This window comes from Pomacea canaliculata, linkage group LG4 (assembly GCF_003073045.1).
Source record: "Pomacea canaliculata isolate SZHN2017 linkage group LG4, ASM307304v1, whole genome shotgun sequence".
Lineage (NCBI taxonomy): Eukaryota > Metazoa > Mollusca > Gastropoda > Architaenioglossa > Ampullariidae > Pomacea > Pomacea canaliculata.
This window is the reverse complement of record NC_037593.1, coordinates 23,344,614-23,487,194: the sequence shown is the minus strand read 5'-3', so window position 1 is coordinate 23,487,194 and position 142,581 is coordinate 23,344,614. Positions and strand designations below refer to the sequence as shown.

At 43.1% G+C, this 142,581-nt stretch overlaps 9 protein-coding genes and 2 long non-coding RNA genes across 17 annotated transcripts in view; 7 read left to right on the top strand and 4 right to left on the bottom strand.

The window, feature by feature from the left end:
- The first annotated feature begins 39,787 nt into the window (after positions 1-39,787).
- On the top strand, positions 39,788-63,222 carry LOC112562168 (WASH complex subunit 2-like). 4 transcript variants are annotated; one of them, XM_025235235.1, is made up of 17 exons: positions 39,788-39,924; positions 40,197-40,304; positions 40,593-40,720; positions 41,045-41,120; positions 41,434-41,511; positions 41,917-42,117; positions 42,299-42,477; positions 42,717-42,806; positions 43,098-43,267; positions 49,667-49,808; positions 50,290-50,384; positions 51,158-51,248; positions 51,518-51,670; positions 52,005-52,106; positions 52,550-52,942; positions 53,772-53,845; positions 54,090-54,339. In XM_025235235.1, the coding sequence occupies exons 8-17, from the start codon at positions 42,738-42,740 to the stop codon at positions 54,205-54,207; spliced, it is 1,407 nt and encodes a 468-aa protein (XP_025091020.1). In that variant the 5' UTR covers positions 39,788-39,924; positions 40,197-40,304; positions 40,593-40,720; positions 41,045-41,120; positions 41,434-41,511; positions 41,917-42,117; positions 42,299-42,477; positions 42,717-42,737; the 3' UTR covers positions 54,208-54,339. The 4 variants fall into 4 exon arrangements, with proteins under 4 accessions (XP_025091020.1, XP_025091021.1, XP_025091018.1 ...); XM_025235233.1 differs by lacking the exons at positions 39,788-39,924; positions 40,197-40,304; positions 40,593-40,720; ... (10 more) ...; positions 52,005-52,106; positions 52,550-52,942 and adding exons at positions 54,556-54,779; positions 55,153-55,279; positions 56,068-56,123; ... (4 more) ...; positions 59,766-59,961; positions 60,694-63,222 and having other exon boundaries at positions 54,090-54,345; XM_025235234.1 differs by lacking the exons at positions 39,788-39,924; positions 40,197-40,304; positions 40,593-40,720; ... (10 more) ...; positions 52,005-52,106; positions 52,550-52,942 and adding exons at positions 54,556-54,779; positions 55,153-55,279; positions 56,068-56,123; ... (3 more) ...; positions 59,766-59,961; positions 60,694-63,222 and having other exon boundaries at positions 54,090-54,345.
- Positions 63,223-65,582: 2,360 nt separating this feature from the next.
- On the top strand, positions 65,583-71,298 carry LOC112562285 (matrix-remodeling-associated protein 7-like). Its single transcript, XM_025235435.1, has 3 exons — positions 65,583-65,844; positions 70,629-70,755; positions 71,004-71,298. Exons 1-3 carry the CDS (start codon positions 65,842-65,844, stop codon positions 71,198-71,200), a joined length of 327 nt encoding a protein of 108 aa, XP_025091220.1. The 5' UTR covers positions 65,583-65,841; the 3' UTR covers positions 71,201-71,298.
- Positions 71,299-71,300: 2 nt separating this feature from the next.
- LOC112562284 (caltractin-like) lies at positions 71,301-74,371 on the top strand. Its single transcript, XM_025235434.1, has 5 exons — positions 71,301-71,745; positions 71,912-72,050; positions 72,397-72,542; positions 72,796-72,925; positions 73,327-74,371. Exons 1-5 carry the CDS (start codon positions 71,707-71,709, stop codon positions 73,365-73,367), a joined length of 495 nt encoding a protein of 164 aa, XP_025091219.1. The 5' UTR covers positions 71,301-71,706; the 3' UTR covers positions 73,368-74,371.
- A 1,181-nt stretch (positions 74,372-75,552) lies between these two features.
- LOC112562282 (protein usf-like) lies at positions 75,553-79,431 on the bottom strand. 2 transcript variants are annotated; one of them, XM_025235430.1, is made up of 4 exons: positions 79,285-79,430; positions 78,146-78,354; positions 77,570-77,851; positions 75,553-76,590 (listed from the first exon to the last, which is right to left on the bottom strand). In XM_025235430.1, exons 2-4 carry the CDS (start codon positions 78,344-78,346, stop codon positions 76,405-76,407), a joined length of 669 nt encoding a protein of 222 aa, XP_025091215.1. In that variant the 5' UTR covers positions 78,347-78,354; positions 79,285-79,430; the 3' UTR covers positions 75,553-76,404. The 2 variants fall into 2 exon arrangements, with proteins under 2 accessions (XP_025091215.1, XP_025091213.1); XM_025235428.1 differs by having other exon boundaries at positions 76,450-76,878; positions 79,285-79,431.
- A 1,155-nt stretch (positions 79,432-80,586) lies between these two features.
- On the bottom strand, positions 80,587-83,667 carry LOC112562283 (protein usf-like). 3 transcript variants are annotated; one of them, XM_025235432.1, is made up of 4 exons: positions 83,192-83,667; positions 82,741-82,964; positions 82,192-82,473; positions 80,587-81,732 (listed from the first exon to the last, which is right to left on the bottom strand). In XM_025235432.1, the coding sequence occupies exons 2-4, from the start codon at positions 82,939-82,941 to the stop codon at positions 81,547-81,549; spliced, it is 669 nt and encodes a 222-aa protein (XP_025091217.1). In that variant the 5' UTR covers positions 82,942-82,964; positions 83,192-83,667; the 3' UTR covers positions 80,587-81,546. The 3 variants fall into 3 exon arrangements, with proteins under 3 accessions (XP_025091217.1, XP_025091218.1, XP_025091216.1); XM_025235433.1 differs by having other exon boundaries at positions 83,322-83,667; XM_025235431.1 differs by having other exon boundaries at positions 80,590-81,732; positions 83,147-83,665.
- A 7,149-nt stretch (positions 83,668-90,816) lies between these two features.
- On the top strand, positions 90,817-104,510 carry LOC112562461 (adenylate cyclase type 3-like). The gene is given in 21 exon segments (XM_025235742.1): positions 90,817-91,539; positions 93,701-93,850; positions 94,444-94,565; positions 96,177-96,288; positions 96,415-96,463; positions 96,466-96,541; positions 97,022-97,180; positions 97,514-97,557; positions 97,560-97,651; positions 98,709-98,806; positions 99,256-99,432; positions 100,350-100,491; positions 101,068-101,147; positions 101,265-101,324; positions 101,507-101,591; positions 101,755-101,818; positions 101,821-101,912; positions 102,149-102,397; positions 102,741-102,861; positions 103,333-103,457; positions 103,663-104,510. Coding segments are annotated over 21 exon segments (2,973 nt in total). The 5' UTR covers positions 90,817-90,819; the 3' UTR covers positions 103,819-104,510.
- Positions 98,464-99,412, top strand: LOC112563270. The gene is made up of 3 exons (XR_003098999.1): positions 98,464-98,507; positions 98,709-98,810; positions 99,256-99,412. It is a non-coding gene; the product is annotated as an uncharacterized LOC112563270 (long non-coding RNA).
- A 9,643-nt stretch (positions 104,511-114,153) lies between the features above and the next one.
- Positions 114,154-120,340, top strand: LOC112563165 (tetraspanin-18-like). Its single transcript, XM_025236930.1, has 9 exons — positions 114,154-114,316; positions 114,487-114,570; positions 115,682-115,893; positions 116,292-116,366; positions 116,473-116,583; positions 117,131-117,234; positions 117,491-117,578; positions 117,944-118,027; positions 119,632-120,340. The coding sequence occupies exons 3-9, from the start codon at positions 115,783-115,785 to the stop codon at positions 119,722-119,724; spliced, it is 666 nt and encodes a 221-aa protein (XP_025092715.1). The 5' UTR covers positions 114,154-114,316; positions 114,487-114,570; positions 115,682-115,782; the 3' UTR covers positions 119,725-120,340.
- A 7,082-nt stretch (positions 120,341-127,422) lies between these two features.
- LOC112563187 (protein aardvark-like) lies at positions 127,423-138,196 on the top strand. Its single transcript, XM_025236975.1, has 20 exons — positions 127,423-128,260; positions 128,542-128,667; positions 129,251-129,383; positions 129,648-129,776; positions 130,104-130,232; positions 130,390-130,518; positions 130,901-131,029; positions 131,439-131,567; positions 131,880-132,011; positions 132,413-132,538; positions 132,876-133,004; positions 133,389-133,520; positions 134,296-134,427; positions 134,720-134,842; positions 135,452-135,569; positions 136,459-136,603; positions 136,793-136,921; positions 137,258-137,386; positions 137,707-137,817; positions 138,063-138,196. The coding sequence occupies exons 6-17, from the start codon at positions 130,410-130,412 to the stop codon at positions 136,850-136,852; spliced, it is 1,464 nt and encodes a 487-aa protein (XP_025092760.1). The 5' UTR covers positions 127,423-128,260; positions 128,542-128,667; positions 129,251-129,383; positions 129,648-129,776; positions 130,104-130,232; positions 130,390-130,409; the 3' UTR covers positions 136,853-136,921; positions 137,258-137,386; positions 137,707-137,817; positions 138,063-138,196.
- A 605-nt stretch (positions 138,197-138,801) lies between these two features.
- On the bottom strand, positions 138,802-140,088 carry LOC112563188. Its single transcript, XM_025236977.1, has one exon. It carries the CDS (start codon positions 139,973-139,975, stop codon positions 138,830-138,832), a length of 1,146 nt encoding a protein of 381 aa, XP_025092762.1. The 5' UTR covers positions 139,976-140,088; the 3' UTR covers positions 138,802-138,829.
- Positions 140,089-142,029: 1,941 nt separating this feature from the next.
- The window catches only part of LOC112562888, a 1,720-nt gene continuing 1,168 nt past the window's right edge, over positions 142,030-142,581 (bottom strand). The window contains exons 2-3 of the long non-coding RNA XR_003098938.1: positions 142,520-142,581; positions 142,030-142,168 (exon numbers count right to left, since the gene is read on the bottom strand). The exon at positions 142,520-142,581 is cut by the window's right edge and continues 195 nt beyond it. This is a non-coding gene — a long non-coding RNA (uncharacterized LOC112562888). The remainder of the gene's footprint in view (positions 142,169-142,519) is intronic.

Here is a 142,581-nt window from a genome sequence, read left to right as displayed (position 1 = left end):
AGCGAAGCACGAGCGCGTGACCGCAGTTCAACAGACGCTCAGCCGGGTCGCAGCTGCTTCTGTTTGCTGGATGTATTTTATTTCAAATCAGCACGCGATAAAGCAGATTAAACCATGTTTCCCGAAGTGAACAGTAAGCCGATCTACTGCAATACGCAACATCTTCGCATGACTATTGCCAAGATGGAGAAGGTACAGAGAGCGTGCAAAAAGTACAGCAGCTTCTTTTTAACCGAGAAATTTGAAAAGACAGACAAGAACCTTAAAACAAGCAAGCGACTGTGGCAAGGCCACAGAGACAGTATTAACCACAGGCAAGTGGTCGCGATAAGGTCTGCAGAATATGCCTGCCTGCCGACAGAGGTTAGGGGTAATGCAAGGCAGGGTGACAGGGTGAGCAAGGACTAAAGTGCGAGTGTACAACCGCGCGAGGAAGAAAGTCTATATTAATACCGCGTGAAGGTAAAGATGGGCGATGACTATATTATACCGCACAAAGGAAAAAAGATGAGGACTGTCCACATACAATAGGGAGAGATGGAATGATGATCTATATTAATACCTCACAAAAGGCATAGATGGAAGAGCGGGTAAATATATTATCACAGAAAGAGGATGGGAGTGCATCAATAAACACCGCACAAAGGGAAGGGATGGGGGAATGTTTGAACACGTGTCTTTTTCCTTTTTTGCTCACAAGCATTGCGTCCAGTGTAGCGCTAGACCGAAGGTAGTGTTGCTGTTGCATGCCACGACCGCGCCTTAAGGGGTGGGTAGGGTAGGGAGGCGTCTGGGCACGAAAAGAATGGACGACGCGAAGCTAGCGGCGAGGAAGGGCAAGAGCAATGGGCGGGTTATCGACTCATCTCAACGCCGCTGCAGGTTAATGGCCTTGGCCCGCCAGCACCACGTGCACTTGGGAGTTGCCACCCATAACAAAGAAAGCACAAGGAGCCAGGGTGCGAGCAGTGTGCCAGCTATGACTGGCACACGAGAGGGTACCAAGCTAACGACAGAAAGGCTGGGTGGGCCGGGCAACGGCTGCATGCAGCGACAGAGCGGGGAAAGTACCTCCGACAGTTACATTTTTAGCCTCCAGCATTTTCATTCCGATGGCACTTCTCTCTTTTCTACGACGTACTCGCACGAGTAAGATAGTTCTGCTATGCGCGAACGGATGCGAGTGAAAAGGCGTGACAGGTCTCTGACAATGATTACGATGTACCCCACACACTCGAGAAAAAAAATCAATTAACAAATCTCTTCCTATAATCACGATGACAATGCACGCTGCTTACATTTTTTCTCACGAGCATCGAAACTCATAAAAGCGCTGTTGATGAGCCATTGCCACGGTCCATGTCCATAACGTTGTAGAAAGTAAAGAAAAGTGAAAGCCCATGTGAAATGTGAAAACCACTGATGCTGTAACTGGTAAGGAAACACTTACCTGTGTAGAAGAATATTGCTGAGAACTGGCGCCTAACTTTTGGTCGTTCCAAGTCTGCTCAACATTACGTCACGGTGCAAGTCGCCCCAGCCACAAGTGTCATCGCTGTAGTTCATGAGACTAGTCCTGAAAATAAACAAGACACACTTGACAACTCTGAAAATCTGCATTCAAATACGCAGTCTACATAGGCAGAAAAAAAACGAGCCTTAAAGTCGTTGACAATGTCAATTAATTTTTGAAAAATATAAATCCTACCCCAGTTATTTTATTACCGTTGACAGAAAAAATCCCTCTACATTCAGATGATTACAAAAGAAAAGGCACTGCTTTGTGCATGTCGCATTATTGCCGGATCGACCGCATTGTACAGTGGCGTACTGATGTACAGCTGCTGGGTTTTAGGGAAGCAAACTCTATGCTGATGGCGAACGACAAAGCAACATTTAACATTTGTGAGTGGGGGGCGGTGGCCCCTACCCCCGCCTCCTACGCCACCGAGTGTACCAGTAAGCCGATCAGGGAGTCCACACAATCACAGCAAGCTGCGCCAGCCCGATGGTGAAGGACAGATGACTATTGCATTCTATTGGTTCTGCACGGCACCAGTATCGACTTGCAGTGCCCGTCGCTCCACAACACTTGCTTTCTCCACCATTTTCGCATTATAATTTATTCATAAAGTACTAGTGTCGCTTGATTTCAACGAAATCCGTGGACGCAGATGCTCTGCGCCGTTTGTAGCTGGCACTGGGCGCAGCAACCACCTTGCACTCGCCACCTACCAAAAGCACGCGCACGCCTCACCACAAGAATGCACAGGGTCACTGACCAGGCAAGGCGGACGAGAGGGGTGCCTCGTATGATGCAGAGCGCCTGGCAGAGAGCTGAAGCAGGAGGGAGAGGGAGAAGGGTTGAACACCGCTCACGAAGAATCAAGTCTGCAGGGAGAGTAGATGCAGGGTAAGGAGGGAGAGAGGGAGTTGGAGGGGGGGAGCGAAAAGTACTCAGCTAACTAGCAGCCTGCTTACGCGCGTGCATGCCATATGCACGGTGTTGGGCAAAGGTACGAGCTTAACCGGGAAACGCACGAGGCATGGGGAAACCTGCACGCGCAGTAGCTTATATTAAAAAGAAAGAAAAGACAGGGGGAAAGGGTGCAGCACGCGCACGCACACACACGGGAGCTCACCTAGGATGAAGAAGAGGCAGGCCAATAAGCACTGGAAACTAGAGGTAGATATCGTCACAAGGGGTGTACGAAGGTTGGAGCAGGAGCTGGGTAAAGCGGTGTGAAGGGTGGGGAAGACTAACACAGAATGCAGAAACCGGAACACAGCAGACGGGGAGGACGATGACGCCAGCAGAATGGTAGCTCTGATGGACCAAGGTCCAAGGATGACGTAAAGGATGGCGAGGTACTACTATAACAGTCTCGAGGTCCTCCGTATTCGTACTCGACACTTTTTCAAATCTCTTTATTGAATTGGATTTACCACTTCCTCGCTTCCCTACAAACACTAGAAAGAGAGAGTATGGTGTTAACAACAATTTCCACTTTTATGCTATTGGTCTATCTATGGTTTATGGTCTATCTTTTCAAAGTAGAGGGTCAGTAGCTCTCAACGTCAGGAGACGGTTGACAGTGCTGTCAAACCGAAGAAATGAGAAACAAATAGCTCCTGTCCTCATTCATTAGGAAATGAAGTCGCCGGCTGATGGGAACTGTCCAGCGTGCGGCTTTTAGACATGCCACTGGCTTCTACTCGCCAGCCGCTGCTAGTGCCAGCCACCGACAGCTTGAATACTCACCCATCATTTTACATTCGTCATTAGCGAGAGTTTCATGTCATCGCTCGGCCTTTCTTACAGAGAATATTGCACTTCCACCACCACCACCCAGTTTATTTCATGCTTTTTTTGCCAAAAACTGTTTCGTGCCTGAGAAACATTCCAATCGCAAGTCAGCGAGTTCAAAGATTTTAGCAAAAAAACAAAACAAATAAACCCCCCAAAACCAAGGGTTTTTACGTGAAGTGCACCCTAAATACTCTACTCACTATACCTTATTTGTTATTATTATATTACAAACTTTTATTCCCCTGATTCTTACCTTCCACCCAACCTCCACACACCCACCGACACCACCATCACCTCCACACAGGCACACACACACACAAAAGGGTGAGATTAACAAAGTCTCGGTTTTGTTTTTTGAGGGGGTGAAAAGAAATCAGTAGCATGAGGCTGGTAATAAGATGTCGTTGAATGTCTGCGTGCAGCGCTTGCTGGCAGGCATCACAGATCGTTGACTGGACTTTTGAAGTGGCGTTGGGCATCACAGCAATGGCTTGCTGAAGTGGCGGTGGTCCGGGTATGACAGCACTCACTGACAGCACTGCTGAAGTGGTGATGGACGCCACAACAACGACTGGCTAGCTCAAGTGATGGTGCTGCAGGCAACACAGCACACACTGAATAGCTGAAGTGTCGTAGCTGCGAGGTAGCCGGCCTGCAGTCCCAAGATTTTCGGCAATGATAACACAATAAGTGAAGAACGTCACCAGTAACGCGACACGACGAGGCAGCAGTCAGATCCACCCGCACCCCAGACGACAAAGAGCTCCCCCATCCAACCTACAAGCCAACCAGGCGAAACGGATGACCACGTCATGCGCAAGATGCTTCAACATACTGTGTTGTCCCTAATTTTATTCGGAACATGCGTCTTCATCGCCTCTACTCCAATGAGTAAAATATTTGTTTTGAATATATTAAAAAGTTTTATACTATAGTGTTAAAATGCTATATTTGTAGCGCACGGAAAATGTTTTCGGGTACCTACAATGAAAATTTTTATTTTAATTAACATTTTTCTTTACCGCATAGCCATGTTTATTAAAACTTCCACTATGTACCAGATAGTGACCCTACTGTTAAGTTTCCATTTCTAGGTAATCGTGACCAAATGGCCATAGGCAGGAAATGTCCATCGGAAAACTTTTATAGTTCGTTCTGCCACTAAAACAGGTTGGAAAAAAGCTTCACGAAATGTTTATTGTATCGCATAACAAGTGGAATTGGAACTAATCAACAAATGTAAGCCATTTTGGTGTTCACGAAATTGTTCATTGTTAGGGTCAAGAACCAATCGGATCACGTCGTTTAAAATTTTGTACCGGAAACTACAATGTAAGCCAATAGCAGTGAACAATACATACAAGGGTGACCTGAGTTAAAAAATTTTACCTTAGGCCTTTCACTTGTATAGTGAGTTAGGGGAGAGAATGCCGGTTCAAATGTAAACTACATGTCTGATTTAAGCGATCGTCCTATGTATAACCAAGGCAAGAGTCATTTTCGGTTTAGCACGAGGTTTGGAGACAAAATCGGTGAGGGTAGGTGTGAAAAATTGTTTTATTAAGCATCAAAACACATTTTAAAACAAAAACACCTGGGAATCTGTTTTATTGTATGCCAAAGTACGCAAATCTGGTGTTAACTCACAAACGACCACGGCACCAATCAATAGTTTCCCGAGTAGAGTCCCACCTTAAGCCCCAAAGACGTAGCTGCTGCTGGTACGTATAAATAAGTAGATACGACTGTATAACACCTATTCGTATGGGACTTTTCTCTTGGTACTCCGGTTTCTCCACCATCCTCCCTGTCTCATCATAGTGCAAAATCTCTAGGTGGAAGTACTTCCGCGCCAAATCAACCAACCATCCAACTAAAACACAAATAAAGAGGCACAGCACAGAGGTGTATCAAGCACGAAGTACAAGTAATCTTACATGCAAGGTCCATGATGTTGCTTTCAGACGTACCGAAGGTCTTCTGTGAAAAATACCTGCGATTGGACCAAAACCTTTGTGTACAACAATGTCCCGAATATTAGTTGAATCACATCTGCTCGCTATCACATGGCTTTTTCTGGACCTGCAGCTTTGGGTCTTCTTCCCTTCATCCGGTTATGTGGTCACGTGGTACTATCAAATGTCCTCCTCTTGTCATCGAGGACCTCCAATCACAGCTCAAACCTCATCTGTTAGGATTTCCACTGCCTTGCGCACCGAAATATTCCTTTACGACCACTGAACACTAAGGTAACCTTCATACGTTCCACCACCACACCCCGCCCACAATGCCTCTGTAGGTCTGCGTATAGGGCTTGTGGTAGGCAGCGCTGAAACAGCAATCTGGCTCACCTGACTGCAACTAATGCAGGTGTCTCGCGTGCCAACCCTACAAGTATTTCTCGCCGGCAGACCCATTAGCAAGCAGCTTCCATTACGTCCTCGTGCGGCCTTGGGGCTACTCGCCATATTACGCAATGCCCGGGCCTCCATTCCGTCTCCTCACTGCGCAGGCGGACTGGTTGCTCCAGTGCCAGCAGTCAACGTGTCAGGCTCTGCTTTCTGCCTGTCATGCGTTTAAGTGTCGACACGAGGGCCTCCAGAGACAAAACCATGAATTTAATATGTCAATGCCATTTCCCACGAGTACGGAACTTTAGTAATGCACAGAAAAAAAGTTTACCGAAGGGAGATGGCAGGAGAGTGAATCTCCACGACAGACGATGTGTGTGGAAGTGTGTGTGAGTGAGAAAGAGAGAGCCACCAACTGACTGCGATGACGTCATCTCTAGGTTGTAGATAAGAGCACAAGAGAACCATTAGCTGGATCGCACATTCTCTCCGACTATATACATAGATTCTGATTTTAATACTATTCTGATCGCATAATGTTCAACTATGCATTACTGGAGGGTTTGTATATAAAAATGTTAAGTATTTGCTTCAGAACCAGAGTAGCAACTAGAGTGGAGGACCGGAAACACATTATACAACAGATGGTGTATTTATAGCCCTCAAGGTCGTCCAGCTGCTAGCTGCGGACTCGTTGATGACACAACGACTGGACGCACCTGCGCACTTCCAGCAATAGATTTCCCGGGGTGCGTGGAACATGTCACCCGTGATGTAACTACCTCGAGCACGCTAATTCCTCCACAGCCCACTGGCGATGGGCCTTCTCGCCGCCTCCAGGGTTAGTGAAGAGTCTCACCCCTCGACCCCCCGCCACGATGACATCACTGTAGGACGTGGGTGCACAATAACGTCTGACATAAGCAGAAAGTGCGACTCGGTGTCACAGTCATCAGGCCATGGACAACGTCCACGTTACTACCCTTAGGAAATCTTGGTCATTATTTTACAACTACACCCCCCAGCGATAAAGGTCCAGCTGCGGTCGGTTGGTTGGTTTGACGGGAAAGTTCTTCGACCGCGAGGTGACTTGGCACTGTAAGTGGGGAGAGAGGGAGGGAACCGGAGAAAACCCTTCTCGAAGGCCAGCCCTGAGAACAGGTGTCCCGAGACGAGACATGAACCCAGGTCTCCCAAGAAACTTGGTGAACAAGGTGTGATGCAAAAACGCCGAGAGAGTGGCACTGAAAAGTTGCGCTTGCAGGGAGGAAACATCTGATAACAAACGTTTGTCCCAAAGCCGGGCCGTCAAGACTTGTCGTCACAAGCAAGTTAAGCAGCTTCATTGCTAGAATAAAATTTTCTTTTCCAATGCAGCTTGATTTTGTGCTAATACTAGTAAGATGTAGCGCATACAAAACACCACAAAGACAGAGAAAAACAGTTATAATAATAAAGGAAACTGCGAACTATTCAGGACAGTCTTCGCTAAGTTGGAAAGACGATCATCAAAGGATTATCCACTAAGGCTACTAAGCGCAACCCCTGGGGTCTTTCAAAGCACACCAGCCGTCAAATAAGAAAAGGGTGGTTGTTACTTTCTGTAATAAAAGAAGTCTTACTGTTATATTAGTCATTTTACTGAGCATATGTTTTCATGGTCGTGATCGAGACACATCCCTCTGCAGAACAGCTTGTTCTCGACTGTGAATTTATTTGCGACTGATCAGCCAGTAATCCTGAGGAAAAATAGTTCCTGGTGTGTGCACATGCATGAACGCAAACGCTTTTTTATGCAGAAAACTCCAGTTCTCAACTCGACTTTTTATGTGCGTTGACCTTGTCAGGCAATGAACCCAATCGTTCCAAAAAAAAAAAACAAAAAAAAAAAAAAAAAAAATCAGGAGGAAGACCGTACACGTCGCAGAGGCGTGTCAGTAAGGCGGCGTACACACGTGGTCGCTGCAGTCACGCGTGCACGGCAGTCCACGCTCAGACCTGTTTGTGAAGGCACACCACAAAGCCGTACGTGAAAGTTGGATACGGTAGTACACACGGCCGCCGACAGCCAGCACGAGCTCCGGGGTAGACGACCTCTCCTGGCCCCTTGTACTTTGTAATCGTAAATTATTGTCCCAGCATATAATAATAATAATACTATTACAATTCAATTGTCAAAATCTACATTTCATTCAGCAGCGTAATATAGACTGCAAACATTAGGACAGGTGCTCTAGGATCTACATCACTACCTGAACACAGTTATCTACACGTGACTGTTAAGTACACGAGGACAAATGACACTAAAGGATCAAAGTTGTAGTGCCTCGCTCCACAGAAAAACATCTCCAGACTGAGGAATGGTACGTCGATATTTCTTTTAAAATGGGAGGAGGGTAAGAAGAATGAAAAAAAAAAAAAAAATAATCCACTGACCAAGGCAGGGCCCCTTCACCCCCCCAGGCTCGGGTACACTAGGCCGACCTGTCGCCCTCCCCCAACTGTCGTCGGGTAGCACATAACGAGTGGTATAGAGAGGTAGAGCTGTCCTGCGTGTACGCGACTTCATGACAAGTCACGCCTATTCCTCTTCATGGGATTCGTTCTGGCGTGTGTACAAATGCCAACAGCGCGTGCAGCTACTTACACCGATCACTTGTTTTGTGATGTATGTCGTCTAAAGTCCCTGTAACTGTACAAGCACCATCTAAATCAGGGGTCTCAAACTCATATTAGCATGTGGGCCGCAGTGGAAAGTAACAGCCAGTCAGCGGGCCGCACCACGAAAAGAAAATGTTTTTTCATTAAATTTTACGAACACTACTGTAACTGCAGTTACATGCTAAAATAAAGTTTTTATAATTATTAATTACATTTAGTGTAGTTTATTACATGCACAGGCAGTTTAGTTTATTAAAATAAGTTGACGTTGTCTCTGTCACTAATAACGGGGGTAATTTTCACTGCGGGAGTTAATCACCAAGCACAACATACATATACACCGCGGACGTGGCCGAGGGCCGCACAAAAATGTTTCGCGGGCCGCATTCGGCACGCGGGCCGCGTGTTTGAGACCCCTGATCTAAATGTAAAATTTCCTTTTTCTGTATGGATCACGCTTTTATGCTTTTTTAAAATGTGTTAGCGAACCAGAAAAATAAACCTCACACCACTTCTCTCTACAAAACACACAAACACAACAAATGTAACCTATTCAGAAGCCTTCCTCTGCAAGGGTGCCTGCGATTTTATCTTTATCCCTGGCCTGGTACCATGACAAAATTACTTTGATAGTACAATGGGGATAATAAATGTACTATAGTACTTTATTACAATATTTTTCCCACATGATAATATTACAAAATTCAAATAATACTGCACAACGCTGCATGTGTGAGCTTCTGATTATTTCACATCACCGTAGACCGAACATCTACTACTGGCATGGGATGCACAACCATTTGCTATGCGCTTTGCACACAAACTTACTGCACTCGCTATAGATAAATATAGTTTCAATTTAGAAATCAATACGTGAAAGATAAAGATTTTTTTCAAATGAGCCACAGGCTGGGGTCACAGTGACTCCACTGTACCACAGAAAGGTTATGCCAGTAAAGATTAGGAAAGCGTTTGAAAACAGATCGATAATATGAAATTAAAATAAAACTTTAATTAAAACTGTGTTTAAAGCAACACAATAATAAATACTGCTACGCCCGCACTTGTATGAAAACGTGGGTGGTTGTTTTGCGCCGATCAAGTGTATGTGCCATTTAATGTCTCAGTTTCCGAGCTAGCAGTGGAAGTGTGCATGCTCACTTGATGACAAGAGAGTCGTGCCAGGTGATACATGCCAAGCAAGGCTGGATTTACTGTTGACCTTTAAAGGTATTAGTCATCAAGTCGCATTTCACATTCAATACCTACTTTTTTTTTCTTATTTGTCCCTCGCTTCTATATTGAAACATGAGCTTGACGTATAAGCCATCTTTTATTATCGTACATCCGCGACTTCTGCTACTAAAAGATCAATTTTGTCCGTTAACTTTTTACACACCGTTCTGACGCAAGGCAACATCGACGCCGTGATCCTACACCACGACAACCCGGACACCAGTCGCACGGATCTTTCTCACACAGACACATGGACCTTCTGCATGGACATGTTCGATGGGTTCATCGCAATAATCAAAGACCCATTTGCACAGACATTTAATTTCGCTGCCGCACAGGCGTTCGCACATGCATGCATGGACACGCAGGTTCAACACCATGACCGATCCAGACGAGGACAGACTACCACCGCCACAGGCAAACATTCTGGAAACATGGAAACTGAAAGGCCTCAAGTGACACACTTCCCCGCACACAACACACGCGCCCAGCTTCTGTCAACTGTTTGTAAACTAGTGACTCGACCAATTTAAAAAACGCAGGTTTTTGACTGTTACTAGGAACATTAATTACGTGCCAAACAGCTTTCTCCAGTGTGTGTGTGAGAGAGAGAGAGATGCGCTTTCTCCGGTTGTCAAGCTCCGATGGCGATGATTCTTATGACGACAACCACAAACAATTGAGCAAAGCCGCTGGACCAACCCTCCTCCACCCCTTCTCCATCAACAACCTTTCCGCTCGCAGCAGATGCAGCTCTTCACAGGGGCGACAAGATGGCTTACACACTACACCCGAACGAAACTAGAGAAACGTGGACTAGGAACTAATAGTTGCAAACAAACTATCGTCACCTGTAGAGATGCTCGGTGAAAAGGTCGTCAGCGACATGGGGACAATAAGCACAGGAGAAAGGCAGCGAGCGTGACCACGGGGACCACCCAGGCGTGACGGTCGAGCACATTTCCCCGTCAGGAAGGAAGCATGTTAAATAATGTAGTCAGTGAATGTTCAGCGTCTCACCGTGGACAGCGCGGCGGACACATCATCTGAGCCAGGGAGGGTCTGTGTGTGTGGGGGGTAATGTGAAGGGGGTCCAGTTATAAGTCAAGCTAAGCCACAGTATGAAATAATGCATTCCACGCTAGACAGGCGCGTTATAATTAACCGCAAAGTTCTTTCCTGATTATATTTGAGAAAGTATTCATAGAGGTAGACTAGACTAGCTAGCAGACAAGCCGACAGGCCGAACCCTACTGTCAAACACTTTCTAAAAGAAACATGTCATAAGCACAGCACTAATGTCTCAGACTTCTCAGCTGCTCTGTGCATATGTACTGTACTCCACACTGCTTCTAGTCCATGGAGCCAGTTTGAAAAGGTCATACTGAGGTCAGACTAACGACCACTGGCCTTTTCAGAATGTTAGATGCTATAACAATGTCTTTTCATGTTGTTGTTTACAAGCCATTGATCAAAACTTGACAAGACTGCTCACAGCTCGGGCTGGTCGTCGCCGCTTTGTTTAGGACAGCAATGAAATCAACGCGTCATTTCCCGTCTAGGTCCTTTCCTGCTGAGACCATTCATCTGTCACCACAAAGGACACGGCAAGGAGCTTAACACACAGATGTTGGGTACAACCAACACGCGAGCAAGATTCTTTTCCCTTTTACTGGACTGCGGCAATCAGGCGTTATAGAAATTAGGAAGCAGCTACTAGTCACTAGTGCACTGACACCAATTGTATAACATATTATAGCAGCTGAAGAACATGATGCTAAAGTGCTTTACTACAAAAAAATACTCGTTATCTTGTGTTATCTGTGTGAAGTGAGCTCACTGCACATATCCAATGTTTTTAAATAGTAATCCATTAAAAAAAATACAAATTCTACTGAAAATAAAACGCTGCGGTCCATACTGTCGGTACAGTCTATTAATGAAGTTTTGTTACTATGTACTGAATGTTTGAAAATGTATTCCTGGGTCGCACAGCCCTCAGTAAAATTACAAACGTGACAAGCACACACTGTGGGCCTGTAGGAAACTGATTTTTATTGTTTCTATTCTTTGACTACAAGTCTAGTGAGCGTCTCGGCAAGTGATTTTTTTCTCTTCCCTGCACAAGATCCCGCAGTAAATATTATCAGATGGAAAGATATATAAATAAACTACACGGATGCGCAGGCGCAGCACATGATAATATAAAATTCCATAAAGGTAACTGCTTACAAATTTTAACAAACAACGAAGCAAAATGGAGTAAGGTGAAGACGACTCACCAAAAGGCCAGCTGCTATTGTTGCAGGCAGAAGCGCCTGTAAGCAAAATGGCAGGCATGCCACAAACAGCAGCAGTTTACGAGAGAGGATGTCAATAGGATCGGGTGGCGGGGCTACAAAACACAATCGCGGAAGGCTAGCTAGGCGGATGCAGTTTCACCTGGTCATGCCTATGAAGTACACCTGGACAGGTAACTACTGTCAGTGGCTAATCGCTCTTTAGCTACCGTCTGCATGTTCGCCGCCTGCAGAGAAGAGAGCGGCTGGGCGCTGGCCTCACATTTCGGGAAGCTATCCGATCCAGGGAAACGCGCATGTCGCTAAGTAATCCCCCTCCGACCGTCACAATGCCATCCACAACATGCACAACGGCTGCTTAGACTTAATAATCAACCTCGGAACAATTAGTATATGTGTTAAGACGACAGATCACGAATGACATGCAAACCAACACAGCAAGGACACGGCATAGAAAAGCAAATAAATGTAATGTTCAGACAAAATAACAGCTTAAAATAGAAACAGTTTGTAGTTTAAATATAAATCGAGAAAGATGATTTTGTTGTTGATGCTGACAGCAAAGAACTATACGCACTGTGGCAACATGGCCAAATACCTAAAGCTACAGGGCAACAACCCACGGCCTCGCACTGGAAATGATAATTATGAACTCGGTTAATAAACAGAAAAAAGTGAACAGGAACTAATTCCTAGCTGGTATTTTTTTTTATTCCTTTTGTTCCTTTACTTCGTGAAATGAATCTGAAGTATTTGTTAGCTAAATATACTACTGTATATAAATGTGTGTGTCTGAGAAAGAGCGCATGAACACGAACAAGCATACGAATACCCTTTTAGGAAGTTGGTAGCAATGTGCCAGCAAAACATGTAAAATAAGTAGAAAAAAGGCCGGACTAAATAAAATCTGATATAATGTTTCCACTTGCTGCTTAATGAATGAAGAAACCACATATGGTGACTGTCACATCATCATCATTGTAGTGATGATGGTGGCTGCGGAGAACCCATGTAGAGATGGTGTAAGACAGGGTAGGGCATTGGGTATCACTGGTGCCGCAAGGAAGTGGTGCTGGAGGTGAGGTGGCGGAAGGTTGTGGAACTGGAGAGAGAAGACACTTGAGACGAGAAATCTGAAACGTTGTGACAGGACAAGGAAGGAGGGGGCAGTACGTACGTGGGTGGGGTGGGGATAGGGAGGAGGTCAGCACATTTACGACCTTTCAGTCCCCGCAATAACTTCGGTTATAGTATGGACTCACCTTGCCATACACTGGTGCCTTGCACATCACGTGCGCCCACCGAGACATCCGACACTCCACCACAACGCCTAGTGTTTAGGGGTGTTGAAGGAGTGGTGGTGGGGGGGGAAGAGAACGCGTGTACACGAAGATCCTATCCGACCAATGACCTTTTTTAGCCACAGGCAGTGACGCCAAGGGATAATTTACAGGAAAATTTCCATATTCTGCTTGACGATATCAAATAATAACTGCAAAAGTTTCCGCGAAGTAGTATGGATAGACTTACTCCTCCTCAAACAAAGGCTTCTATTTGGGAATGTGTGTGACACTCAGCTTTCTAGTTTTCTTTTCAAAGCGCCTAGCATTGCCAAGGCAACAAGCGACGAAAAAGCTCAAAGACAAGCAATCAATGCCGCCTTCCCTGTTATCTCACTTAAAAAAGCATATACAAAATTCTTTAGCTTTGTCAAACTTCCAAGAAAAGTATGTTTAATAAGCTACTGGATAGGTGAGTTTCGGCTCTACATCTCCACCTTAACAACAGACTATACAGTTTCCTCCTGTCCTCCCAACAATATAGCTTCTTCCGCAAGCTTTCACATCAGCTGACAATTTTCACGTTTATCTTACTATCAAATAACAAAGCAATTTTTCCAAATCGATTTTCAGAACCAAACATGTTGTCTAGACTACAAGAAAAGACAACGGTAATATACCACTGTTCCTACAAAATTATCTTTTGAGACAACTTTCATCAATATTTTATCGTAGACCATGACATGCCTTTGAAAATGTGAGGGTGGTTATATCCACAACAGGCACGGGGACAGCCCAGTGCCACAGAAAGAGTGGGTAGTATGTGAAGGACGATGTCAGCTGTTGTCTCTCGTCACGCTGGACGACTACTACTGTCCGTTGGTGAAGTGCGGACAACAGCGCGCGGTTTGAATTCGAGAAAGAAAAACGCGCTGTTCTTTTTTTAGTATCATATCGTGAGTCGCTCTACAGGGCCTTGAACTCAAGCCTTGATCTGGGCCAGCATGACCTTCTCTTAGCGCACACATAACTACTTTTAGAAGTAAGCCATGTCCACTCTGGCCACAGAGATAAGAGAGGGAAGAACGAGGAGACGAAGGAACAGTGGTGTTTGCCGTAAAAAAAGATGTGTATTTTGTTTTTACAATTCAAGTCCATGCGGTACTACAGTTATTCTGAACACAAATAGTTATTACTCATTTTGAACATTATTAGCTTCCTCCTACCTCTTCCATTTTTTTTTCTCAGCGAAAACTTAAAATTTTAAAAAGTGTCAAAATATCTCACATTCTCACTCTTAGGATCATCAGCCACTCGATTTTCTCTCAGTGGGAATGCATAATGATCAAGCCTTGCGTAGGGTTAAAAGTTAACAAAAAAAAATGTTTTCGGCGAGAGCTTCCACATCGTCATCTAGAGTATCATAAGGCGATTCTAGTTTCTTTGCCATCGCTGTTCTCCGGAATGCTAATGAACAGAAAGTGTATTTCAGATACCAGCAGATTTAATTCTCCAACGTGTCATTCTAAAGCACGAACAAACGCCTAAACTCAATCTCACTAGAGTATACCACTGTAAAGCATTACTCTGTAAATAAATTGAACAAAATCACGTCCCTCCGTGAAAGAAGAGAGACATCTTTAACTACATTTTTTTTTTGGGGGGGGGGGGATTTCAACCGAAATTGAACAGGCATGTGCATAAAAAAAAACATGCAACAACAACGACGACGATGACAACAACAAACCCCCAAATTTAATACTCGGGTGTCCCAGTGCACAGGGATACATATATACAAAATTAAAACACAGAACGAAGGGAAAAAAATTACCATAAACATGTTTATAAGAAAAACAAGAGCTTGGACGACCAGAAGCCTTTAGGTTCGCTAGAGTGTCACGCATGCCTGACGACTCTAAAAATGAAGGCGCTGGCTTGGACACTATTCTCGCCGTGTCCCCTGCGAAACAGTCGTCTCCGCCCCACAGCAACAAGGCGGGTGGTGCATGTCATCTGACGACCATCCATCCATATGCATGGAGGCAGCGAAGTTTTCACTTCAGATACCAATGCCACGTCCCCAATTAATCGCCTTCCTTTCTAGATGGCCCTGACACGACCTCCATCATTGGCTAGTTATTACTCTGCCTGTGATTTGCTGCAGTTCTTCCTTTTTTTCCTCTCTCTCTCCTCCCTGCCACCGCCACCCCTCTCACCCAAGTAAAAGATGAAAAGTGCAAATGCCTGGTGCTTGCAGAGTGCGAATAGAAGCAAGTGTCACATATGAATAACGAAGACACTCTGATGGAATGGTTAGGTATTTGGAGAAGAAAGTGTTGGAAAAGGGAATTTTTCAAAAGCCGTTTATTTTATTACTGCAACCTCTATCATGGCCTTCCTCACCGTGATGACGACGACGACCACTACCACCACCAAACTAAAAATTTTTCCTACTAGAATTTGGGCACAGCATCGTGATATGGACTGTATAACCGGGGGCGCTGATTAGGCAAAGACATCATCAAATGGCACGTAAAACCATTCCTTTTTGTGACGGTGAAGACTGCGGCTAGAGTGCCGGATGCGTGGGTCAGACCGAGGCTAAAGCGGCATGACAGCAAGATGGAGTCTGTCATCTATGTAATTTCCCAAGAGACGCCTTCAGACAAACGCTATCTGGTATCAAGAGACCAGGGGCTACAGCCGCTACATTGACAGTATGCTAGCAACTTTTTTTTTAAAGGCACAGGTGATACATCTGGTTTAACGGTTCTTAAAAATGTTTTATGACGGTTATGGTTTAACTTGATGTTTATTAACTGATTCCCACTGGAAAGTATATTCACACACACACACGCAAGGGTTTGTGACGTCGTCGCAGCCCAGCCATCGCCACGTGATCATCGGCCTGTCGGTCACACGCTTTACTGGTGCGGCTCGAAGTGGCCCACTGTGTCGGTCATACATTTTACTGGCGGGGCCCATCTACTGGTCATACGTATTAAAGAGGAACACCGTGATTTCACAGGCATGGCTCACAGTGGCCCACTTTAGCAATCACATGTGTTACTGGCGTAGCCCCTCCACAGAGCGCACGCAAAGTTGGGAATCGATCCCCCTGAGTTCTAATCTGTTCTGCGCCATGAGATATCCGATTTTTCTCCCGCCAGTAGCTATCATACCGAGGTATTATCCTGAGGATACCAGTACGACGCTTGAGACAGTCCTGTTTAACAGCCGTGTTTTCTTAACATATCTAGTCTAGCTTATAAATCTATCAATTATCGATCCAGAAGAATTAAATTTATAAATAAATAAGTATCGTCATATCCAGTAAGACTCCTGTAAGACTACAGTCGAACTTCTATAAGTCCAAGCTTCAAGGGATCGATGAAAAAAAAAATCGAGTTAAGGAAGGTTCGAAGTGAAGGAAGTTCGCCGAAAAAAGAACATGTTTTCACTGTGGAAGTTTAATTTTAAATCAAGTGTTTATTTCTTGTCATACTTTTAAAGAGTCGCGCTTACCGCACACGTGTTTCCTATAGAAATGAAAATCAGGGTGCGCAGTCGATAGGGGAGGAGTACACGATTTTACACTTTCCGCGTATTTTCAAACGGTTTCAATGCTGACCGGCTTAAAAAGATTCGATTTATAGAAGTTTTTGGCCAGGCCGATTCGCTACGGAAGTGGAATAAGCATTGCTTTAATAGGAAACCAACCAGCCGATGATTAAAATTCGAGTTAGAGAGAATTTCGACTTACGGAGTCGACTGTATAACGACTAAACGTTGAAAAGTGGACTAGGCCGCTTCTTAAAAATGCTTCAATATTATTATTAGTCGCAGCTTTCACTTACAGTGTACTGAGTTTACCGTGGGCGTTACCTGGTGTTACCTTGACACCCATGCATGTGATAGTCTTTCATTATATACACTAAGAATAAAGATTGTAGCATAAGAATAAAGTGTTTCAAAGTCTCCACGCAAAGCGCGCAGCATGGCTGAATAGTGTTGTTTGCTTTCTACAGTCGTTACTCTCTGGAAGACAGAGGGGCACACACACTGTCTTCGTTCCTTGGTCTACTGACCGATCCACCAAACATTCCGACTTGCCCACGACCTTCAATAGACATGACTCAGGATCTCCGCCCAACTGTCGCTGATAACAGCAAAGAGCTACAGGATTGTCCCGTACAAAGATAACGAATAGACTGAGCGACAGAGAGATAAATACAGAGATACAGCGGCCACGCGCACCAACTCAAACATGCACATGCACCGATCAAAGGGATGAAAGTGTATGAATAGTTTAAACTCCACACTTCGCTATTGACTTGACCTTATTCCATATATCATGTTTGCAGATAACCCCAAAGGAAGATCAGTCGATTGTCTTCTTTCGTATGTGCACATGAACTTCATGATCTTCTATTCTTCTGAATCTCTCTCCCTCCAACACAGCCATCAGTCACACAGAGAGAGAGAGAGAGATAAAATCTTTTGAAAGGCAGGCTGAAGGTGAAGAAAAAACTTCCGCTGATAGTTCTGATAACCTACATTTGGGCGCATGTGTGCAGTGCCTTAAGTGGCAGAGGAACAGAGAGATAAACGTGTAGGGTGTAGAGATAGAGCATGAATGACACGAATCAGCCAGTGCACTTGGAGTACGCGGTATCACGCAGTGCTTGTAACACTACAGATAAAGGAGTGCAACAGATCCACCGTTCCCGTGGAAAACCTCTCATTACACAGTAACTCTTAAATCCACTGGTTTTCCATCTATCCGGTTTCGTGATATTGCGCATGGGCCAACGATCCGAATGTATAACAAACTGGTGTTGTTCCTATACGGAAAAATAGAATGAAACTGTAAGTCGTCTCCCAATATAGAATTTGAAGAAAGAAAATGTCAGCTATGTGTACCTTAAGGAGACTAAGTACCAGGGCAGCAGGTGTATAGCAAAGAAAAAATGTACTCATAACTCAAAAGTTTATTGTTTACCCTCAGTTCTCAAACGCAATTCTCTTAGAGGCGATAAAGTGCTGAGCTGTAAAAGATAAGGCGTGCTCAGTGGTCAGTCCTAGTCCTGACATGCTGGCGCATGTTCTGCGAGTGTCGCGACATGCTGCAACCTCGTTTACTGAGCTACCGACATCTGAACTTTATAATGAGAGCAAAGACCTGTAGCAGCGCCTTATATCCTTGTATACTAGTAAGGGGTCGTAAGGTGTCGCGAGACACTATTTATGGAACGTCACAAATACGAAAAAGAAAAAATTCGGAACAAATCTGATTTGGGGTGTAGGGTGTAGTCAACGCTTCACTGGTCCTTGCCAAAACTAGGCGTAGCTTCAAATTTAGTAACGCGTCTTTACAAGGCTTGTGTTAAATTTTAACTGAAGCAAAAGAGACAGAATTCGCTTTTTCCCGGCAATATATGCTACACCAGCTTCGATAAAAGCAGACGGCTTTGTGTTCGCCTTTCCTCACAAAACATTACCGCAGGAATGATAATGTGATGCGCAATACAAACGTCGTCGTGTTTAACTCACACAGTTCCTTCAGCATTACTACCGCGGTGTAGGCCGAATGTGCCTTCCGTTGCTGCCTCCACCCCCCAATGTCAACTCGACCCCCAATTTCTAACACCTCTGAGCTCCTTAAAACTATAGTGCCAATACGTTATCGACTGTGGCTAGTACTGACTGATCAATGATCCGCTAATGTCACGTCAAAGAACGTCAGACACCATGACTGACACATCAGATTGTCATCGGTGCTGACATACTACAGATGGTCACACACCAGTGCTAATAAGTTATGTGCACCGGTCGTGGGACCTCGTCACGGCCCAGTGCTGACAAATTATGAATCGTCAGACACCATCACCGACAGGTCAGAGCCCTCTCCCCACCTTCCCAGACCAGTCCTGGCACGTTCACAGCTGCAACCTTCCTTCCTCACCAGTCGTCGGCGCCACCATGACAGCAGCTGGCCCCACTGCGGAAGAGGGCGCGCGAAGAACGTGCCGTCTAATGTTCGGACGCCGCACAATCAATTTTACAGACTATCGCCAGTGGCCGGCCGCTCGGACAGTCCGGTCTCCCACATCGCCTCTACCGTCCAGCCACGAGAGGAATAGAGGGTGGGGGAGATGGAATCGATGCAACTACCCAAGCACTATCGGACGGAGAATCGATGGCGAAACGCAAACAAGTCAGTCAAAATTTATGACCAGCCACTCAGTTTTCCAATCGCACATGCGCGGGCAAGCCTGCAGAAAGAGGTGTGTGTGAGGATTGGGGGCGACTATTATGAGATCGAAGTAAAGAAAACAGGAATCCAAAAAAAAAGTGTCCTGAGCTGTTGAACATATTGCCCATTTTTGAATACGAAAATATACAACGATAAACTTATTGCTTAATCACACTTCTTTGGGTCCCTATGTGCTTTCTTTTCTATTTTCCAGACTTAAGACATTTACACTCCCTGGCTCACGATGTTCCCGTACAAAAAAATAACTTAAAACCAAATCCTAAGCTTAAGCCCGAAGCACAAACATACTTTTCTGGTTCACAAGTGACTTGCCGTCCAAGTTAAGAGGTTAACACTTGCATAGTTTTAATTAATAATAATAATCACCATCCTCATGCTGGTGAAAAATTAACGCTTGTGAACCATTATTTCCAGAAAACAATCAGTTCAATTTGATTTTTAAAAAGGAAACATTCACTGCTAAGAAAGCATCTCAAACTACAGTAATCCTCGATGCATAGTTATTTTATCCAGATGTTACCGCTACCAATTTTCAGGCTCCTCGCAGTCCAACAACAAGATCTCAAAACGAAAACATATCCAGACCACAAGCACTTAACTACAAAGAGGCGCCATGCAATCCAGCGCACCACTCACCCCACAACTCACACGACAACGAGGCTTGAACGGGTGGGTGCTGGTGTCATCTACTTCACGTAGGAGTGGCATCGACACATCCTTCGATGATGGTGCCAAGTAGTCATCGTACAACAACCACCAGTTCTCACGTCGGTGTACTCGACTGAACCCATCTCATCATCATCATCAAGCGACCAGCACAGAAGGAGAACAGCAGGCGACAGACGGCGGCATCCAGATACACGATACGGCAGGGGCGGAAGTCAGCTGCACACTGCAGCTACGGCCCTACATCAACGCTCGGATAAGGCAGTGTGCACCAACAGCTAAATACACCCGTCGACATGCATGACCCGAGTCACGACTACATTGGCGAACCACTCCCTGTAACGTCTGTTCGATTTATCTTCACCTCTCCTTGATAAACTCGACGGGTCTGGTTTATAATTCTGTCCTTTTCTGTTTCTTCACTAGCTTCAGCTCTGCTTTTTTTAAAAGCCAGTTCTAGAAGGAAGCTGTCACTCAAAACATTCGAACACCTATATTCTTTTGATTTTTTAAATAGATATGGGTTTTCCTTTTTCTGGAAATTTCTGATTACCCAGGTTAAAAGAAAGCTACATATAGAATCAGATACAGCAAACTTCTATTTCTGGCACAAAAGTTTTGTAGGGTTTTTTTTTAAATTTCCTCGAAGACGAACTGTACAGCACGTGCAATGTCTTCAGGCCAATGCAAGCGACAGGAGACGTTGCAATCGTAAGCATGGTGGGTGAATGGAGGAGGGGTGTAAGGGTCATTACCAGACACAGCAGACGGTTGTATAAGGTTCGTAACGACACCCAATCTCTGTAAGTAAAGCGGCGTTAAGTCCTGAGCTGGAGTGCAGTTGCCACGTCCTAGATATGCACCCAGGTTCAGGCAAGCCGAAGCACAGAAGTACAAATAAGAGTGCACGAAACCCACTTCAGACTGCAGTGTCGTCTGTCACGTGACACGAGGCCAGATGCAGGTGTGCTTTCAATGTTTTCGTACAACCAGCATACCCCCCTCAAAAAAAAAAAATAAAGAAGAGCGAATTGGATCTGTGACAGGCAGTGGCAGCCACTGCAAATGGTGTCACCTTGACGATATCGACAGCTGTAGCTGTTGCAGTGATGACTGACGGTTGTATCTGCACATGGAGAAATATTTCAAGCTGCAGTTGTGGGGTGGCGGCTGTCCCACTGTGAAGCGCTGTCTTGTGCTGGTGGTGACGGTGCACGGGCGAGCGGGAACTCGGGCTGTCTGACGCAGGCATGACCCCATTGTAGGAGCTGCACAGCGCAGGACGACAGGAGCGCCTAAGAGACGCAGTAAGACTGCAGCACGGCAGGGAGTGCAACAAGCAGGCAAGAGCAGGCCAGCTCTGGCCCCGCCACTGCGCCTTCCGCCCCGCCCCACGCCCCAGGGGACTGTGTGCTTTGTAGGAGGGGGCGACAGAGGCCACCGCTTTACTGTCGGCACAGGCGCTTCACCTGTCACCCACTTTGATTTCATCGACTCCAACCACTTGCACTTGTGCCTTGGGCTGTCCCCCACCATCACCTCTCTCTGACTGCGTGGGTGTGTGTGTGAGAGAGAGATTTATGATCACACCCCTACTGTTTGTGCGACCCCACTAAATTTAGCAGAAACATTCATTTCGATTAAAGGTCGTGGGCTTTATTTGGTAAGTGGCGGTTACTCGGGGGCATATTTTTTGTGCTTATTATTATGCTAAGATGTTATCTCTAGCTTCTCCGCAGGAAAAACTGCAAAACACTCATGATATGCCGAACAAACACAGACATCGTAATCTGAGACGGCATCCAATCACACACACACAGAACAAAAACCAGAGAGGAGACTTGGAGGGGAAAAAATGAGAGCGAGTCATGTGACAGTTTCATGCAAAATGTACACCCGCTGCTCAATATGAGCTACCGAATTAGAAAAGATACATCAAAAGTACAATGTTTCACTGTTTTGCAACAGTGATGCCACGCATGAATAAGCTTGTTTCAAAATGATCTGACGGATCAAAAGTTGACAATCAAATCACATTTGGAAAAGTTAGCTGTAGAAACGAGAAACGAGGGGGGAGGGAGGGCTGGTATATTTTACGCCAAGCCAGTAACTAAGGCAAAGCAGTCAGCCCTGTTAACAGATACCTCATGCAGAAAACAAACAAAAAACAGCGTGCCCGAGATGAGATCTGAACCCAGACAACCAGTTCTCACGCTAACCGTTGCGCCACCGGACCGGACCAAACAAACTCGGGCGAAGGCGGATACCTGGCTGGTATCATATATGTTCGCGCATAGGTAATTCACGGAAAGTCAAAGGTCGTTTTCTCTCCACACCTCTCTCAACCGACATACGCGCGCCTCACCGGTTTCCACAAATCAAGAAAGCTCGAGTGTGCAAACCATATTCGAAACCACGCGTCGCCTCTCTTACTATTCAACCTCCATCGAAAAAAAGATAAGTTTTGTCTGTAGATACAGGTGACTCTTTCCCAACATTTATCATAGTGAAAACAGTCGCTTCGACAAGCCGTTTATCTTGTAAAGACTGCGATTGGCGAAAAAGTCTTACGGTTATTTCAACCAAGACACAGCGCTGACCAGGACGGAAGGTCAGGACAATCCCAGCAGCTCTGTTTCCCAGTCTCCTTTCATCCGACTGTTTACACCCCACTCCTCTTTTTTTTAAAATCAAATTTGAGGTGCTTTGTGTACACTGAGAGCAAATGTGGGGTTTTAAAGTGTGTCAATCACTACACTTTTCTCATAATAAAAACTTGAAACACACATACAGGCACACGAGCCCAAAAGTACATGGAACCCTCTGAACTTGTTGTAAAGTCGTTGGGCAGCTGGGCCTACTTGCAGCAGATGGGTACACTGTCACACTTAACTAGCACCAACCAAGCGTGCAGAAATTGTGCACGCACTCATACGGCGCATGTGCACAACAGGACGCGACACCACGTTAGCAGGCAGCGTTCACTTCGCGTCACGCTCCAGTACCGCTTGTTCACAGCTGACACCGTCTCGCTCCCGTTTCTCGCTCACCCCGCAAGTGTCTACGTGCCCAGGTGCAGTTGTTTACGGAAGCCGTGTATACAGCAACGGTGGCCAATCAAAGCCCACAGCATGCACAGCACGGCGACAACCACGTGGCTCGTCACTTAAAATGCACCCGTGGGGGCCGCCGCCGCGGATCAATGCAACACGTTACTTGATTGATTAACTGTGTGTGCAGCACCGTGCCTTTCGCTCTACAAAGCTTGCCGCTGTGTCGCTCCAAGTCTCGTGGGAAAACACGTACTGCACGGACCCACGGGGCACGAGGTGGGGGAGGGGGAAACGGGTGCGCACACATCGATTGTGCAGCGCCGTGCGCGCCTCGCCTGCTTTTCCAGAGAAACTGGAGGAAAAATGTCTAGCGTGAGCAACAATCGGCACCACACGGTTTTCTCTCTCTCCCTCCCCGCGAGCTCGTGAGGCAGTGAGGGTGAACTGATGGCGCGGAGACGCCCCATGTTTTTGATGTCGCTCGATGGTCGGTGTCAAGGGCTGAGCGAATCTCCCGTGCACTGACCAGTAAAGGCTAATCAGGGGAGAGGGGAAGAGAGGTCAGGGACCGCGAAGAGGAGGGCGGACTACGGAAATGATGAGACGGCTAAGGTCGTCCACAGAACTCCATCCAACCGCTCTTTCCCCTCCCACCATCACCAACACCATCACCACCACCACCACCACCCAAGCTTCAGGAGCAAAACTAGCAATCGATATCGCAGGCAGCAGAGACACATTCGCAGGCTCTTTCTGCATCAGTCCTCTGCACCTTCTGGTATCCTGCTTCTACTACTGCTGCTGCACGGGCAACTCGTCTGTCCGCCAGTAGTAGCTCAAGTCCGCCACTGCGGCTGCACAATCAATGAGCTCAATCGATACATGTGTCGTGCCACTTTCTGGTGACGTGTGCCGGCACAGGAGGAAAAAGGGTCAAAAAGATCTAGAAAATGACGACGACGACGACGACGACGACGACGACTATCTGTAAGACAGAAATTCTCGAGACTGAAAACTACAGCGCAGCAACATGGGCCAAAGTTGTCTGAATTTCAAATTGCGTCTGGCAGCCGATCTGAGAAAGTAAAGCTAAAACTTGCTGAAACTAAAGCGTGAGTGCTAGACATTCATGTTAGCATTATCGTCAGGAGCACAAAGACCATAAACGGTGGATAAATTAGACAGGAGCCGTGTGGGCAGGCAGCAGCACCACTCCAACTGGTAGGTTTGGAAGTGAAAGGTGGGGGAAGAGGAATGGGACCTACATCGATCTTGATGAGCACCGGTCCATTTGGTGTACTGAGGTGTGTGCGGGGAATGGTAGTGGAGGGAAGGGGAGAGGATCGAATATTGTGCCCGGGTGTGTGGCTCACTACAAACTGAGCGCCAGTGGACAGGTCCGCCATCTCAGTAGAATTCAACAGAACCTGTGGCTGTTACAGAAAATGTTCCCTGCAATTCCAGGAAACTGCTTCAAGCTGTAATCATGTTACTGGATACGTTTCAAATTATAAAACACGTTAAATACATAGTCATACAACTTTAAGCCAATCTGATGGCTCAGAGGTTCACAAACAAGCATGCAGGAGGAATGGCTTAAGTGGGAAGACAGAGGAAAGACTCAAATACTTAAATGTCACATAGCTGCAGGAAGAGTGGAGAAAAAAGCCACCCCCATTATCCACAGTTTACTTACTTAGCCACAAAATATATTTCGCATTACCACCCCCCCCCCTTCATCACCACCACTTTTGTGCAAGGAAAAACTTAACAGTGCATGATCTTTTTACTCAACTGCACTTGAAATAGTAAGGGCACAGTTCACAAAATATGGGTTGCTGATGGGTAGCTGATAATTTAAGAAAGTAACAGCAGAATGACGGGCTGGACTTTGCCTTCCCTAGACACTGTGAACCACACTCTTACATCAATGTTCCCGTGATCACTAGGCTATATCATCTTTACATTCATCTAAAGCCGGGACTAGACCCACAAAAATATACTCTGCATATATGGATGCACACCTCAAATTTCTGGTTCCAGTCGGGTTCGAACTTGACCGACCTGACTGACCTCGGTACTTCATCGTCTCTTCAGTGCTACAGTTCGCGTAGTCATCGCCCAGCACTGACACCAGTGTTCCGCACTTTGCGCCGTCTCCAGGACGTGGACATGTCTATGTTTCGTGATGACTTGGGAGCCGAGTTTATCTTCTGCTCCTCGACCTTCCCGACAGGCTTGCGGCCGTTCTTCGCTGTGCTGAAGGCCCATGCTGCTGCTGTGCGGACCCAACTTGGCCCCAACAAACACGCGTCACGGTACTGCAGCAGTCGCGTTGAGGTGCGTAGAACGAAGGCTGAGCGTCGACAAACTGAGGGGTTGTGGTGTAGGTCTGGGTTGACTGACCATAAATAGATGCTAAACGCTGCCAAGCGTGCAGTCATCCAACTTGTTTATTCTGCCAAGACTGCATTCCTTTGAGCTAACATCAGTACTTGATCGTCGAAGAGCCTATTTAGGATAGCAACCAACAGGTGGGCCGCATTGCATGCAGCCTGCTATACTGCCAGAGGCCTTCAGCGAGTTCTCCATCCACAAGATCGTTGACATCCGGGCTAAACTTAATCAACTGCCTGTGCATCCTTCGGCTCTGCTAACCACGTAGAGGAGCTTGCAAGGTCACATTGTTCCTTTGCTTCCTTTCAACCAATCTTGGAAAGTAAGCTTAGGACCATTATACTCCAGTCTAAACCCACTTGTCCATTGAACCCAGTTCCCACCCCACTACTGTCTGGACGTCCTACTCCCTGCCCTCACAAAGATAGTACATGTATATGAAAGCTTGTCCTCTGGCATTTTCCCATCCACATTCAAAACAGCTTTAGTGAAACCTCTGTTAAAAAAAAGCCTACTAATGACATCAATGTATTAAACAATTATCATCCATTCTCAAACTTGCCTTTTCTGTCCAAAGTCGTTGAGAAAGTAGATCTCAAGCAACTGTTGTCCTAACTTAACTCTGAAATTTTGATTTCTTCATGACAGCCTGCTTTTATCCCTTTTCAGAGCACTGAAACTGTCCTGCTTAAGGTGACAAACGGCATTTTGTCTGCTCTGAATGAGATGACATCTTATTCTTCACCATGGTAGACCTGTCTGCTGGCTTTGATAGCAATCACACTACTCTCATTCATAGACTCATTACTCTCTATGGCATCTCAGGTCCTCCTCCCTTGACTGGTTTCAGTCATATCTCTCAGATAGGATTCAGTTATAGTGGATGGCAGCGTGTTTCCACCAGTCTCTATTCGCTCAGGAGTCTCCCAAGGTTCTGTACTTGTCCCATCTTTTTATCATGTATACCAAGCCACTTGCTACTCTGATTCAAACTCACCCTGTGTCCGATTAATCCTTTGCTGACGACACTCATCTGAATACCAGCTGTTCTACTTCTCAGGCACACGCTGCTATTCAAAGCATCCAAGATTGCATTTCAGATGTTATACTATGGATGAAACTGAATGGAGATAAAACAGAAGCTCTTATTTTTTTAAAGAGGAGAGCCAGAGTTCACCCAGTACTGCATGTCTCTTTTCCTAACTTCAGCATGTAACTTATGCTACATAATGTCTGCTGACATGTCTCTTGATAAACATGTTTTTAATATCTGTCATGCTGCATAGTATGAACTCCGGATGATCACCTCCATTTGCAGTATTCTGTCCATCTCAACCACCAAAGTTTTACTCTGCTCATTTGTTATGCCTAAACTAGACTATTTCAACTCTCTTCTTGCTGGCTGTCCACAGTACCTCATTCATAAGCGCACATCTGAACATGTCACACCATTTCTTCACTTTCTTTATTGGCCACCAATTGAAGATAGAAAAGACTGCAAGCTCTCAACTCTACACTATGGACTCTTTGATGGCTCCTCCCCTGTTTACTGGTCTGTCCACACTTATTCTCAAAACCTGGCTCCTCATCAGACTTCTGCATTCTATCCCTCCCTCCCACATCCCACAGCCATAAACTGACAATGGACATTCTCCTTCTGTGTCTGTAAGCAGTGGAATTCTCTTCCTCATTAGATTCCCCACTCAAATGAATTCAAATGCTCACTGAAAACATATTTGTTCACTAAGTACTATCCCTGAATTCCTATTGCAATAATATTATTGTCTGTTGTGTGCAAAGACAATCATGAGAGAAGAATTCTGAATGGCTACAACATAAATACCCTTTTAAAGAATAAACAGATAAACTGTGGGCATTCATTGTTTAGGAAATGTAATCAAGTGCATAAACCCTTGCACAAATGCATCCTCTCCACACACACGCACGCACACACAATGCGCCGGCACACAAGCATTGCCTTCCAATGGTCTTTATTGCTGTGAGCAGCTCATAGCTCAAGGCACAGGCAAAGAGGTGAGAGAACCCCTTGATCTCTTCTCACCAGCGGCCATGCAAATCAGCATGTAGGTATGTTGCAAAAAGGAAGGGGGTGAAGCATGAAGAGGAATGGCTTGTTCTGACAGTGGTTCACCTGCTGTCGGCCCTACCATTGCACATTCTAGATGCATGACTCATTCCAATCCAAGCACAGCAAGACAGCATCAGCGGTCTATAGAACATCTGGCCTTCTAATGCTGACTTAAAACACATTATTGCCTGAAAATCATGGCACCTCAAAGTTAATGGAACAGAACACCATTTTCGAGAAACTACTGAATCAATGCAGTAGGAAAAATGTGTCCAAAAGTGCTGAAAATGGCAAAATGTGGGTTGAAAAGAAAACTTCAAAAATAGCTACAAATAACACTGAGAAAAGGGGTTTGTGTCTGCTAAGTGGCTTGCAATAATGGACAAATCATGGGCAAGATAAAAAAAAAATTTGAAATTCAAATGAACTATGCCCTTGGGGTAAAGATATTATGAGCACCACACTGATCTGACACTTCACCAAAAAACAACAACAAAACAGTTATATGGTTAAGGGTAATCTAGGAACTGGTGGAGGATGCAGTTCATTAGATATTTTGGGAACATGAGTGCAAGAGTAAGTCAGTGAGTGATTTGCATGCACTCACACAATCATAAATGTGATTATTGTGTGTGTGTATATATATATAGTGTGTGTCTGTAAAGTTGTGAATGGTTAAAAAATTTTTAAATGACACTGTATTCTGCTGGTCTGTGCTTAACTATGCAGCACTTCGATCTTTGGTGATAAAGAGGGGTGTTGTTTCTAGATTCTTCTTGGTGCCCAATAGCTTCTCCCACGTAGGATATAGAGTGAATCACCCTATGAGTGATAAGATAGGAGACTCTAATTCTTTACCTCTTTAAATAAGTGGGGACTGCATGCACATGTCTGCAAGCAATATCTGAGTACCTTTTCAGCAGAACTAAGAGATTTCTGCTTTCTACTCATTTCAAACAATGCAAGTTACAACCTGGTACTGGTCATAAGTGATTCTTTTAAATTTGGTGATTTCATGACCCTACAGCAAACTACATCATTTTACTAAATGCCCATGAGATGACACCCTACTTACATCCACAAGCTCTGAAAAGTGAAATATGTTTTTCAGACTCAACATTAACACCAATAAGACAAATACTGCTTTAGGTTCTTAGCTTCAAGAGTACCAAAATGAATCTTTTTACCCATGAAAATAAGTTTTCTTGTACACTGTGTCCTATTGGCAAGTGACTGTCACGGACTGCTAAAGAACTGACAAAAAAAGCAGTTTTTTCCAATCTTTCCTCTTAAAGACTGCTTTCAGTATGAGTGAAACCACAATCATTGCCATCATTACCAAGCCTTCAAAGCAGCAAGTTTAACAAGATATTTGTAAACGGTTGTATGGCTTTATCATAAGGTCTGTGCATTTTTTTTACTGAAAGATATTAAATAGAACAGGCAAAGAGCATACAGCAGTCACTGACATGTATGACTTGAAAAATTGAAAGGCCCTCACGTAAATTTAGAGATGTATGTCTGCTAAATGCAGGAACTCTATAATGTAAGATTGGACTGAATGGAATCTAAACTTGGGACAGGTAGAGAGAATTGAGTGTCCTGGGATTCAACCTCGCTGGATTCAAATCCTTCCTTGGGCATGCTGTTCCTCCTTCTGCTTATGGGAGTGGACTGCTTTACCATGACGTAGCTTAAGTTGCTGGTTTGGCATAAAACACTAACCTTCCATCGATATGACTAGCATATTCACCATTTTTTTCATGTGTATCTGACAGCACACTTTTTCACAAGGAAATTTTCCAAAATTAAATATAAACAGTATAATTGCTGATACCAAAATTTCAGTCTGAGATTTAAACAACAGTAAACAAAAGTTAGTATACTATATGGCACATTTAATTTGTGTTTAATAGCTGCTTCTGGGCCATAATTCCATCGTCCTCAATAAAGTTTCTTATCTTTCATATCTAGTGTGCTCCAGCGTACTGATAGGAGATTTTCTTACTATCTTAAACCCCCTAGATAATCTCAACCACATGCTTGTGTTCAGGTTTTACGTCAATGAAACACACATACAAGCTCGACATTGTTTGACAGTAAACTGTCATTTAGCGTTCAACTTGTTATATCTCTATCACTTGCTAACATTATTAGTAACAAGTGCACTCTCTCCACAAGCGGGTATCTGTCATTTTGTCATTCAGCGTTCAACTTGTTATATCTCTATCACTCGCTAACATTATTAGGAAGAAGTGCTCTCTCTCTCCACATTCGTTGCCACTGCCCCCTCTACACACACATTTTTATAACACAAGCACGAAATCCCCATTCTTCTGGGTCACTCCCACGCAGCCAAACTACGAGCAAGGCATGTTCTTCAAGTGCAAGGCAGTGGCTGTGCAGCGCAACAGCGCTGGTAGGGCGCACGTTGCTGCGCCCGGGGCAGTGACACACTTCTGCAAACACACACAGCTATTTCATTTGTCTCATCCTGGGTACTGAACGCTCGAGCAGACGACATTTATATCGCCTTCTGTTTCCGTACTAACCTCACAGACAATAACTCGAATCTTTCAACTTACCTCGTTCCTTTGTTTACTATCCATTTTGACACGTGATCTCATCAGGGTTCGCATCATGGCGCTATGATTTTTAACAGCTGCCAGGCGAGTGTTCGTTTGAAGTTGAAAGAGTTTCGGCCCTCACATTCCGCAAGAACAGTAGAGTTACTCCCCTTGGCTAGCATCCCTCGCGCGGCCTTGACGCATTGCGCGTGGCTGACATGCCGCGCGTGGCACAGGATTGTTTACTACAGAACTGCACCACGCTGTCAGCGCCGCTTTCTAATCAATCGGAGCGAGCGAAACCTACTCGGCGAGTAGGTCACCGCGATGGTTGCTACAGCCCAGTCACACACACACAAAACCAAAATCCTCTGTACAATCGACTGAACAGATCTTATAAAGCGCAAATCTCTCTCTGTGGGGAATGGAAATCGGCACAGGGAATAAAGCCATCCACGACCTATATGTGTCGTGTTTTAAGGTGCGATAAGAAAGGATAATGGGGTTGTTGTAGATGATTCGACAGATTGCACTCTAAAGACTGCAAGCAATCATGCATCTTATGCTGCAAACAAGGCCGCATGGAGACAGCACGGCCCCGGGGCATACGACCTTTACGGGCCCCTTGTGATTGTAATCGTAAAATATTCCCATATAATAATATGCTTACTGTTCGATTGTCAATATCTACATTTCATTCGATCCGTAGCATAATATAAACTGCAAACATTATAACACTCCAGCGCCGCATGGTATGTTCACCTTCTGATATGTCATAGCACCCTAATTCATGTGCGGAAAAGAGAAACGAGTTATAATGCCCATACAACACACCAACATTTTCGGATACGCGTGAGGTCAACGATAACGTTTTCTTCTGGGCCATATAACTTTCGCCACTCTTTAAGCTGCGTTTGCTAGATAGAGATCGAGAACTGCGTCCTTCGACGTGTCTGGATTCTTCATACTTTGGCATAGGATTGACCTCGCAGACAACAGCATATCCTCAAAAAAATAAAATAAAAATAAAATAAAAATAAAAAAATTAATCCCTGCATGGTGACCATCTGACTGTTTTCTGAGTACATGTATTCTTGTGATCTAGTCTCTTTCATAATGACCATGAAGGCAAGCAGGCCTCTTTAATGGAAATGTTCAATTGATGTTTAATGACTTAATTCTTTGCCATAGTACCGAAGTGCTAAATATTTAACCGTCCTCGTTAGTACGAAGATCTGGGAGCCATTTATCAGAATTGAGTGATGATATTGTTCTGTACTCTATGCAGGACTGCGATAGAAATACTATGACAGGCTAAATCTTGTTTAGGCTAAATCTTGTTTATGGGCTGTATATATCAAGAGTTCGCGTAAACGCACTTTTGACAGCTGTAAATTTATTTCATTTTAGAGGTATAAATACACACAGAACTTTTGCAAAATGTAGTCTTTAATAGACATTCAAAAAAGGCGCGCTAGTAAGAAAACTGAGGAATGCGTTACGTCATTAACGATAACAACAAAAGAACAACAAAAATAAGATTTTGTGGTTCTGCTGTGACCATCACCATGAGTAGCTATATCAAGCAAAAGTTTCCTAACCCCCATTCCACCATTTTGCTCCGTGTAAAGTTAAGTGATGTGCAATAATCAAGAAGGGAGGGGGGTGATTGGTGCTTTACGCCGAGAAAGCAGCTAAAGCTATCTCACAGTCGAGCATCTAGCCCCGTAAACACGTGTCACACGCAGAAAAAGAACAGCGTGCCCGAGATGAGATGTGAACCCAAAGCGTGCTATCCTCACAGTATAGGTGACAGGCACTACTCCTTGCGCCATCGGACCGCACTGCAAAACGTCAAAGGGAAGTAAGCGAATCAAAAGAAAATTGACCGTGAGTTGTCGCTCGTTACATGATGAGCCTTTCTTTACACTGTTAATTTATTGATCAGTCGGTTGATGTACAACATATATATATATGAGCATTAGAACCTTCTGAGCCATACATGCACTCGTATTTTTCCGTAAAGCCTGTTTACTCAGAATTTTTTGGGAACTCGTTTGTGTAGAAGGGGCAATTCTGTATAATAAATGCAAAATTTGTAAAGCGCATATACTCACACTCCTAAGAGCATGGACAGCATACGAGGGACAGGAAAACAATAAAAGATCCGTTAATTATTAACCAGACACATCATTTGTTGAGTATAACCCCCCAAAAAAGTCGTTTTCGGGCACCATTGAATATTTTCAAGGTGCCATGGAAACATACCTCTTCCTTATGGCTTTACTCCCAACACTTCAGAGAATGCTACACCCCCAGCTGCTCCCTTTGATTAACAATTTATTAATTGTTTTACTTCCAAATAAACTTGTCTTCCTCGATCTGTTAAATCAGGACACTGGACCAGATTCCTCTTTTCCAGATTCCCCAATTTCTTCAGCTTTTTTACAGATCACATATAGAGAGCGTACTGTCCTTCTCGTTTATCTGTTTCTATAATAGTTTATGGGTGAAGGACAGGAGCGCTACATCGTGTGGTATCCACCTGCTCCAAAGTCGTTGGATCCACCCAGAGTTCTCTTCAGGATCTGTATAACAGGAGGACTCTTCTGAAAGTGATGACAGGCATGCTCTGTCGGGTGAACTTGTCCAGCTCCCATCAGGTCGCCGATATAGTATGCCTGCATGCAGGACAAACCGACTAGCCGTCAGACTTTTGAATGGATTATGATGTGATGTGCATTGTATGACTTTATCGAGCTGGTATGATTGACTGCCTGTGCGTATTATCTTATCTTATCTTTTCGTTTTCTGTATTTGTCTTTTATTAGTCATCATGCAGTACTGTTGTTCATCCTTTCTTTGTTGTGTCTCGATCTTTCTTGTCTCGAGCGCTAAGAGCATCCTCCTTACATATCATATGCGCTATACAAATCACACGTTTATTATCAAGTATATAGGAACTTTGAGGAAACGAGCTCAGTCTGCTGACAAAGTCTCGTCTGCCTCAAGCCCATGCGTTTAAGCGTACAGTCTAACAAGACTACTAATCAGTCTCACCACAGAAAAGAGTGATATGTGACAATCACAAATTTTACAGCTCATCAATTAAGGAAGAAGCCTTAATAATATTGTAACGAGAAAATTAAGAGAACTATATTTTTCTTATGCTTATTTTATTATGCTCAGTCACCGTTTACTAACTTTTTAAATTGACTTTCGCTTTTGAGAGGTGTTTCATTCAACCGGAAGAGTACATTCAATCACATGACCATCTCTGTTAAAATGGCGCCGCCCGTACCTCCCATAGAAGAGGGAGAACCTACTTCTCCTTCACTACAGGTTTGTCAAAATGGATATTTTATTCTCATAATCAACTATTCGTAAAATGAGTTGATGTGCTGTCATGATGTTTTGAATGTTTTCTCATTTCTTTAAATTTTTTTGTTGCTTGTGTATTGGTCACTCCCCCTTGTTTTCATCCACAACAAAGCTCTAATCAGTCTGATTTAGAGATGCCTCTTACTTTGTAGTCCACGTTAGGACCTGTTCTTCTTAATCACTGTGTAGGAAAACACATTTTCTCAACAAAAAGACGAATAAGATTGATTTAAGTAAATGAAAACTTCACGTGTCGTTAACATCGTTACATTGCACATTTAAGTTCAACCTCATCAGATGATTCCACAAACGTAGGTAACAAACAAATAACCCTTCAAGATTTTTTTTTTCGCATTGCCTGGAAATTTTCTTACCGTTTTATTGATAATGTGGTTAGATACTTTATATTTTACATCCTCAATAGATGGTCATTTCATAGTAAGTGGGATGTACATCAGTATTCTATCTGGTGTATTGATGTTTTCTGTCATGGAACTGGACTTACTGGTTTTCAGGAAAACTCAGTGGTGACTCCAATTTTCTTGTTATTACATGAGTAGTTAATATTCATTTGTGTGCCGAGTATAGGGTCTTAGTGATTTTCTAGTGATTATTTGGTTCAGGTACTTCTCTATATAAAATGCTTAACACCTGCACCCAACAGTCTTAAAACAAAGTTTTACTTTTTTCTCCAAAATATGCTCTGTATGGATGCAGATGCATGCATATGTGCACACACTCTCTCCCTCATATGCATTCGTGCACATAAAAATATACCCATTTCCTCCACCCTATATACACATGTACCCATCCATTTTCTCTTTCTCTCTCTCTCTCACACACACACAGATAATCAGTAAGAAAATAATTCCATATTTTTATAAATTTCTTCATTAGTATTCTTGATAAAAGTGGACATAATGTTGTTTCTCTTACTGTCTAAAACAAAATTCAGCAAGCCAGTTTTCACACTTAATATACTGTATTATCTGTAGTATCAATGTTTTCTTGCTCTGTTTTTCTTTAAATAGGGAAATGCTTCTCCAGGAAGAGACCAGGGAGCACCCAATGGGCCACGATCATGGGAGAGGCCCTGGACTTTAGATGAAATGCGACGGGAAGCTGGTAGCTGGTCCTTAGCTGGTGACGCAGGTGTAAGTAACTCATTTTGATTTTAAAATATGTTAATGTATCTGTCATGAAATCATTCTGGGATACCATCATGTAAAGATGAAAATTAAAGATTCTCCTAGAATACTTTTCCCTCAAAGTAATATCACAACCCTCAAATCAAAAAAGCCACAGCAACATACAGGTGTGATAAAAAATGTGTTTATAATGAGAAAAATGGTTGAGTGAAGAAACATGTGTTTATTTTCAACAGCTTTTAAACATGCTGCGAGAATTTTCACAGCACATGATTGCAAGGACTCATGAGATGGAGAAAGAAGTGGATGGTCTGGTTCATGAGGCAAAGGTATTGGTTTATTGGTTTTTATCATAGATTGCAGTGTATTGAACTTTTGAGCTATAGTGAACAGTCAGATGTAGTGAAACAGTTGTGATATTGTTATTGCTGTTGATGATTGGCAGTGCTGTGCACGAATTGATGATGGTTCTTGTAAGAAGACAGTGGTATGTTGTATACGGTTCAAGCTTGTGGCAGAATAGCGAGTAGCAAACATGCACTAATATGTTTTTTCAAGCTTTTGTTTTATTTTGAACTCCAGTTGACAGACGTTCGACTCAGCAATGTGACAAATGATTTCATCATGCTGGCTAACACCCAGTTTGTTGAAAATGTGAGTATGTTTGTCTACTGCTGTTTGTAAACAAATGTCTTATGGTATTAAATAAGAAGAAGTTGTCTCAGAGTCCTCATGCAGGGGAAAAATTAAAGATCCTGCCTTCCTGCCTTTAGCATGCACAGCTCAAACAAGCAACAATGAACTGCTTCAAGAGATAGAATGTCTACCACCATTACAAAGATCCCAGCACTGGGACATCCTCAATGATAAGACACACCACATACCTGACTAGAGAGTCAACTAAAGGATAGAAGTCATCACCGGTCACACTGTTCTTGGCATCTTTTCGAAAGACCAGCCTCCTAAACGCTTAAAGCCCCTCCCCCTGATTGACGACCAACAGCACACTGTATATATATACACACACACATGCACACACACATGACAGTTTGTTATATATTTTATTTAGTAAAGTATTGTAATAAAATAAAAGCAATTTTAGCAGCTCCTGAATAGTGGGATCTCTGTAACGTGGATTAAAAGATTATTAAACCAGCAATTAACACAAGTTGTCATTTGTAGCTTCACTTTGCAAAATCAAATAAAGAGTGATGTAAATAAGGCAGATATGTGAAATTTAAGATGCACATAATTTTGTTTTTTTTTTTTTTGGCAGCGCGTGTATGATGAGGATATTACACAGGAAGCAGCCACAGAAGAAGAGAAAAAGACAGAGCAACAGGTTACTTTCAACTAAGTGTCTGATTCCTGTTGCAGCATTAGTCCTACAGAAAATGTTTGCTGAAGGCTGTGGGGGTTTTTGTCTGTCTATTTCTGTTGTATAGTTTTGTGAAAACTTTCTTTTCAGTACAAAAGTATTGTACAAAAATATTTCCAATGCCAGGTTACATTTTTTGGTTTTGTATGTGTATGTGTGGGTGCATATGTGCATGGATACACACGTTTTCATGCATATTTGTGGTGGTGGGGGAAAGGCCAGAATATTTGTGAGTTTCTTCATTAAACAAACATCTTTTGCATTTTAAACATGCTTTTCATTTCCTTTATTTACAAGTTGAAATTGTAGCATATCATAATAAAAAAAGATATCTTCAATTTCTTTATACATTCTGCAACAGTTTCGTAAGTACTCTTTGTGGCAGCTGGTTTTCCTGTGACTTTGGGCTGCATTATTTTAATTTTTTTCAGAACAGCTGCTTAGTTGTTTTCTGCAGAGCATATTTCCAGGTAACCAACATGTATAAAGCACATTTTCTTGAAATGATTTCAGGAAAAGACTAGGGAGCAGCGCGAGGCTGAACTGATACCCAAGGTGACAGAGGCCTTGAAGTATGGCATTGATGTCATTGACCAGGCATTTGAAAAGCTAGACACAAATGTTGCTGACTCAGAATCTGAGGATGAAGATAGCAATTACAAAGTGGACCCTATCTTAGAAGCCAAGGTTGGTGCTGATAAAGAACATTATGGGATGATCAGATAAAGATATAAACTTATATTTCACTTGTATGTGTCACTTCCTAACAACATTGGTCATTTTTATGGGGTCTTTTCTTTAAAATGTGGTATTCTAATCTGTGTAGGTACACATAAAAAGAGATTAAGTTTTAGAATTAGAAAACTTAGATTGCAGTTTGAACTTGACATCAACAGTTTTGGTGTTAGAAAAGGAACAGCAGACCAGTGATGGTAGTAGGTCTTAACTGGTCAGTAAAATGCCATTAAAGTAGCTAAAGTAGCTTTTTTTTTCAGCAGTTAATGTCAGCTGTGAGATTCTTTTGAGTGTATTTGCTTTTCGTCTGGGCTTGATAAAAAGTCAGTCTTGCTTTTTAGTCTGGTCTGCAGATTTTTAAAATTTCTGCTACATGGTTTCTATTTCAAGATTATTTTTGAAAGACTGATATATTTTAACCCTCTTAGTATGGTGAAGAAGTAAAAGCATGTACTAAAGTAATGGCGTATAATTGAAGAGGGTGAAGACAATGGCTAATGATTGTTTTTATTATTGCTGCTCTCATGTAATCTTTAGACCAAGAAACCTATACATTTTTGGGAAGAAGAAAATTTGAACTTTGCAAGTCACTCTGACATAAAAAAATCCAAGAAAACTCGATAAGCTACTCATTTTTTTCAAGGGAAAAAAAAACCAAACAAAATTGCTCAGAACAAATTCAAAATGGCTCCAAAACTGCAGGAAGAAGACATGAGAATAGAAACAAACTTTCTGATTGGTTGGTTTTTAACTGGATCAACCAACAGGAGAGCTTTTCTTGAGTCATATAAGCAGAGCCATATTTGTGGCTCATCGTGGTCTGCCAACAGAGCCATGATTTTGGCCCATCATGCCAAGAGGGTTAATATGTAAATATCATGGAATTCAAATTCCACATTTGTGTCAAGTCAAAGCTGAGGATATTAGCAAAGATGTAGAATTTAAGCATGCTTGATTCATTGCTGGTTTTCTTTGTGTCACTGAATGATGGCCTTCTGGGGCTTTCTTACTGTGCACTATGTGATATGTAGGATCCATACGTGACACGGGCGCTACCATGTCTGATAGGATCAGCCAAGTTCTTGGAAGATGATAATGTAGGATTGATAGAGGATATTACAGGTGAGTGCTTGCTACAGTCTTCTATTTCATAGTAAGGTCAGAGAGTCTTTTGTAAAAATATTTGATAGTATGTTTTACACACACTGCTACTACAGTTGACAGTTGAAGAAAATTGCAGTCAAGGTCATTGTGATTTAAAGAGATATGCACAGTTATTATGTTCAGAATACCTCAAGACTAAATTGTTGCTTGTTTATGTGTTCATCACAGATGAGGAAACAGACACTGACCAATGGTAGTATCAGTGATAGTGAGAAAGAAAAGACAGATGAAGACTCAGAAACAGAGGTATATTGCTAGTTTAATTAAACATTAGCCATTTGAAATGTCTGCCCTTTTCCTTCCTGCAGCTGACACTTTTGGCCACAGTGCAGTTTGACCTGTTGGTCTGCCCTTGCCACAGACATGGGTATCATTCTGTTATTGTAGGAAAGAGAAAAACATACGAAGGATTGCTTTTAGTCGTTCTGAACTTCAGTAAGGACTGTTTGTTAAAATTATGCATTGCACAATGAACATAATAGTATTTTTTGTCTGCCACATCATTCCAGAATTTTTTTTAAAAATATTGGAACCATGAGGATCAAGTGCACAAAGATATATACAAGATTTTTTTTTAACATGTTATATAAAGACTAAAGTCATACAGATAAAGCATACATCAAATGTGCACAGGAAAACAGTCTTACCTGACTAAATCTAATCTAATCTGACTAAAGTTGATATTCTTGAGGAATAAACTATTCAATCAAATTCATTGCTTGCTTATTGAAAGGCACCTTATTTGGGCTGCAAAATATCAGAAACACTGCACATCACAGCACCATACTAATTGCTGTAGCTTTTAAATTCTTAGTTGTCTGCTGAAGAGACTAAATTCCTTTTTGCATTACAACTTGTTGCTGCAAACAGAAGCAAGTCTTTTTACTGGTAGCAATGAAAAAAATTGTCTACAGAATTTGCACAGTTCTTTACTTATTTATTTGACAGATTTATATCAGCTTTTAGTTTCTGATAGAAATACATGTCTGCATTTTATTTTTGACATTTTATCTGTTCTGCAGTATTCTGACAGCGAGGAGGAAAAACATGTTTCAACAACTACCAAGACAAAAAGAGTGTCAACTTCAGATGAGTCTGACTCGGAGGTATAAGCATGTCTTTAGTATTTATCGGTGTTCTGTCCATTAACATGAACAGTGATCAGATCTGTTGTTGTAACTGCAACTTCATCATTTTCCTCCTCATTTTGCAGATTTCTTTTGTTTATCAGGTTGACCTGGCAGCTGATCAGTTATGAGTATTATAGTTACTGCAGTATATCTAAGGTTTCTAGAAGTATAGGACTTTCTAAAAGATGGAGTTTCTTCCACCTGATACAAATTTATTTGCAAGGTGATTGTGATGATCATAACTGACAACAAAGAACTTTGAGAACAAACTTTAAAAGACCTTGAGGAAATCTACACAATACTTCTGCACTTTTGATTTTTATGATTTCAGACTGGCTCTACAGAAAGTGAGGAGGACATGTTTGGAAGGGCCAAGAAAGTTGATTCTGATGAAGAAGATGCCATAGAAGACTCAGAAGAGGAAAAGGGAGAAGAGGAAGGAGCGGAAAAGGACATGGTAAGATAAGTGACTAAGTTACCTCCCATGAGCAATCTGCTTTTTCTTTTATATGAACATAAAATTATGGTATTCATGTATCTCTATTAGCTTACTCCAATTTTCTCCCCTCCTTGCACACATATAAAAAAATTTTTTTTTTTTACTTCCTATTAATGTATTATAAGAATCTACCTATGTGTCTTCACTTCACAGATAAGGCAGCCAAAACATTGCTGGAGACTTTGCCTCAGAACTTGCAGCAAAGATTGGAGCATCTTTGCCTAAACCTCCTCCAGGCAGGGCTGAAAGTGACAAGAGTGATATTAAAGACGAGAGTGCAGATGAAGATGCTTCTACTTCAAGTGAGAAGTGTCTTTATAGCATTTCTAAAATGAGAGCTCTTGCATGAAATATTTGATTTTAGTGATCCTTTAGGGATTTTATTTATCAGTTTCGTCTCTCTCCTGTTAAATGTATAGTTGCAATTTTACAATGAGCAGGAATAGTTAGAATAGTTTCAAAAATGAAAAGATCATTAGTTGCAGAATCTTCTCATCAGTTTAATCATCATCAGTCCAAAATCATGATCAGAGAAAGGCTTTATGCTTCGAGTATAGACAGTTGTTTATGACAGGAAAGTCATCAGTGTCAAAGGTTGAGGAGAAAGAAAACAAAAGGACAAAGCAGAAGGAGAAGAAAGGAAAAGGAAAGAGCAAGCATGTAGCAGTAGCTGCTGATGATGGTGAGTAATGTTCTGCTTACTTTCCATGACTTCTGAATCAATCTCTCATCTTGTACTCTTTACTTTTAAGGTCAGACTTGTGGCAAAACTAGGTCAGAATTTATATGTTTATTAGTCAGTGAAAGAAAATAAATGCTTGAATTAACCTTGTTGTTGATCATCAGTTTGAGCATCATTTTCTTTTAGTTAAGATGAGGAAACCCATGTAAATGTAATCTCATATGGAAAACTTAGTGCATAGTGCTGATATTAGGTTCAGTGACATATGTGATGCATATACCTTGGCAGAAGATGGGTTGTTTGGCCAAGCTGGACATGCTGATGATGAGGACGAGGATGACCTCTTCGGAAAGCCTGGCGGCTTGTTTTCCAGCAGCAAAGGATTATTTGATGATGATGACGACGACAATGCTGGGGTATGCAAAGCACATCTTATTATTTCATCAGTATAATTAATTAGCTAATTAGCTAAAGCACATCTTATCTTCATCATTATTATTAATCAGCTCACACTCATGTGCATGTACATGTATACACACATTCACATAAAGTAAAGGTCAGAAAGACTGCAGAGACACGCACAAAGTGCAACAGATAGAATAGTAGCATAACACAACCTGTCCTACAAATGCAGAGAGAGAACAAAGAGGAGGGAGAAAAAGAAAAAGAAATAGCAGGGTCATTTCTGTGACATTTGATGTCACACTGGTTTTGAAAATGTCATCTGCTTGCATTTTCAGAGAGGTTTGTTTGGCAGTGTTGAGAAGCCCACTGCCACCAAAAAGCTGAAAGCCAAAGCAGCCGTTGATACAGTTGGTAAGTGACAAAATCCTGATACAGCTGACTGTGATTGTGAACAGATTTTTAAAACAACATTATCATCTACCTGTCGGTGCATTGAGCCCTGCTTAACACATTATAATCTGGAATTTGATGATGATGTTTTACATAACACCAGTAGCTGATTAGCATAGTCAGTGATGAGAAATTAGTCGCATAGATGTGACAGACATATTTTAAGTAATAGTTACAAGTTGACTTGGTGTCGTATGTGATTGTGAGACTACCAGCTCCAAATATCCTGGTCAGTTAGTCCCTTGTCACCATTTTTGTCTCCTATTCTCAACAGAAGAGCCTGAGTCACAAAACAGACAGAGAGCTGAAAGTAGCAGAAAGATTCCTAAAGGGGCAGTGCCCATCTTTGGAGGTGAGTGGAGTTCATTTGTAGATTTAACAAAGAAATTAAAAAAAAAAAAAAAAATTCAGAGCATCATACAATTCATGAATGCCATCTTGACATGGTACATCATCTCTGATAATAAAATTTGCAATGAATCAAGGTTCATTAATTTACAGTTTTACTTGCCTGTGTTTTTAAATGTAGAACATACGGTAAGGTTATTTTTTTGCAACGTCTACACTCATTTTTAAAAGACATCTTTACACAAGGGGGATGGATAACATGTTTGTACCTGCATGAGTAATCTTCCTTCAACTCACTGAAACCAGAGTAACTGAATAATATAAACTAACATTATGATGAGTTTATTTTGTGTCTGCTAAAGTGGTTAAAGTTTTGTATGCTTCAAGCAATTTTCTCCTGTGCTCTCAGGAAAGGAAGATGACCTTTTTACTGCATCCACACAATCAGAAGAGAGACCACAGGAGAGAAAACCCACTGTCAGCTCTATTGACTCTAGCAGCTCAACCAAAGCTGCAGCCAAGATATCTGGAGGGGGAGGAGGGGGCCTTTTTGATGATGATGATGATGAAGATGATATCTTTAATACTGCACCAAAGACCACACAGAAAGGTAATCTTGAGGTACATATTGCTAAGTATATATAAATGGATATATATGTACATATGAGTACATCTATGTACATATGATGTATCTAACAGAGGACAGTTGTCTTGAATTACAAATGCTTTTCACAGCATGTACGTTTGTGCATGCATGCAAAATCCTGATACATTCTTACATTTGTCTCCAGCTGCTGCAGCTTCCATAAAGAAGACACCTGTGACCAAAACAGACCTGTTTGGAGAAGATAATGAAGAGGATGATCTCTTCTCATCAATATCTTCACCTAAGCCTGCAGCAACACCTGCAAAACAGTCTGAGGCTCCTCCTGATGAGGACAAGCTCAGTTCCAAGGGAAAAGAGAAAAAGGTGGGGCTTTGAGTGAGTGGCTGAGGAGTGGCATGTTGAATTAATGCATGTGGATAAGACAGAGGCTGCTAAAAGTTACAATTATGATATTATGAAAACATTTGTGAGGAGAGTTTATGTGGTTTTATCGACATGGTCACAGAAATTTTTAATAGCAAAATTGAACAGCTAGAGCATTCCTGAAATTAGTAAACCTGTTGTAAAACCATCTGAAAATCAAGTGACTAATGAATCTGCAGCTCCCAGCTGGTGCAGTGTCTATGTTTGGGGCAGCTGGAAACCCAATGGTTGCAGCCCTCAAAAAGCCAAAGCTTGACTCGGATAGTGAGGTGTGTTTTTCTTTCCTTTCCAGTTGAGTCATCCCTATCATCCAGTCTCATCTTCATCAGCATAATTGAGAGTTCTAAAGAAGCACCTTTCATAATATTCATTTAATGCATAGGAAAAAAGTAATATCTGTACTACAACACAGAAGAAATTTGTAAAGTCCATACTTCAGCGTGTGGGCGCATATAAATGTACCCACAACTGCATGTTTACAGGACGTCACCTGAAACATATTAAGAATGCAGGTCATGACATGCTGTACATGGGAAAGTGGGGGTCTCTGTTGTTGCTAGGAAGAGGAAGACAAGATTGCAAAGTCGTCCCGCAGCAGCAGCCTTAAATCAAGTGACTCTGCACCCAAGATCTCTGCACCCCGTACCCCTTCCCTTGCCACCACAGCCAGCAGTCTGTTTGCTGATGATGAGGATGAGGATTTGTTTGCTGTCCAAGCATCGGCTAAAAGGTTAGAATCTTATTAATGCAAAGAAAATGGGAGAGTGAGTGGTAAAGATGCTAATATGAAATGTCTAATGCTTGTCAGCCATGGTTACTTCCATCACAGTTATCTTTGTGGATGGTGGAGGGGGCATGTAGTACTGTTTTTTAGCTCTGCAAAGATTGCATACAGATTAAAAAAAAAAAATTCGAGCTTCATAGAGTACACTTTTTTTTTTGTGGCTCATATTCTTCTTTGTGTGTTTGGATTCACTCTGTATATTTTAAAACTTTGTTGGTGACTTTTAAAGGGTGCATACAGTTGCAATATTTCTTGATGAGGCCATTAAGATTAATTTTGGTGTTTGTTGATGTATACACATCAAGTACGTGCCACAGTTAGCTGGCACATGCTGGACATCAACTTGAAGGTTGCTATTATGTGCTGTAAACTTGTAAACTGTAAAGTTCTGCTGAATATCTGCAGCCATGATTATGCAGGCATGTGCATGTTTGTTTATTCAAACAGGCATAGGTATGTGTATCTTTTGGACGGAGAACAGATGTTATCTCAAGCATTTGTTGCAATAGGCAAAATGACAGTCATTTATCTTTTGGAAGGAGAACATAGATGTTATCTCAAGCATTTGTTGCAATAAGGCAAAATGACAGTCATTTATTTACACATGTATTTATCAAAAAGGAAGGAACTTTTGTATAGTATATGGTTAGTATATGGTGCAGCAGCATTGTAACTGCAACTTTTATTTGGATGGTAGACCATGTTAACTTACTTTTTTAAATTTAGAAAGTTCCTGAGCATAAATATCTTGATCATCTTGATCAGTGACTCACAGATAAAATAGTTTTCATCTTGTCATCATCTCAGTGTTTCCCATTCAATTAAAATTGTTTGGGATTTTAAGACCCACTCATAAAATATTTGGCCATTTGGATAAAGAATACACATCATTTTATACCTGTTAATTTTGTAATCTTAATCCCTAATGTAAAGAAACTGTTAGTTATTACTGTCATATTTTTACATCTGTATCATTGACATTAGTTTAGTTTATTCCTTTGCTGCTCCTCTGAGGAGCATAGGGCTGCAACAACATCTTGCCAAGGGACCTGGTTTTGGGCAGCCCCCTTCAGTTGGGCCCAGGTGGTTCCGGTGTCCTTTGCCTTTGCTCTCTACTGTTCTTTTCCAAATCATTGACATTAATGCCAACCAATGACTAGAAATCAAATGTCTTGTTTATTACAAAATACTTTACACAATGACATCTCTGACTTAAACTTTTTTATGTTTTCATACTTGTGACTCCTAATATTTGCAGCTTGAGACACCCTTAGCAAATTTTCTTTTCATTGTTTGGACATATCGTTATGTGATTGATGTATGTTTCTATCTAATGGATAATACTGAGACAGCCACCTTTCCTGATATGGTGCTAGTGGTGAATAATGGCCGTGGTTTCCTATATGACACATATGTTCCATGGCTGTGTGTCTTCAGAGCAGAAAATCACAGAACTGATGTTGCCTAGCATAGATTTTGCAGTGATGGGGCAAAGGGTGAAGGAGGAGGAGGAGTCAGGGTGGCTGAGAAAATCCCTGCAAACAAGTGTCATGCAGAAAGAAATACATGTAGCCTAACACAAGATCTGAAACCAGGACCTTACTATTCTCTCTGTGGTGGACAGTGTTTATCACTGCTATCAGTCTACCCAAAGCCATCCAGCAGTGAATGGTGCCAGAATTATCAGTGAAAGGTATCACCTCCACATGACAACGATATGATAAACCACCGAGTGCTCATTAACTCCATGGCCACTGAGCGATGAGATTACTGTTATTATCATATATACCATCTTTAGTGACATTAAGTGCTCCCTGAGCCTTAAAGTTTCAGATGAATTTGCAGGCGATCTTTTGCTGTGGAATTTTGTGAGGCTAACATGATGGGAACTGTAAGATGTGGATAAAGCGTGCCCAAAGGAAACTCATCACTTAAAGCATTGCACAGTAACGCCATCACAAGCTGAATAGCAGTCAACATCTCCTGCCCGCAGGTGCACACACACAGAGCATTGCGCAGTATCTCCATAACAAGTTGAATACCAGTAAAGGTCTCCTGCCCTCAGGCGCGCACACACACAGAGCTCCTTCCTCCCGGGAAGGGGTTCGTTTTTTTTTTAAGCATGAAGCTGCTCAGAAGAAATGGATCGTCGGTCATTAAGCTCATAAATCGTAGTGCTTATGAGGCACAGTAGTAAGGGCGTTACAGATTGCCTGGAGACTGATGAGCTCATAAACGTGGTCATTAGCTGATGTCTAGCGTATCTACCATGATTGATTAAGAAAGGGTAGGGGAACCCACTAACAGGATGAAGTTATCTGATATATATAAAAAAAAAAAATCAAAATTGTAGCATGATGTAGGGTCGGCTGAGATAAAAAAAAAAGTATATACACACATACTAATTACTTTGTACATTGTTTAGTGATCTCGACGCACAGTTACAGTATCAATTGTACGTGAAAATAAGAGTGCAAGTACTCCCACCTCTCCCATCAATTTCCCTCCCTCAATCTCCGTTTGTGAAGAATGTGACCATTTCTTCAGTTTCCCCCCCTTTCCCTCCCAAGTCTCCCGCACAGTCTCCGTGTACACCTCGTCCTCGGGTGGGGCTACATCAAGGTTATCGCCGTGTCTGCCAGTTGTTTTCATTAGCTGTCGTCCAGATGCTAGGCGAGTACAAGAGGCAACTACGAGCGCTCTGCTGTCTGTGCTGCAGAGAGTAGCGATAGCAGGTAGGCGAGAAGGTGGCGGCGGAGGGGCAGGTGCCGGAGCTACAGGGACGGCTGGCAGCAGGCAACCTGTGTGAATGTACGGCCGCCGCTTGTACTGGAGGCTGGCTGCGCGCGCATCTCACTGCAGGGTAAAGCACCGTCTTGTGCTAGTGCATGATGGTCCCTCCCCTTCCTCCCGCCGACAATGTTATGATTGCTTGTTTTGTTTTCAGTTTAGCGATTTTATGTTGTGTCAGGGTTTAACTGACGTATGCGGTACCCCACCTCTACCTCTCAGATTTGTTTCAGTCTCTTAAGTTTGCCGCTTTCCCTTGTGACAGTGCGTATTTCTGAAGTGTATGTGGCACACGTTGCCTTTATCATTAACACCTTCTTTAAAGATGTGAAGACATATATATAATAGAGTGAGATGTGCCAGATACACCATCTGTAACGAAGAGGGCGGCCGCCAAACTGCTTTGTTAATGAACTTTAAAAAACTGGGATACAACAATTCATAGGCAGGATAAAAATTTTCTTGGTTATGTACAGTTATTTTTTAATTATTGAATTTTTTTCATCACACACGTTAACACCCCACACGAAATCAGCAACAGTTTAGAGAGGAGATGATTTCGAAGCAAGTGATTGCGATTCCACTTGGACGCACAGTAATCTGAAGTATGGTGTGCAGAGTGCTGTACCCTCCCATCCCTCCAAGCACTGGTGCTGTGTAGCAGCTGTGGGGGAGACGGTGGGGTGTCGGAAGTTGGGGAAGAGAAATACCTAGCCTCATCTCACTATAACCTGTGTTTTGCTACAGCATAGAACTGCATATGCGCCGCTCTGTGCTGTAGGACAGTTCTGAGAGTAGACTTCCACACATGCTTTCCTCTACCTCTTGTGGCTTCTACCACAATGGCTTTCCTGGATAGGTGGAAACAGGCTCAAAATAGGTGGGTACTGTTTGTTGCTCACCATCTTTACCCTGAATGAGCTCTTTAATCTTCAAGCAGGAGGGAGGGCAGCATTGTGAATGTTATCTGGGCCGACACCTGCAGGAGTTACGGCGACCCCTGTCCTACACTCACCACTAGAGAGCAAATAAGTTTGTAATGTCTGAGGGCTGTTGCAGTGTGAAATGCAAGTATTACTGACAGAAATGACGCGTGAAGAATTCACAGATCACAGTCTTCATTTACCTAATCACTGAAGAAGTATCACTATGGCTTCGAAATTGCTGGCATGTCTTTGGCATGACCGCCAGGAATTCATGCTGTCACTTGCTAAAGCAGTCTGAAGCTCTTAACTCAAGTGTATCATTATTAGTGTGGACAGTAAGATTTACTGGTGATGCAAGTTTTGCTATTTAACCTGTTCTTCATTATGTAGCTAATGGCTGTAGCTTTGCAGCTGCTTACCCATGGTGTGTTGAATACTGGTAAAGTGAAAACACAATGAAATTCTTATTTTTGGGGCATTGTTAAGCATCAGAACTACTTACTGCCATTTTTTCAAGCAAACATAGAGTACCAAAGCAGTTACAATAGACAGCAAATGTTAATACACTCCATCTCACAAGCTCATCTGCCTTGTTCATTGCAAACTTTTCATTTTTTATCAACAATTTAACCATTCATTTCACTTTTTTCTAGGACTAGTTTTTTTGTAACAGTGCAGTAGGTACAAGCATCTTCAGCAATGTTAGTGTTATTGTCATTAGTGATAGTTTGGGATGTTGTTTAAGTTTTCTGTTGGAAGACATATATTGGGTTTTGACTAGCTCAAGAGGAAAAGTACATTACATGAAATTCTGATGTGGTAGCAGAGTAATAAATGTCAGTATCATTATCGTTAGCTTTGTAACTTTGTATATTAATATTTATCTTAATATTAGCTTTTCATATTAATATTGATGTTTTCAGTTCATCTCAGTCTTTGGAGAGAAATTAATGCAGAATGAATTTCATTTTCAGTTTCAAAGAAAACACTTTACAAACTTAATAACTTGTTCATTTGGAGAATTTCTTTTTCTCTCCCTGGTTCTGCTGTTGATGTTGGCACATATTGACTTTTGATGTGTTTATGAGCCATCATAGTTGAAAAAGCAGAAGTCAGTTCATCCCAGTAAATTCTTTATTTCAGATGCAAAGCCATAGCAAGAGAACAAACTGTACATAGTAAATTCAAAAAGTAGTGTGAATTAAAAAATACCCCCTCCTTCTCTGTCCCACCCGATACCCTTGCTGGAACTAAAGTCTTGGAGCAACAACAAATCTATGTCACACACATATGCACAAAACACAATCTCTCTCTCACATACATGTACAAAACACAATATCTCTCTCACACACACATACACATGCACAAAACAAAATCTTTCTCTCACACACACATACCTGTACAAAACACAATATCTCTCTCACACACATACACATGCACAAAACACAGTCTCTCTCTCTCTCTCACACATACCTGTACAAAGCACAATATCTCTCTCACACACATACACATGCACAAAACACAGTCTCTCTCTCTCTCACACATACCTGTACAAAGCACAATATCTCTCTCACACACATACACATGCACAAAACACAATCTTCTCTCTTCCAGCATTTAGGTCAGACATCAAGCAGAAGACATGGATCACATCCTTGCACCTAATTACTTGCCAGTAGACAAACATGTGAAAGCTGCAGTGTTTCCTAGGGCTATCAGCACCTTGCTGTATCTAGGAGCTCTGTGTTGCTGGATAGGGAAGTGGTGTAAGATAAGAAGTTTCCTGCTGGCCATTACTGTGTACAACAATCTTGTGTTTTGAAGGAACACTAGTGTGCACACTGTATGGTGGCCTTTAAATGTCAGGTGTTTGCACTGATACTCAGTTGTAAACATCAGTCTTAAATTAGTCTAGACTCTAGACTATTCTTTTTAGATTTCTGCAACTGTGTTACACTATTTTCTTAAGAAAAACAACCTGTTATTCAACAAAACCACAGTGTCTGCAGTGCTGTCTGTGTGGATTGTGCTTAATAGAAAATGTTTTTGTTCAACCAAAAAGAAGCTTTATTTTAATAAAAGTTTCACTTCAAATAGAAATAAAAGCTGTAAGTCATAAATGCATGAAAATATATAGTGTAGAGGTTGACAGTCACTGTACAAAACATTTTGCATATTCAAATTTTTGAGTAAATGTATTTGACAGTGCAATGTGTCGTTTTTTATGGAGTGTAGATGTTTCCAGCCTACAGCTGATTGTATCAAACAGAATTATATTTTTGTATTTATAAACTTTTGATACTATGTAAATCTACAGTATCATGATCTGGTTATTGATAATGTGCAGTACATTCTTCACATTCAGTCACAAAACATTCATTTATGTTTGGTTGTTGCTCTTCTTCTGTAGCTGCAAAGTCTTGCTCTCTCTCTCTCTCTCTTTTATGTACACATACATACACTTTGTCTCTCTGCCTGCCTGCCTGTGCAGATTTAACAGGAGTTGGTTAGTATATGGTGCAGAATCATTGTAACCTTTATTTGGATGGTAGACCATGTTAAAATGTAACAACAGACCTGTCTTGAGTGGGCAGAGTAAAGACCCCATGTTAATGTCCTTTTCTTCCAGCAAGAGCAAGCCCAAGACACCTCCTGCAGTGCCATCTGCCAAAACCAAGGAAGGCAACTCATTGTTTTCAGAGAAGGAGGAGGAAGTGAAAGATGTCAGTTCAGCCAAAGGCAAAACTGAGCATCCAGCAGCTGTTACAAAGGTCAGAGCATGGAAGTGAACATAGTCACCAGGGCGCTCGCTAGATATGATTTGTCATTTTATAATGAAATGCTCATCACCAATGATAAAAGAAGTTAACCAAGAGTAATCAAGATAATTAAGATATGATGTGTGAGATAGTTGTGAAGAACATAAACCATTTAGAAAGTTTTGAAGGAAATGCAGCAGTTGTTAAATGAAAAGAGGATTAACATTTTAGTTTTAGGCCTAGGGAATTGAAAAAATCAGAGAAATTTGACAGTAAAAATATGTTGTAGGTTTGACATTAGAAACATGTCTAAATTTATAGAGAATTCTTGAATTCTTGTTTCCTGTTATGTGGAGACAGAACTTTCTTTCTTGAAGACCCAGAAAATTATGAAGGGAGTCTAGCGACAAAAATAGTCCATTGAAGGGAATGTTCAAGGGTCATAACTAACTTTACTGTGAATGCCCTTGTCTTTATGTTTTTCATCATCTAGAAGTCTGAGGAAAAACGGTTAAAATCTGGATCACTCTTTGGTGCCAATGAAGATGAAGATGACCTGTTTTCAGCAGTAGCAAAGCCTAAGGAAAGGTATAACTATAAATATTATTTTAATGTCAGCCTTGGCATCATAAATACAATCATAAATACAATCATAAATGGCAGTCTTGCCAACATTATAGATATTGTAAATGCCAGCCTTGCCAGAATTACACTCCAGTCCTTTGACAGTCAAACCAGTGATCATAACTGCTGTCAGATATTTTGCTGACCAGTGCTCAAAATGTTCGATTTCTTCAAATTTTGTTGTTAATCATTTTAGCATATCCAGAAAGTTGACAGGAAAATTTTGATTTTCATCTAAGGAACAGATAACAACATATTAGAATTTTCATGTAAAAGTTAACACAGTTGTCTGGTGTGTCAGAAGTCAGCATTGGAGAAAACAATAATTACCTGGGATTGCATGAGGAGTGGTGAAGCTACAAAATATTCTACTTTGGTCAAAGGATCAAGTTACTTATGCTAATTCTAAAAAATAAAGGGGAATGAGGGAAAAACATGTAGGATAAGATTGTGGAGCAGCCATTTTTCTTTATAACACTGTTCATTGTTTACAATGTCAAGCTGTGCTTTGCATTTTTTGTTTTACTGGTTTTTTTTTTCAAATCATATAATGTTTTAAGGAAAAGTAATATGTCCCCAATGTGCTAAATAAACATTTGAAAACAGATTCACAAATGTGACAAAGTCATAACCAGTCTAGGTATGGAAACTGCTAATAAGCCATAGTAACATTTTCTGTATTCCATACATATGTAAAAAGCAAATTTTCTTAAAGATAACTGCCATGTTCACTGTAGTGGCAAGAAGAAACCAGCTGGGGGTGTCGCACTCTTTGGTGGAGCAGACATTCTTGGAAAGAAAAATGAAAGTGAATCAGAGGCACCAAAGGTATAACATTTTCTGGTGTTTTGAATGTCACTTCTTTTAAGTTATCCTAACTGTGCGAAATTAGTTTAATAGAGGTATGAACTATCACATTGGCTTGTTTTTCACATCATACTACATATCAGTCATAGAATGTAAGTGGTTTGTGAACCTATCTCAGAAGTATGAAAATATGCAGCACGAGTAAATTGTAAGAACAGACATGAACAGGATATATACATCAATCACTGTCATGGTGAAATCAGAGTGTATCAGTCATTAAATGCTTAAAGGAGGAGCCACCAGCACCGGTGCCAGTCCCAGCTGCTAAGAGCACACCACAGAAGAAGCTGGTCTCACTGTTTGATGCTGATGAAGAAGATGAACAGGATTTGTTTGGTCCCACCCTTACTACTGCTCCAGAAAAATCAGACAGCAGAAAAGATGTGAGTATTAAAGGTTGTCATCTTTGTATTGAAAATCCTGACAATTTTTTTTTTGCCTTATAACTTCTCTTGGGGGAAAAGGAAGAGAGGGGAAAGTGACTGTGGTATTTAGAGTGAGTTGGTTTAATTGGACAAAGTGAATGCTGCACATCATTAACTATGTGGAAGAAAGATTAGGAAGATTAGTGCAGTTTCTATGATGACCTTTACTAATGTGATTTTATTTTTTCAGAACACATTCCTTGTCCCTTGCAGCATCGTCTGGTTATTTTCTAGCTGCTGTGAACAGTTCAGTATACCTCTGGTAATAAATTCTGTTGCCCTCCTGTTTCAGAGATCCAAGAGTTTGTTTGAAGATGAGGATGTCCTGTTTGGTACTACAGAGGAGTCACCGTCTGTTAACATTTTCAGCAAGTCACCTCCAGCTCCTGCACAGGTAGGAATGTTATCCATTAGTGCTGCAAACTGTGTTTTAAAATATTTCCTGATTTACAAGTGCATGGCATGTTTGCTCACAGCTAAATGGACACTTTAGCACACAGATATAGCTCTAATACACTTGTACAGACCAGACATAAATATGGGTACAACTTTGCAGCTGTGCTCTCATGTAATAATGCACGCTTGCACAGACACTGCATACATTTAGATACAATATACATGCAGATACTGCATATAAATATATATAAGCATATTTTTTGCAGGCTAAAATGTTAGCAGGCTTTTGTCAGAAAAAGAGCGAGCCTCTGTAGGTCATGGCATTCTGTTCACTATTTATTTCTTGATTCCTAACCCTAACCATAGAGTTCATATTGATAGCAGACTGATGGCCGATTGATATCGCTGAAGCTTTTTCTACCTATCTTAAATATACAACAGAAGCCCAAGGCGGAACCAGCGACCCATCCTTCCAAGGATACGCCCGCTCCATTTAGCAAGCCTGCCAAGGAGACACTTGCTCCACTTACCCAGCCTCCAAAGAAGGAGACACCTGCTTCACTTACCCAACCTGACAAGAAGGAGAAACCTGCTCCACTTACCCAGCCTACCAAGGAGACACCAGGTCCAGTTATTCAACCTGCCAAAAAGGAGACACCTGCTCCTCTCATTGCCAAGAAAGAAGTGCCTCCTCTGGCTACACCGCCTACCAAGGAGACGCCTCCTCCATTAGCCGCTGGCAGGGCAACAGGGTCAAGTGCTACCAAAGCCACTTCATCAGCCCTCTTTGATGATGACGAAGACGATGAAGATTTGTTTGGTGTTTCAACCAAAGTAAGAAAACATTAGTCAATAGTAATGTTATATTGGTTGTATTGCCTCATATTTTTAGTTTAAAGACTTTTGAGTTGAGCTGTATTTGTGCTGATATTTAGTTAACTTGGACATGGGCGGACATGGAGTGCTTGTTATGTGTTGAATCTTCATCACATAATATACAACCAGAGAGATGGTGAGATCTGAGCTTAAAGCCATTTGATGTTTGTGTAAAAATAATAATAAATGCAAAATTTATATAGCACATACATTCTTAAGGATCATGCTCTTAGTGCTTAAGAACAAGAATGAGACATGGGCAACATACGAGGGACAGAAGAACAAGCAAACAACATATGAACAATAGAATGAAAAATAACAGTACTGATGATGAATAAATGACAAATATATAAAAACGTAAAGAGGATCTAAGTAACAAGGACTGAGGTTATTGTCATTTTGCAAAAGGAAGTGCAGGGAAGTAGCAATAAATGGAAAAGGAGGAAAGGGCATGAAAAAGGACTAGCATTGTGTGGACTGTTATTAGGAGTAATGTTTAAGTTTTCAGTAGACATTTAATGATTCATTGGTTGGTAGGTGGCGGATATGGAAAGGGAGAGAGTTCATTTGTTTCACTGCATAGTAACTAAAAATCCTGTGACCATTATGTTGTTCTCTATGTGGCTGAAATCCAGCAAAGCCAAGCATATCATGATAATTTAAACTGCTATGACATGCATATATATTTATGAGTATTTGGTATTCATAAGCTGTCATAGATGTACATTCAAATGCACTTAAAAGTTCAGCTGGTCAGTATTACTTTCTGGTTCACTGTGTCTGTCAGAAGTCAGCTTCTAAAACCCTGCCCATTGGGGAGTTACCACATCTGAGTCATCTGATTTCACAGCTGTTGAAGAGGTAGGCTCTTTTTCAGGATTGTGCCGTCAGTGCTGCAATCTGTAAGCATTTTACTTACCAAGAAAGTGTTTTTGTCGGGTAGAAATGCACTGAAAAATTCATCAAGATGAAATGTTGCTGCTTGTCATCTGTAATTGGATCGTACACGTCTCACAAAGGAACAAAATAAACAGATCATTTTTAACAAATACTCCCTTAAAAAAATTGCAATTACAAGTAGTACATAAACAAACTTGGTTTTCAGGAACCTCCCAAACAGACTCCAGAACCAGTTCCAGAACAAACTGCAGAACCTGCTAAACCAAAGAAACTTGCTGGAGCAGTGTCAATGTTTGGAGGGCTTGACCCTGCTGCCTTGTTGAAGAAAAAGCCAAGAAAACCTTCAACAGATGAAGAGAAAGATGGGGAGAGGGAGGAAAAATCAGAGGATGTTAAAAAGGAAGACAAAAAAGAACCCCCTGCTGTTGGCGAAAAGCCAGCCAGAGAGAAAGCATTATCAGGTGAAAATGTTGGCTATGTTTGACAACGCTGTCCCATTCATAACAGTTTAATACATGAAGTGTGACATTATTTGCTGTAGCTTGTGCATTGCAACTTTTATAACTATAAGATTTTGTCACTGAACAGTTGGCTCTCTTTTTTGTGAGTTGGTGAGATGAATACTGTAAAGTTCAGGAACACAATCAGGATTTTTTTTTTTTTCTCCTTAGTGTCTGATCCTCTCTTTGGTGATGGGGACAATGATGATTTGTTTGGCAAACCCCAGCCAGTGATTGTGACAAAGCCAGTCCCTATTTTGGCTACTAAACCACAACGACCTAAAGTGGATGTGCCGCGCCCACCAGGTTTTGGGGAACCACCAACTGAGCCATCATTAGGGGAGACTACACCGAAAACACCACAGTCACCAAAGCCACCTCTGTCTCCACCATCTGTGAGAACTCTTAAGGAGTAAACCAACAGAAGATTTATTGCAAGATGGATATTCTTTAAACATAGCAATGTCTATTTCTGCACCACTTTATGCTGAAATATGTCCACAACAGATTTCTTCACTAATCAAAAACTTATACAAAAGAGCAATCTTCAGAATAGATTTATTGTGCAGTTACTATTTAATGTTGACAAAAGTCAAACCAGGAATGCATACATGACTTCAGGACATATTCTTTTCTGTTCAAAATTTTTTTCTTATAAGCATTCTAAACAAATTCTAAAGCATTATTTTAAGTCATTATGTTTTATGTAGCAGCAAGTTCATGTGGTTGAACTTGATAACACAGAGCTTTCATTGTCATTCATACTAGGACACAAAGCCTTTCAAAAAGCCAACAGGGGGCGTTGCCTTATTTGGAGGACTGGGGCCTTTGGCAGAGCTGAAAAAGAGGACAGCCTCACAGAATGAGGATACATCACCATTATCTGAGACACCCAGTAAGTGAACGTAGTTTGCTGTTAGTATGGGAACAAGGTATTTACAAAAGAATTTCAAGAAGCAAAACATGAAATTGCTTATGAATCAACACACTATTGTTTTAGCAACATAAGATGTTTATATTGAAGAGGACAAAGTGGATCCATTGTGTTGACTCTTTTAGGCTATTGAGAATAAATATGTGCAACCTGTTCAGGAACTATCCAGTTCACATAGGCTTGTTCATCATCTTCAATAATATGTACCCCAAAACTTTGTACAAAAAAACAACAAAAAACTCAAACTTTTATCATTTGACTAGGTGAACCATATTTGAATAGAGTTGCATACTAGTTAACCTGGAAGCAGGAAGACGTTGATTTGAAGATTTTAGTTTATCTAGATGTTCCTAGGCGCTAAGAGCATACTCATTAGGAGTGTGAGTATGAGCTTTACACATTTTGCATTTATTATTATTTATTATGATTCTTATTATTAAATTCTTTTTTAATTTTATGTCATGTTTAATTTTGAAAAAATTCTTTAAATTTGCCTGTATCTGGATGTTAAAAGGAAGGCCAGTGAATCAAAACTTATTTGTTGCTTTTAATGAATATCTTTCATGATGGACAGTTTTCACCTCTCTTCTCTTGGTATTTCTTTTCCTGGTCCTGTGTGCTTTGGGATCATGCGTAACAGATTTTCCTTTAGTTTTGAATGTTCTGTGCTTTGGTGTTCTTTATTCCTATACTGCACTTGAAACTTGTGAGTAATAGATATGTTTCAGATAATATTGTTGCTATTCCAGGTGATTTGCAGTCTCCTTTGTCACCTGTGTCCTCAGAAGATCTGTTTGAGGAAAAAGTGAGATTATTACCGTTGTTTTGTCAACCAATATTTCTCTGCTTGCATTATTGTGATATTGTGCTTTATTTACTTTTTTTTAATGTGGAATGCTTTTGAGTAGTTGGGTTAAGAAAGAACAGCCACAGTTGCATGATATTGTGTACAGGTTTGGGGGCTTACCACTTGCTGGATTCCTGTAGAAGCATGTTCTGTTGTTTCTTCAGTTGCTGCACAAAATATGAGAACTTGATGCTATAACAAACTTTCAAGACTTTGTTTTACCCTGTTTTATTCATCCTATTCTTTGACGCTATCTTGGACTTTCAGCATTCTCTCATACTTGTGTCATGGTGTTTATCAGACATGAAATCTCTAAGAATGGCAAGAGTGGGTTGTTCCATCACTGATGTCAGTACAGCTAACAGTCTAGTTTTCTTAACCTCAGTCATCCATACCTCCATCAAAAAATAAACAACATACACATAAATAAACACATACACAAGTGTGATGTGCATGCCCATGTTTTTCTGGAATGGAGTGTGACAGGGGAGGAGCTATTTTCAATCCCTGATAAAAGGCAGATTTTCTCAAGAGCTCAAGGAATAATTTTAGAGAATTATTAGTGCTTTTGATTTGATGCTTTAAACCTTCCTGAATTCTCTGCTTTGTTTTTTTAGCATGGGTGTTGCACAGTTTTTATGTGTCTAGTGCTTTGGTGTTCTGTTTTCTAGCCTGGATCAGCAGTGAAGTCTGGAAGTTTTTCTAAACCCCAACCACCTAAAGGCAAGATAGGCAGCTTACAGGTGTGATTTTGTTTTGTGGGTCTTGTATATTTGTAGCTAGTGCATTTTATTGTTGCAGGTTAACTGCTTGTTTGCTTGCTTGTTTGCATGCAGTGTACGTGATGCATTAAGCTGAGTTTTTTTTGGTGAATGTGCTGTATTTTTGTTGTGAAGTCCAGGTCTTTTCATGGTTGTTGCCTTGTGTAGGTAACATAGGCGACAGGAATGAAATTACTCCGGTATATCTTAAGGAGCTGGTACTTCCACCAGTATATCTTAAAACATTGCTGCAGATACAAGAGTCATAAATGTGTTCCGTTACTGTTTAATGAGTTATTACATTCAGTGTGGTCTGCACTGTTAAGATGATTCATGTTCTGAGGTCGGTAACAAAACTTTTGTTCCATGAACAGAAAAATCTTGGGTTAAACCCTGCAGCTCTGCTCCCAGGCGCATTGCCGCCTAACAGAGACACGGATCCTGGAGGTGTAGATTTTGATGACCCTGCAGATGTTAGCACTCTCCAGAGTGCTTCAAAAGTAACTTCTTTGTCTCTCAGAAAATGTGTGTGAGTGAGAGAGAGAAAGTGTGAGAGTGATAAATGGATAGATAAAGGATGTTTTCATGTACCTGTGTGCATGTAGCACATTGTGTGGTACTATGTTTATTGAATATATTGACATGTTTATAGTCATAATATGCAGGCAAATATATTAACATGAGCTTTTTATTTAAACAAACCGTTCTTCACAGCTTCTTCTAATGTTAAAAAATAAATCTCAGAAACTGTAAACAGCCAATTGTGAGTACAAATTCATTTTGTTCCAACAGGACCGAGCAAAGGTGATTTCGCGTCGAAGACCACAAAGTCGCAAAGCTCGGAAAAAGGCAGCTCTGACCTCTGGCATCAGTTTTGAGGATGCCACAACCCCAACATCACCAGAGTTACCTTCTTTTCCTGGTCAGGAGCTAGATGTGCCAGAAGTGAAAGATTTGTTCAGCAATGATGATCTTTTCTCAGAAGGACCATCAGCCTTTAAGCCTCCTGTTAAGCAGGCAGTCCGGCAGGAAGATTCAATTAGCAAAGAACAACTGGATGGTGGTGCAACTAAAGCAGAGTCAAAGCCAGCAACAAGACCTGCTGTGCTTGATGATGATGATAATTTGTTCAGTGTTTCCAAGTCAAAACCCAAAAATCAGCTTGATTTATTTGGTGATTCCAAACCTAAATCTGCTGCTGTTGATTTGTTTGGAAGTATTGAATCAAAGCCATCCATGGATTCCCAGAGAAATGTTACCAGTGCTTCCTCAAAAGATGCTGATGAAGATGGCTTGTTCTCATCAAGTTCATCATCATCAACAACAACAACAAAAATTCCTAAGATAACAGTTGAAGATGATGACATTTTTGCAGATTCCAGTCTAAATGCAAAGAAAGGTGAGTCTTTTTAAGAGATAGAAGAGTTCTGTCCCTTTGCCTAACAGGCTAAAGGGGCTGGCTTTCGCTGATTTTGTGTTTTTGTGGTTGTGCTTCAATTTGGATAAAAGCGTTGGACCTTCATGTTTACATGTGATTCTGCTTTGTTTTTGTCCTCTTCTGGTTTGCAATTGGATTGTATACAATGGTATTTTAAAGTGCAAATTGTTCGGATCTATTGGGTGGATTCCACTCTACCATGTTGCATTGCTTCGGCAGTGACAACAAGTTGCATTTAATAAACTTAAGTGATGATCACCCTTTTGCAGCTTCATATGATAAAATTTTTTATATTCTCAAGAGTACTCAATATCTTCATACTATCAAGCTTTTGCAATGTTTAACCCCATCTGGAGATCTGCTGGCCTCAACATCCACAGAAGGATTGGGATCTTCATAAGCAACTTCCTTATAGTGTTTGCCTTTAGGGGTTAGATTGCTGGAAGACCACAGCCTTCATCAAGAAAAGGCTAGAAGTGTTCCAAACCAAGTGTTTGCAGTGCATACAAAAGATCCTCTGACCCAACACCATCTTGAATGAAGAGCTACCAGATAGGACAGGGGTGTGTACCTTGGCAGAAGCAATTCAATTGCTGGCCTGGTGATGGCTAAGTCACGTGTACTACATTCCTCCAGACTCAGTTCCCAGAACTGTGATAGACACTGTAAGGAAAGAGGAACAGAAGAAGGCCCAAAGAAACATGGTAACGAACTATTGAGAAGGACCTTAATAGCAGGGGTCTATTGCTTGAAACAGCCCCCACAGTAGCAGCAAACAGAACTATATGGAGGTCCCCTGTTGTCACCTCACATGCCAGACTGCACAGAGAGGAGTGATTGATTGATTTGATTGAATTCATTAGTGTCATTACTATACAAACAGCTACTTTTGAAGACCTTAAAAGCATTTATGTACTTAGAGATGAAAGAGTTTTTATGCTTTTCATTGAAGAATAAGAAAACATGATTGGGAGCATTATGGGTGAATAGGAATGGAACCAGAGTGATTGAGCCCCACACCCCCAAATTAATTGAGCTTTCATATCTTCCAGCAAAGAAAGAAAAAATTGCAGAAAGCATTGACAGTACGGAAACAATAGCCCAGACAAAACACACCAAGGTAAGCACTTTTTGCTACCCAAAGATTAATATGAACTAATCAGATGAATAGGCTGGTGGACCTCTGTAATGCAAACTGATGTGTTACAACTGTAAGGCCTGTCCACAAACTTTAACCCTGTTTTTTCAGGTTATAACTTACTGTTGTTGATCATATAAGAGAAAATGGCAATAGGATATAATTACAAAATGCTTAGGAGCATAGAAAGACGTAGCATAGCAGTATCTCATGTTGCCAAGAGAGGATAGCAGTGTCACTGTTTTGTCTCTTCCTCTATACAGGAGGATGACATCTTTGCCAGCTCTACGACACCAGCAGCAAGTGAGCGCAGGCGGCCCAAAAAAGCTGTAACAAAAGACGAGACCCTTTTCAAAGATGATACTGACATTTTTGCTGACCTGCCAGCAGCCAAACCAAAAGAAAACAAAAAGAAAAAGAAGACAACAGAGAAGAAAGTAGTTGAGCAGAAAGACATTGGTGAGTGTTTTTTCTGCCATAGCTTACTTTATGGCTGTATTAGACAGACATTGGTGAGTGTTTGCTGTGTTCTGCCATAGCTTGCCTTCTGGCAGCATTAGGAATTGCAATTGCAAAATTGTTCTCAAGTAAGATACTCAGATAGTTCTTAAGAGCTGTGACTGCCATTAAGAAGGTATGTCAGGAAAGTGATCTAAGGCTGTCAAAAGTATGCCGCACAAATAGAGGGTAACATGTCTGACAAAACTGGCTGAGGGGTGGGCATTCCTGGGAGAAAATATACAGATTCTGGAAAACTGGTGTGACAAATGCAGTCATTTGCGATGCAGATGTTTATCTCTTAGGGCCCTACAGCCATTTGCCATGCTTATGTTTGGGTTCTATTCTGGGACTTGGTTTCGTGTGAGGTCTTGAATTTAAGCCGTGTTTTTCAGTTTAACTTCCACAAATGGCCGTGTACATACAAGGTCTTGAAAATGAGTTTTAAGCTACAGTCTCAAGTGGCAAGTTGGCTATTCAGACCAAACTTAGCAAAATTAACTTGGACCTGAGACCTGGAATTTAAGATGCATTTTCAAGATCTTACATACAAGCTATACCTGATGTAACAAAGCCAGTAAACACATTAAATCATACGGTTCTTTCTAATATAGGACAAAACATAAAATTGAGTTTTTTCCATTTTTTTCTCTCTTGCAATTTTACACATTAAATAATGTGACTTATTTCCAGATGACATCTTTGCTGATTCATCCCCTGCTGCACCCAAGTCAAAAAAGAAGGCATCATCTACCAAAGGAGCCGCAGTAACAAACACTGATAACATTTTTGATGACCCCCTTAATCTGGCTGGAAAGTAATTAGAAGTGAAGGATGCAACTCAATTTAGGTTGTCAAGGATCAAGACAGTGTATCTGTATCTGTGATAAAGTAATTGTTAGAAAACGCTGTTTGGTGTTGAGGATGGTCTGATATTGTGTTAGTGCTATGCTATAGTCTTGAGGTCGCAAAAATAGACATCAAAAATTTGTTCGGGACAAATGATCTACATCAGTGGTTCTCAAAGTATTTCGGACTGCGACCACCAAGGCCTAAAATCACTCTGTACCTTGAATTTCAATTTTAAATTGCTGCATTTGGTTCATTACAATTCAAAACTAAATGTACTTTTGTGACAGTAGTATAGTAAAAGTTTACATAAAATTACAAACTTCGCAAAGTACACATAAAAATTAAAAATAAGGTAGTGCACTGCGTTACTAAGGGTAACGGATGACTCGGTTGCAAGACACAATGCTTGTGCTGTGACATAAAGACTTAGTTGGTAAGCGAGCATTTTATGCAAATGAGCATCGAATGAAAGCTCGTGTAAAATCAATACTGGACTGATTAGTGTATCTGATGATTTAAACATCATTTTGCTGACATATGAGGACTGTCAGCTACAGACCGCCTGACAAGCATGCGGCCCACATGTGGTCCACAGACCACACTTTGAGAACCACTGTATAATAATCACTTTAAACTTTTTTGCTTTGAGGCAAAAATATTATGAATCATTTCCCTCCCAGTACCACTGAAATAGCAGTGGCTTCATGGGAATGGGATAGCACAGTCTCTGCCATATGCTTAAAACAGAAAATGGGAGTTTATCTTGAGATGGGGATACAGATTTTAATCATGACATGGTAATAAAGGTTTTAATCTGACCTAGAATCAGACATTACTGATTTAAGTCTGATAGTAGCTGATGCTTGAACCACCTTATTTTTCTTGATAGTTTATTAACGTTTTGACCCTATCTTGATAAAGTAATAGTTTAATACATTATTTATCTCCCACATTCTTAAAAACTGGTTACATCTGTGCATGGCCTACAGAAACAGCTGAGAAATAGTGAGAATAGCCAGTGCTTAAGACCTTTTTTTAAGCTGCACCTAATCAGAACTAAATACACACATGCACTTTATTTATTATGTCAATTCATCCTCAGGTACCCAAATCTGTTCCAGTGCTGCTACAGCTGAAATAAAGTCTTTTACTTTATGCAAGTAGATTTCTTTATTCTTATTGCATTCTCTTAAATCAGTCTTTTGAGTATTGAGTGCTTACTCTCTCCAGACTAACAGTAGGAGTGGTGAGAACTGTAGACGTGTTGAGTGACTGAAGTTCACTGAATTAAGTGAACAATTAGGTAACTGCAATATTGTGTGCATTGGTAGGATAAATGGCAATGTTGTTGGTGTGTAAATGCTTGTTTTGTCCTTTACTAAAGGGGATTTTTGTTGGGACTGATTTTGTGTATATACTTCCATGTGATTGCATCCGATGGCTGCATGATATAAGAATTATCTGCCAGAGAAAGGTGGCTTAAATTGCATATGCTATATAGTCTCACTGTATAGATTATATAGTCTCACAGTGAGAACACAGACTGCTGGTTCATTTGAAGAAAGTGTTAAAATGCTGTGTATTAATACTAAGCAGTATTAAAAATTGCTGTGCTGTGCTATAGAATCAAATAGAGTTAAAAAAAGACATTTTCATTTTGAATTTGGATTTTTTCCATTGAAAACAAAGCTTCCAGTGAAAATTTTTCAAGAAAATATGTTATGCTGTTTTTGTGTGGACGTGCTAGAGTGTGATATTTGAACTCAGCATGTTTGTTATGTAAATAGTACGCTGCTGTTCATGTTCCCATTCCAGAGTGCGATCAGAAAGGGAAAATGTCACATTAAATGTTAGTTTGTGACTGTGTAATCTTTTTTGCTCACAGTGTTGTGTTTGATGTGTGAAGGGAGTAAGCCATTGTGGCTACAGTGAGCATTGTATGTCACTTCTGCTCACTCAGTTTATAGCACATTATCAACCCTTAAATATAAGCAGAATATTTATTAAAACCAAGTTTGCCCTTGTCTAAATTGTCCTGAAAATGTTGTTTGTGCTGCAAGTACTAAGTGGGTCAGTTTTCCTATATTTGTGGCATTTTTATAATGTTGTCACATAACACTGATAATATCCTACATATTTTTAGAATAAAACATATAGGGATTTATATGTAATGCCTTCTAACATTTTGTTACACTGTGTAAATGGCAGAGAAAACAATTGTGCCTTAATTTGCCTGACCCCTGTTTTCAGTTTCATACAGAAATAAGACAATAAGAAAGAAAATAATGGCATAATATTTTTCTTGTATTTCGTTTCTTTACACAACATATTTTGTAGCAAATCAGCTTGTCATATACAGAAATCGTTTTTGTCGTTTTTTTTTTTGTGAGGTTGGATTAGTTGATGTTTTTTTGTTGCACAGTAAAAGAATTGTAGGATACAATAATACTGTTGAAATAAAATGCTCATAATTTTTTTTTAAAGCATCCTTTGTGCTGTCCATAAATGTGAACTGTATGACAGGGTCCTTATTTAAATATCCTACAAATAAGTTCTAATCGGCACTTGTTTATATTTCATGAACTCTGACATTTGGTGGCCATATATTTGTTGTTACAGATGATTTAAAAATTTTATATAATCATCAATAATTGAAAATACTGTGCACTTTTTCCCCTTTTCCTCTCTCAAAACATTTGTAAGCAGCCTGCCTGAATTGGTTGCTGTGTCACATTATCTAGTTATAGTACATAAAAAAACATTTTCCTAATTTAAAAAATAATCAACTGCTTTTGATACAAAAGAGTTACTTGAGCACAAAGCACTTCCTGTTAGTAACCAAACTGCTTTTGTGATTGACATGTAAGGCACAGCACAGGTTACCACTGATTTATTAAAATTGTGTGTGTGTGTACTCAGGAACACATCTTCCTCTTTTGTGTTTGTATTTTCACATGCCATGTGCTGTCCTGTAGATGAAAATTAGATGAAGTGAACTTTAAATGGAAGTCATCATTGCTGACCTTTTTAAAATACCCATAGATCAATATTGTAGTTGAATTTATGGCAGCTTTTGATGGTATGGACTACATATGTTACAGTTTATCATATATAAAGAATAATCAGGATATTTGTACTGATCTGTATTAGACACTGCTTTATAAATGATAACGAAACATTTTCTTGGCTGTGATCATTACGATCATATAATACACAGAAATAGTTTACCATTATACTATCTGTTAGGTCTTTTTTTCACTGATAGCCAATGGTTTGTTGACCTGATGATCTGCATACAGATTCTTGTCATTTATTAGCAGCCAGAAATGAGTGACTCCTAGTATCCGTGATTAATATTTGTCTGCAGTTAGATGTAGTCAGCTGTTTGCTCACATAGTTACTGATTACCGATGAATGAAACAGTGTCAGCCCATGGAAAGGGATGGGGCACAATTATGTCAGCAAGTCTTGAGACTGCTGCACTCTGACAACACACTGGACCCTGAGCCCAGTCCTGTCCATCTTAGCTGCTGGAGCTGGCATGCATGAGTGAAGCGAACAACTGAAGTGATGTGTACAATTTCTTGGTGTAATAAATGTCTCTAATGCACTTTGTTGCGTTTGTGATGTCTTGGTGTGCAGTTTCATATTGTGTTGGCCAACAGACAGGATTGTCACACCACACAATCTGACATGTACATTCATTGACAACACACAATGAAAAGGATCATTTTCCTTTTGTGGGAGCTTCTCTATCCAGTGCGATATCAATATAGAAACCACAGAAACCACATAACCTAACTGAAATTTGGGGGATTCCACAGTTATCTGCGTTGAATTCTGCCACGTATTCATCCAACTAAGATCTTGTAATCATCTGTCAATCAACCACTTCATAATTATGAGTCAAGCTTGTCCCTAAGTGTCATACATGGCATCAGTCGTGTCAGTAGTAGAAGACTTTTACTCTGATCCTCGTCTTACTTGTGATGTTCCTTCTCTAACTGTTGAGGATTGGAGATGAAACTTGCTGTCGCATCTAACTGCGTGTCATCCCGCTTGGCTTGCAAGTTGACGATGGTTGCAACGAAGGGGAAGAGAACAGTTGCCGCCACACATGTCCCCATCTCACTCTCCTCTCAAACTCTGACACCAGCATTGGCCGCACATAGTAAACACCTCAACATTAGCTCGGATTTCCTTGTTCACTTGATGCCATCAGTAACACAAAGCGGGTAAAATAAAATAAAAATAAATATGCTTACATACAAAATTAAAATACGCAACATAGTAACTTCCCGTTAGACGACAGGAATATTTGAGAAAAATTGATAGGTTGTGTATATCACGCTGTGTTTAATTGTTACTGTATGTATATCTACCTGTTGATAATTGTTACTTTATGTATATCACGTCCACGTTGTTAGTTTTTGTGGCAGGTAAGTGCTGACACCTATAGCGGTAATTTCGGCAAGTGGAGGAAATCCCCGACAGCCTATTCTATGAACTGGCGTCACATTCACAGAAAATGTGTGTGGCCTGGGTGGGACCCGAACTCGAAATCTTACGATTCCGCTGTTGTGACACAATGTATGTACGCCTACATCCATACACAATTATGCGCGCACCCGTATACACACACGCTCACGCACGCACCCCACCACCACCACACCACCACCACCACACAGCTCACAGCACGTTTCCACGTATACAGTCTCGTAGTCAAGCAAACAAAACACAATGGGGGTCTCCGGGCAAAGACTGTTTTTACGCCTGCTCTCCCTATACCCCACCCTGGTCTCCTGTGCCAGGTAGCCGCTTGTCTCACCTGTACCGTCCGCCCAGTGGATGATCACCTGAGCTGTGAGGATCGTGGCAGACGCTCTGGCCGACACCACCACAGTCTCGCCGACTCCTTGAAGTGGTGCAACTCTCGTCTGCTCGCTCGTCGTGCGCCCTTGAGACACCTACGGCCCTCCGACCGTCGTCATGGTGAGTCCGCAAGTTAGTTTGCGCGCGTGTGGAGTATGTATGGGTGTGCGTGTTTGAGTGTTGGTGCGTTTGTTTGTGTGTCTATGTGCGTAAATGCTTGTGTGAGTTGTGTCATCCCACCTGGACTGATTATTTTAATTAAGCTGTCGACCTGCTGTCTGGGCGCTCATTTTGTGGGCGAGCAATGAGTGTACAAACATCTTATTTTTAGCGCGAGTAGCGAGTAGGACAAGTTATTATTACTAAAGTGCAGATGGTTCAAAGCTCCCATGCCCCTAGTCAATACACTTTGCTTTACATTCCTGGACAACTCGCCCATCCGTCCAGTGAGGCTTATTGACGATCACGAATGACAGCAGGTCATTGGAAAAGAGCCTCCTCCAATTATTACGAGGGTGAGATAGTAAGTTTTTGAAATATCACGTGTTAGTGATGGTAAAGCAGTGACTGTAGGAGCACGGCAAAGTGTCAGTAGTGAGAGTTCGTCGAAAATGCGATGAAACAGTCTGTTGGTTGGCTGACAGGGAGATGGTCAGTTGGTCTGTTGGCTGATAGAGAGATGGTCAGTTGGTCTGTTGGCGGACAGGGAGATGTTGGTCGCTAGACTGACATAGCTTGGTTACACTAATGACACTATGGGGGAGGAATTAAGGGTCATTAGGTCAGCTAATGATCAACTGATGTAGTTGAGGGGTATAGCGATTTGGTAGTCAGCTGCTATAGTTGACTGGTATAGTGATGAGGCATTCACCTGCATACAGTTTAGCGATGATTCATCATCTCACTGTCCGGGTAACAAATACTTTCATCTCAACGCCCGCCAGTGAAATTCATGATAAAGCCATAATTATTTGTTGTCAGAGAGAGCTATTGTGTAACAACCTGCAGTGATGGGCAGAGAGAGAGAATGAAGGAAGGATGCTTGTCTACTTTTATAGTTCCTGGACAGGATTATTTTCTTTTTGCGTTTTTCGTTTAGAAAAAATACTCACTTTAAGTCTGATCTCGGCAAAATGAAATCTTAAAAAAAATTAAAGGTTTCAGACACAAGCTGGTAAATATCTGCCTTGTTGACCGTAAACCAACGGTTTCAAAAAGCGGCGCAGGACGGTTTGTCAGCAACGGGCTTTAGAGAAAAAAGTGAAGCCAGAGAACAGTTAGACATCTTGGAAACTCTTGTCACACTGTTTGTGTTGGGATTTCTAAGTGCAGCCTGGTTTTTCCAGGCACGAATTCCACAATCTGAGTCTGTAGAAGGGTCTGGCACTCAGGTCTGGTACTCAACACATATCAGTGTCTACTTTTACTGGACTGGCTGATCTGTGACTGATAACACAACACAACACCTGAAGTTGTTATCACACAGAACCACTGAGTCTGCCATACACAATGAGTGCTAACTGATGTAATACTGTACAGAACTGACCAATGTGTCTACTACATCTCACTGTTAATGTAGGTTGTGTGTGTGTTCACTGCTATGCTGTTTTACAGAAAATTTAGAAAATTCGCTGATAAACCAACAAAATATGAACCAGTCCAGACAATTAAAATATTGCCTACAAAGTATAATTTTCGTGTCAGCACCAAGCAGGACTTACATCCTTTAAACCCGTTTGTGTATCTTTTTTGCCGAGGGTGAGGACAGGACGAAAGATTCTCATTAACTTTATGTCGAGGACCCTCAGGGTCAAATTTAATTAGAAAACTACGGGAAACAAATGATCAGCGAAGGAAAGAAAAAAAAAAAAAAAGAAGAAGGGGCTGGGCAGAGGAAAGGACCTGAGAATGTATCTGCTTATCAGCGCGTGCACCAGGCGGCGGTGTGACGGACCACATTAAGGTGCGCCTGGTGTTAGAGAGACTAGTGGTGTGTCGACAAGGTAAACAAAGAGAAACATTTCGTGGAACCACGCCCACTGCAATACTCCCATGTGAATAGATGAACCTCCCCTATCGCCATAACAAACCAAGGAAAGGGCAGGTCACACTTTTCTCCAGATGTCAGAGATCGGTTCTAAAAAGGTAATAATTCACTGGAAGGCCTTTATTCAGGATTCCTGCTGACCTAGAAACCATAATCCCAACACCTTATTATGACTATCCCCACAATCACTTGCTCTGTGGTCGTTTTTCAAAACATGTTTTCCTAAAGCTGAAACATCAGATATGTGGCGAACGTCCACAATTATGTCATCGTGAGTGAAGGAAAGTTTATTTAAGACTACAGTTAGATGAAAGTTTGTGGAAGCCGACACTCTCGGTGGTGTAGTGGAGGCTTAGAAAAATATTCAAGAGGCTTGCAAAGGAGATTTAGCAGTCGTGCCTGTGACACTCGTATTCCTTACCTCAGTCTTACACACACACACAGGTCTCCTGGCCTTTCACAGTCGGTGATATCGCTTCTATCGGCCATTACACGGCCCCCCGACCCTCCTTCTGTCCCCCTTGTCTTTTATTCTCCCTCCTACTCGTGGTGTGCACTGGAGCTGTTTATGTGCTGGCTGCACGGCACAATGGAGGGACTACTGGGGGGTAGCTGTAAACAGAGTTAGTGGTGGAGGGAGGGGAGTAGGTGTGGTGGGTGTGCTCACCGCGAGGAGTTCGATCCGAGGTGGATGTTGATGTGGAAGTTCCAGTCTTCTGACTTCATGGGAGGGTCACTGCGTTTGTAGCTGTACACTGGAGGCTGGTTTCTACCTTTTAGTCTACAGGTATGGCTGCGGATCCACGCCACAGGATTAAGAGAGATTATGAAATGAACCGTAAATTCAAGTTAAACACTGACGATAAGCCACAGATCTTCAAAAATACGTAGTGTGTGTGTTTGTGTTGTGTGTGTTTGTGTTTGTGCTTGTGTGTGTTTGTGTTTGTTTGTGTTTGTGTTTGTGTGTGTTTGTGTTTGTGTTTGTGTTTGTGTTTGTTTGTGTTTGTGTTTGTGTTTTGTGTTTGTGTTTGTGTGTTTGTGTTTGTGTTTTTGTGTTTGTGTGTTGTGTGTGTGTTGTGTTTGCTGTGTTTGTGTGTGTGTGTGTGTGTGTGCGCTTGAGTACACTTGAGTCAGGGACATCACCACACTCGCCAGCGCCAGTCTGTTGTCGACCATTCCCTGTACTGGACCTTCCCTCGAAACTGACTTTAAAGTCTTTAACACTAAAGATCATTTTCAAGTGTATGTAATTATCCGTTTTACCTTTGGAACCTATTTTTCTATACATTGTTAACGCATGATAATTAAAATTATTCATTAAATGTACCCTCAGCCTGCCTGTAACTTCAACGGGTGGGGTGAGATTAATCAAGGAAAGTAATTAATACACGACCAAAGGAGAGGATTGGTGTCTGTCCCCACACACTGTCTCCTTGATACGAGGAACCACTTCTGTTCATTGCCGTCGCTAGGAATCGAGCGAATGAATATCAAAATGTCATCAGACAGAACAAAACACCATAAATAAACATGGGTGAGCATGGCTGCATTGAAACTCTTGTATGAATGACTATACAATTCCGTTCATAAACGATTTCACACAAGAGGTAGAGAGAAGAGTTAAGCCTCCTCAAAGCTGTTCTTAGGTTTGTTCTGTCCTCTGGACAGACTACAGTGTAAGACTTACTTAAGAAAACAGGAACAGCCCAACATGGGTGGTAAAGACCCAGTGTTCGCCCCTTACTACCCCATTGTTCATACCTTCAGACCAGTTCCTGTACATTTTTGTTTTTAAGAACTGTACATGCTCACCCAGTTGTTCGGTCGCACCTACTGTCCGTAGTCAGGTTCAACATAAATCTCCACCTTTCTTAATACCTGGCCAATCTCATTAGGAACTTGTGCTTATGTCCGTGATCTCATGTCACGAGTCGCTACGAACCTTGTAACACTAGGTGGGTGGCGGCAGGAATGTTATTAACGAATCTTCTTGCAGATATACCCCAGACCTGTCCTCCCACCACCTTCATATCTCTGGACACCACACAAACACCCGATATCTGCCCCTGTCCATGTGTAGTAGGGTTCAAATCATTTATTTGGGCTTGACATAAATGTTTACTCTGTGAAAGGCAAGATTTAAAACACTTATCATCTACATTCACAAAATGCAAAGTAGACAGCTGCGATGAGGAGACAGATTTTTTCCTCTGGCGTTGAGCACATCAAGGGGTGAGCTCAGAACCACATGTCTGTCTATTGCGATCAAGAATGAAAACTTTAAGATATCTTAAAACTATGATGGTAGTGTAGATAAATGAGGCTGAACTGTTTACATGTGATCACAGTTTATAGCAGTAAGTGTCACATAAGATCAACATTATCTGCTCTGGAAATCTCAGATCACTTGTGCTGGATATGTTGATTTGTAAATTGTCTGATTTTTTTAAGATTTAAAAAAAATTATCAGATTGATGTCGATGAGTGAGAAGTAATAACACTTAATGCGACTGTAACCGATACAGCAATGTCCTCACTGCCACCGGCATGTACAGGACCTGTCGGCGCCTTTGAAGTGCAAGTAATAAACTCGGTGACGCAAGGCACAGGACAGGTGTCCTCAGGCTGTCTTCTACCTGCTCAAACTTTACAGCCACCCTGATGTCGGACAGGTGCAATCTAGTCTCGTGCAGTGGAATGCACGGGTCACACAACCCGTTTTGTAAACATACAATTTATGTTTTTAATACCTGTATGTATTCATTGACCTAGGCGACAGTTTGTTATAAGCGTAAATACTTGTTTACCTGGATGAAAGTTTGTTGTCCTAATACTCCTTTTCCCGATGTACCACCAGGCTGATGAAGAAATTGTAGAGTCTGCTCTTACAGAGACAGAGGACAGGCCGCCCTCAGCGGCGAAGTATCTTGAACCTGGTGAACCTGGTGAACCCGGTGAACCCGGTGAACCCGAAGTTGAGGCAGGTGAGCAACAGGACACACAGAAAATGTTGGGGAGGGAGAGGGGACAGGAGGGCTTTTCAACTTCTAAAGGATGTTTTTAAATTAGTTTTTATAGAAGGATAATTGTGTTAATTACAGAAAATCTGGGCCGTTAATCTGGACTCATTTTAATGCCATTTCTGTGAAACTAATTTATTCTCACCATCATCATTACATCTTCACTGTGAGCTTTATACTATACATGTACTTGTTTTTGTCCTCGGATTCAGAACAACAAGTAGAACAGTCAAAGGAAGAACCAGATTCAGATTCAGACAAGAAGAAATCAGGGTCTGAAGATGAAGGGTCTGATTCAAAATCAGAGAAGAAAAAGAAGAAGAAGATAAAAAAGTCAAAATTCCGAGGAAAAGTCAAAAGAAGGATCCGATTCGGAATCAGAGAAAAAGGAAAAGAAATCAGGGTCTGAAGAAGAAGAAGGGTCTGATTCAAAATCAGAGAAGAAAAAGAAGAAGAAGAAATTAAAAGAAAAGACAAAATCTGAGGAAAAATCAAAAGAAGGATCCGATTCTGAATCAGAGAAAAAGGAGAAAGAAATCAGGGTCTGAAGAAGAAGAAGGGTCTGATTCCAAATCAGAGAAAAAAGAGAAAAAAAAGAAGTTAAAAGAAAAGTCGCAATCCGAAGAAAAAGAAGACTCACAGGAAAGGTCCGATTCAGAATCAGAGAAGAAGGAGAAGAAGAAAAAGTCGAAAGAAAAGTCAGATTCTGAGGAAAAGAAAGAGTCGGAGGCAGGGTCCGATCGTGAGAAAAAGGAGAAAAAGAAAGAAAAGAAAAGCAAGTCGAAAGACAAGCAGAAGTCAGAATCGAAATCAGACTCCGAGTCAGACGACCAAGAAAAGCAGAAATCCACAGAGAAGTTCCAGTCCAGGTGACGGAGGGGACAGGAGCGACACCAGCCTCAAGGGCCGGCGACAATGGCGCTCCCCTCAACCTCACGGAGGAGGAGACTGAAAGTAAGCACATTGTGTTTGTCACATGATGGCCCTATAATAATAATTATAATAATAATAATAATAATAACAACAACAACAACAACAACAACAACAACAACAACAACAACAACAATAATAATAATAATGTGTTGTTCCTCTAAAAGTCACCTGCTTGTCTCTACCACAGCTTTTCAGGCCTTGTTCGACATGTATGCCGAAGAAGACCAGAAGATCAGCAGGAAAGGCATCAAGCTCTTTTCCGATACATGGGCGAGTGCGTGACGACGAGGACGTCTGTCGATGGCTGCAAGAAGTGGACAAGGATCGTGAGTGCTCGTGTTCTCGTGCAGTCTGGCTGCGTGTCGTGTCACCTGACCACCCTCATCCATGTACAAATGATGCTGCATGAACTCCAACTGTCCATCTTATCTTTGTTCTAGAAAATAATCAGAAATATCAGTCAAGATCGTGCTTGTATCACCAATTTTCTGCGGAGTGCAGTGTGAATGATTCACGAGTGGATGTGGTTGAGTGAACCAGAGACTGGACGCCGCTGTTGATATTTGGAAACAGATGAGATTTCTGGCCATGTAGCTGTAGTTCCCAGCCTCTGCTTGTTGGTGCAGTCTCAATATATGTTTTATTTGTGATAGAGCTGTTGATGTGTTTCAGACGATGGCAGGTTTGACTTCAGTGAGTTCTGTCGCCTGTACAGCACCAAGCGGGAACCAGAAGACAAGCGGCGGGAGGAGCTGTTGCTGTGCGTCAACACAGTCTTCCCCTCCAACGGCAGTAACGACATGCTGGACCTTCGTAAAGTGAGGATACAACTCTCACCATCCTGACCTTCTTCACAACACATTCTCTCTCTCTCTCTTCAGACCTTGGTCAACTGACAATTTACAGATTTCTTTATCTTCCCCTCCCCCAGCCCCGATGTCAGCTCTGCTGGGTGTCCATAGCACGGCTACATGCATCTCCCACTATTGGACCAGGATGATTAATAAATGACTTTTAATTTGCTGTAAGGAACCACTGCAGATTGATTACGACCCCGTTCGATGTTAACAGGTGAAGGCCACCATGAAGCGAGTAACCATGGGCCTGCAGAGAGAGAACACCCTCAACCTGTCCAGCCAGGAAATCGATGATGTTCTCGAGCGTTTTGATAAACACAAAGGCAACCAGATTTCTCGACGTGGTAAAGATTTTATACTTTGTATTAAATATTTTTTGTAACCCACATAAATTTTAACAACACAGATTTGTAGTCACAAACACAACAGATATAATAAACAGTTATTTGAATCGCTAACGTTTCACGGATGACACAAACATTAGATATAGTGAACAACAGCAACTTTTTACTTATCTGACAGAATGTATAGGTACTGTCAGATTAGACAAGATGATCTCAGGTAACAGACTGCAGGGAAGGCAAGTGCGAGCTGTAAAACTTGATTATGATGGAGGCTTTACTCTTAAATCAGTACTAAATTTTTATTGTCTTAGATTACACTTCCAGAAATACCTTTAGGATGTTATGATATAGTTAAATAATTTTGTATCAATACAATCAAAGTTTGTTTTAAATGCTTTCAGAATTTGTTGACTTTCTGATCAACACAAGCAATGGAGAGTGAAATGATTTGTGTATAACCATCATGCACTAAACCAAGGTGGTCCTCACAACAGCATCCATATCACGTGTTCTCATTTACACTTCCACATAAACAGATGGGAAAATGTCATAACAAATTCTTGGTAGCAAAACAGTGATGTTCTGCAGACAATATTTGAATAAGGCTGGAATCAGGGAAAAGTTGCTTGTCTGCTCTCATTATTGTTGTTTACTTTCAGTGGTGTGTGATAAAGCAATTTATAGTAATTTCTTTTTGCTTAGGAAGATGGAGGTTACGTAGTATTTTGTACAGCAAATATTCTCAGAAAATTTTACCTCAAAATTTGAAAATATTGCGATTTTTTTGGCGATATATTTAGCCAAAAGCTGACTACTGAGTCACAATATGCATGTCTGTGTGCATGAACATGAGCCAGGCTTTGATATACTTCCACATCAGTCTAAGCAAATGCTTGTTATGTGCGGCAAACTCTGCATTAGTTGTTCTACCATTACATATTTAAGAAGACAAGAGTGAGGCCTTTCATTTATAAAGTGCCATAATGATTTCATCAACTTTACAGACAATCTCAATGTACAGTAATATTTTCATTACTTCCTTTTAACTCCTTAAAATTGTTAACAACATAGAATATTGTTGGCACCTGGCCAAGTTATTTTAAAAGTTTGTAAAACTGAAACCTGGAATCATCACTCATGTTTGTGCCAATGTAGTTTGTAATGAAATACCTGTGCTTGTATCAAATAGCAGTATTGAAAGCAGATTCTGTGATATTTTTACTTAAACATTGCCATTTGCACTCTGAGTGTCTTAGATTATATAAATGCTGCTTTGTGTTAATTTATATGTACACAGGTATGCTTTTAAAACAGCAGACATCACAGTTGAGTGGTGTGCTTTCATTGCATTAACCATACAATTTATAAAAAAATGTAAATGTATACTGAGAGAAAATATTTTGTAAATACATAAAATTTCTTGAAATAAAAAAAATTCTGCAAATATTTCAGACACTTGTTTGATGATGTCACATATGTTTATTTCTCTGTTTACTTTAATAGGGAAACATTTGATCTGATTTGTAAAAGAGAGAGAGAGTGCAGATCTCTGTATTGATCATAATTCCCAGGATACAATAACCATAGTTCTCAGGATACAGCAATAGCAGCCAATATGCAAGTCCTGGTGAAAAGTATATTATCCAAAATTTCATTTCTTAAGCAAATACTATAAACTGGATTTGTACCTAACACGAAAATATAACATAAAAATGAAAGAAATTTTAAGCTTACTCATCAACTAAATATATGTTCTAACCCATAAAAGCAAAAGAGTTTGGTCACTGTGTTCCATGTGTCACCAATACAGTGAGGGTTGGCTATCCTGGGTTCAGCTCTTATCTCAGGTATCTGCTTACACGGCTGGCTGCCTTGGTGTAAAACACCAATTCCCCCCTGTCTCTTAAAAGGGTTAGAGTTTGTATGTCAGAATGACAAGGCGCCAGCAGCAGTCACTAATGAAAACAATCTCTATAGTTACATTTACCTGTGTGCACTTTATTTTTGTAATAAGAAATTAAACTTTCTGTACATTATGCTAACTGTATGTTCTGCTTCAAATGCTGCTCTCTTTTTTGATTCACAGCCCAGAGACTTGATGCTACAATGCTAAGCATATTAGTCTTGAGAAAATGAGAACATCAGTAGCTGTGATAATACTTTTTATACAGTTTTTTTAAACAATGCATCTTAAGCTGTATAATCTAAATAACATTCACATTGAACAAAATTGCTGAACTGTTTTTACACAATCTCATTACCCTTAAAGAGCACAAAGTTCTTTGAAGAACATTTTAATGAGTCATCATGAGCATTAATTATGTAGCTGTATACATGAACTGATCTAACAGCTCTGCATCACCAAGAATCAGCTTTACATCAGACAGTGAATATATTCCTCATTTTTTTAAGTGCTGCTGCTATTCAATGGTCACATGACATTGATAATTAATAAATGCTGTGTACTAACTAGTAACTATTGTGTGCAGCAGCTCTTCAATACTAACGATGTACCTTTTTGCAGTCTGCACTAGCCTGTATTTGTGTGCATATGTATCTGTGCATCCCAGAGAAACAAATTAACAACTGAGAAAGCATATAATAAGAAATCACTTTCACTCACAGACTGAAAATTTCAGGTACTTTTATTATTTGCAAATCAAACACTGAAACAGAAGACTGTACCTGCAAATTTTACAATTTGTAACTGAAAAAAATGGATCAAGATTTAAATTTCTATATAAATGAACTGTTTATTATTTTCACTATGTAAAAATATTTTGCGTGTGGTTTGTTTCTAAGCTGCAGCCAGCTTATGCATGTCAGTAAGCATCAATACATTTCCTGTAACACACAACTAAGCTGGTTTGTTTTCGTCCCAATTACAATTAAATGCTTTCAGTTTTTCTACGTGATTCATTCCACGCTACTCAATAAAGTCAAACTATGCAGGAATTGATTTCAAATGGCTTACTAAGCCGGCAACAGCTACATAATCAATTTCTGTGATGTTCTTGGACAATGGATATACAGCCTCAATATTAAGGGTCTTGACTGTGAATGTCAATATTTGATGGCTGCTTTTGCGCTAAAAGATGTTTGCTCAGGTTGGTGAACTGGTATATTATGGTATCTCTCAAAAGACAAACTGCTTACCATAGAAACAATACTGACTTTGAACACAAGTTCACACTGATTAAGGAAGGATAAAATAACTCATAATTAGCATACAGATTTTTCAAAATAAAATTATGCAAGATAGCATAATCACCAAGAGGCATTTTTTTAAGCATTCTGAAAATCAGGTGGCGAACAATGACTTCCAGAACATATGCTGCTACATAGCAAGAACCAGAATAAGGCATTTTAGTCCAAAACATTTCATACACAATCTTTAGGATAATCTGACAACATTTTGCTGTATAAAGTCTTGAAAATGTGATGTGCCAAGAATTGAAATGTTGACATTTTCACAAACTTCACAGGTTGGACTTGAAAAACTGATACATGCGCTCAAAGCTGAGCTTGCACGCTGCCTCATTATAGTTGGGAGAAGTGCGATTGGTGAAGGCATGGGCCGCATGGTACACATAGAACTCATGCTTTACTTTTGCCAGCTTTTTCTTTAGAGCTTTCTGGGCTGTGGGATCTGAGAAACCAACTGCCTAGAATCAAAGAAAAAATAACACTATTTCAATCAAACAATTTAATTATTTTTAACCTGAAAAAATTGCAGCCTGTAACCCAACAGGAGGACTTCACAAACTTCACAGGTTGGACTTGAAGAACTGATACATTCGCTGAAAGCTGAGTTTGCAAGCTTCCTCACTGTAATTAGGGGACTTTGTGTTAGTAAAGGCATGACCTGCAGGGTACACAAAGAACTCATGCTTCACATTGACCAGCTTCTCCTTTAAGATTTTCTGGGCTGTAGGATCTGAGAAACCAGCCACCTGCAGGTAAAGAAGGGTAAACTGTTAGCAAAGGGAGAAGAAACCATTCTCAAAGTGTTTGCATTTGGCTGATTATTTTTTTTCCTGAACAGTGATCCTTTCCACCTTTATTAACACTGATGTTCCCCGAATATAGATTTGCTTACAGTGCTGTAATGTATAGTTTCATAGACAACAAATTATTACAGGTTTAAAATCATCCTTATTTATTATCACTATTTTCAATGCCAAGACCCATGACTGTTTACCATGTTCAGATAGTCAACTCAGGAATGGAAAAAATGAGCATAAACTTGTATATTCTGTAGAATGCTGACATGGGAGTTGTTTATGATACACTCATGACATGGCAGCAGTTACTTTCAACTATATCAATTATCAGACCATAGCCTTTACTTACCCCTCACAAGATAAAACATTTTTTTTTATAACAGAATTTTTAATTTGTATCTAAATGTGTACAGGCATTTTATGAATGTTAATGGATGTGTGCTTAAAATAATGTTACCTGAAAAACATGCAATACACTGTGACAGACTGCAATTTGTCAATGAAACATTCTAAAAGCACCTTGTGTGGCACAACAGAAGTAAGATGTGTCTGGTCTTTCATATTTAAATTTAGATGAGATTAAAAAAAAGGGACAGTGCATTGAAATATGTCTGAAATCTGATAGGGTAACACCATTTACCTGGTCTTGGTCACCAAAGTGACACTGTAGTGGGATTTTAATGGTGCTCACGTCACAGAGGTCCGGACTTGGAATACCATAAAATGGTGCTGCAGCATCCACTTCAGGCACAAGAGCTGCAGCAGCAAAACTGAGGGCACCCCCCATGCAGAAGCCTGTCACACCCACCTTGCTGCAGCCCTTTTCTTTCAAGAACCTGGCACATGCAGCAATATCTTTGACTGCACCTGACCAGTCTAAGTTGCCCATGAGGTGTCCTGCTTCTTCATTGTCTGTAGCAACCTGTAGACAATATGACACACAGTTCAGTGCATTCTCTTGCTGGTAAGATAAATAAAGGTTGTGTATTATTTCTTTCCATTAGTGCTTCCTTTTCTTGTTGCAGATCATAAATAATTAAAAAAATCTTGCTTTTTTACAGGTGCATTTCTGTTAACTATTTTATTTATCTGCTATTCTCTTATAGCCCTCTTTGAAATCCCTTTCCTCATCCCCTGTACAAAATACACCGTCCAACATGCAAAGTCCAAAATGGTGACACCATCTCTCACAGGAAGATATATCTCTACGCCTCACCTTTCCACGGTATAGGTCTGGCACTATGGTGACAAAAGAACCCTCCTCTGAGATCTGCTTGGCCTCATCTTGTATCTGCTGGTTCATACCCCACCACTCCTGCACTACCACTACTCCCTTTTTGGTCACTGCTGGATCACCGAACAGCACAGTTGGCAATGGACCCAACTGGTTTTCTGATGGAATCTCCACTCGACTCATTCTCTCTTCTGTTCACAAGAGTTAAGTACTTTGTGACTTAAAAATGACAAATAATTAATGTTTATATCACTAGCTTAAACATTCTCTCCATGGCATTTATTTTCAATCTTTCTATAATCTATTTTGTCAAATTATTATGAATCAAAATGAACATTTGTTCATACAGAAATAATTTTTAAAATACAAAATTAATGGACATAGTGGAGGGGAAACTAGCAGTTAATGTTGGTTTTCCAAAGGTGAGCAACTACGAAGTTGTCCTATAGCTAACAGCTGACTGAGAAGTCATGTGTCCTTGGCAGGAAAGATCAATAATAAACCTCTAGCATTCAATTATATAAAACAAATGACAAATACATTAAGTTTCAAAAAGGACACACTTTCCCTATATTACTTTAAAGACAATAGATTTTCAAAAACAGTCTGGTTTTAGGAATGGTATTTGCAACGCATGCATGATACAAAATGTACATTTTAATTATGCATGGGAGTGCAAGAGGTAAGGGGCGGTAAGATTTCTACACAATTTTGCATTATCACGATCACAATTAGCAACGCCTTGAACTGAGTAGGTCAGGGTTAAAATACAACTGTAGTGGTGCACACTATGTAGTAAACATCAGTCTCATGTGATTTTAAATTTATATTTGTAATTGAGCCAATTAAGCAGGTGCCAATAGTGATACCATGTGATGTAAATACTACACTATCCATGACTGCATGAGCATAACAACGTATTGTTATGTATCTAAAGGACCCCACTACGCAAATACACAGCAACATCGCATAAACACTCGCTGCTTGACACCTACATCATACGACCAGTCAGTGCTCGCTGCCACAATATTACAGTAACTGACATCTGACACATTAATAACAACAATAAAACATCAAAGTTATTGCTCGCAAAGTCATTCACTGAAATGCTAAAATCTCACCTCGTGATTCAAGCAAATCGTCAACGTATGTAACTGCGAAGCCGGCTCGCTGACCTTGCGCAAGGGAGATAAACAGAGCAACGCTGTGACGATTGCCGCCCTTGGCCTGAGGTGGTAGCCTTGACCTGTGTTGTGTTGGCGGAGAGAGTATAGATATAACTGTATGAATGTAGATATGTTCTCTCTGGTATGGTCTACATTTCACCAAGGACGTGGATAGGTGGATTGCTGTCTGCCTGCCAAGACTAACGCTCAGCCTCTTGCATAGTTCTCCGCTGTAAGTCTCGGCGAGCCATAACAAAGAATGTAAATAAACCGGAAGCTATGTCGTCTAATGCCTCGTTTTAGTAGCTAATCTGAAATCTGAATAAACCGGAAGCTATGTCGTCTAATGCCTCGTTTTAGTAGCTAATCTAAAATCTGAATAAACCGGAAGCTATGTTGTCTAATGCCTCGTTTTAGCAGTAAGCTCGTCTGCCAGCTGTCTAGGGATATAAGTTCGTGATTTCACGGCCTACTGCGTACTGTGTAGGCACTGTGTGTGCATGTGTGGTATATATATATAGTGAGGGCAAACACAATCTAGACATTTTGTAGAGATCAAATAATTAGAACAGTCAGCAGACAGGATGGATCAGAGTTGGAATTGCATGTGTATGTTATTATTTAGTCTAGGCTGTGAATATCATTGTCCAACAGTTGAAGATCATCGTTACTGGGTGTCAGTTCTTGAAGTCAGCAGCACCTGCGCTGCATGACTATGCATGCTTGCACCTGTCTAGGGTCAAAATTAGGTGTCAAAGAGATAACAGTTAGAGGATGGTAATGCACTAAGTTTAACACCGGTCGACAGTTGGAAAAAAAAAGCACCATGACCCAAAGCTAACTGCAACACAAGCTATTCTTGCTGAAAGGAATTTTATCATATCCGTGTTGTATTTGACACTGTTATATATTGGTAATGATATTCGGATTTAAGAATACAGCTGATCGCGAATTGAAGAAATTAATAAGAAATTTTATATAAGAAATATATACCAGATATATATAAATATATGTACCATATAAGAAATATGTGGTTATAACTCAATAGTAACAGTACTTGCACGAAAGAAAGTGCAGCATATAGAAACATTCACCAGGGAAAATGTTATGATATTCCGATAATGTCATTTCACGATGCTGTTTTCCAATCAAATATTCAATTTTGCAAAGGACCCATTATGTAATTTTAAGAATTTATGCATATGTTTCAGAAAGAAAAGCAGACATTCTTCTGTAAAATTTGCTCCAGTCATCTACAACTTTTTTGTATTAATCACATTTATTACAAGGCTTACAAGGTGGCTACAAAAAGCAACTGTGACACATGTAAGCGGAAACATGTAAGCTGTATAAATGAAGCAGGAGTCAACTACTCAGGGTTAGCACCAAAGATCAGTTTGAAGAAATACAAAACAGCAGAACCCATGCCTCACAATCAATCATCCCTTTAACAAACACAATAAATTTAACTGATCCTACCATAAGGTACTTTTAACAGATGACAATAAATCTTATCTCTGTAGCATAGTGAACTTAATTTTCATGAAGTCCTTTCTGCAAAAGTTGAATTTTTCAGAAGATCAAGATTTGTATTTATATAACTTAATCTTGTAATTTATCACTGAAGCCAGCCTTCTCCGTTCTACCGAGTCTTCAAGTCTACAAGCAATTCAAAAAGAAAGGAGAAAAAAAAGTGTACATAAATGAAGATCAAGTGTAAACAGCTGATATGGTCGAGTCATATTAAAGCTTGTTGTTAATTGTTAATAATTTTTAAATTAAATAAAATTTTTAAATAAAAGCAAGCTGTAAAGATAATATATATCTATAATACAGTGTAAATTGTTATTTATAATAGAATGGACAGACCTTTTGATATTTAAAATTCAATAATTTGCCTATTTTAATACCATTTTTGAGTGACAACGTCTCTAGCATTATCGGTAAACTTAACTCACAGAGGTCATCGACAATACAGATGTGTTTCTGTGTTGTCGCAAATCTCCATCCTTCAAAACTGTCAAAACAAGTTTGATGAAACTGTGATGATTGTTTCTTCAGGCATTCCCATCAAACCAGTCTTTTCATAGAAGTGCTTTAAATGACTTCATAGCAGAGGTTGGGTGTGTAGAAGCCAATGACTATTTTCTCACAAATAGGTGTGTTTGGACAAAATGAACTAGTCTTTCACGGACTGCTTGCAAGGATCTGAGCTGTTCACAGGTGTGTTTGAAAGAACTTGACAAGTCGCTGAAAGCTGAGCTTGCAGTTCTCTGGGTGGTAGTTGGGTCCAGTCTCGTTGGTGAAGGCATGGCCAGCACCTTTGTACACGTGGAACTCATACTGACACTTCAGCTTCTTCTTCAGCTTTTCTTGAGACTCCGGATCAGAGAACCCCATCACCTAAACATTGCAGGTGAACATAACTCCCACAAATTAGATGGACAGATCTATTAATTACTAGGTCATTGTTTTCCTTCTCCCAATATTTATTAACAATAAACTTTTCTTAATACAACATGCATGAGCGATTAAAGTTATTGCACTACAATGTAATAACAAATGACACGCATAGATTTTCATTATTCAAGATGAAAGATCTCACGTTCCTGATATTGTTGTATCCAACTGTTTTTATTTGAGGCAGTAAAACATACATAAATCTAAATGGTTCAGAAAACAGGTACTTAGTAAAGTAGCTTATACAGGATAGTATAGACAATAAACAGAATAGCACAAGAGACTAGAGATATAAAGAATTTGATAGTGAGGCACTTTAAAAGGATAAGATTGTAAATGTGAAGAGTTCATTTTTTCCTTCTTTTCGGATAAAAATAGTTGAGGAAATCCAGAGATGTTTACCTGGTCATTGTCACCAAAGTGACACTGCACGGGGACGGCGATCTTGCTGACGTCACACAGGTCAGGGCTGGGGATGCCGTAGAAAGGTGCCGCAGCGTCCACCCCTGGCACGAGAGCCGCGGCTGCCAGGGTCAAGGCACCTCCCATGCAGAAGCCAGTGACCCCCACCTTGGTGCAGCCCCGCTGCCGCAGGTACCTGACGCACGCCTCGATGTCTTTGACGGCACCCGGCCAGTCCAGGTTGCTCATCAGGTGGTTGGCGTGTTCGTTGTCCGTCGCCACCTGCTCAGGTGCAACAAAGCGAGTGCAGTCACGTGTGTAAAAAAAAAGTTAAACACATATCAAAATAAATCTCTGTGTGTGTGAAATCCAAAAACAAGAGTGTTCTGTTATTACCGAGATGTTACGGTTTCTTTGCAAACAATACTAAGGTCAAGAGCACGAACACACACACACTAAGGTCAAGAAACACACACATATTTAGAATAATAGTCAACACAGCAAATGTCACAGAAAAGGTCACAAATCCTCTATCGGCATCATCTTTACCTTTCCTCGGTACAGGTCAGGGACTATGGCGACGAAAGGTCCCATGGCGGCGATCTGCTTCGCCTCGTCTTGGATCTGCTTGTTCATGCCCCACCACTCCTGCAGCACCACCACCCCTCTCTTGGTGACGGAGGGGTCGCCCACCAGCACCGCCGGCACCGGCCCGCTCTTGTTCTCCGACGGCACTGCGACCTTGCTCATGGTGCTGGGAGTGACGTCACAGGCTGCCAGTCACACGGAGACGGTGACGTCATTAGAAAGCTAGTCACGTGCTCGTCTGTCATTCTGGTGACTGGAAGTCGGCAGTAGGTTTGTCGGTCGTCGTCGTCGTCGTTGATACATTGTGAGAATATTCAGGACTGACGAACAAGTAATTTTTTAAGCCACACACACGCACATCACTCACCGAAGTCGCTGAAAGCAGCTCAGTCCGTTAAAGCAGTTTACTTACTGTACACTCGAGGCTCTGACGGGGACCTTATATGGCGGTCACATCAGGACAAGCAAGGGCAAGCAATCAGCAGAGAGAAGCTTCAAAAGATTCTCTCCATACCTGACCGGCGGCCGGCGTGGAGGCTTACCTCTCGGCGGGACACCCGCGTCTTCCTGGATTTTCTCACGAAATCTGTCAGACGACACTGTCTTCTGCTCTAAATTCCCGGAAAAGGTGAGAGGTAGCTGGAGGTATGGAGGCAGGGGGTGAGGGAGGGGTTTGCCTCACACGCCACTACCATCAGACACTCGCCACATGCGTCAGAGCTCAAGTGTTTCAATAATTCTCGGTGTTGGTTTGTATTCTTTCTTTTCTTCCTGAGGGAGGCTGCAGTGGGTAAGTGGTAAATGGTCCCTTTGTGTTCAGTCTCTAGATGTTTCCTGGGCGTTGTATTATTTTATTAGCCTCTACATTGTTAGTCTGTGTGTGTGTGTGAGACTAAAGCAACATCTACATCTGTTAAAAAATGTTTTTCTTTAATGAAGGTAACGACACTGTGAACGTTTTACGAGCACACACATGCCAGCACACAACAATATCCAGTTAACGACTCGCTCTATCTCTCCCACTCTCGTAAGGTATGAGAATAATATTTCATACAATTATTCACATCATTTAGTATGTACAAAGTTTTCAAAGCTTGAGTTAGGGTTAAGGATAATTTGGCAGATTTGTTTGGATACCCTCATAGCTTGAAACATTAGGCGAAAGTTGTTTACCAACATTATTTTCACTGTTTATTAAAGAACTAACTGTTGAAATCCGTCACAGAGGTCGCCATGAGATCCAGCTGTCACTCTTTATACTTGGTGGTGACAGAATTATTTTCAGATGTTGTTATTGGACTTTAAAATAAGCTGAATATACACACGAAATTGCAAAGCCTCTCAATAATTTTGCTAACTCCTCTAAATCAAAAATTGCTGTATATATATAATGTGCATAGAAGTATACAGCTGTAAATACAACAACAATAATAATAATAATCATTTCCCCACACGAAGATGAGCTCGATGCGCTTCACAAGAGACCAGGGGCAGTGGGGGCAGAGGCCGTGTGATATATTCACAATCAAGTACAAACAAGCACAACAAACATATAACAGCATGCATCGATTAGCAATACAAGAACACGAAGGAACGTGTGGGTGTGTTTTTGGGGGGGGGGGGAGCAAGGACAACAGGATGGTCCATCTCCGAATGAGATGTGATGTCCAGAATGCAGATATATCCAGCGGTAGATATAATTATTTATCTTTGGTTGTAGGAAAAGTCATGACATATTTTTCTGCTTTTTAAAAGTTGATTATTTATATCAAAAACAAAGATAAATCAATGATATATTGTTCAATAACCTTTTGCCATATAACTGCCCACCTTTTTCTTCTTCAAACTTGTTGATACTCAGATTCAGCCCATGTTATTGCATGGCTCAGAAGTTTGAGGATATCTGCTGATACCGATATAATTCAAAGAATACAGACTTTTACTATGAAAAACTTTTTAAGGATGTATTTAAGATCAGCTAATATGATGGCGTATGGTTGTTGTTCCTGTTCGTCCTTTTTGTAACACTTTTTTTGTAGGCCATGCAGTTCTCGAGATGCAACTGGCAGTCATCTGCCAAACGTCCACAGATCCGTACAGCTTGGTCTCGAGGGTCATCGGTGACGGTCTGACCTCTGCCCTCATTTCCTGGAGGAGCCTACACTACTGTTGGATGTGCTCCGTGCTTTGAACTCCATCTCCACAGAAGACACCGGGGATGTGGCAGTGGGGATGGTGGGGATGGTGGGGGGTGGGGATGGTGGGGCGGGGGTCTGGAAGGGTTTCATGAAAGCAGCAGTGACCTGGGTGACCTTCGAGGCAGTTTGAAATAGGTCAGACACCCTAACCCCCAATTGGCACACACACACATGCTTGACTGACAAACAAGTACAGGTGTCAGAAGCCGTTGTATGTGCAGGGATTTTTTTTTTTTGCAAGGGAGAGAACTCAAAGTGTCGAAAAGAGAAAAGAGAACGCTTCTCTCCCTTTACAGACGCTGGTCTATGATCCTGAAATATTAGAGTTACTGGCACGCGCCTACAAAACTAAGGCATTAGAAAAAAAAGCTACCCCCTCTGACGTCCCTACTTGCAATACAGACATATTAGCATGAAAGTTAGCAACAATGACCTTACTTTGGTTTGATTTGTGTCAAGGGTCAATATCTAATGTTAAAGTGTAATGTGACTTGTGAGCTTGGGCCTGTCAACGTGAGAAGCATATCCTTGCGCCAAACATATCTTCAACGGTTTGGTATTAATGTAAATGAAAGAGACAGAGAAAGGAGAGGACTTTGACTCAAAGGAAAGAGCTGAATGGTTAAAACTAGCCAACACGGTCAAATGTTTGTGAAATATATACAATGCAATATATACAATGCAATGTAATAGCTGCTTGTCCAGTGTAATGCGGGGACAGTGTAATGCTAGTAATAGCTGCTGATCAGTGGACGAGGGATCAATACCACCAATATGTTGATAGGCGATATTTTCCACAAGAATAATATCATTATCTGGAGTCATACCGTGTTTCTGAACAATTAGATTAACATTTAATTTTGCACAATAAAGTATTTGTCTAGGTCCAGATCGTGGTATGTGCGTTTTACTTTCCAACGTGTGGTGCCTGATTCCGATCTCACTCATAAGCCAGCCTTTATGAGTTCAGTACACAACAAACAAACCAAGATCCCAAGCAAGCCAGAAGCGTATCATGAAAGTCGCCAACACTGGCTGACAGCTTCATTCGCCCATAAAGGCAATCAATCCATCAACCTCCTGTGGTTCCGTGGAGAGATTCATTGTGGTCTAGTCGCCATGTTCAGGTGAGAGAGGGATTCCATGTTGTGTGGAGTCTGAATGTGTCCAGGGTCTGTCTTGTGCATACAGCAGGGCCACCGCCACATCCTTACAGGGCTGGACTGGCCTCGCTCTTGGAAAGACAAGGAATAATAATGTTTAAAAACTAGCGAGAAAGGATAGAACGAAAGAAAGAGAGCGATACGACTTAGAATAGAAAGAAGGGTAACAGGAAAAGGAGAAAAGGACTCCGTGTGAACACTACTACTACTAAAAAGAGAAGAAAACGAAGAAGACTACGTTCCTAGCAAAGGGTTGTCTGTTAGCAAAGTCTTCAGTTAAAACAGAACAGACACAAGGAGGGGATGCTCAGTATGAGGACCTAAGTTGTAAACAAACAGCAGCAGCAACACACCAGACAACGAAGGGAGGCGGCAGTAAATCTGTTTCCGTGCTGCTGACGTCAGGCGCGTGTTGTGCCACAAACCGTTGCCGGTCAGCACGACAGAGACTTGTAAAAGAGAGAAAAAAAAAATGCAGAAACCTTTGTTAAGTTTTGTTTTGTAAACATTGGCTTGTTTGTCTGCGTGCGGATGTACACTAGCAGGTACGAGCACAGTGGTGAGATGAACTGTCAGATTGGTTGCCATACACGAAAAGACTTCATCGTCTTGAATCGTCTCCTCCTCCCCCACCTCCACAAGACAACAACAACATTGCAGAACTCGTCGTCACGACATCAGGCAGCAGCATTGAGACACAGTCAGCTGTCATCAACGACGACGCAGTTCTTTAGTGATGACGTGAGTGCATCGTCAACCTGCTCATCACCAGTTCCATCCTGTGCACCTCTGCTTCCTGCACTAGACAACTGCCGACACAGGTGACGCACCCAGCGTTTGATTGAATTCATTTGTCCGCATGGTGGGTGTCACGGCGATGATCTGTCATCATGGTTGCTCCGGGTATGTGGGGTGGACAGGAGGTTATGCCACTTGCAGATGGAGGACTACTGGGTGGACACCGTTTGGTGTCAGTGGCATCGCTCACTCCGTGTCTTTGTCTGCGGGCAGCATCTAGGGACAATCAAGTCCCTCATGTCGTAAGTGTGATGACATTCATGTCCCTCATGTGGTAGTCTGACAATCAAGTCCTTTATGTCATAAGTGTGATAACTGTCACTCATGTTGATGATTATGTCCTTCATGTTGTAGTCTGATGACAGGGACATCCCTCATGTAGCGCGTCGGACGTATTTAACTTGAGTTGAAAAAATTCGATAAAAAGAATCAATAAAGACAGGAATGAATTTTCAAATATTCCTCTCTCTAATTCCCTGTGTAAGTGTTTGAAGGGGTGGTGGCTAATGATCGATACCTTCTGGGTGCTTTTTAAATAAAAACACACCATGCAGCTCAGTATCGACAGTGTATGTTTGAAAATTAAACACCGCTAGTCACAAACAAATTAAGAAACCTCCACTCCAAAAGTAGGAAGGAAGACATTTTACAGTGATCCGTGGAACAAAATCAAATCCAACACCATCAAAGGAAACTTGAACTTTAAAATATTCTTTGCTTATTCACCCCTGGTAGACAATAAACATGGTCAGTTTGGTAGCATATCGTGATGGAATGAAACACGAGCGATGGGGTTTGAATCGACTGGTGTCCACATGACAGGATTCAATAGACACTGCGGACAAACTAACGAAGCGGAGAGATATCATCATGAACGGGATATTAGTTCGTGATATCATACTGTGGAGTGTGACCTGACCTGATTTGCAACTGCGTGTTCTTCGTCTTTTGAAATAGTGAAGACTGAAACAATTGAGTCAGTTTAACGGTGACTTTTCATCATCACCATCCATCGTCCATCATCCATCATCCATCGTCCACCATCCATCCATCCATCCATCCATCCATCCATCCATCCATCCATCCATCTCCTCCTCCTCCTCCTCCTCTCCTCCTCCTCCTCCTCATCATCATCATCATCATCATCATCATCATCATCATCATCATCGTTGTCGTCGTCGCCGCAGTCGTCGTAGTCATCATCATCGTCATCGTCAGAAAAAAAAACTTCGCTATTGGCGTCAAGCATTTAAATAAATCGACAGGCAAACATGTCGGAGCTCAATGCGCGCGCTGGGGACAATCAATATTTGTGTGGAGAACTCATTTTGCCGTCAATCATCTCACACAAAGCATTTTCTACATTGTGTGATGACAAGGCTTGTGAGGGATGAACAGAAAATCCAGTTCATATCTTTCAAACCAGGAACAGGCTGACGGGGCAGGTTACATTTGAAAACGATGATGTTTGAGAAATAACATTAATCCTAGACAGATGCGTTCTTGCAATATAGTCTTGTAAAAATGAAGACAAAACCGAAATGATCGCACAAAGAATGTTCTGGAGTCGGTCAAGGGAAAGGACTACTACAGGAGGATAACGTTCAAAATCCCTGCAACCCCTCAACTTCTAGTTCATTTGTTTATTTCTTCTCCTTCGACTTCAGACTGTCATCTTTGTAGTCAGGTGTCTCCCCGCAACACGTCCTTAATGTCACATGACCCAAGGGTCACACCAAGATAACAGCCAACGTTCGCCAAGCTCATTACGTCATGGCGTGAAAACCAGTTGCGGGCGTGGGTGACCTTTGTCACCTTTACTGCTGGCTGGTCTTCGGCAAAGTTCCACTGGAAATCCATTGTCGCCTTCTTCCTCAGAAAAAGAAACCCGGTGTTGCACCAAGAGGGATGAAGATTTGGGAGAGGTCAGGAGCACAAAAATAATAAAGGGCCAGAAATGTGGACACCATTCAAAAACCACAACGTTCAATAAAGCAATATGGATGTCAGTCACTGATCTGATGAAGCGTAGTCTTTTTTTTTTAACAAGGCTTGTTGATTTTCCCTTAGAATTCCTCAAAACTGTATCCAAAAACAAAAAAAACCCAACAAAAAACAAAAACAAAAAAAACAAACAAACAAACAGAAAAAAACCCACCAATCTCATGTGTCAGAACCATCACCCTCAATATCCATCAGAAGCTGTAAAAGGTGGCTGGCTAATGTAGCAAATGTTGTATTTTCAGAAAGATCGAAGTTGACAAATTGCCTGGAGCTATAAATGTCAAGCTTTAATGATATCGTATTAGTAGACAGTGTAAGGTGTGCACGACATTGCAGCACATAAACTAGTCTAGTATACACTAATATAAACAGGCGCTCCTTCACATCTGATAGCATTGAACTGTAGCGACATCTGTAGGGCTGGATGTACTTTCTACAGTTGTGTAATGAGGCCGGCCACAGGTGCCAGAGACCTAATTCTTTCAGTAAACGCAGGGCATTATTTTTAGCAACGCAATCGGTTGACCTGTGTGTCCAGAATAGTGAACAGACGACAGAGTGGACACACACGACACACAGTGGACACACGCGGAGGGTGAGTGACGTCCGGTGTGCACGTCACGCGCGTGGTCCCACCTGCGAGCCAAGGCGACACCTCGCCGTTCACCTCAGGTACGGCTTGCTTATCGCTGGAGGCCAGTCGATTGTGTCGGCTCTTATCCACTCTTATCGTGGAAATTCTGTTGCTGGGGTGATTTGCTTAAAACATATGTCATGTCTGACAGACTTCACTGATAATAATCGCACATCGTGGCGCGCGACAGTTGCAGGCAACGATATCTGGAGCCTCGTTGCTCGTGTCTCGTGTTGCAAGGTGAACCCTCGTGAGCCGTCTGCTACCACCATGTATTCATTTCTGGCCACATAAACAACACGTGCTATCAAATCTGCCAAAAGATAATCGTTGATTCTGATTAGTCTCTATTTGCTGCCACTCGGGTGTGATGTCATACCCGGACAAACGGAGTCTGAACTGGTTTTGGTACAACGGCAACTCGACAGCACTCGACTAAAGATTTAAAGTCGCTGGATGAGATCAATGATTTAAAAAATAAAAACCCACAGAACTTGCAAGTGTTTCACGGCATCGGGGTTGTGGTGGAGTAAAAGTCTGTTTATTGGGTTGGTTATGGACGATAACGTCACACCCATTGCTGACAGCAACGAGCGCCTTGATTGGCTACGTTCTTTCGTGACGTAATTTGATCGATAATGGCCGTTGACTGGTGCCAGACGCTGGAACTCTGGCTGAGTGAAAAGTCGTAAAAGTGTTTAGCAGTCTCGGGTGCCAGACAAAAGACTGAATTAGTTCATGTCACACATTACCTTCGTGACAACTAGTCTGGAATTGTCTTTCCCTACAATCCTTTGAATTATTTTCACCTGGAAGATCTTTGTGTGGCTTTACAAATTTGCAGCAAAGTGTAAGAGAAGGAACAAGTATTTGTGAAAGTGTCGAAAGTTTGGGTCTTGAACCCCGATTAGTGACGTGAGATAGATGTTGCGATGAATGGGACAATAACTAACAGTCTTATTCCAATGTTGCATTTCAAAACCTCAGCAACTCTCGACTTCTACATCTTTGCAGTGTTTATACATACATTAGACGAAAACTAAAAGATCAAAGAAATGTGGAGGAAGAAAAGTGAGAAACTGGTGGAATGTTTATTGTTTACCTCATAGCACAGAGGATATCATCGTGAGCATCATCATCACCACCAACACCGACCCCACCGCCGTATCTACTGTCAGTAAGTATAGTCTGTCGATGAATGTTTTGAATGTTAAACACAGCATCTGTGGGCGTGGTTTACTTGATGACAAATTGTAATAATCTTTCTCTGGACGTGTGTTGTCGCTGCACAGGACATGCTGTCATGCTCCGCAGCATGAAGAGCATCTTCGTGACGTCAGGGGATAGCGCAACAGAAAACGGTGACGTCACGATCTCGGGGCAAGAGGCGGATGGTTCGAGAACGTCCAAACCGCGGGGCAGCCATGGAGCAGACGACCATCTTCAGCAGGGAGGCAGCAGCGAGGGATCTGTGGTGGATCCCGCCGACCGAGCGCTGTACACCACCTACGTCAGACACCAGAAGCTCGACACGCTGCCGGCCGTCATCGTCCACAGCGCCATCTTCGTCGTCTGCAAACTGCTTCTGGACGCCGCCATGTTCTCCGACAGCAAGATACTCCGCATCGTCGTCTTCACTTCCCTTGGCATCGTGTACGTGCTGGCCTTGACCCTGTTTACCTGCGTCAGCGTGGGCGAGAAGATGTCGTCGTGGTGTGGGCTGCTGCTGTGGGCCGTGATGACGTTGTCGGTTCTGTTTGACGTCGGCACGGTCACGGTGCGTCACACCGTCAGTGACGTCACTGGATGGTCTGCGCTGGTGATGTTCACGGCCTTCCTGGTGTTGCCGTGGAGAGTGGGCTGGTGTGTGGGCGCTGGTGTGGGCCTGGCCGTGGTGCACAGCCTGGTGGTGGGCGTCCTGTGGAGCCGCTATCAGCACCGGGTGACCCTTCTACCTGAGCAGGTAGGGGTCGTTGCTTGTGAATAATAATAATAATAATAATAATAATAATAATAATAATAATAATAATAATAATAATAATAATAATAATAATAATAATAATAATAATAATAATAATAATAATAATAATGATAATGATAATAATAATTCAGTTTTTGGGAGGCCATCTGGCCCACATCAACACCACATTCTGCTGGTTACATGCATTTTAACAGTGGGTGGTATTGTGTATGTGACAATGACAGTGATGATAATTCAAATTTAATGATAGACACACATTAATATATTATACATAACGCTCTAGAAATAATAAACAATTTAGTAATCAATGTTTATTCATTAGTTTAACTACACCATAGCAAGAACATATCAATAAAGCATTATCTAAGTAACAGAGATTATAATGAATACAAATAGATAACACTGTGGATCAGTATAACGACAACTTAGAGACATCTAAAAAAGGTGACGACAAGAATTTTCAGTTTGTATCCATTATTTATTTATTTATTTTTTGTCAAGTGCAGATTTTACTGTGTCTATACGATTTCAAAGCTTTTGTGCCCTCGAGTATCTCACGAACCTAAGAAGTATTTGTTTGACCAATGATTCTCAGTTGACAGGAAGAACAAAACGTTTAAAATAAAAAGACTTTTTTCTGTTGAAAAATATTTCAGAAGGAGAGCGATCTGTCAAAGTGCTTTACTTTTACAAGATAAGAAATGTTCATGGATTTAATAACATTTTTGATGACCCTATTTTGCGTAAAACCTCCAAATAAAAACAAGATTTCAAAAGACTGGACGACTACAATGCCAGCTTTTACAAAAATCAATTCACCTCCATGATTATGTTCTGTCTTTGGTTAGAACACATGGACGGGCTGGCAGAGAGAGGTAGAGAGGGAGAGAGAGAAAATTGTAATAGAATGTGTTTGCATCTATAATTGCAAACCTCAGTCGTCGCCTGTTAAGTGATTACCCAGGAAATGTCAGAGCAAATTTTCCATCCGACGATCAAACGTGAAGCGCGTGGCGTGACGAACTCAAAAGACAGACAAAGAGAAAGACTGTTGTCGAGCGTTTATCGCGATGCGCGATGTTGTCATCAGTTGTCATTTCCTGTGGACACTTTTAACGGCTTTTAGCACCCGCTGTCCACAGACAGAAAGCAAAAGACATACATTGGCATACTGCATACATCGGCATACTGCATGTCCTCACAGGACCAGCCAATCAATCGCGAAGTAAAGCTTGTCCCCAGCTGGACCCTGAGGGTCCAGGACGGCCACGTGGGTTGGCAGGTGGAAGGTCGGGACCTACAAAAATCCATAGCTAGTACGCAATCTTGACAATTTATTTATTCTTCTGAAATTTATTCTTCGTTAGCGCTGGGTATGAGAGAGAGAGGTAAATATTTCGTGGCTGCCAGCGTTTGGCCTCGTGATGGATGGTCGGTGCTGGAGAAATGTTAAGTAAACTGTGTTTCCAGCACAATGCGATTCTCCGCGTAATTTGATTTCTCGACAAACATTTCAATCTCGGCGAACTGCTGGTTTTTATCTCGGAGGACGTGAGTGTCAACAGCAAAAATCGAGATTATCGACAGAGGTGAAATAAAAACGACCTTTATACTACAATCTGCTTACGCTGTCAAGTTAACAACAGACCTACATCTCTACATCTTTACTCCAGCAACCATTAGGAAGACGTGGACAATAAAAAAAGGAAAGTCGGAAGGTCAAGACCGAATCATTTCAAAATGGAGTCTAGACATTTTTCTGTCCACTTTCTTTTTTTAGCTTTTTTCCGGATGACGCAAACTAAGAAAGTCACAGAAATACAATTCTTATAAAATAAAGTTAGAGAAAGCATCTGAAAACTGTCGTCTACCGTTATAATGTTAACTCTGCTTGTCTTGGCACGTGCAAACACGTTCATAAACATCTATGTGTATATTATCGTACTTTCACACACGTGACTTGCGTCGTGACCTCGCCTCGCCTCATGTATTAATTTTTCTCTATACCAACACCATCGACTAGAATAGGAGACACGAGATTCAGAGAGTGCAACGAGCATCGATATCATTATTTAAATATTCCCAAGCAAAGAAACCTGAAGTACAGTCATCTGCGACTCTAACGGGTTGTGTTTGATTTCAGTTGGCAGCCAACCTCCTGCTGTTCGTGGGCGCCATCCTGCTGGGCGTCCTGGTCTTCGCCTTCACTGACCGCAAGCAGCGCAGGTCCTTCCTGGAGGCCAAGGCATCGGTGACCGTTAGAGTCACCATCGAGAAAGAGCGCAGAGAACAGGTACAACGATTCCATGATAAGATGATGAGATGACAGTAACCCCACGAAGGATAAGCTCAACAAGCAGTTGATGCTGTTATTGTTGCAGCATCAATTCAGTAATGAAATCCGCTTTTAAGATTTTATTTAAATAGTTTTTCAATGCAGGTTCCATCCATCATCACCAGAAGATTCCATTCTTACAAAGTAAGAAGATTAGAATAAAGGGCAGGTAATCAATATTTTCTGACCAAGCGGCAAGGCCCATAATATTTCTCTCCAGCCTTCACCAGGGAAATGTGAGAGCCGGCAAAACAACGGCCATTGTGAGCGGCACCGACATGGCCGGCGTGCTGCCCACGTCATCGTTTGTTACCTCAGGTTGAACTATATTCAGATGCTCCAACACATTTTCGGCCAAATAATACCACGTGTACTTTGCTCAATAATTTATTTTACTGTCTGCAAGAGTGCAAACCGTTTGCAACTCACCGTCAAACGCACTGGCAACCCCACCCTCGCATTGACCCCCGCACCCACACCCATCTCCCTTTTTCAAGATGGCGTCTGTCGTCCACTCAACACCCGGTGATGTTTGTTTGTCTGTCTGTCAGGAGAGACTGCTGCTGTCCGTTCTGCCCAAACACGTGGCTGACGAGATGATTCGAGATTTGGGCTCCGACATCAGCGGCCATCAGTTCCGGAAAATCTACATGAGCCGCCATGAAAACGTCAGGTGAGTACATGTGTGTGTGTGTGTGTGTGTGTGTGTGTGTGGTGTGTGTGTGTGTGTGTGTGTGTGTGTGTGTGTGTGTGTGTGTGTGTGTGTGTGTGTGCGTGTGTGTGTGTGTGTGTGTGTGTGTGTGTGTGTGCGTGTGTACGTGTGTGTGTGTGAGAGAGAGAGAGGGAGAACTGTTATCTTCATTTATACTTCGTGTGCACGCATGCGTGTAGAAGCTTTATTGTGTTGAGTGGGTGGTGAGAGAATCAGGTGTGAGTCCACCATTGAGACAACAAATATCGTGTTTCTGTGCTTGAGGGTGGGTTGGGGGAGAGAAACATTTCATTTCTTAACTCGCATAGCTCTCTTTTGAAAAGGGTGTTGTTCATAGGACAGAACATTAAAAAGTGGAAACAAAATTTTTGATATGTACAGCTAAAGTGTTACAAGTTTCTCCATTTATAACATTTCTCGTTCCCTGCACTTAAATGCATTCTAGAGGAAAATACAAGATTTTTTGATGTATTTTTTATTTTTGGAAGACAAGAGCAAGGGAAGTCTGAGGAAACTAGGCTATCTGCAATATTTGCCATCAGTAAATTTCATTCTCAGACAAAAGGTCGGGCAGACAAACACAAAGGGAATTAAATCTTCCCTGGCATGTTCGCATAACGGGCTCGGAGGATTTTCTTTAGTGCACAAAGGTGAACTCTTCCCCAGTGCTGTGCAGCTTTGTCCAATGTTTCTTACATACACAGAGAATACAACACACTAGCTTACTCCGAGTCCATTCTAACAGGTCAGGCTGCAGAATATTTGTTTAATGGAGGGGAAGCTTTCTCGAAATCAATGAAGGCGACTTGAAGGTTTTGGTTACGGTTAAATTGTTTTTGTACGCCTGCCATTAGTGTGTACATATAATGTAAATATATACATATTATGGGTAGAAGATACAAGTTTATTTATTATCCCATAGTTATACTCTCTCCTCATAAATAGAAATGGAGGGAAGAGAGAGAGAGACCGCGCACGCATCATTGTGAGGGAGAGGAGGAGAGGTGTAGGACACTCAGGTTGACAGAGACCAGTGAGATGAACTCCATTAAAACACAAATGAAGATAAGAAGATTAAGACACAAAACTACATTCCCTTCTAGGGTTTAATGCATTGTCTTGAGCTGTTCTGTATTTGGTCATTGTCTGTCCCTGCACTGGGTCTCTGCACATCTCGATCTTTCTCGGACAAGGTTCATCCAATGTCATGCTAAATCGCCGCGAAAAATTGTTCCAACATTTAATTTTCCGACTTTACAAACCTGGTTCTAATCTTTGTTGAGATTTATTTATTTTGAAAACACTTCGTATTGAACAAATAATAACAAAAAAAAACAAACTGATTTGTTTGTGGAATTCTGATATCCCAGGTTGTATTGCAGTCTTCTCTCTTTCTTCATCTTTGACCAGCTGCAGCCCTCTTTCCTTCGGTTAAAACACACTTGGCGAATTTGACAGAAACTTATTTTGTCAGTCACGGAGACACGATTACAGACAGTTTAGTTCCTCCTATTAATGTTGTCACGTGACTTATTCATCCTATGTACACCATGTCCTGTTTTGTTTGTCTAGTATTCTCTTTGCAGACATTGTTGGGTTCACAGCGATATCCTCCACTGTGTCGGCGTCCGAACTCGTTAAAATTCTCAACGAACTTTTTGCCAGTTTTGATACGTTGGCCAAGGTAAGTTGACAAACATGTTGTTTGTATGAGGCATGTGGTTGTGCTCGGCAATGTTCGTGTTTGTCCGTCTATACTACGATAGTACTTTACAAAACATTATTTTACTGGCTGTTTGTCGTCTGGCAGAAATACCATCAGCATCGCATCAAGATTTTGGGAGACTGTTATTACTGTATTGTGGCGGCCTGGAGCCTCGACCTGATCATGCTGTCCTCTCCATCCACATGGGGCTGGCCATGGTGGACGCCATCAGGTACTGTATCTGTCTGCCATGTATCTCTAGCTTAGTGAGACTCCCAAACGAGGCCCAAACATTTCATCTCTCTCAAGTAAAATCGGTGGCAGCTTGAAAAGTGTAATCACTCCCCCTCCCACCAATCCATCCCTAGCAAAGATTGTATGCTGTACACGAATGCTATAAGACATTTGGGTCACGTGATCCATCAACTGCTAACGCTGGGGCGAGATATCAACCATGTCGAACTTCGTTTAGTGCATGCCCTGTGACCCAACACTAAACTAGGGGTAAATACACGTAATATGTGTACATAACATATATTATTTTCTTTTACTTTGTTACTTTAAAGTTCAGTTGAAAACTAAATGTGGAGGTAATGCTAAAATTCAAGGCACGTTGGGCGGACTCGCGCCTGCCAACACAAATATCACCTTGTTGCACTTAGAAGTTGTGTCCAGGAGGTCCACCCATGACCACCCGCTGTGTGTCCCACAGTGCCGTGCGGCGGAAGACGGAGAAGGACGTGAGCATGCGCGTTGGTGTGCACACGGGGGCCGTGCTGGGCGGGGTGCTGGGGCAGCGACAGTGGCAGTTCGACGTCCTGGGCAAGGAGGTGACCCTGGCCAACAAGATGGAGAGCGGCGGACTTCCGGGGTACAGCGCCGTCTCTGTCTCTCTCTCTCACACACACAGACACACAGACAGACGTAGGCAGTCGTACATCCATGTCTGCACGTGCCTGAGGCTTGCACATCACATTCCGAGTACAAACTGTTGACATTGCTGATGATCTAAGCGATAAGCCATTGGCAGACCAACTGAAGTTCGCATTTTGTTATGGTTTTTTTCTGTAGACTAGACTACCGACCATTTCACTCAGCACACCTGTAGTGTAGCTGTCACGTGATTGTCCGTACACTGATCATGTAGCCCCCATGTGATTGTCCTCACTACCGACACTGTAGTTAACTTTGCTTGTCGGTACAGCCGCGTGCACGTGTCGGAGACCACGAAAAACAGTCTGAATGGAGAATCGAGCTGGAACCAGGCAACGGAGGAGACAGGGAGGACTACCTTCGCCTCTTGGGCATCAGAACATATTTGGTCAAGGCTGTCATCAAACCGGTGAGCTCATTCTTGTCCATCGTCGTCATCGTCATGTATAGAGGGCACTGCTGCTACACAGACCCTCCCCATCCTGTGTAGATGACACATTTCATTCTTGTTTGCTGCACGCACCTTCACCACCTCCGGGTACACGAGCTAGCGGGTGTCATGGAGATCAAAAAGAACACAATATCCACACCCAGATCGATAGAAAGGAAGCTTTGTGTGAACCACCCTTTCCACCCTTTGCTTTTGCGATAATTAAATTATTTTTAAACTTTATGATGTCATACTTTTTGTTTTTAGAAAATCTTTCTGTTCTGAACTAATAACAGTTGAAAGAATCTGTGGTAGGTGATGGTGGTCTGTAGCAAAGATTGATGGTAGATGTCATTGAAATTATTGTCTAAAGACCCGCCACACGCATTTTTTATTTATCTAAAAGCATATCACATGTATTTTCCAATGGCTGACCCGGGATCAGTCAGCTACCCTGCTTGAGATACAAGTATTTGTGATAAAAGCTTTAACTTGGGGCCATGTTGATCAGCCATGACATTGAGACCATGTGATAAAGATTTGTTTTGTGTGCATTTGTATAATTAGCTACTGATAGTTGTGGACCTGGAAAAACTCAGGCTGGACATTTTAACCTTGTATTGCTGGTATAGCCTGGTGGGCTTCACCTGTCTGGTCACCTGGCTGTCTTACACAACCTCTTACAATGTTTGAACAACGGTCTTAACAACCTCTGGCAATCTGTCGGCAGTTCCCGCAGGGACACTGGATGCTAATAAGGCTACTAAGCAGCCACATGTCAGCAAAGAGACAGGAGGACACGAAAGATGATGATGAGGAGGAATGGCTTCAAGAGGTGATTACAAGGAGCTGAACATAGAAAGAGTTTGTCTGCACTTCCACTCCTCCTTCCCCCAAAACAACCTCTCCAACTATTTTAATGCCGATCTCAATACTTGTAATTATTTTTACTGAAACTTAATGTCTCCAATCTACTCACACATACAAACTTGACAGACTGACAGCTCATGTAAGCCATCATTTTGGCCGTTTTCAGAACTCCGTGACTGGCTCTGGTGTCCATGGCAACACAACACCAAGTGACAGACACGCACAGAGGCTGGAGGAGGCCCTCCTGGAGAGAGCCAAAGACACGTAGGTGACTGGCTGCTGAAAACTACTTTCTTCACTTGCTACTAATGAGCATTCTCTTACTCTCCCCCATTGTTGACCTGCCTGTAACTAGGCAACTGTCAGCAACAGGAGGGTTGTAGTTGTAGCATCATCACGACGAGTTTATGTTTGTTTGTAGTTGTATACATTCCTGTTTGTACAACTGCTACACACATCCTTGCTGCTCTATGGGACAAAGATTCCGATTACCTTTTAGTGGGACACGAAATCAAACAACTCATTACCTCGGGTGGCCACTCGTCCATTCCGTCTGTCGATCATTAAAAGCAAATACTGAATAGTACGCGTAGAGTTTTAATTACCATTATTTTTTAATCAGAACAAAATCCTAGGAAGTATGCAGACGTAAAACAGAATCAATCAACTGAAATATAATTCCACCTTTGTGCCCCCTGTTTGCTGTACCCCAGGGAGCTGTGGTCGCAGGCCCACCCGGTGACGCTGCGGTTCCGCGATGGCTCACGGGAGGCGCGGTACCAGCGGCGCCACGACCTGCAGACGGTGTACAGCATGGCCGCCATGTGTGTGGTGCTGGCGATGACCACCGCCGCACAGCTCTGCGTCCTGCCCAGGCACGTGTACACCAGGCAATCGAATAGTCTTTATCGATAACCTCCAAAGATTTTCAGTCAGAAAGCGTTATCGCGATAAATCTTGGCTGTAGCCTCTGGAGGGTTCACAAAAATCTTTGTCCGGACATAGAGACATACACACTCAGACACACACACAAACACTCACACACACACAAACACTCACACACACACAAACACTCATACACTCACACACTCAGACACACACACTCACGCACTCTCACACACAAACACACACACACACTCTCTCTCTCACACACACACTTGTTAGGCGAGTAAAGCACCAGCAGCGCCACCTCCCACAAGTTGTTGTTGTCGCTCTGTGCGGCTGGCATTACCATAATACCCGGGCTCTGACAACGGTCTGCACTTGTCCGGTCCTTGCTTATTCACTTACCAGCCAGTCGTCATTTCTAGCTTTGTCATGTCTGTCACGTGACACCCTAGGCGCCCTCCCTTCACAGTGCCAGTCGCCGTTCAACACACATCATCAAAGGAGTAGAGGAGTCTGTTCACTTTTTAACCTGCAAACATTTCTGAAAGTGACTAAAACCAGTGACTAGCAAGTTTTTCTGAAGTTTTTATATATAAATATCTATATATATATACAAAATTCAACATTGCATCTGGTGTATATACAGTGCAGCGTTGTATCCAGAGTGAGTAAACACACAGTGCACATTGTATCCATTGTGTGTACACAGAGCAATACAGTATAGAGATATATTTATATAAAGATTAACATTGCATCCTTAGTATATATATCTCAACTTCCACACAAAATATGAATTGAACACGTCACCAAGTAAGCCGTTAAAATCTTATTCTGTACACAGCAACTGGTGTGTTTACGTATGTAATGTATGTATGTAAGTATTGTCTGATTTCTGATTCCACTTCCATTGATTCCACAGGTCTCTGGTCACTATCTTGGCCTTGATATCAGGAGAGCTGATCCTGGTCTTAATGACTATGGTCTCCATGACAACAGTCTTCTGCCTGGTAATTCTGACTCTTCCTCTACTTGAGCCTCTTCCCCTCGACGGTGGCTGTCAGGTTAGAGTAGAATATTTGACTGTGTGTACGGGTGGCTGTCTAGTTGCATGTTATCTCATTTGTCTGTGTCTGTGCACCACATTAAGCGTCAAAAATAATAAAAAAATAAAAATTTTAAAAAAAGTTTGAAGTATCTGCTGATTACAGCTGTAATTACAAGTGAAATGTTAGACTGTAGGCAATTAATCAAAGACCATGTCTTTACAACAATGGAAAGCAATGTCTGTCCCTAGACACAGCTGTTCACACTCCTTCTCTAGAATACTTTGACACTGAGGTCGAAGCGAACATTAAATGTTCAGACTTTTCCAGAAACTGCCCAAAAGGATTCTTCGCTTTGCGCATGCGCTAGACGACAGTCGGGTGGCACGTACATTGTGGGGCCTGACAGCCGTCCTGATCGTCCTCTTGGTGGACATGGCTGAGATTGTAAGTCCTCCTTCACACAATCCTGCTAAGACCGCAGAACGAGTGAGTGAGAGGATGGATGAGTCATAGAGACAGAGACAGAGACAGAGACAGAGAGAGAGTTTAGCCTCAGTTAAAGTCTCGAACCAATGTCATCCTTGACCTCAGGTGCAGTGCCACGCCCACAAGCCCTCATCAGCGAAAAACCTCACGGACGTTGTCCTTGACCCTGATGACCCTAGCTGTCAGTACCCGGTTACTTCGTGCACTCGGGGTACTTGACGCTGCTGGGCTTGACGTCCATGGTTCACATCGACTACATCGTCCGCGGTGCCTGTCATCGTCGTTTGCACCGTCGTGTTCAGCGTCCTCTACATGGTCGCCTACGGGGACCTCTTCGACTACTACGACGAGGTCCTCTACGGGTAGGTGGTTGTCGTCTCCTCCTGTGCTTCAAGACTTTGCCTGTCCCTCCATCAAGCCTGAACAAAGATGTCGGAATGTGTATGTCAGCAAGTGTAGATGCGATGGATTTGTAGATAAAAAGGTTAAAGAACGCACACATGGGCTAACTTTGGGATTTTTTTCTTTTTTTTTTTCTTCTCAGAAACGTTCTCCACCTGGCCTCCAAGGATCGTCTGTCTATCGAGCTGATCTGCGCGGCTGTTGCCATGGTTATCCTGACCAGAAAGGTGCTTGAGGTCATTTCTAGCAGTCCTTTAGCCAATGAATGCTGTCCGGACATTGTCTTCTTCCTTCCTCTACTCAACTCCTGCTTCCTTTGGTGTCAGACGAGAGGCGAGCGTAGCGACACCATGGCAACGCCTGTTGTAAGACGGTGTGGTGCTGTTTCAGATCGAGGCTATCTCCCGGAAGTTGTACCTGTGGCAGGAGGGGGCAGACGCGCAGAAAGACCGTGCGCGGAACTGCGGCGCAAGAACGAGGCTCTGGTGTACAACCTGCTTCCGGCTCACGTGGCGCGAGACTTCATCGGGCAACGGAGACGAGACAACGTGAGATTTGTTAACCACGACACACGACATGTATGACAAACAATAACACACACACACACACACACACACACACACACACACACACACACACACACACACACACACACACACACACACACACACACACACACACACACATGCATGCATACAGTAAGAAAGAGAGATGAGTGTAGGTAGAGTTCAGCACAACTCTGTAGGGTCACCCTGACAACAGTTGTGTTGTATGTGTTGTCAAGGATCTGTACAGCAACTCGTACGACGAGGCAGGGGTCATGTTCGCGGCCTGCCCCAACTTCACCGACTTCTACAACGAGAGCTCCGTCAACAACAACGGCCTGGAGTGCCTCCGCTTCCTCAACGAGATCATCTCCGACTACGACGAGCTGCTGCAGAGCTCGAGGTTCGAGTCCATCGTCAAGATCAAGACCGCGGGCTCCACCTACATGGCGGCCAGCGGCATGGTGGCCTGCAGGAGTCCCACAAAGGTCAGGACCTTGCGTAGGGTCAACCTTTGCCCTCTGTGATTCTAAGTGCTTGATGAAGAGACAGCAGTGATGGGAGAGGCAGGTGGTTATTGCAAACTGAGATCGCGAACATGATGAAGACATTGTGGCGGGGGGAGTATTTTCCTCAGTCGGTCATTACTAGACAGTTTATACCTTCTGTCTTCTCTCCTTTCCTCACATAGTCTTTCTTTCTCGTTAGCATTCTCCGTCACGTGTCGCGTTTTCATCTCTCTCTCTCTGTCCAGTGCATGTATAGACCTGTGTCCGCACGGCGCACCTTGCCGCTTCTTGCTGTGCAGCTGATGCAGGTCTTTAATTGCAGGAGCTGCGACTGCGAGACAGATGGCAGCACCTTGACGACCTTGTCCAGTTCGCTCTGAGCATGCGCGAAGCTCTCAAACGGATTAACGAGCAGTCGTTTAATAACTTCATCCTCCGGATAGGTAGGTGGTCCATGGTCGTCTGTACATTACTAGCTTTTATCAATTGTTATTCGCCAGGTGTTATTAATAGTCACATCTTCTCAATTGTCATCGACCACATGCTGATCATGGCCCTGTCATCTCGATTGTCTACCAGGTATCAATCATGGCCCTGTCATCTATTTGTTGCCTACAGGTATCAATCATGGCCCTGTCATCTATTTGTTGCCCAGGTATCAATCATGGCCCTGTCATCTATTTGTTGCCCAGGTATCAATCATGGCCCTGTCATCTATTTGTTGCCCAGGTATCAATCATGGCCCTGTCATCTATTTGTTGCCCAGGTATCAATCATGGCCCTGTCATCTATTTGTTGCCCAGGTATCAATCATGGCCCTGTCATCTATTTGTTGCCCAGGTATCAATCATGGCCCTGTCATCTATTTGTTGCCCAGGTATCAATCATGGCCCTGTCATCTATTTGTTGCCCAGGTATCAATCATGGCCCTATCATTGCCGGAGTTATCGGTGCTCGCAAGCCACATTACGACATCTGGGGCAACACGGTCAACGTGGCCAGCAGGATGGAGTCAACAGGTGTGTCGGGCAAAATCCAGGTGAGTCGGGTGAGGTCCAAATGTTGGTTTGTTGTCCTTCTCAGTGAATTTTGTCCTTCTCAGTGAATTTTCTGTGTAAAGGCGCCGTTAGTCTTTCACCAGCTGACATCAAGTTTTTATGTAGCCTTCAACATACTGTTTTCTTCCTGAGATATACCATGCGAAAACAAACCATTGGCTTTTAACTTTCATGTTTTTTTTCCAGGTTGTGGAAGAGACCAAAGAAATTCTGGAAGAATTTGGCTATATTTTTGAAAAACGTGGCTTAATTAAAGTGAAGGGCAAAGGTGAACTGACAACTTACTTCATGGAGGGTCGTCAAACTGTCGAGGTTCAGATGCCAAACCAAGTTCATGTTTAAGCGCTTTATTTGTTGTTTTCTGTATGTATATTTTGATAGATATACAGACATATGTACAGTTGTGACAAGAGAGAGAGAGAGGTGTGGATGAAAATGGAGGGAGGATTAAAATGGAAAGGGGAAAGAAACGAACGAACGAATGAATATGCACTGCACATGATAAGAACAATTTTCCTGGCATTGACTTGCCAAAGTTCAGGTCCTAATAACTTAAGAGCAAGAGGTTTGTCGAGGTTACTGTCGACTATCACGTGTTACAAACAACTCACAGTCGCCAGAGGTTTGTCGGGATTCATTAAACGGTCACCTGATCGCCATGCACATGCGCAGACTGCTCTTGTTGACATTACAAGGACAAAAATATGTATGACTGCTTGTAATATAAAGTTGTTTATTTTTGCTAACAAAAATTATATATAACTGTATCATATATATAAAAATAATTTAAGCGTAACTATAACAATGGCTTATTTGTACAAGGCCTGACGGCCATCAACCACAACTAACTTATTTCAGACTGAAAAGACGAAATGTCCAGCACAGAATATTTTTGTAGTAAATACAGGGTATTTATGTAGTAAGTACAGTGTACATTATGTAGAAAATACAGAATACATTATGTTGCTTGGCATGAACATGTTCACATTAATTCCCGTCTTTGCTGCTATTCTGAGCGGTCTGGTGTGAGGTGTGAACATCGTTTGAATGGTTTTTGTCCAAGTGTGCATTGCGTGTGTGTGTGCGCACGTGTGTGTACCTGTGTGTGTGTGTGTACTCTGTCCATGTGAGTGTGCGTGTTGTTGGTGTCAACGAGACAAGTACATAGATGGTGGGTGCAAGAGACAAAGGCCTTCATCTGGACAGACCTGCCAGTGAACAGACTACAAAAACTGCTTTTGAAAACTCTCTCACAGCACCAAACAAATTCTATTTTCCCGAGTTTCATGTCTGACATTCTGCGCAGTCTTGTACAATGAAGTGGTTAAAAGCTAACCCAAAGTCATTTTCAAAGGAATGTGCTTAATTTATAAGATTGTAATTACTAAAATCTAGTATAGAAACTTTGTCCCGTTCATGATCCTTTGAAGATGGCAGCACCCACCAGTGTTAGGTGTGCTTAAAATATATTTGTATTTTGCAACAAAGGATGAGAACTTTGTGTTGTGTTAACTCATCAACTAACTGGAGCTGGCCTTCAAGCGTTCGTCAAGCTGAAAGAGGGGAGACCGAGGACTCGACCCTGCTTTTCGCACGTGCAGCCTGTGATAACCCAAGAATCTCGTGAAAACCTGATGTAAACACCTCGTCACGTGGGACTCGTTCCAGTCTGTTATAATATCTGTGTTGCATCCAGTTCAAAGGAATAAATGTTATAATAAACAGGACCGCCGAGAGCCAGCCCGGGCCCCGGGACAGACGACCTCTCCGGGCCACTGGTACTTGTAATCGTAAATTATTTTCCCAGTATATAATGTATGTTTACAATTCGAATCTCAATATCTACACTTCATTCAGTAACGAAATATAGACTGCAGACAGTAGGACAAGTGCACTAGGATCTACATCACTACTTGAACATAAAGTTGTTTACATGCGAGTGGTTAGTAAATGAGGACAAATGATGTTAAAGGATCAGACTTGTAGCACCCCCGCTCCACAGACCCACCCCCCCCCCTTAGTAAGGACTGTTACGTCAGCAGCGATGTCAAAACCTCGACAGATTAGAACAACGGGTAGAGGTATCACAAAGCTTTGTGTTCTAAGTGCTGCGAGTTTGTACTAAGCTCACTGACGTGCAAGGAAATGTTCTCTATGTAAGTGATTTATACTTCTACATGTAAAGAGGAAGAACCGAAGAAGTAAATGCCTAAACAAGTCTTCGTCGAGTGTCGTTAATAACCTCATTAAAAAAGTGTTTGCTGCGACGAACAGCAGAGCACATCAGTTATCATTTTTATCAACTTACATAACAAACACGCAGCACCTATCGAAAGTCCCTTCCTATATTATTCCTTTAGCAAAACACACACACACACAATAACTACACACACGCATGCTGTTACACGTAAACAAATATCTGAACTGAACTGTCGCCTTCAGACTCTTTAAAGCAGAAATTTTGAATTCATCCAACTTTTTACGAAGCATAAACTCGGTCGACTTCAACCGCCATCAGTCACTAGCCGTTAAAATACCTGCTGAGTTTTAGAAGACAAAGCAACTGTTTTAAAGACTAGTTAGCTAGTAAGTGTTAATACTTTTAATATTGAAGGAGATTAGAATGTTTTGTAAAAATGACAGAAAAATAGAAATGTTTAGCATATTTTAGCTGAATCGTAATAGTTCATAGAACAAAGTTATACAGTACTAATATTGTCATTTTACCTGCTGACTACAAACTTTATGAGCTTTTCTCACAAATTTCATTATTGTCAGTCAATTTGAGACGCTAGTCACTCTCATTGACACTGATGTTCCTGCCTTGTCAAATGCTATTTGCCAATAAACTCGATTATTATACTGTATGGTAGTGTGCGACATCGCAGTTAGTGGGGATGGAACATAGCACCACACAGGGAGGGTGGAGGCTGGCGATGTGGGGGTCGGGTGGTCGCTGGCCGGGTGACAGCCACGTGACAGAGGGAAGGTGTGAGGGGGTCGACTAGCGACAGGATGCAGGTGCGCGGATGTGGATGATACGCCTAATCAACCATCCAAACAAAGTTATGCAGAGGGCAACCCAGAATCACGAGGTCAGAAGAGTTGGAGGACTTACGGATACATGTATCACCATCTTCAGTGTACCCTGCGCAGCAAACATTCTTCCTGCGATAGGCGAGCTCCGTGACCACTTTGTACGTTGACCTCAGCTCTGTTCTGTAAGCAGCAAATGTTGTTTAACTCGAGATACATGCATACGAAAAAATAGAAAGACGAGACAAAAATGGCGTATCATACGACTACTTCTAAGATGTTAATCTTTTCCTATTCCTTTGGCTAAGGAGCATACACATATTTTAGTTACAGAAGTCTTACAAAACAAGTGCGAGCATGACAACTGTGAAATTATAGGTCACGAATCACATTCGCATACACAAACGCATACACTCACATTCACACTTACCACCAGACCTTCCTATATGCACCAGGCCCTCACTCAGACCAGGCCCTCCCTTTTCGTATACTTGAAGGAAACGAGGTACCCCTAAGCTTCTAATGCCAAAGCGAAGAAAGTGATGAATCAAATTTTTTTCTCAAAGTTTTGCACCAGGCCCTCCCTTTGCACCAGACCCTCCTCTCTGCACCAGACCCTCCCATCGACCTGGAACTTTTGTTAAAAAAAAGTTTTGCACCAGGCCCTCCCTTTGCACCAGACCCTCCCATCGAAGTGGAACTTTTTTTAGTCTTCTAATGCCAAAGCGAAGAAACTGATGAATCAAATTTTTTTGTTTTGCACCAGGCCCTCCCTGTGCACCAGACCCTCCTCTCTGCACCAGACCCTCCATCGACCTGGAACTTTGTTAAAAAAAGTTTTGCACTAGGCCCTCCCCCGGGTGTTTTGCTTTTTGTTTTTTTTTTGTTTTGTTTTTTTTTTTTTTTTTTTTTTTAAATGGTTAGAGTGTTCTGCAATTCACATTAATTCACGCAACTGCCTGCGTTCTTCATCGACGTGCGAGTCGAGTGATCCCACCGCCTAAAGTTGTTTCATTTCTTTTCATCTGCTTTGCAACGATATTTGAAAGGTTTCAACAAAATGCGAAATGAATGAAAAAAATTGTAAAGCTAGGGAACAGCCACGCGAGAATGTGCCTCTCTTTACACTTTCGCCGATGCCACCCCCGAGGCGAGAGTCCGTGGCGAGCCTGACTCGGCAAAAGCTTTCCCTCCGGTTTGATAGACTTTTTCAGACTCTCGACGCGGAGGCCAGCTACCCCTCACTAAACCGTTCACTCGGTAGTAGTGACAGGCGGTGTGTAGAAAGGGCATCGACGTAATTACTGGGAATTCCTCGTTGATAAGAAGAATTTCAAGCCCCCAATCCCTATCACGAAGGACGTTCAAGGGGTTCGCACTGTTTTCAAAGCATGGTCACATCCACCTTGATTCCTTCTAAAGGCAGCCAGACCTGTTATTGCTCAATCTCTTGTGGCTAAACGCCACTTCTCCCTCTAAGAAGTTACCACCGATGCGTGAAGAATCGGTGAACTATTTAACAGGCTAGAGACTCGCCCGTTATCGGAATTAATCAGACAAATCGCTCCACCACCTAAGAACGGCCATGCGCCACCACCCACCGAATCAAGAAAAAGATATCAATCTGTCAATGCTTACAGTGTGCGGACTGGGTGTGTTTTACCGTGTTGAATCAAATTAAGCCGCAGGCTCCACTCCTGGTGGTGACCTTCCGTCAATTCCTTTAAGTTTCAGCTTTGCAACCATACTTCCCCTGGAACCCGAAAACTTTGGTTTCAGAGTCGATGAAGCGACACTTGCACAACGCTAGTTGGCATCGTTTATGGTCAGAACAATGACAGTATTTAATCGTCTTCGAACCTCTGACTAGTTCTTGACTAATGAAAATATGCTTGGCAAATGCTTTCGCAGTTGTTTGTCTTGCGAAGACGACCCTGCGAAGAGCCGCGCACGCTCAGGCTTCGCGCAGTGACCGTCGCGAGACAGACCGCACGACCATGCCTGAGATGCAACTACGAGCTTTTTAAGCACAACGACTTTAATATACGCTATTGGAGCTGAAATTACCACGGCTGCTGGCACCAGACTTGCCCTCCAATAGATCCTCGTTAAAGGGTTTAAAGTGTACTCATTCCAATTGCGGAGCTTCAAAAGAGTTCCGTATTGCTATTTTTCGTCACTACCTCCCCTAGCCGGGAGTGGGTAAGTTGCGCGCCTGGTGCCTTCCTTGGATGTGGTATCCGTTTCTCATGCTCCCTCTCCGGAATCACACCCTGATTCCCCGTTACCCGTTGTCAACATGGTAGGTCTATCACGTACCATCGACAGTTGATAAGGCAGACATTTCAAAGATGCCTCGCCGGCTCGAAGCCATGCGATCGGAACAAAGTTATCCAGAGTCATTAAAAGGGACGGGGCCGAGACCCCGACTGATTTTGAACTAATAAAAGCGCTCTTTCCCGGCTTTGACGGGTCGGAGTTGGTTTGCATGTATTAGCTGTAGAATTGCCACAGTTATCCAAGTAGAAATGGATCATCTAAGGAACCTCGACTGATTTCATGAGCCATACCGTACGAGGCATGGCTTAATCTTTGAGAACAAGCATATGACTACTGGTAGGATCAACCAGAATGCTGTTGGGTGTACACGTAACCGACTCCCACGAAGCAGTCGCCGCTGGAGCGCGGGTCCTGCGTTCGCGGGTGCTTTTCGCTCTTGCAACCGAATCATCGGTTCAAATTTTCAACGTGCGGAGCGTTCACCCGATCGACACGGGCGCGCTCTTTCACTCGAGACACAGTCAAGCGTTATTCGATGCGCCGACGCGGCTGGCCGAAAGGAGCACGACGAACCCCTCTCTCTGCTCAACCAGCCCACGCCTGAGCCGTGGGAAACGCGACAGCGAAAGCCGCGCGAATCGCCAGCGAGCCAACCCGTACCACACCTTCTTCGGTCCGCTTCGAAACCGGCTCGCAGCAGGACGGGACGCAGACAACGATCACTTTCGACCGAGGGCGTCGCACGCCGAGCGAGCGCTCAGTTGCCGATGCAAAATCCAAAACTGGGTGAGCACTACATGGCTAATAGTAACCTTTCTCTATTGCCTTGTTCACTTTCTAGCGCCTTTCGGCACACCTGCTCCCCATATATATAGCGCCGATTTTGCCCTTCCCTGCCTTGTGCCACGCCTCCCCTTGCACCAGGCCCTCCGCACCAGACCCTCCGCACCAGACCCTCCTGTTCGGTAAACTTGAAGGAAACGAGGTTCCCTAAGCTTCCAGTACCAAAATGAAGTTACTAATGACTAGAAGTGTGTTTTCAATGTGTTGCACCAGACCATCCGCTTTGCACCAGACCCTCCGCTCGAACGAACATTTTACAAGTTTGGCACCATGCCCTCCGCACCAGACCCTCCGCACCTGACCCTCCTCTCGAACGTACATTTTCCAAGTTTTGCACCAGACCCTCCTCACCAGACCCTCCCCTCGAACAAACATTTTACAAGTTTGGCACCAGGCCCTCCGCGAGACACAGTCAAGCGTTATTCGATACGCCGACGCGGCTGGCCGAAAGGAGCCACGACGAACCTCTCTCTGCTCAACCAGCGCGCGCCTGAGCCGTGAGAAACGCGGCAGCGAAAGCCGCGAATCACCACCAAGCCAACCCGTACCAGACCTTCTTCGGTCCGCTTCGAAACCGGCTCGCCAGATGACGGGACGCAGACAACGATCGCTTTCGACCGAGGGCTTCGCACGCCGAGCGAGCGCTCATTTGCAGATGAAAAATACAAAACTGGGTGAGCATTTCATATATAGAAACCTTTATAGCCACGGTCCCTTTCGCGCACCTTTCAGGACGCCTGCTTCCCATGTATATAGCGCCGACCTTAACCATACCTGCCTTGTGCCACGCCTCCCATTGCACCAGGCCCTCCGGGCACCTGACCCTCCCCAGGCACCAGGCCCTCCGGGTACCTGACCCTCCTTAGGCATCAACCCTCCAGGCACCTGACCCTCCCTAGGCACCAGACCCTCCGGGCACCTGACCCTCCCTAGGCACCAGATCCTCCGGGCACCTGACCCTCCCTAGGCACCAGACCCTCCGGGCACCTGACCCTCGCTAGGCACCAGGCCCTCCGGGCACCTGACCCTAACTCTACCGGCACCAGACCCTCCTATTGAACTGAAACTTCCAAGATGATGGGTGAATTCTCACGCACCAGACCCTCCTCTTCGCACCAGACCCTCCTCTGCACCAGACCCTCCTGTATGCACCAGACCCTCCTATAGCACCAGGCCCTCCCATAGAACCAGGCCCTCCATTTTAGTATACTTGAAGGAATCGAGGTACCCCTAAATTTCTAATACCAAAGCGAAGTTAATGACGAGTAAAGTTTTTTCAAAGTCTTTGACCAGACCCTCCCATCGAACTGGAATATTTTCAAAAGTTTTGCACCAGGCCCTCCTCCTGGGTTTTTTTGAAGAAAAAAAAAGAAAAAAGCGAAGTAGTAAAAGAGAGAAAAGTGGTGTGCTGCTTTACCGGTGCACCCGGTAGCTGCATCACCACCTTTCCCCCTTTGTACTGAGGAGGGGGACTCGAGCCCATCGTCGGAGATGCGTCCGTCTGCGAATGCGGACAAATCTCCTTGTCCAAGGCTCAGTCTCAATAGATCGCAGTGAGGTGGCTGCTCTACTAAGTACGACACCCCGACCGAGAACTAGGTCGTCTACGAATGATTTGGCATCTCCACGTCGCATGGGGTGAAAATCGTCCTGGTCCCCGAGCGGCTGATGACCCCTTCCTGTGGCTTCACTACCGCCGCGGCTGTGACACCGAGGCGTGTATCGCAGCGGCACTGAAAGTATCGTTACATATTCGGGCGGGATTCTGACTTAGAGGCGTTCAGTCATAATCCCTCAGATGGTAGCCTCGCACCATTGACTTATCAGCCAAGCACATAAACCTTTCGGGACGCCTGCTCCCCATGTATATAGCGCCAACCCTAACCGTCCCTGCCTTGTGCCACGCCCCCCTCCAAATTTCTAACCGGGCGCGAGCCGTTCAGGCCCTCCCTAGGCACCACACGTCACAAGTCGCACGCGTTATGTTACAGGTCCCACACGTCACATGTCACATGCGTTATGTTACAGGTCCCACACGTCACCCAGGCCACACGTCATCATACTCACACGTGTTGTTGTTTTGCTCACCTGCATCTCCTACATCGCGGAGGAAAATGCCAACACCACGTGTTAGTGCAGACTTCGTGCGCGTGCTGAGTCAGAACAGTTTTGTACATCAGGTACCTGGTGAGAGTTTAGAAAAACAGTTACACACAAATACTTAGACACAACTCACGTGCCTGTGTGCGCCAGGTATTCGGTGGGAGTTTAAAGAAGCCGTTACACAGAAACAACAGACTGGGACATCTAATCTAAAAAATGTTATTTCCCACGAAGGCACATTTCACAAAATACCATTTGCTTTATTATATTACAGTTTGACTATCATGCACTCGACTAAACCTTTAGGCTAGGGCAACGGCCGTGAGATATGTATGTGTAAACCTTGACATAAACTGTGTATTAAAATATCAAGAAAAATATTTCAGAAGCGAGTAGAATGAAAGGAGGCAAGAAATCTGATTTTTTTTAAATATCAAATTTATCACGAAATTTGACAAGAGCTTTCATTAGGCCACGTGCGTTTGAAATGCTGACAATAAAACACATCTGGATACTTACGACTCCTGTACAGTGCACTCAGTACCAGTCACATTGCCTGAGGTCACACCTTGCACCACGTGGAAAATAAGAAAACAGACCAGAAATCCCAATGGAGCAGGACACTTCAGCTTCGTGTTCATTTTCTGACCCTGCAATAATACTGTACTTTATTTCGTCTTCCTGTAAACAGTAATATTCCTGGGATGATAGATTATCCCTGTATTATCTACCTTGATGGGTGTTAGTTCCTTTGTGCACTATTCTACAGTAGCTGCATGGAAGAAAAGAGACTGCTCATGTAAATGACACTGAAGACGATGTTACACTAGATTTTACTTCCAAGAAGTACAGTATTCCATGGAGAGCCAACTGTCAGCCTGTTATTTTAGACTGTAAGCAGGGCCGCCGAGAGCCACCCGGGCCCCGGGACAGACCTCTCCGGGCCCCTTGTACTTGTAATCGTAAATTATTTTCCCAGTATATAATGTATGTTTACAATTCGAATCTCAATATCTACACTCAAATTCAACTTCTGCATGTGTAATGCTTGGGTGTTCTGTCCTTAGACATTTCTTTAAAAGAAAAAGAAAAGGAGAAGAAGAAAAAAAAAATCCACTGACCAAGGCCGGGCCCCCTTGACAGCCGCGGGCCCGGGTACACCCCCCCCTCTCGTCAGGCCTGATAATAAACACATCTTGAGTTGTCCTAATGTATTTTCTCATTTAGAGATTTTTTTTTTAACGAGCTCGCCCTCTCAGTTATGATAATATTGTGTAATCACAGGCAATAAAGAACAAACACTAATTTCTATGAGATACCATTTGCTTTCAAAACACATGTACAGTGCTTCATCTTCATGGAGAAATACGTGTACCTCTGCCACAGACTCACCCGACTCAGGGACCCAGCCTGCCCACGGAAGATAACTCCTACATGTCAGCCCACGTTAGCCTCGCTGTGCTCTCCCCTTAAAGGCCTTTTACTTTTCTATATTATACAAAATATAAATAAATATTATTAATAAATACATAAATAATTGTCATGATTCCTGTTGTTTTTATTGAGAAATATTTTGATTGCTTCCAGATATAAAATTGTAGAAATATTGCTGTCACTAAGAGATGGTCTGCTTCTATTTCCAATATTAGGTTGCTTGGTTGCTTGCTTTGGTGGGAAAGTACTTCCGCCTACAGGTGATTTCACACTATTAGGGGAGGAGGGAGGAAGAGGGGATTTATAACGCCGATCCAAAAACTAAAGCTGTATCACGACACTCAGCCCTGTAAACAGATGTCACATGCACTTGATACAGAGAAAGAACAAAGTGCCCGAGACGAGAAATGAACCAAGATCCACCCGCACTGTACTGGTGACAGGCGCTAACCGTTGGGCCTGTCTGAGAATGATGACAAACGAGCGTTTAAACCACAACACAGCAGGGCGCCCTTGATAATACTCTGTTCACTCCTGTTCTCACATAAACTGTTGACACTTTGTTTTTACACCTATTATAACAAACACATCCTCTCTCTCCGGCACTGGTTTCCACACGTTCTCTTTACAAGCAAACTTTTCCCACTTCTGTTCTCATTCTTGCTTTTCAGTTTGTTCCCACGTTTGTTCACACACACATACCATTCCCACATGTTCACACTCACTCCATTTTCACTTTTGTTCCCCCCTTTCCCCTATTTTTCAACTTGTGTGACTCAACTCACACATCTTTATGTTAAAAATAGATATTTCTCTTTAGAATCTTTTGTAACGGTTAGCACATAATATCTTGCTGACGTTTCAGGATCAGGGTGTAGAATCCACCCCTGTATGTGTATTCAGTGGCACAAGGCATGCGTGGTGGAGTGAATGTGAGCACCACACCCTGTGTTGTCAGGTGGGGAGGACTTCACTTCATGTGACGCAGTCGCCGGCCTGAGTTTACACCAGGACACAGCTTTGTAAACAGTTTATTCTCACTGGCACCCTGAATAGCTTTTTGTGGGCGACGGGTGGAGAGGGATTGGTGTTGGTGACTGTCATTTTGTCCTGAGACTGAGAAGTAGAGGCCGGACTTAGACAGGTGAGCAGGTAGAGTGACTGTGATGTAGGAGAGGCAGAGTAGGGGAAAACGAATGTTGTAGAATTATGATTTGTTTATATTTTCTTGATTTTTTTAATATTGAATGTCAGCCATTTTGAGTGGTATAGTTGCTGGTTGGGTGATTGGTGAAATATGTTGTTGTGTTACAGAGGAAAGCACTCAAGATGGCAGCCAACGAACATGTGAAGTCGGCAACACGATACACGCTGATTTTTCTTAACTTCCTTTTCCTGGTCAGTGATTTTTTTGTTTATTTTTTTGTTTTTATTATTGCACTTCTCCGACAATATTTCTCTCCTGTTCGCCCTTACACCCACCAACCTACTCACACACCAAGACAACGACAGAGCAACACACACACACAAGTATTAGTCTGTATTATCGTTTTATCTACCAGGTGTTCTTTCCTCCCTCTCTGTCTCTCTCTTCCTCTCACACTCACACACAGGTATTTGTCGCCACACCTGTCGTGTGTTGTGTTACTGCCGTGTCCTGCCCCAGTTCGTATATGCAGGCTGGGCTGGTGATAATAATATGTGTGAAGGTGTGGCTGGCTACAGGCTGTCATTTATCTTGTATGTGCACAGTGGAGCGTTTACCTCCAGTCCTCCGGGCCGACCTCACACTTACTTATCTCACACATTCGCTAGTGTGACAAACACGATAATAACTAATACACAGAGAATCGCGAGAAACACATCAACAACAATATGGGGGAGGGAGAGGGGGACGTTGAGGTGAAAGGTCACAAGAGTTGTCTCTTGACACAGATTCCTATTACACTTAATAAACCGTATTTTTAGTACTCCGGAATATCAAAATATTTATTTTCAAAATGTTGCAACGACAAATGTGTGGAGTCTTAAAGTGAAAGCTGTGACCCAACATGTCAGGATTGTAATTAGGTGTTTACCACTCTGCCAATGTTGTTATGTAAGATAGAGACAGGTAGGTAAACTCACAGACACAAGTGTTTTGAAGTCCGACGTTTGACAATGCTCTTTTCCATCCAAGTTCTTACTTAGAAATTTATGCATTATTCTACAATAAAATGCAATACAATCATCGCATAATATACAGTACGATAGATTATTACATATATATATATATTAAACAACACAAAAATGCAACACACACATACACACAGAAGTTTAGCGAGCTCTGTAAGCCATAGCTATGGGAAAAGAATGAATCTCTTTTTGTCTTCCTACTGAGCGGGTTTCTCTCTCCTCAGTCCGGGTGGCTTGCTGTAAGTAGAAGTACGCTCCCACCCGACCCAGTGTATACACTTTGCTCGGGTACTCAGAAGAAAGCTTGTCTAACATGAGCATCATGATGTTTCAGGCTGTGGGGATAGCCGCCATGGCAGTAGGCGGGTACATACTCATGGACCGCAAGGAGATGCGCACCTGACCTTTCTGAGAGTCGTCAACAACGATGTCGGGATGCTGCAGACTGCCGCCATCATCATCATCACTTCCGGTTTTCTGGTCTTCGGCCTCGGCGTGGTGGGGTGTTGCGGGGCCTGTAAACAAACCAAGTGTCTGCTGGCCTTGGTAAGTAGCTACCTACCACCGGGGTTCTCCGACACACCATTTTGTTGTTGTTGTTTTTAATTTCAGCACGTGTGTGTGAGTGAGTGAGAGAGAGATAGATAGAGAGGGAATCCGTGTGAGTGTATATTTATATTTCACTATTCATTTCTTTATAGTTTATTCATATCGATATTGACATGTATACAGGATTTTCTCATTCCGTCCTCCTCATAGATAAAAATTGTCATTTTCATCGTCGTTCTTTTCCATTCTTTCCTCTTTCTCTCTCCCCTTTGTTCCCTCCATCAGTCCGTCTGTTTGTGTGTCTGTCCAAGCGTTTCTGTTCTACATCCCCTTACGTTTGATAGAAATCGCCAGTGATTTGACCTCTGACATTTTGACATTTGATATGATTTCAGTATGTTGGCGCTGTGGCCTTGGCCCTTGTTCTGACCTTGGCGGCGACCTCGGTGGCCCTGGCTTACCGGACAGTTGTGAGTAGCTGGGATTGTTTGTTGTGATGGTTGTAGAAAGAGGAAAGAATGAAGGAATGATTACTGGATGAATTGGGTGACATGTTCTTACCTTACTCATCGGCAGGTGGCGGAGGAGCTGCTGGCCAAACTGCGGGACTCTCTGATCACCAGGTACCAGGGTTACATCACCTCAGATGACCAGTTCTCGCGAGCCATGGACTTCGCTCAAGTGGAGGTAAATCACAGACACCTACCCAAGTACTACCAAGCCTCCCATTCCCCCACTAGCAAGGTGGAGGAGGTGATATGTGCAATGCTACTTAATGTCCTTTGTGGATTATCTTCTGGCAGCCTTGTAGTAAACATCAGGAAAATAAACATATGTGGCAGGTACAGCACAATGTAAGAGTTGTAGCATCCTATGTACCCGTAAATACAAATAAACCTGCCTCGTGACAATGGTCGCACTTCAGTTTCGCTGTTTTTAGGAAGAAAACAAGATTTGCCAGACAATTATTACAGGAAAGATATTTTTATCGTCGATGAGACCAAATCTCGAGAAAATGTCGTGGATGAAGAATTGGTGAGTGAGTGAATACAACTGCATGTCAGTTAGTTGTGGTGTTGTGTTATGTTGTGTTATGTGGTGTTGTGTTGTGCTGTAGTGTGTTTAGTTTAGGGTGTCAGCAGCTTGTTGTGTGATCTTATTGTTGGCTATTGTGCTGCCTTGTGTTCAGTGTCAGTCTTGCAGTGTGTTTAATGTCAGGCTTGGTTGTGTTCAGTTTCAGTGTTGCGGTGTGAACAGCTGGCAGGACTACAACCTCACCACAAACTGGACAGTGCGCTCGTCCGCTGTCGTACCGCTCACCTGCTGCATCCTCGACAGGTGAGTGGGTGGGTCAATGAGTGGATGAGTGAGTACACCTAATTTTAGTCATTCAACTAAATGTTAGTAACATAAATTCAGATGTTTAATAGTTAATGCAATGTGACAGCTGTCAAGCCCCCAAAAGAGACTTATTCAAGGGAAATGCAAGAAATACCTTAAAAAAATCATTCAAGTTTTGAAGTGTACTCTTTTATGTGGGGAGGAGAGATTGGCATTACAAATTCCAAGTGGAACATTTTGTTTTGTTTCACAGGGACGCCTACCGAAAGGAGAATTTTTACGTTTTACAAGACATGGCGTGCGCCCGGAGCCCCAACTCCACCAACTCCAACATCGACACAGTGAGTGGCTCACCCTTCCCAACACTGTGTTCAGCAGCTTTACTTTGACACAATCTATGGACAGGACACACTGAAGTTCCTACAGTACAGCAGACTAATACACATAGGAACAAATAAACACAAACAATACAGGGATAGAAATATGAGGAGAGTTTGTAACAAGTATGGCGTGTGTAGGGACTGTACCACGTGACTATTATTCATGTGTCATGACGAGCTTTATACGGTATCGAGGACAGCTTGATCTCTTCTTCATTCCTAGGATTGCTGTCAGGTACAAATCAAGGAGAACAGATATTTTAACAGTGCCTTTGTGTGTGGTGTGTGTGTGGTGTGTGTGTGTGTGTGTGTGTGTGTGATTTCAGCCATGCTACGGCAAGATCAAAGAGTGGATAGAGACACAAGCTTATGTCATTGGAGGTCTGGGTATCGCCATCTGCGTTCTGCAGGTGAGTTTATTGTGGCTGTTTGCCTCAGTAACAAGCATCTCCTGAAACTCGTGAAACTTGTTGTAGAAGGACATTAGAAGCAGTTTTGTGGTGAATACAAAGTAAGTAATTTCCGCTGAACACAATGTTAGTCATTCACACCACTTCGATCCCCCAACTTGCGATTTTCCTCCAGTTAGTACATGTCCCACTTTCAAAACTTGACACAAAATTCTAAGGACTAAACCTACTTTGTAATGCTGTTCTCATTACCAGCAAACTATTTCGTACACCGACATCTCATCTGAGTTGGTGTCCGCAGGCTCACTGGCTGTTCACATGATGCTCAGATGAACACTCCCACCTTATCAGCGCCAAGGGGCAAAGATTGACATTCATTCTAGTTATTTCCCCTTATTTTCAAGATTAATGTTGATAGTGGCAAAGGCCGCAAACCCCCCCCCCCCCAAAAAAAAAAAAACCAACAACAAACAACAACAACAACAAACAAACCATACGAGCATTACCTGACCATCCATTCATTGAATTATTTTTCACAGGTGATGCCAAACATATCGCTCATTGTTGACTCGCAGAAATGCAGCTTAATAACAACAACAACAACAACAACAACAACAACAACAACAACAATTAGACTAGTTTCTTTGTTTCACATTCCACTGTCAACACACTTGCCGACCAAAGTGTGGAAACAATGGCGCGTTGCTATTTAAAGCAGAGAAAAAATACCTTCTGTAATGTGTGTCACGTGATCTGAGGACATGAGTCACACGTGAAGCGAGGTGTGTCCAACAAAGACCCCCAGGCCCCGACCCAGACATGGATGACTGCTCACGAGGACTGTTTGTGACACTGACGTCACTGAGCTGTTCCAACGACTGACTCCCTCCCTCGGCAGGACGTGTAGTGGAGGTGTTAACTACTTGACAAACAAGCACAACCCCATATCAATGTGTTGCCATAATGTTCTAGCAGCTGTCCATGAAGATAACTATGACGGCTTTATATGACTTAGTGTAACATGCAGTATCTCCAATGCGTCACGTGCCCCTGGAGGTCATAGGTGACCCGCAGTAGTCGTCATGGTTACATGTTGTGAGTCTGTATGGCATTTATGATCTTATTCTAATAAAAATCAGTAATCAGCTGCATACAAAATTGCATAGATTAGGGCTGTATCGATGGCGAAGCAAGCCGACGACATGACAGATAAGGTTGTATCATGTAGCTCTATGTTCAAGACAACTTTCGCCATTTTACAGGAAACACTACTGCAAGCATGAAATAGGAGATTAAAATAAATGATTTATAATAAGTAACTGGTCGTAAATTCAGATATACTTGAATGTTATTTGTTAACTGTATTTGGTTAATAAAGTAATTATTAATGTCATGGTCTCATGTCCTATTCCAGTTTGTTCAGTCTTCATGTTCTGCCACTCTCTTTATCGGGGTCGTGAGATATGTCGAGAAATGTCACGTGATATGAAAATGTCAGTGGGTCAAGACCTTGATACAGGTCTGGCATGTGTAGCACGTGTATCTTGTGTGGCATGATGGTGTGGTAAATAGAAAATTCTAATGTGGTCTGCTTCTGTTGTCAGTTGGCAGGAATGTTGTTGGCGCTCTGTCTGATGACATCATGGAAATCGAAAGACAGCGACTACTTCTACAGAGACAGCTACCTACGAAGCTAGCTGGTGGCTTGGTCACACCATGGAGACCTCGCACTCCCACAACCTTCAACTAACGAGAAATAGCAGCAGGTTAGAGAGATTCACCCAAGGGCCGATCAGTTGATGACGTCATGGACGTGGCAGGTCATCCTGACACACCTGCCCTAGGACATGTACAGGTGGACTGCTGTCTGTCTGCCGAGACCAACACTTAGCCTCTTGCGAAGTCATCCACTGTTAGTCTCGGCGAGCCTAAACAATGAATGTGACTAAACCGGAAGCTTTGTACACACCTGCCTCGTTTTAGTAGTTAATCTGAAATGTGAATAAACCGGAAGCTGTGTACACACGTCTGCCAGCAGTCCAGTAATGGAGGTTCGTACCTGCCCTTCACCTGTCCACTGGATTATCAACCGGCGCGAGGACACCTGGGGTAGCAAGACAAGCGACCACGTGCATCCTGGCAACCCTCGGATGTCATCCGGGTATTAAGATGTCAGACAGAGGGCTGTCTCAGCTGTGTCATGTCGTGTCAGCTGACCACGGACTTAGAAACAGTTTACACACATTTCCGAAGAAAATTTTGCATTTTTTACTTTGTTAAGTTTTCCATTGTTACATTCACCTAACGCTGAAAGGTGTGTGTGTGTTTGTGTGTGTGTGTGTTTGTTTGTTTTTGTGTGTGTGTGATACCAGGGTATTAACAAATGACAACATGAATGTCACTAATTTGTAATAAAGTTCCATCGACATAAGCTTGTCTGCTCTCTGTCTTTTCACCTGTTTTCTCACATTGTCGGCCCCCTTCGGTCTCCTGTCTTTCTGACCATCAACATCCAGTGGTCATGGACCAGAGCTACTCGACTGCCCTCCCTACAACCTACCATGCCTATTACCTCCAGTGAAAACTACAGGTAGACTGTAGATGTCTACGATGTGCCAGCGCCCCAGGGAGCGGTCTTGCCATTCAAACTGTGATTGTGTGATGTACAAGTTTATAGCTACAATAAAAACAAAACTGTATTTCAATGTGTAACAGCGGAACCCTAAATTTTAAATCCTCTCTGGTTCCTCTTGTTACCGTGTTTCTCAGAAAAAAGCCCTAAAAAGTTTTTTCGGAATTTTCGTGATATTACCCTAACCCCAAATAGTAGCCATGGTAAGGATAGTCAGACACACTGACGGATTTTATTCGTCCGTTGGAACACACGACGGACGTATTTAATGAAAAAGTAATCGCATTAATATATAAATATAATATTTTTATTAATGCTCAAAACAATTGATTTAAATTTATAATTAAGTAAATGAAAAGACCCAAAACAGACACCTTTGGAGTCGCATGGATTCCAGGTTTGGGAGAGTTCTGACGATGTTCCAGTAGATGACAGGACTGTTTCAGAATAAAGGTGTGTAGTTGTACATCAATAAATGTCGATTTTGTACATGAAAAAATAAGACATCGCAATAAGCCCTAATACCTCATTTACAGTAAAATTAATATAAGACCCGACCTTATTTTAGGGAAAACACGGTATGTGTACTCCTACTGACCTCGTGTACAGGAGACCTGTTGCCTGCACCTGTCAGGTGTGACTGATTGCATCATCTCGGGTTCTCACCTGTCTGTAACCTCATAGCTGTGTTGCTGGTTTATATAATAATAATTACAGTCGATGTGATGGCCGACGACCATCAGACCACATGAACTTTGGGTGGGTGGGTTTCGGAGGGGAGGCAAACACTCGATCATTGACACCAAACTTGCCCCCTGCCCCCTGCCCCCCACCCCTTTGCCCTATCTTGACATATTCATGGATATGACAAAGGTGTAGCCACGATAACTTCCTGCTTCACTTGTGATGACTGGGTCCTGATGTATCCGGTGTGGCGGGGTGCTGACACGCTGGAGGGCATGTCACCCAAGGTTTACCTGGTAGTCAAGGAAACCGCGATAAGTCTCCACAGACGCCGCACTTCAGTGAGGGACGCTACCCTTGGAGTAGACTTGGTGTGGATGTTAGGCAAGCTCATCGTCAAGCTTGCAGAAAACCTTTCTATCAAAGTTGTTGATTTTTAAGTTTTACATAAAATGTTTTGCAAATTTGTCCGCGGAGAAAGTTTACTGGATTTCTTCGAGCAATGGGCGAGGGAGACTGAAGCAGGTAGAGAGCAAGTAAGCGACACGGGATTTGGGTGGACAGTGTTTATAGGTCTTGATCATAAGGCTACAGGATGGGGATGGACAGTGTTTATAGGTCATAAGGCTACAGGATGGACAGTGTTTATGTTCACCTAACCTTCAACATCGTCTTGTCCACGCAGCAGCCACACATCAGCAATCACGTGACATTTGTTTCGTAATAAAGGACTAGTTGCCGTTTAAATAAAGTGGTTCATCGGGTGTAGAAGTGGCCTTTGGAGGTCGCAACAAGTCTTCTGTCCCTGCTACCTGTTACCTCGCAGCTTTTTACAGCAATTTTCACTCACAAGCTCTTACAAACTCCATATTTACCTGAAAAACAAATATCAGAACTCTCATTCCATCCAATTATATCTCTGTGAAAATGATCAGTAGAAGAAGGCAATGATGTGCCGAGGTTGACCGACATTTAAATAACCAACATCCTTACTGGGAAGGCGCTCGTAGTTGAACTCAGACCATGGCAGTGTGTCGAACAGAAGGTCGTGGAGGGCGAGTGGAGGAATGTCCGCCATGCTGTCAGACTTACAGCAGTTGCTTCTCTCACTCCGCCACCCGGACATGTGGACCTGATGGTGTGGGACATGACAGTCACAAGACTCCGGGTACTCGGGTAAGTCTTCTGTTTTACTGTTGGCGAGTGTTCACTTGCTTGTGTTGTATCACTGGTGTAGGAAACGTGTGTGTGTGTGGAGGCCAGGAGGGGAGGCAGCCCCCTCAAAAGTCTTCAGTTTTATTGTTGGCGCGCGTAATTTAGTGCTGCTTGAAGATTCTGCAGTCAGAAAACTGTAATGTAACAGTCGTAATGGAAACATGGTAATGATGTAACGCAGGCCATTACACAGAAATACGACTTGTGTGGTGATTGTGTGAGGTTTGACTTGTCACCAGTAACTTGTACAGAATGTGAATGTGACACACGGGCTGCATTTCTAACATCGCTGTTGGACGTGTTTCCCACCACGTGCACGGTCACGTGCTGCATGCCGCTAGCCTGACCTTTGAACCCACACACGACTGTCAACAGCGACTGATGTGTGTCATTGCTCCCCGCTACCTTGTCAAACATCAAATTAACGGGAAACAATACGATGCTCAATCCTTGGTCAGTGAAAACCGATCAGAGAATATAAAAATAAACAACATCCTTCACGCATGCGCAGTGGAGTAGCGCTGTCAGGTCTCGTCTGCTGTGTGGATGTTGTGAATGTCGCACTAACAGCTTCCGCTTTCTCTATCGCATTTTATGGAAATACGACGACGACGACGACGACGACGACAACAACAACCACGACGACGACGACGACAACGACAACAACAACAACAACAACAACAATCCGTGAGCTTGTATTGCGCGGCTCCCTGACGGAAAAAGAAAGGTCAAGGACGCTCCGCATGCGTGCGACTTGGCGATGCTCGCTAGCATTTTCGTTTCTCAGATTATTTTTCACATCATTACTCAGTTAGGTCCATGTGGTCTTACGCGCAAGGATCTACTAACATGTGCGTTCAACCAAACAAGGAGAAATACAAGCTTGCCTACCGCTTGCTATCAACATCCGATAAACAGTGTTCATCGGAGCGCCAGATGAAACCAAAAAACCAAAGTTGCTCAACGACTTCATCTGCCAACATGCAAATGATCTTGATGACATTGAGGAGGTTCGTGAGAGCCAATCCAACAGATTTGACAAGCTCAACGTGCAGCTATTTTCAGACTGTCTATGACTGTACAAAAGAGCATCGTCAAGTTTGTTCCGGCAACACTGATCCTTTGGCAACAGTACAAACAATGAAGGAAATTCCGTTGACAACTTTGTCCCAATCCACCATTGCAACAACATTAACCTGGAGGATGTCAGAAAATTTCGTGAATTGCTCTAGCATGTACAGTATTCAGGAGTCTCAAAAAGAATGTTTCAGAAGGGAAAATTTTACTGTGGAAGTACCCGGGGTCGATGCAAGACAAACTAAGCGACTTTTAAACGACGCTTCTCCCCTTGACGCCGACAATCTTCAGAATGCATGCCGTACTCCGAGGGGCTACGACGGAGCCTTGGAGTGTGCCACGGAGGTTACCCAAAAATGTCTGCCACTCTTGGCAAGCTACATTCCAACTGCCAAAAGTACAAAGATGATGTATAAAGAGCTCTGCAGTAATATCAGTGTGATTGATTTTGAGTGTCTAAATTCCGCAAGTTCTCACCTGTTGCAATTAGCTATACAAAGTAAGGGCTTAATAACGGATGCAGTTGCACGACCTCTACTGTCACAGTAGAATGTTTCCTTGAAGTGTTGCCCCCCTGTGGATGTCTTATGACTAAATTATTTGTGAGACTTCAGGCTTTACTTAACCCCATTACCTGCACCCAGTCTCCGTTAAGATTCCAGAATGCAACTCAGACATGATATGTACATGTGATGTTGGCGATGACTACTTCAGTGACGACGTGCCACGCTCCTTGCAACAAGCGTTCACTTCTTTCTTTGTCTCATTTTTTGTGTGCTTTTACAACTCAATATCACATGCAATCTTACTAAAACCGACTGCCAGTATGTATATGTCACACCAGCAAACCACACATTGCGCTTGCATCTTCTACAAGTGACCTAAGTTACCTACTGTAGTTTGTGTGTGCGTGAGAGAGAGCAAGGAATTATTCAACCATGTATATGTATGTACATTGCTAGCACAGCATCTATCTAAAATTGCCTTGTTGGATTGAGGTCAACAGTCGATGCCCGGTATACACACAAATTCGAAGACGTGAATGTAAAATAAAAATTCACAGTCCGCATTGACGACGGAAGCAGAAAGTGATTGTCACCAAAATAACAAACAAATCAAGCAGATATACATCAAATGCAGACAGTTGTCTCCTCCCCCAAGCCTGTAAGGCCAGGGGTCACCACTGCAACAACCCAAGCCCTTGACAATGGGAAGCTGGTGTCTCCCCCTCCCCGTTATCTTACTCCAGGCCATCCTTTGCTGTAAGCAATGGGACAGGATATTAAAGGAGCTTTATCAGCAAATAATATTTGCATAAATTTCATATCTTCACACCTAGAGTATTCTGCACGAAAGTGTGAAAGTGTATCGTGATTGGATCTGCCGTGATAAAGTGAGAAATAATGTAAGTACCGTGCAGGGTATGAGCAGGGTATGTCAGACATTGGACATTACCTGGAGACACCTTGTTCATGCATCGGTTGCTTCTTGCATGAGTTCAGACAGACCATTAGACTGAAATCACATACACAGACACGAACACACCAACACACACAGATGGTCTCCATGCATGCGTTTTATTGCCTGCTTTCGGTCACGTGAAAGCGTTTAATTACATTCATTAATTTACGTGTGACATTAAGGATTAAACTACGGACAAACAATCGCAAAACCCTTCCCCTCCTCTCTCTCAACAGCTCTGAGCTTCTGACATGACGTCACTGTCAGCAAGGTGGGCTATCTCCTCACCTGTCCTGTGATAATGACACGATTATTTGATCCCACGCCAGGTACTCAATCACGTGTTCTGACGTTCACAGGTGTAACGTCCTGGGTCCAAACCACTTTGTCTGTTTCAGCAGGTACAAGGTGACGTCTGTAGCTTGTCACGTGATAGGGAGGCTCAGTCCCTACAGGTCCCTCAACACATCGCCTTCTTCGGAAGGATCGGCGAGGGGGAGATAACTACCAGCCTTCAGCAATCAAACAAAAAGTACAGAGGTATAAAACCTAAACAGACAAAGTAAGCGCGTGCTGTTCACATTCAGACTCAGATGTGAACGAATTACTTAGTTCAACTAGTTGAAAAAACAAGTCATCGACCCCTCGCACGATAACACCGCCACCTTTGACATGGGAGATAATTTCCACTACGAAGCAGATAACGTAGTGGACAAGGCTGATCCCCCGTGGTCTTCGTACAGCGGACACTAGAGGGCAGAGCGCTGGTCACGTGCCATTTGACCCGCACGCGCTCTCAGACAGCAACTTGGCCGTCAGTCACTTCAAGAGCAATTTCCCGTCGACTGCGCATGAGCAGTGGACGAAGCTTCCGGCGAGAGGCGAGCGTCAACATGGCCGACAACCGACACCAGAGCAGGCGACGAGCCTCACCTGTTGGCTTGAGACGAGCGGGGCGACCAGAGCGGCTGTCGTTGCCTGCAGGCCGACTTCATCTGATAACGACAGCGACATTAGCGACGATTGTCACTGCGGCGACACCACAACTCAATCCAGCAGCCCGCGCGATAACAACATCGCCGCCAGCGCCAGCAACAACACTGAGCCACGAGGAGGTCGAATGACCCCCAGAGTCTGTGACGTCACAACAAGCAGCCCAGCTTGGGCCAGGACCACCAGGGGCACACGGGTGAGCTCGGAGATCGTCAGACAGCAGCTCTGACTCGTAAGGGGAAACATCAACACTCTTGCTACGTCATCAAGCACGAAGACGATCATCACGTTGACGATAACACGGACGATATTGTTGATAATGTTTTCAACGAGCTGGACTGGAGAGAAGTGGGTGTGCTGATGTGAGGACTGCCACCATCCACCGACAGAGGCGAGCTGAAGACAACCCCGTTACTGGCGGAGGAACCATCCCAGGTCATCTACAGGACAGTACTACTGACATCCTAGGTCATCTACAGGACATCCGCTTTAACATCGCCCGCTCAGACCTTCCTCCTGCGACTCACACGTCACACGTAAACGTCTCTGCTCGTGCCGTGGTTCTGAAACCAACTTCCGGCCAAACAACCTGCTAGGATCTCTTCCCCCCATCGCCGAGCGCGTGGAGCGTGAGTCCCACTCGTGTATGGTTAGAATGCCTGTAGAGAGGCCCGAGTCGCCCTTTTCCCTTGGCCACCTTGGTCTTTGCAGCTCCCCGGTATCATCCTCCGTTGGATTATCTTCCCCTGCGTCCGAAAGAGAACCGTCGTTGAGTCCCCGCCTGGTGGAGGTCAGATACAAGCGAGCCATCAGCATCGAGGGCTCGGCCTCTCTCATCTCTAAATCCTCTCCCAGGCCACTGGCTCTGAGCTCGGAGACATCTACCCGATCGTCAGAGAACGGCTTGCCGGAGAAAGAAACTGGTAACCATGGATACAGTCTTCCTACTTCCGTCGAGATGACAGAGAACATCAGCTCCACCCAGTGTGTAAGTGGCTACAGTCGTTCAGAATATGAGCAACAAGAACGACATGCTGCAGATCACAAAATATTTGACAAATCGTCTAGAAGCAGTGGAGAAGACATCACGGACAAAGACCCTCTGGGTGGCGACAAAGACAACCTCGCTGGCGAGGTCCGGCAAGAGGTCAGTTCCGGGTCGACACGTCCGATCTCGCCTTTCGTCGCGAGAAGCTCGGTGCTTGCTTGTTCTTCCGAAGCACTACGAGCCAGCGAGGGCAGACTTCAGTCCATCATCAGGAGAAGCAAGTCCTCTGGAAGTCATGACGTCACAAGCGCCGATACCATCGATCAGGACCAATCAAAGAACTGAACGCGCTTTTGAACGCTGCTCCGGAAACCAAGAGATGAAATGTGAGGAAAGAATAAACACAGGATGGAGGAAGAGCGACGACATGGTTGTAGGAGACGCCGCTGTTGAAGGTGCCCGGGTCTCCATTACTGATACGGATGGAGACTTCCAGAAGGACCCTGGCTGCAAGGTGCAGTCGCAGGAAAAGCTTCTCCCTTCCCTGGCACCTGGGGTGAGAGGGATCGAATCCCCGGCTCGCCGCCACTCCATAGCCTTATGCTTCGAGTTCCCGGATAGAACCAGGCGCAACTCTATAACCCTCCTTCCTAAAAGGACGACCCGAGTTTCCTCCCCTTCTAAATTCTTCGCTTTTACGAGTGACCGTATGGGGCGCTTCCTCCCCGCCGCAGAAGCTCCAAGGAGACATTAGCCCGGATGTTGGAGGCTGGCAGGACAGCGAGTGAGTCTTCCTGTGACATAACCTCCAGCTTGGAGACCCTCACCTGGACTTACCTGATGTCGACCATGAGGCAGGAGTAAACTCAGAGAGACGAGTGTGACAAACGCGGAGCTGACTGTGACGTTACCAGTGTGCAACGTCACCAGCAACGGACGTACCTTCAGCGTCACCAGCGTAGAGCGGTGAACCAAACACTGCTGAAGGCTTACCCTAATCTTCAGGTGTTAATGCAAGAGCCTTCCACTGAAGGTGAGCCTCTTACTCACCGAGCCTTGCAACATCCGGGTCTTTCGAGCTCCACACCTTCACTCTGTGTGACGTCTGATTCGCATCCCGTGAACGGAATACCTACTGAGAGACGCAGCAGCTCTTGTGCGTGTATGCCGCCCTCGCCCACAGGTACGTTCCAGCTTTGTTTATTTTGATGGTGAAGGGTACATGAAGACAAAGGGAGATCATTCAGTTTGACCGAACAGTACCCGTTAACGTACCCTGAAATCACAAACATGACACGCATACATTCCGACTTTCGTTGACCACGGTACTCGCATTCATTGACGAGGACGAGGACGACGACGACGAAGATCATGATAATGATGACAGATGCTGCCGATGAGATCCCTTCTGATCCCGATGAGAGCTGATGTATGTATTATTATTATTTTGTAATCAACCCTCAGCGGTTACCCTTGACGACAAGCGCCGGGTGTCCATCAACTCCTGCATTCGCACCATGCGCGAGAACAGCAGTAACTATGACAACCAGCTGCTTGGATGCCAGAACGTTGGTCATTATGCAAATGAGGGTGAGTTGATTTGACCTCTCTAGATGTGACGGGCAGCGTTACTGTTGTTGTAGTATACTACATGTGTACTAGTTATAAACAAGTATACTGCTTGTATACCACTATACTACATATATTCTATATAATAACAAATATACTGCTTTCTACACTACTACCATACTACAGATATACTGCTACACTACACGTCTATACACTTACGCTATAGTATGTGAAACTATACTACATGTATATAACGGCACTACAAATATAAGCTATATTGTATGCCTACCACTGTACTACACATATACAACGTATACACAAGTATACATCATGTATACACCTCCAATACATGTGTGCAACTATACTGCACAAATATAATTACACTTCATGTGTACAGCTATACTGCTTGTGTACGACTCTACGAATTCATACTACAACAATATACAGGTATACAACTATAGTACACATGTACAACAATGCATGTACACATATACAGGTACACGTGTGTTGGAGAGAGAGAGACTTGACACTGAGAAAGAAAGAGAGAGCTCAAGAGTTGTAACGGTAGACTAGTGTGTATGTACTTACATCATGTTGATGGTAGAGACGGTGAAGGTTGTGTTGGCCAAAGCTGACGCCATTTCCTGTGTCCTCAACGCCATGCGCCTATTTCCGGAAAGAGAAGAGCTTCCAGCGTCAGGCGTGCTCGTCACTGCTGAGAATGGCGGCTGTGTCAGGTGAGGCAATGACTCAAACATCTGATGTTAGTCACACACAGACATACACAAAAATAGGTCAACAAAAATATTACACAGACATACACACTTGTGTTACACACCAACAAAACACTCACACAGATATACAGACTCACTCGCCACTATTCCTGACATGATGGCAGGGGACGCAATCACTAGCTAACATTGAATGACATGACAAGGACCATAACTCTGTACATCTCAAGAGTGTTGAGCTGTAAACACCAAATGTTTGTTTGTGTCCAGAGGCCAACTGCATGCACATCTCCCACAATGGCGGAGTGTCGGTCTTGGCTCGCACTCTGCGTCGCTATGACGACAACGTGGACATCACGCGGCTGGTGTTGAGTCTCCTGGGCTACCTGTCCACACCTGGTACTCACCTGGTCAAAGCTAGCAGAACGACTTGTGTAAAGCTACTTTATCTTGTTAGTCTAAAGATAATGTCCTGCACATTGGTGTAATGGTCACGTGGTCGGATGTCCTGCAATCATCCAGATCCTTGTCATCATCTTTTGGTCGTATGGATGAATTAATAATAATATTTTTTCTCCGCAAACTTTTTATTCTAAAGACGGACAAGACAAGTAAAATGTTGATTAAGATTCTGGTTTAGCTACTGGACTCTTGAGGTCAGGTACTCAGCCTGAGGGCAATATCAGAGAATGACCACCGGGGTAACAGTAAGCAACATGTTGACAGGGGACATCACCTGGGAGCTCGTGAGTCAAGGCTGCCACTGCGAGGTTCTGGCGTGATGTCTAGACATGCGCATGACAGGGTCATCGTGAGTCAGTGCTGCTTCGTCCTCGGCAAATCTCGTCATTTCCGGTAGGTAGTCGGTAGCTGACGGAGTTCTCTTTCTCTCTATTGAACTTTGTTTTTTTTTTGTCCTCCATTGTCCTGCCACCTTCCTACCTCCCTCTCTCGCCGCTTTCCTTTATAATTTTTTTATCACCTGATGCTGAGCTCTGCTCACTCCTTACAGTGGAGACGGCGCAGCAGCTGATGTTGGTGGGCGGCGTGCACACCATCATCTCCATGATGAACCGATTCTACGACGACTGCGACATCTTGGAGAACGGCTGCCGGGCCCTCGGCAGCTTTGCTTTCTACGGTACGAGTGGGAACTGACCTCTCAACCTTGACTTAACTCTTTGATTGACAGAGTACAATGGGTACATGAGTATTTATTTACTGTGCTTGGAGGTGTCTTTATAAAGAGACGATGTTAAAGGCAAAGACTCAGAGATGTTTATATTAATGCTACTGGCGAGTAAATGTGGCATGAAGATGAGACTGTGGCGATGACGATGACAAAGCAACGAGATGGTGAGGTGGACAAACGAATCAGCCCTTCACTCAAAATGTGTGGTCGCTGTTGTTGCTCAAGGTGTTGTCATCTCCTTTACTATCATTTTCCTCACTCACTCACTGACTGACTCACTCTGCTCTAGGGAGGAGGGTGCACTACACAAGGTGTTGTCCCCATGTTGCAGACGACACGTGTGTAGACGTGGCACAAGCTGGAGCGACGGAGACGGTGCTCACGGCGATGACATCAGACAAGAGCAACATGAGTGTGAAGGACTGTGGATGCTGGGCCCTGGCCTGCCTCACAAGCACAGGTAAGTGTTGCCATGACATCCATCTTGCCGGCAGTTTGGTGTTTCCACATTCTGGCTTCTCTCGTGAGTCCGTCGTGTAGGAGGAGTAGGTGTGGTGGGGACGGGAGAAAGAAGGGAGGAAGGAGAACAAGATTATTTGGAGGACGGTGATAGAAATAACCTCCTTGTCATCTGTCTGCTGCAAACTACATGCACGACAGATCTTTATTTAAAAATTTTAAAAAATCACAGAGCTAAAACGCTAAAATTTATGCATTTTGGGTGGAGGTTAAAGGTTACGGAAATAACACATTACTGATATGTTTCATCTCTCGACTGACACAACGAGCGTAACTGACTGATGGTGCTTGAAATAATGATCTATGCCAGAGACTGTCGGGAAGTACGTGTATTAAGTTTTTGTTTGTAGAGAAGACCTGCGAGGAGTTCGTGTCCTTGGGCGGCCTGCACGTGCTGCTGAGGACGTTAGAGACGTTTCCACGTGAAGAGCAGTTACAGGACTACGGCGTCACCGTCCTGTGCAACATCAGCACCCTGGGTAGGTCACCTCTGAACCCTCTCGCCAACAGTACTACAGAAGAAAATAGTGAGAACAAGGAGAAAGAAAATAAAAAAGAGTCGGCTTGATACATAATGTATATTAATAATAACACACCGTGAACATTTAGGAAAACTGGAAAACGTTGTTTTTTGAGTTGTAAAGACTACAGTTAAAGACTAGATAGTTCTAGAAACTTTCTTAGGCACCAGACCCTCCCTTCTCAATTTTTCAGTTGCATCCTGCCTCGAGGGGTATGGTGCACAGACACCTGTATGTCCACTGACCCCACTGTACCCTGTGTGTCTACAGACTCCACCCTGCCCTGTGTGTCGACCCACAGGGTGGTCGCTGTGCTGACCAGTGTTTGCCGAACATTTCCGGAGAGCGTGGAGCTTCTGGAGAAGGTGATGGTAGCCTTTGGTCAGATCGCCAACACAGAGGGTGAGTCAACTCCTCCTGGATCTCTGTGCTTAGCCCTTCACCCTGTCCTTAGTTCCTCTACCAGACTACCACTACTACGACTGGACCCGGACTCTTAGCCTCCTCCCTTTTTGTAAAATTTTTTTTTTAAAATATAGTTTTCAGTCTCAAACGTGCAGAACAAATCATGGATTAAAAACGCACGGACAACGCCATAAGCAGTGATAAATATTATTTCTCTCTCTCTGTCACACACTCACAACACACACACCAAACACAATTAGCTACTTCTAATTAGCTACTTAGTTCGTCTTCTTTAACACCAGATGATGATATTAATGGATGATGATGATGATGACGACGACGACGATGATGATGATTGATGATGATTGATGATGATGATGATTATTTTGTCCCAGCAGAAGTCTATAGGTCTCTTCTTTCTGACGGGGGCCTGAGGAGTATAATCTCTGTCATGACGTCACTTCCTGAAAATCGTTGCATTCAGGACAACGGCTGCCGCATCATCGGAAACATGGCGGTAACAGGTAAAACACGTGTTTCAAAAGAATCTAAACATCACCTACCCAATCACAGCCAGAAAAACACAAACAGCAAGTCACACACACACACGTGAAACACGCTGGTTGGTTGAGTTTTACGCCGTGCCAGCAGCTGAGTCTGACAAGTGGAATAAACATAAATGTTTGTCAGCCACGAGAATTGTTTGTAGTCCATTTAGTGGACAATATGTCAGATGCTTGACATGTCCATGCTGATGACACTAGTGTCACCGCAGTTCCTGTCCGTGGATGTCGGTCCTCTAGTCACAGTGTACAGTCGCTGGAGGTGGATGTGCTGACATTAAGCCCGGTGTTGTTGCAGAACATCTCCGCAAGTCAACAGAACAACAAGGCGCATCGCAGGCTGTCATCGCCGCCATCCTCAACATGGACAGCTGTGTGGACATCCTACTGTGCAGCTGCATGGCACTGATGAACCTGACAGCTGACAGTGAGTGTCACACCCTGCAGCATGTCAAGGGCTCTCCTCATCTTTTTGGTGTCTCACACATTTCTATCAACCATCCTGCCTCTCGCTTATCTTGATTGAAAGTATTTCTGTAACTTTGTGTAACCATAGAAACAACAGAAATCATAAGTATAATTGTGAGTAAAATCATTACTGTACACAAGACTGTATACTGTAAAACACTAACCTTGACATAGAATGTACAGGCGCGTGCTCGTATTCAGAAACAAAGAAGTTGTATTTATTTTAGAAAACTCCTGACGTCACAAACTGTCATTTGTCCTGACTTCTGTTCCTCAAGCAAGTCTCGCAGAGTTATGTCCTCCTGATAGACACAAACTAAATGTTTACTGTAAATGTTGACAGTTACAGACAACAAGATGCGAGCCAAGACCAACGGGGCGGTGCCCACCCTGCTGTCAACCCTGCGCAACTTCCCAGGCCACCCGGACATCACCGTGGCCGTGCTCAAGACAATAGGCAACCTTGTGGACCTGGGTGAGTGTCACGTGACGCTGTTTGTGACTGGGTACAGCGGCTAATCACATGGCTCACGTGACAGCAATTTATCCCTGGACTTGGTAATCGTAGGGAGCAAACAGAAGAAAAATATAGTCATGGTGGAAAATATAATTACAGTTAAAAATAACTTCTAAATGACAGTCATCAAAAATAGTCTCTGTGTGTGTGTCTCCCTCTAGTGTGTGTCTCTGTAGTGTGTCTGTGTGTCTCTCTCTGTAGTTGTGTGTGACTCTCTCTAGGGTATGTGTGGGTGTGTGCTAGGACTAATTGCTACCCAATATTCTTGGAAGCTGTTATTTGTGGGTGCGACAAGCGGCTGTAAAAGAGTATTTACACACGTTCTCAAGGGAGGTTACTAGGATCCTTCACACGCTGCACTCAGCGCCACTCGAGTTTAAATGCCGGGATTTGTTGCCTCTTCCCTTATAGACCTCTGTAATCTCTCCACTCTTAAGTTTTTAAAAAACCCAAACTACTTACTGCTGTACATTGTGACTCCAAGAAAGATCACGTGATAACAAGAACAAGGGAGATTATCGTCTTTGTGTGTCTGTCTGTCTGTCCCTCTCTCTCTCCTTTATATTTCTCCAAAATTTATTAATTTTGACGGACAATGTCAATGGGTTTTTTTTCTTGTTGGTAAAATTAAGTTTCTTTCGGGAAAGTATTATATTTGTTATTGCTTTGGACTGTCTTGTTTGTATGTTGGGGAAACACAGTGTGACATATTCACATGTTCACATGTTCACAGAGGAAGTGTGTCGGCAGCTGATTGACGAGCGTGGCTTTGACACCATCGTAGACATCGGCACGTGCGGCCAGCCATCCGACGACATCCGGGTCTTTGCCTCTCGTATCTTGTGTGGCTTCACATCGCTGCCAGGTTAGCCTCTAGGCAAAGTTCATAGGTTCAGAGGTCAACTACAGACCTCATGCAGGCAGTTTACTACCGTAATATCCACAACAGTACATGTGTATATGACCGTGGAGTGCTTATTGAGATATGGAGGACTCGATGGAATCCCACTTTACTGACTGGGTGTGGTTTGTTTGTCTACCCGCTATCACACTATGACAGGTTACATCATGCAGATAAGAGGATTTAATGACAAGGAGGATGTGAAAGTGGTTTCTCGTGTTTGCTGTAAACGTATCTCATTCCTGCTGTCTCTCAGACCTGACCGAGGACCAGCGGGGAAAGACAGAGCGGACCTTAGTCCTCCTGCAGTCCTGCTCCCCCGACAACCCTGACATTGCTCTCAGCTTGTGTCAAGGTCTCCGCAACCTCCTGAAGTCAGGTCAGTGCGCCTGTGTGTCACACACTGTGTCCTGAGCCTCACAATGGACTGGCAGTTGTGACAAATATACTCCAAGACAATATAAGAATTTTTTTCCTTAGCTTCCCTAACTGTTGAACATATGAACTAAGTTCATGGTAAGATGAGAATTCTCAAAATATGAGCAAACCGCACCTTTCATACATACAAACCGTCAAGCCCGAAATCTTTACAACCATAGGTCTACCTAGTTAGAGCGCTTCCAGCCTCCATGTTGCTTCCATTCCAGCCTCCATATCTAAAGTTGAAGCAGCAGGAACTTAGATGTGATGTTTTGATGACAACACTCTCTTGCAAAGCATCCCCAGTCATCCGGAGAAAAACAACATATGAACTTATCCTTGTTGAGTAAATAATGCATTCAAATGGAGTCTGAACGGTTATTCTATCCAGCTGGCAGTAACAACTAATCTGTCAGTGCGCGTGTACCTGTGTGCATAGTTCACTCAAGCAGCTCAAGAATCGCTCACTTAATGATTTGTAAGCCAGCAGTCCTTTAAATAATAATATAGGGCCACTCCATGAGAAAGTTATTGGACTAAACGACTATAAAGAGCTTTTTTTGTGCAGGTACCTTGGTGACAAGCGGGTGGCTTGACGTCATTCTGTCGACAATGAACCACTTCCGGTACGAGCCAGAAATTCACCTCAGCGCATGTCGCATCATCGCTACGATTGCTTTCGGTGGGTGAGCACAGAACATTTGTAAACTATCTCTGTCTTGACAGGGGTGTTTAACTACTCGGGTGGCCCCAGCTACACCTGTCGCTCACAGTGAACCTCCCGAACTCCTGTGTTCAGGTCCAGTCTCTGGCCTCCCACTCCTGATGTTCACAGTCAGGGTCTTTCTCTCAGTATCCTGGTGTCATCTCTTTATTATTCTCCTTTACACATCAAGCGACATCTCAAAGTGATCAACATTCAAAAAAACAAAAAGAAAACAAAAAACAAACAAGTTATGAAACGGGAATTGTTGTAACGTAGACAAGACACAGACAACAACAACAACAACAACAACAACAACAACAACAACAATAACGCATGATTTGTATAGCATATACTCACAGTCGTAAGGAGAATGCTCATCGTGCTTGAGACAAGAACAAGACAGAGACAACAAACGAAGGATGGAAGGATGAACAACACAACTGATGACCAATAAAAGATGACTAATCTAGTAATCGCAAAGAGGAATCGGGTAACTAGAACTGAGGACGGGTGGGCTGATGATAGACTAGCATTGTGTTCACTGTTGTTCAAGCACGAGGTGTGTATTGAGTGAAACATTAACTACATTCAATGGCGGTTAGGTGGTGGATATGGAAGGAGAGAGAGGTCCATCCTTTCACTACCCAGCAACTAAACATCCTGTGACCGTTTGTTGGTGACAGGAATAGCGAGGACACAGTGGTCAGACGAAGAGCGGAGTAGTCTGGCTCTAATGTAAAGGAAGAGAAGTTCATAGAAATAATTAAGGAGCCTGCAGAGAACACAGCACGGACAGTTTGTACTGGATGCGAGAACAGTCAGTGAACACTGCTCACGCCAATGTACTATTGACCTTTGACTTTGTCTAGAGGCCGAGGGTCGTCTGAAGAGGCTGCGAGTCTGGTGGGGGAGCTGGCGGTGACTCGGGTGCTGCAGACGCTGAGGACGTTTCCCGAGGAGCCGGAGCTGCAGCTGGTCGGGTGCGCACCCTTTCCTGCATCGCTGAACACCTGGGTTAGTGAACAGGCGGCGGGTATCGAGACTAGAGTGTCGAGTGTAACACGCTTTCCATGTTTATTTTATGTTTATTTAATATTTGTGCTACTGATGAGTCTTTGTGACTTTTTGTTTTTTCTCTCTATCTCTGCAGTCTGTGTAAGTGTTCACACTTGTAGGTGTTCATAGGTGTCGTGCGCTGTGCAGGGGACCTGCGTCACGTGGTTGTCTTGTGCGGGGGGATCGATGACGTCATCGCTGCCATGATTCGCTTTCCAACGGATGACAGACTTCACTCAGTGGCGCTTATCTCCCTTGCAGACTTACTTCCCCTTGGTAAGCACAGACCACGGTGAAAATGTTATTTTATATGAGAGTGTTGTGGTGAGTGAAGACTTGAGTAGTCACTGGAAAACTCTCCGTCCTTCTAGCAAGGATAGAAACGGAGAACTGTCCCTAGACATGGTGAACCACTTACAGACCTGATGGGAGTTGCAGGCAATGGCACGTTGAACTCTAGCGTTGGCCAATGATGTTGCACACACAGCACCATCAGCCCTCCACGTGTCTCTGGAGAAGACGGAAGGGATTTTATTTGCTGCCTGGTTGTCGGCGAGCAAGAAGAACTTTGTTTTGTACTGTTTACATGTTTACATGTTTTACTGTTCACAGACATGACAGACGGCTCCCAGGACGGGCAGTCAGTGGTACAGGCGATATTCAAGTCCATGTCGAGCTTTCTAGAACACGAGGACATTCAGGTCAGCGCGTGCAGGGCGTTGAAAAGATGCCGAGTGTCAGGTGGGTGTTGTCCGCTCATTGTGTTGTTATTGTGTCACTGTGTGTTATTGTGTGTCACAGAAAACCATTCTCGACAAACTTCATGTTTCCCTTCACCAGTCTCATGTAACGGTCGTCACATTTGAGTTACGGACCATCACTCTGCACATGCGCACACACAGACAGTTGCCTCCCACGACCCAGACACACGCATACCCAAGAACGAACGCTCCCACGTGCTGTCGTGCGTGCATGGACACGTGTGTGTATTGGTGTGAAAGCATGTCAAAAGATCCTATGAAGTACAGAGATACATTCCTCTACCTCGTCGTCTGCCACAGAGTCCACAGAGCTGCTGGAGCTGCTGATGTATGTGATCAACTCTGTTCGCCGCCATTACGACAACGACAAGGTGCTGACAGCTGCCGCCAAGGTCTTCAGGCGATTTGGGGGTGAGCAAGGTGACCATGCACCCTTTGTGTGACGGGTGGTGTGTGTGGGGAGGGTAGAGGGGAGTCTTTTGGTGTTTAGCTCGGCTGACCTTCGACCTCGACTTCATCACCCTTTCGCTACAGCCCGCTGCCTTTTCCTCCTCACTTGTAGCAGCTGCAGTAACACCACCATAAAAACAACCAACAAATTTGATTCGTAGCTGTTTCTTTTGCTCGATTAAATAAAAATCTTATTTTTGTGACAGCCGGCGACTCGCGGTCCCTGGCCATGAAGCTGCTTCCATCACCAACACCCGTTGGCAGCGCCTTCTGGGAGACACTCGACAAATGACGCCTCGAGTCACGAATGAGTGGCGACAGAAACTGTATATCTCAGACACTGCAATAAAACTGTTTCAGTGCTTAGGCCAGAAATTTACAGCCTTCGAGAAACAATTTGAAAATAGTGTTGTCCCGTGGTCTCGTCTGTGGCTTATGTCGTCATGCTAGAGCTGGGTGCCGCCTGTCAACAACTACATCGGATTATTTATTGTCCTACCCTCTCCCACTACACAACACAGCTGTACAGTGCAAAGGTCAATTTAATATCAGACAAGTTATCATGAAATGTGAACAAGCTTTTAACATCCGCTTTTGTCCTGCCATCAATGTCTGTACATGCATTACATTTTGTGGGGATGACAGCCTGTGGACACGGACTGTGTGTGTCGGTGTGACCTCTGACACTGAGCAGCTTCTCTAGATTCCCGTTGTTTATGTCGGTTGTTTATTATTTCACTGACCACAACATTCCCGCACAAGTTATCTGAATGTTTGTATTATAACATTTCTGGATTAGTAATCCAACCAAGCAAGTTCATTCATCAACCGCTGGTACAGTGTTGTCATTGCATACCCAGCTTGTTTGCTCTATGTGTGCGTGTGTGAAGTGTGTGTGAAGTGTGTGTGAAGTGTGTGAAGTGTGTGTGATCGTTCATGCTGAAGCTGAGACAGATGAGAGGTTCGACACCTGTTAACTCTCCACCTCCAGACACGCCTTGGCGACGTCCTGGATCCACGACCGGATCCACTTGACCCGCTCGGCGGGTAGGAGTTCATTCTCCTCGATATACTTCTGAACGTCACTGTAGGCGTAGGAGTCGTTGACGTCACGCCACGTGCGCCATGTGGCACAAGATTTGTCAGGGGACTCACGTGACCTGTTACCTTGTGGTGCCCCGTCGCCTGCTGGGACTGTGAGGTCGGTGTGAGTGGTGCGATCAGACGGCGACTTGAGGATGTTCCGAATGTTCTCCTCTAGGATCTGAGCATAGTCGATCTCCCTAAACTGCGCAGGCGCACCCTTGAGTGTCAGTTCCGCTGCCTTCTGCTCCTCCATTTCCACTTTTAACTTTTTGAGTTTGTCTGCGTACTGCTCCTCGTGCCACTTCCGGTATTGCTCGATCTTCCGGCGGATGGAGAACGACTCGTCGTGAGGCAACATCTTGGGCAGCCTTGCACGCCCTTGCCTGCTCCGAGTCACTATTTGGGGGGTCGGGGTCATGAACTGCCTGTACGTCGGTCTGTCACTTCCGGTTGCCAGATCCACGATGACATCATTCACCGACTTCAGGGCTCTGCTCTCCAGTTTGCTTCTGACATGATTCGAACGTTGGAGAGGTGAACAGCGAGCGAGCTCCACTGCGTCGGAGGCTGACACGTTGGAGCGCGAGTCCCTCTGGTGGTGAGAAGGCGTCAGCAAGTGCACGTGAGCCGCCGGAAGCAGCTGTTGCGCATGCGTAGACTCCGTATTACTATCCTGCACGTTATGAGCCGCCGCTGCAGCAGCGCTGACGTGTAGATGTGACGCACCGTCTGACGGCGACGGTATCCCGGGGATGACGTCAGCACTAGGCTGCTTGTGACGTAACGGCGAGACTCCAAGAGGCGGCAAAATAGGAGGATCACGTGATCTTGGGTGAGACTTTCGCCGCTGGTCCTGGAAGGTCCTGGCGAGTTCTGGTCCACGTCTGGCGGGGAAAGCGCCGAGAGTCGACATGGCGGCGTGCAGTGGGGTCAGGCGTGACCGAGCCACTCGTCGCTGACCACGTGACTGCACCGGAAGGGCGGGGGTCAGCGAAAGGGCGGCCACTCTGCGAGTGTGTAACGTTGACGACATTGAGACGGTCACGTGGCCAGCGACTAGCAAAGGTTTATTTCGGTGCACAAACGAGGCATGGGTAGGAAAGGTTAGTCATCGTCACTGGTGTCGCTGGTCATGGCGTAGGTTTATCTTCACACTGGTGCTCATCAACATCAGCATCAACATCAACATCACCTCCTCATGAACATAGACGATGAATAGATGAACATCTAGGTGTGGAGGCAGACAGCAGAAGTCGTGTTGACGAGAAGCTGCTGTTGTTACTGGATGTGGCAAAGTGAGAAATGTGACGAAAAATGTATTTGTCGCTGTCGTCGCCACAGACGTCGTCGTCTCATCGTGGTCTGCAAAGAAAAACTAAATCTCAATGAGCAGGTAGACATGCATTTAGTCATAAGTGTACATACAGACACACGCTCCTACACACAGACACTCGGACCGATAGACTTATTGAAAATGTGTCTCGAACATTGTGGTTGCATTCCATGTATGTGTGGTGCGCCTTAGTTCAGCCACCAATGAAAAATGTGAGAGACAGGAGGGCAAAGGGCAAGCTTTATCTCACTGTAAGAAAAAAGTAATATCACTAGGACCAGAGAAGCCGGTGATCAACTCGGGTTCCCTTCAAAGGCACCAGGCTGATAACCTCTTGACTGCTGCATTCACTTCTCTAAGTCGGGAGGAAGATTTACAGCTGCAATGGACAATCCAGCTGCCAAATGGTTTCTGGGAATGTTCATGATCAGACTGTGTGTTAACTACTGACACTTCAGAGGTAGACATCACAGGGCTGAGGGCGTGCCGCCATGTCCACGAGGACCTTGTCGAGCACGAAAACCTCACAAAGCCTTCATCGCCGACTGCGGCCACAGGTCCCTCCACTTGGCCGTTGTCACCTGGTGAAGCATGGGTGAGATCGTCACACCCACATACCCACAGCCACACCCACACTCATATATAAATACCACCCCCATCTCCACGTACTTTATACAGGTATGTACCTATGTATGGTTTGGGGTTATGTTCGAACCCCATATAAACCTGTCTGTCCAAATCGTGACCCAGATAGATTACACAGAGCAGAAACTCTATAAACAACTCTGTGACAAGCCTCTAAACTACTTCTTCAAACGAGTGCGTTTACGCAACTGCCTTTCAATTTAAAAAAAAGGTCACACGTGGACTTAAATAACTTAGATAACGGACACTAAAGATGACACACAGACGTCAGTAACTAAAGTCACACTGAAAAATTAAATAGTTTAAAAAATGTCACATAGACATTTCAATAGAACGACACAGACCCCGGTGACTAAGGCCACACCCAGACCCCAGTCAATCAAGTCACACAGACCCTAGTCAATGAAGTCAGAAAGACCCCAGTGACTAAGGTCACACAGGTGTTTAAAGACGGCTATAGCGGCCCCTAACAAAGGTTCAGGACAGTTAATTGATGTCAAGGTCCTGTACTATGCTCGTCTGAGTTCTCTCACAATCTTTTTCAAGGCCTTAGGAACCAGTTAGGAACCACAGTAGTCGGGAGCGAGATCCGACACCCAATGTTTCAGGTGTCGGCGGTCAGTGAAGCGTGCGGTGTCCTCACGCGCTTCCTGTGTTTACTATTAACAGGAGTCTCAACAACAATAACAACAGCGCAAACAGACCGTTCCTGCTTGTATGTATTCCATATTGACAATACACAATCGAAGAACTGATTTTTTTAGTAAGTAAAACCCAGAAGAAGCTCAGAAAAGTCATCAGTCTACGGCCTACGAGCAATTGAATGGCCTTTGACCCTCTTTGACTGTTTGCCAGGTGAGTAACAGGTAGCTTGTAAATTGTGTGTGGAAACTATCAGTCAACATTCCAGCTCCTGATACACGGGATAACTCTCGGCTGAACACTGATCTCGAAGCTTCAGTAGTCAGCTGTTTTTGAAATATTATTTATTTGGTTATTCATCTGGTTATTTACCTACAACAGTCTGATATTTTGTTGTCGTTGACACGTGACTTAATCTCGTCATTAAGAAAAACACAACCCAGAGTGAGGCTCGTGAATACCTGCGTAATGGGAGGTAACTCATCCAGCGACTGTAGGTGGTCCGCAGGCGTCGATACGTGACGACCTCTGTCACGTGCGGGTATCGATCTCTGATCACAGCCACCTGTCACGTGCAGGTATCGACATTTTAGACAGCGCTGCCCTCTGGCGACAGTTGGAGAGACAAAATACAGAGTAAGGATCATTACATTGATGTGTATGTCTGTCTGGCTGGCTGGCTTCAACTCTATATTTCTACCTTTCTATCAACCTGGCTATTCCTGGTCCACCTGTGTTATGTTTGTATTGGTTTCCTTGCATTCATCTTTTGTATACTTGTGTGTCTGTCGGTTTGTCTGTCGTAATTTGCACATATAAGCCCAAACACTTTCTCTCAATCTCTTTCTCTCAAAGCGCTCTCTCACACACTCGCTCACACACACACTCTCTCTCACACGCACACCCGCCAACACATACGCACGGCTAACCTCTGGTTGTAAAGATCGAGTAGCTTACCCGGCTCTCGACGTGAAGGGCGGTAATCACCGCGGCTCGTGTAGTCTCCCCTGTGGCCGGCA

What these genes read in the sequence shown, in the direction of transcription:
- LOC112562283 (XM_025235432.1), bottom strand. Translation starts at nt 82,941, where the DNA reads ATGAGCAAGGTCGCAGTGCCGTCGGAGAACAAGAGCGGGCCGGTGCCG. An exon ending in CTGACCTGTACCGAGGAAAG is followed by an intron (nt 82,474 to 82,740) that starts GTAAAGATGATG and finishes GCACCTGAGCAG; the next exon opens with GTGGCGACGGACAACGAACA. An exon ending in ACTTTGGTGACAATGACCAG is followed by an intron (nt 81,733 to 82,191) that starts GTAAACATCTCT and finishes TGCAATGTTTAG; the next exon opens with GTGATGGGGTTCTCTGATCC.
- LOC112562285 (XM_025235435.1), top strand. An exon ending in TGAACCCGAAGTTGAGGCAG is followed by an intron (nt 70,756 to 71,003) that starts GTGAGCAACAGG and finishes CCTCGGATTCAG; the next exon opens with AACAACAAGTAGAACAGTCA.
- LOC112562168 (XM_025235233.1), top strand. Translation starts at nt 54,174, where the DNA reads ATGTTTGGAGGGCTTGACCCTGCTGCCTTGTTGAAGAAAAAGCCAAGA. An exon ending in GCAAGATAGGCAGCTTACAG is followed by an intron (nt 56,909 to 57,300) that starts GTGTGATTTTGT and finishes TTCCATGAACAG; the next exon opens with AAAAATCTTGGGTTAAACCC. An exon ending in CCCAGACAAAACACACCAAG is followed by an intron (nt 59,485 to 59,765) that starts GTAAGCACTTTT and finishes TCCTCTATACAG; the next exon opens with GAGGATGACATCTTTGCCAG.
- LOC112563187 (XM_025236975.1), top strand. Translation starts at nt 130,410, where the DNA reads ATGTTGGTGGGCGGCGTGCACACCATCATCTCCATGATGAACCGATTC. An exon ending in GTGCAACATCAGCACCCTGG is followed by an intron (nt 131,568 to 131,879) that starts GTAGGTCACCTC and finishes GTGTGTCTACAG; the next exon opens with ACTCCACCCTGCCCTGTGTG. An exon ending in TCAGATCGCCAACACAGAGG is followed by an intron (nt 132,012 to 132,412) that starts GTGAGTCAACTC and finishes TTGTCCCAGCAG; the next exon opens with AAGTCTATAGGTCTCTTCTT.
- LOC112563188 (XM_025236977.1), bottom strand. Translation starts at nt 139,975, where the DNA reads ATGTCGTCAACGTTACACACTCGCAGAGTGGCCGCCCTTTCGCTGACC.
- LOC112562284 (XM_025235434.1), top strand. Translation starts at nt 71,707, where the DNA reads ATGGCGCTCCCCTCAACCTCACGGAGGAGGAGACTGAAA. An exon ending in GCAAGAAGTGGACAAGGATC is followed by an intron (nt 72,051 to 72,396) that starts GTGAGTGCTCGT and finishes GATGTGTTTCAG; the next exon opens with ACGATGGCAGGTTTGACTTC. An exon ending in CAACCAGATTTCTCGACGTG is followed by an intron (nt 72,926 to 73,326) that starts GTAAAGATTTTA and finishes AAATGCTTTCAG; the next exon opens with AATTTGTTGACTTTCTGATC.
- LOC112562282 (XM_025235428.1), bottom strand. Translation starts at nt 78,346, where the DNA reads ATGAGTCGAGTGGAGATTCCATCAGAAAACCAGTTGGGTCCATTGCCA. An exon ending in CAGACCTATACCGTGGAAAG is followed by an intron (nt 77,852 to 78,145) that starts GTGAGGCGTAGA and finishes TATTGTCTACAG; the next exon opens with GTTGCTACAGACAATGAAGA. An exon ending in ACTTTGGTGACCAAGACCAG is followed by an intron (nt 76,879 to 77,569) that starts GTAAATGGTGTT and finishes CTTTACCTGCAG; the next exon opens with GTGGCTGGTTTCTCAGATCC.
- LOC112563165 (XM_025236930.1), top strand. Translation starts at nt 115,783, where the DNA reads ATGCTGCAGACTGCCGCCATCATCATCATCACTTCCGGTTTTCTGGTC. An exon ending in CCCTGGCTTACCGGACAGTT is followed by an intron (nt 116,367 to 116,472) that starts GTGAGTAGCTGG and finishes ACTCATCGGCAG; the next exon opens with GTGGCGGAGGAGCTGCTGGC. An exon ending in ACCTGCTGCATCCTCGACAG is followed by an intron (nt 117,235 to 117,490) that starts GTGAGTGGGTGG and finishes TTTGTTTCACAG; the next exon opens with GGACGCCTACCGAAAGGAGA.